Source organism: Nelumbo nucifera, chromosome 5, assembly GCF_055504915.1.
Source record: "Nelumbo nucifera cultivar China Antique chromosome 5, China Antique-T2T, whole genome shotgun sequence".
NCBI lineage: Eukaryota > Viridiplantae > Streptophyta > Magnoliopsida > Proteales > Nelumbonaceae > Nelumbo > Nelumbo nucifera.
This window is the reverse complement of record NC_142653.1, coordinates 14769459-14913098: the sequence shown is the minus strand read 5'-3', so window position 1 is coordinate 14913098 and position 143640 is coordinate 14769459. Positions and strand designations below refer to the sequence as shown.

The following is a 143640-nucleotide window of genomic DNA, read 5'->3' as shown; positions in this document are numbered from 1 at the left end:
TGTTTGTGCTTTATGAGAGGAACTGTAGCTTGCAATTCGATCCGGTTGACAATCAGTCTAGCGTGAAGAATTCTTTCCCCAGTTCTGTTATTCCACATTTCATTCAGGGAGTAAAAGGCGTATCTGTACTATATGCTTGTCACTGTTATCAGTTTGCTGATTCTATAACCCAATTCATCGTTTTGCTTCATGTCGCAAACTTACAATTATTTTCAGATCTCAGGAGAACTGGAGAAGTACAGTATGGACCAACTCTCAATCAACTTTAAATATGCACCCAAAAAAGAAAAATGTCATCTTCTCAAATATAATTCCATTGCAGGACAAAATGCAACTTCAATCTTAAAATCAGCATCATCTAAGCCTTATCCCAAACTACATAGGGTCGGCTACATAAATTCTGTTTCACCATTCCCTTTGGGTTAGTGTTTTTTCTCTGGGCCGGTTAGAGTTCATCATCCTTTGATGTACATTATAAATAAATTAGTTTTTTAGTTTTTAGATGACGATCTCTTTGTATAGATTTTTTTTTTTTTGAGAGAGAGAGATTACGTTTCTATGACCCCCTCTCATGTTTTCTTTCATGATTTATTAATAAAATTTACGGAGAAGTACGGACAGGCCCAATGCAGATTTCTGATTTCCAGTGCAGAGCTATAAACATTCAAAATAGTAACAACCCACAATCTATACACCAATGCCCGCCGTGAATTGGCATCAATTCCACACATTCTATGCACCAATGTCTGCCCGTAAATTGGCATCAATTCCGAACTGGCACCTATCCCAACAATACTCTGTGCCTGTAAATTCTGGTCCTGTGCTGAACCATCTTTCTCCCTAAAATTTAACAGTGGTCGAGTTTGGAAAAGAAGGTATTGTACTGCAGTTTTATAGTTAATTGTCCGAGAATGAAATTAGCTAGCTAGGCCTGAAAAGTTGGCATACACCATACTTATTAGCGAGAAATTGTAGTACAGAGAGAAGTCATATTCAGGACTTCAGGTTACTTATCTCTTGCAACTTATTATCCTATTGATTCCACCAATCAACATCATTCGAATTGATTTGTTGTATTGATGCCAACTAGTTTATGATGAAACATAATTCGGACATAGTGGAGTGAGGAATCGCTAAGGAACCAATAGCATTAAGATCTCGAAAACGATATCTTCTAAGGTTTTACAGGTGTTACAGACCCACTAAAAACTCCTTTGGTCAAGTAAGGGATTACTTATTATATTAAACATGCTCTGGTGGGTAGTCTATTCGTTTAATGCCACGATGATGGAGTAGCCTTTGTCAGCCTGATCCGTTTTATTTTCATGGTGCCTTTAATCTATTTGATGCATTTCATCATCTACCTTGGCATCAATCTAGAAAAAAAAAAAAATTTGGCTGATTCCAACCTTGAAAATGGGCGCTAATGGATTCGGTGGCCTTATCAGATTGGGCAATTAATGTGTATAGGCATTTTCCAATACCAAACCAAGACAACATCGGTCAACTTGAACCCAGAAATTTCATGCCTTGGCTGAATTGAACCCCTGGAAAACCGATTGATCAGCTACGGTTGGTTTGGGAGGAAACCGTCCATGAGCCAAAAATTCAACATCATCCGTACTCTGTAGACTGTGGAGAATCTAAAAAGCCTGCTCCGGGGATAAAAGCATGGATGAGAAAGGGACCCTGTTGCCCGATTAATCACTTTGTAAAGATGCTTATCTAAAATTCTCCACATTCAAATATAAAAATTATTCTATGACCCTATCACTGTCCAGGAGCACAATCAAAACGAACCCTCCCAAGGCTTGAAGAGACCTCGTCGCTTACGGCAACGCCTGTATCAATCTGTATGATCCCACGTTGAGTTTAGGGGTATCAATGGACCGGTTTTGGGTTGGACACCGTTTGAATGGAAAGTGATATTGACGGAATGAACAGTCCTAAAAATGATATGAATACGGACCAGTCCGAATATGAATCGTCCATTCATAAAATGGACCTAAAGTGGACAACGCCATAGTTCGAATGTTCCGTTCAATCGTTCATTTTCGTTTCAACTTTGGACTTGAGTTCTTGTAACCTTCTTTCGTTCTTCTTCTTCCTATATAAATCTTTTGAGAAACTGCGAAGTAAATTATAAAAACACACACACACACAAAGAACCATAAATAAGTGAAGTAGTCGCAGGTTTGAATTGAGAGTACTTACTACATAAAATTATGTGCTCAGCAAAATTTTAAAAAAGAAAACAACAGCTGGATGAAATGGGTTGGCTTTCGACCGGGTTGATCTGAAATTGTAAATAAAGGCTCAGTAGATTACAAAGATGGCTTTCGACCATCTTTGTAGGATTGTAATTTAATATCTGGCTTGAGGTTCAAAATGTTCAAATTAATATATGGCATATATCAATCCATAAAGATGGAACATTGTAAGACATGTAGATCTTCCTTAACCAATATCTCTATATACCCAACCGGATAAGCAGATGCAGATATGATATGAAATTTGATCTGTTGAGCTTTTGATGAACTGGGGGAGGAGCTGTACCTGTTTGTTTGAAAATGGGCACCCTCCTAATTAAGACTTGATTAATACTTAAAAATACTGAAGTGTACGTGTATGATGTATCCTGAAACAACTCTGTACTGTAGGCTGTAGCGGTGCGTCCTGTGTAATAAACACTGAAACAGAGTGGGTCCAAAACTGAAAACAACCCCGGCCCCATGTAATATTGTATGTTCAATATAATGTAGAAGTCATCCTGTAAACCAACTCCATGGCAAACCCACATGAGGAGCAGAATGATTTGTGGAATGCCACTACAAAGAATGTGTAGATTTTCTTGTTCCTGATCCAAACTCAATTCTTCCGTTGCCTTCCTATTCTTCTCTTCACCATTCGTTCGATGAGCCACTTCCACATTCCACGGCTTTAATATTATATCACTCACGGACTGCTCAACGTGGATTAAATTCTTGTTTCCATTAATAAACAAATTGAACATATCTTCCTCCAATGACCAATCAACTCCACTTTCCCTATAATTATTTGCTATGTTTATAAGTCAGATTAGTTTCGCAATAATGATAGAGGACCGTATGAGATAAGGTGATGGTGCAGCCCATGCCACCAATGGGGTCAGACAAACACTGCATGCAGCACTTAATCCCCAGATTAGGGCATTGGGTCCAGTTTCAGCCACAGCATGCACAGGTTATGGGTTGGTCGCTACTTGCTAGGGTTGTGGAAGCAGCTGGTCGGTGCAAGAAGACACAACCACTGAATGTGAAGCATGCATGCACCAACCCTGTACAGCTACCTCCCCCTCCCTATAAACCACAAGTTCTAAATATACATATTTATAATCCTGCTTTCACACCCCACGTCGTTGTATTAGACAGGGGTGTCAATTGGACTGGATTTGGTCCAATCCGATTCAGTCCAATGTGAATTCATTATAAATGGACCAGGTCTAGTCCAACCCAATGAATGTTGTGGATCAATTTAGATTGATCCAATTCAATATCTGGACCGTCCATTCTGTTCAAATTCATTTTGATTTAGATTGGTTTCAACCCAAATTTAGTCTTTTGACACAAATGTTCTTATATATCTTATATCCATGGGCCAGATATTGGGTTCATTCAACCCAATCTAATATAAATTTGTTATGGATGGACTTGGTCCAATCTAATCTAATAAATATTTTGGACTAGATTGATCTAATTCAATACATCTTCTTGGTCCCTCCAATCCATCCAAATCGATTTTTGAATTGGACAGGGTCTAATCCAAAACCGATCCATTGACACCCTTAGTCGTATACATGGAGTATGGACGTTGGAGATGATCCTGGGGCTATATGTACGTGGGCGTGGTACAGAGTGGAGATAGCTATTACTTTAGAGAGAGTTAGAGGTCTAGCTCCAACGTGATGGCTAAGGCCGTGGCTAAGAAGTTCTCCACGTAGAATAATTGATTGAAACTTTCAACGATTGGAAAAGATCCATGCCGATCCATTTTGAAAGTCGCCGATGAGTAGTCAATGTTAAGAAATTGTTTTAAGGGAAACTGATGATGAAATTTCTCCATTAAAATTTTAAAATAAAAGATGAGAATACAAGACGACACGACAGACGGGGAGAATAGAGATGGACAACACACGCAGCAGGACGAAAGAAGTTGGTGACCAACTCCATTTGTAAAGGTGAGACCATTTGATACTATATATCTTCTTGGCTAAAGCCTAAGGTTGAGCTCAATCCCAAGTCCCTACACCCTACCCATCGAATGTCTTCAAACCTCAACGGAACAACCAACCTTTTTTTATCTTATTTTAAACAATAGAGATATGTTTTTAATTGCACGTTGATTTGGCAATGGTCCAATAGGGTTGGCCGTGTCTGTGAGGTTCACCCGGATTGAAAGCCTTCCAAAGTTCAGTCTACATCGCACTATGGATCCGGAAGTCCTGGTAGGCCCAAGTCTGGAATGGGATTGGGCCTTCTTTTCTTCCCCAGTCCCACCACCATTAATTACCATTCTTGAAGGGGAGGTTTGGAAGCCAACGTTGAATTGAAAATAAAAATATGTCTTAGCTGCATATATTAATATAGGGGTGTCGATGGACTGGTTTTGGGTTGGACTCCATCTAAATCAAAACCCATTTGGATGGATTGGATGGACCAATAAGACATATTGAATTTGGATAAACTGGACGGACCAATATGACATATTGGATTGGACCTGGTCCGTCCATAATGAATTTATATTGGATTGAGCTAATATCTGGTCCACTGATAGAAGGTTAGAACATAGGTGTCAATGGACCAAGTTTGAGTTGAAACCAATCTAAATTAACAGGAATTTGAACAGATTGAACAGTCTCTGAACTGATCCAAAATATTCATTGGGCTGAATTGGACCATGTCCATTTGTAATGGACTCACATTGGACTGGACCGGATTGGACCAAATCCAATCCAATTGAGACCCCTATATTAATATATAGTGTCATCTTTCATCATCTTGAGTGGAATCATGAGCAGAATGCTTACAGAAAAGACATAGTAAAATAGAATGATCACCCATTTCTTCTTATGACTAGCCATCTCCTTTGCCGAAATACAATCCGTAGATAAACAAAAATTAAAATTTCATATGGTTTCAAGCTTGCTAACTTAATTTGGGGTATTGTACAATGTAAATTGTTTTTCTTGTCTCTTGTTACCAATTTCAAAAACAAATTAAAACCATCTTATTAAAATCGGATTGTTTCTTAAAACAAAAACACACACAAATACATGTTCTTAGTTGTGTGTGGTAAAGATTAATTGAGAGCTTGGGATCAGAAGAAACTCGTTGAAAATGGTCAAGATAGATAACACCAAAGGAGGAAGGCTACACTCCTCCACGGAAAATATGGCATTTTGGAATTCATAAACAATAAGGCATTGAAAAGAACATTTGATCACTGATAACCAAAGATAATGACTTGCTGTAGTGTATTCACGAACCTGGTGCTTGGGAATCTGGTAGTGGTGAAAGAGGCATGTATATATAGAGGCTTGTCATACCGTATCAACAATCCCATCCCACTATCAGAATTTCCTAATTATAACAACCACCAATATGTCATGACTCATGAATCATGAGGGAAAAGGACAATTCAATGCCTTAATTAAGACTATATATATATATATATGTATGTATGTATCCTTGGTCTATAAATCGATCATATGTTTTTACTCTGATCGTTTAATAAAATCATCTAAAAAGAAAGACCCAATAATTGTTCTCACACATTCCTCTCACCACCATTTCTCTACTAATGTCTAATGGCATAAATTTCAGACTCCAAAACCCTTTCCATGTATCCGGAATAGGCACTTTTTTGGGATGCATGTTTAGTATTGAAAACTTGTAAATCTTAACCGCTAATAACCCTACTTGATTATTTGTTGTTGTTAAACGGTCTGACTGTTCGGATTGAATGATTGGCCCATTCTGATAAAAAATAAAAATAAAAATAAAAAATAAAATCAATTAAATGACCGATTCTCGGTTTTTCCAGTCCAACCATCCGGTCCAATCCGATTTTGAAAACCATGGTATGGTGTTCGGCTTATGGTCATGGGTACGTTTTGGCTGGTCAGTTCCTAGAAAGTGGACCCATTTATTTGTGAATTAATACTACACATGTTAGTTTTAACTTACGAAAACCTCATGAATCATGATGAGTGTATTACTACACAAATTTGTTTCGTACGTGTTCCTGAAATAGAAATTCAACAAGGTATTTTCGAAAATGATTCCTTCAACTTTACTAAACGATATAGTTGAAATTGATTGTGCATGAATACCCATGCACCAAAAATATTTAGATTCCAGTTGATGAATTAATGGGTTTGAGCTGGAAATATTAAATGATAAAAGTGGAAAGAAAGTTTAACAAAGAAACGGGGGAGATCATGTTTAATCGATCTCAACAAAAAGTTTTTTAGTTGACAAAACTAATAACCATATATAGGGTTCAAAAAAAGGTGATGTTTCCTAGGTCCCCATAACCACAAATAGAGTCTCGTAAACGCAAAAAAAAAAAAAAAATGGGTGGTTTTTTTGTGTCAAAACTATTAGAAAACAAAAACTAACTACATTTGGCCATTGCACATTTAATTAGGATCAGGAAGGTTGCCCCACAAATGACATAGTTAGTTTTGTTTTATCAGTAAAATTGAATGTATAAGCTATGATGAGAGGGGATTACCTTACTACGCTTTGAACCTGCAGAATGCAGACACCCTCGACACCCTCCGTGTTATGCACATTTCTGTTGGAGACACGTTAAATATTTTTCGATGCTTGTTGGTGGACTTGGTATGTATTTGATTTAGTATTTTACTTTTTTTTTCATTGAATGTTTGTATTTTACTTATTTGTAAAACTGAAAAAAGTAATAATTACAATTGTTTATGATAATTAAGTGCAATTAGACACTATATCAGCATAACAGTGAAAAAATATCTAACTGTTTGAAGAATCTTTAAAAAATAACCTCCTTAAACGATATGTACAGAAACAGAAGTTATCTTTTGCTATTCTTGATGATGTATACGAAAGAACATGAGAGGAAAACTGTTGAAGTGGTGCCTATGTGACAGCCTTTATTGAATAAACACCCACGGTTCCAAACACCTTGTTAATCGAACCACCATGGCCAATCAGAGTGCTGATTGCAAATTGTTAGTGTCTCTTCCATCGCTTCTCCAACTTTTCAGTGTCTCATGTTTCAACAGTGGCAAATGGTGTTGCACATAAAATTGCAAAGCATGCTGCCTCTTGTAAAGATGGTTTATTTTGTTTTTTAACGCCAAGGCAAAGAAATAGTTCAATTACAAATTAGAATACAGCATGACTTCAAGAAAGGGAGGCACGCGCGACCATGTTGCAGGCATGACCATGGGATAAAGAAAGAGCTTGACGAGCAATAGCGTGGATAGCGTCAGGGAAGAATAAAGTTATTATATGGTCTATCTGCCCAAAATTTCTGATTGACAGGATTGTAAAAGAAAAAAATTGGAGAAGTAATGAATGATTTGTCCGTTCATGTTTTCTAAAATAGCAACCACACGCGCTCCCCAAAAGATAAAAAGGGAACTCTCTTCATGTGATACACTTTACATTTAGTATTAAAGTTTAGGGAAAATTCTCGATTTGCACCCTGTACTTCAGGTGATAATTTAGTACCCAAACTTTTAAAGCATGATAATCCAGTACCTGCTATTAAGTAGTTGTTAATCAGTTGTTAAGTGACATTTGAAAAAAAGACACAAATGCCCTTCGAGTGTCATCTAATTTTCTTTAACAACCATCCAAACATTAATAAAAAAATTAATAGTCTCAAATCCTATTCAAGAAAGTTGGGGTCACTAGAATGCCCACTCAAACGTGACTACAACTTTCTTGAAAGGAAAAGGCAAAGATTTGGGACTGCTATTTTTTTGTCAACATTTAGATGGTTGATAAAGAAAATTATATGACACTCGAAGGGCATTTTTGTCTTTTTCAAATGTCACTTGGCAACTGATTAGGTACTAATCGGGGATTTTCCCTAAAGTTTATTCAGTTAACTATCCTCTCTTGTTCAAGAAACCACTAACATAACCTTACATCTCCATTAAAGTTTTCTCAATTGTGTTGTGATGCTTCCTATTTGAAGTACTTGAACAAAACATAATAAAAAACAAATAGAGCATTGGAAAAGTCTAGTATAGGCAATGTGGATTGGTTACAATGAACAATTATAAAAATGCGTCGTAGAGTTTTTGGAGTTAGGATTCATGTGTGAGTAGTATATGGAAAGTCCCACATTGGAAAGGAACAAAAAGTGCAGGGGACTTGTATACAAGAGTGGCCCATAACCCAATAGTTTAGGCTTTTGGGTTGTAAGTGATGTTTGTCCCTTGTGCGTAAGCCTTACACAAGCATGTTGACTCCCATGGCTTTGTGGGCTCCCCAAGGTCAATTAATTGACAAGAGAAATTGGTCTCCCTTGATGATTCTACACATGGGAATGTGCTCCCATAGTTGGGAACATATGGTTGTTTGCAAAGGGCTCTTTATTGGTGCATGTCAAACTTAGCAATATGATAACATATTCCATTCAAGGGGGAGTAACGGGGTTTTAATGTAGAAGAGATTCACATGTGAGGGGAAGATTGTTGGGATTCGCATGTGAATATGTACAAACTAAAGATAGCCCTGGCCTTAACCCAATAACTTAGGCTTTTAGGTTCTAAATGTGTATACCAATGTTTTAAAAACTAACCCAGAACTGTTCTGGCCACTGGTTTCTGAATTGACGGTTTAATCATTCGATTCGAATAGACAGTCCATTTTGACAAAAAAAATTAAAAATTAATTAAACTAAAAAATGGTCAAAACTGTTGAACGGGTCGACAAGTTGTTGACCAATTCAACAGTTTTTGGACAAGGACTGAGTTTGGGGTAAAACGGAACTAGTTGCCTAGATGGTTTCAAGGTTGAATGGTTTGACCGTCCGGGTCAATGATGGTTCAAAACACTATTGTATACATTTATGTATTAAGTTACTACTCAACTTTAGGAGTCGGCTTCGAGGGCGACTCAACCTCCTTAGAGAAGAAGAAGAAGGTAAGGGATTAACGGGAGAAAATTCTCATACTGCATTTCATTTCTCAACTAATACTTATAGGCTTAACATGTGAAGCCATGTGCAGTTAGTTATTCTCAAGCCCAATGTGACCTTCTCAGATAGACATACCGGATGGTAGGTTTATCTAGTGAGGTTGAGTGAGGTAGTGTGGTCCCCGGGGTGTGTCCAGGTTTGTTTGGGTTCTTGTTTGGAGTACACCCAATGGGTGGAGTAGGTTGGGTTCTATCAATTCCCCCTCCCTTGGAAGCCACCTTGTCCTTAAGGTTGATGTGGGGGTACGAGTAGGATTCCCAAGTTGAGCCTTCCTTTGGTAAGTTAATCCATTCCACCAAAACTTCTTGAACTTTTTTCTATCCCTACTTTACCCATTGCTAATATAGGATCCTGGCGGGCTGAGTAATAAGTTCTCCATCCTCTACAAAGTCAAATAAAGTGGGACCCAATGCTAGTTTGAGGACCCACATACTTCTTCATTAACGAGACATGAAACACTGGGTGAAATCGGGAAGATGTTGGTAGTTCCAATTTGTATGTAACTGCCCCAACTCTAGCAATGATATGAAATGGCCCGAAGAAGCAGGAAGTCAATTTCTATCATTCTCTCATTGCTAATGTCGTTTGTCTATAGGGTTGCAATTTCAAATACACCATGTCTCTCACCTGAAATTCCACTTGCCTATAATGTTTATCATAGAAGTGTTTCGTCTGATGTTTCCACTTGAGTAGGTGAGCCTTTAGAGATCTCAAGACTTTATCTCTTTCAGTGAGCTGTGTATCAACTTCATCCACAGTAGTTTATCCCTTTTCATATGGCAGGACTAATGGAGGGTTCCTCCCATATAAGACCTTGAAGGAAGTGGTGTCAATGGAGCTGTGAAATGTAGTATTATACCAAATTTCTACCCATGGAAGCCACCTTGGCCATTGTCGAGGTTTTTCACTGGTGAAACACCTGAGGTAAGTCTCTAGACATCTATTGACCACCTCAGATTTCCCATCTGACTAAGGATGATAGCTAATGGTGTAATGCAAGGTTGTGCCTTGCAACTTGAAGAACTCCTCTCAAAATATGCTCATGAAGGTTGGATCCCTATCTGTAATGATGATCTGAGGTGTGACATAGAGTTTGGGTACCTCATTGGTGAAGGCCCGGGCTGCTATAGATGCAGTGTAGAGGTATGATAAAGCCACAAAGTGGGCATACTTCAACAATTTGTCAACTACAACAACAATAACAGACTTTTTGGTAAATGTTGGTAACCTAATAATAAGGTCCATGGTGATTTCATCAAATACCTGTTTTGGTATAGGAATAGGTTGAAGCAGCTCAGCCGGTGCTTGAGTATCATATTTATGTTGCTGGCAAGTGGGGCAAGCTCTAACATAGTCTGTAATTTTTGGTTTGAGGCCAAGGAAATGAAAATGAGTAGTTAACTACTTGTAAGTTCTAAGTATAATTGAGTGTCCTCCTGTAGTTGATTCATGAAAAAGTTGAATAAGGGTCGTTTGATGCACTGAGTTTGGGGCTATGGCTAGCTGTCCCTTGTAATATAAGTCAAAGCCTTGTAGTTTGTACCTAGGTACTAAAGAAGGGTCCTGCTATAATTGTGCTTTGATCTGGGCTAAAGTGGGGTTTGCTCGGGCCTCTTCCTTAAGTTGCTTAACTAAGGGGAAGGTGGGCCGGGAAGCCTGTAGTGTCTTCAATTCGTGGGTGCGAGAAAAGGCATCTGCAACTAAATTTGAGGAACCCAGTTTGTACTATATTTTGTAATTGAAACCTAATAGCTTATAGACCCAATTCTGTTGTGTTAAATCCAACACCTGTTGGTCTAACAAATGTTTCAGGCTTCTTTGTTCTATTCTAATAATAAATTACTGACCCAACAAATAAAGTCTCCACCTGTGGGCTACCATGACAAGTGCCATAAGTTCCTTCTCATAAACTGCCATTGACTAAGCTAAAGGGGACAAGTGCTTGTTGAAGTAAGCTAGGGATGCCCCCATTGCATCAAGACTACTCCCAACCCCACTCTAGATGCATCACATTCAATTTCAAAGGGGAGAGTAAAGTCTTGCAGCGCAAGTGTTGAAGGTGAAGTGATAGCCTTCTTAAGGTTCTCAAAGGCCTTTTGAACTTTTTCTATCCAAATAAACCCATCTTTTTTGAGTAGTTGGGTTAGTAGACCAGCTAGGGAACCATACCCCTTAATAAACCTTTTGTAGTAGCCTATGAGACCCAAAAACCCTCTCAACCCCTTTATTGTATGTGGTGGGTCTGGGCTAAAGATATCATGCAACTAATTTTGTCAAAGTCAGCAATCACCTTCCCTACGGGCCCTACCTTCACAATGTGGCCCAAGTAGTGGACCTGATATTGGCCGAAGACACACTTGTTGGGCTTACAAATTTCCCAATTAAGGTGATCCTTAAGTGTTCTAGATGAGTGGCCCAATCAGCATTGTAAACGAATATGTCATCAAAGAAAACCAGTATAAATCATTTCAGAAAAAGCCTGAAAATGTCATTCATCAGGGATTGGAATATTAACGGCACATTAAAGAGGCTAAAAGGCATTACCAAGAACTCGTAATGGCCATCATGTGTTTTGAAGACCATCTTGTGAACATCATCGGGATGCACTCGGATTTGGTGATAACCCGAGCATAAATCTAGTTTAGAAAACACTATTGCATCCCTCAACTCATTTAAAAGTCCATCTATAATAGGAATAGGAAACCGGTCCATAATAGTTATTTGGTTGAGGGCCCAATATTAATACAAAACCGCCAATTTCCATCATTCTTCTTGACTAGTAGGGTTGGTGATGAATATGGTCTGGTGCTAGGCTGAATTAGTTTGTGTCTCAGACAATCTTCTCTAGTTCAGTCTTCTGAAAATGGGGATACCAGTAGAGCCTCACATTAGTTGGTGGGGCATCGGGCTATACAGGAATGCGGTGGTCTTTGGCCCAAAATTGGGGAAGCCCCTTGGGTTGCTCAAACACATCCTGAAACTACCACAATAGTTGGTATAATTCTAGTTTTTGGGTTAAGTCGGACACCGACATAATTGGGTCTATCATGATGAGACCTAGTTGTATAAGGATTGGTTGTTGAGCCCATTGGCAGTATTTCAGGTCGAAGTCTTAGGTCCTTGTCAGCACCACCCCTAGCTTAATTCCTTGGAACATATGTTCCACTCCATTCAACTAGAACTCCATGGCGACATTGCTCTAGTCACGCACCACATGACCCAATTATCGCAACCGTTGCACCCCAAGACTATGTCTACCCCACTGAACTCCAGGGTGTATAAATTATCTACCACCCATTTACCTTGTATCTTCAACTTCACCCCCTTACATAGGCCATCACAAGGCAACTTGTGGCCATTAGCCACCTAGATTGAGAACTATTTTGTGGAGTGCACCACCGGACACATTTGTTTTGCCAGTCCAATGTTAATAAAGTTTAAGGTGCTTCCACTATCAAGCAGTATAATAATAGCCCAACCCATCAAGAACCCTTCTACCTTCATGGTCTGGGTTGAATTTCGGCCCATAAAAGCCTGATCTGGGGTCTCTGGCCCAGTAGGGCTCAACTCATTAAGTTCAAGGGACATACCTTCTTCCACGTGATTCATCTCTCCCAAGGGTGGGGGGGGGTCATCTATTTGTAGGAAGTAGACTTGTCAGATCTTATAATGGTGACCAGGTGCGAACTTCTCCTCGCAATTGTAGCACAATCCCTTCTCACGTCGGGCTTGCATCTCGGCCCAAATTAATCGTTTGAAGGACATGCTACTTGGGCCCACTAGCCCACTATTCTTCACCACTAGAGCTTCTACCTAAACCAGTAGGGTTTTTAAGAGAGGGCCAAGACTGCAATTCACCCTCTTAAGTCGGTCGAGCTTCTCTTCTTGAATACGAACGAGGGTAGCTGCTATAGACAACGTCGAGGGTCACCAAGCTCTAAGCCTCTAGACGAATGTCTTCCCAAAGGCCTCCCACAAAGCTTCCAATCAAGTCCTTCTTAGTCTAATCGGTGATGCGGGTTAACAATTTCTCGAACTCCACCAAGTATTCCTAAACGGTGGTGGTCTACTTCAACTTGGATAGAGCTTCATCAAAATCAACATAGGTCGATGGTCCAAACCTCACACATAACTCTTTTTTAAAGGTAGACCTGGTATTGTGGGGATGGAAATTGTTGTACCACCGTAACCATGATATAACCTCACCTTCTAGGTAGATAGAGGCGATGGTGACCCTCTAGTACGTTGGTGTCTCATGGAACTCAAAATACCTTTCAGCCCTGAAGATCCAAGCCACCAAATCCTCTTCGGAAAAAGTTGGGAAGTGTAATCGCATAGCTCTCTCTCCAAGCACCCCCCACTCCAGTGACTACTGTTGCCACTAGACTCTTTGCCTTCTAGTTCTTTTCCCCCATCAGTGCCTACCTTGTCATGCTAAGACATTATCACTGACAAAGCTTCCTTGATGTTTCTCAGGTCTCCTTCGAACTTGTGTAAGATAACCTTAATCAGGTCTACTCTCTCTTCCATCGAGACCGATCTGGTGTTGGGCATGGACCGACACTCTGATACCAATTGTTAAGTTATTGCTCAACTTTAGGAATCGGCTTTGAGGGCGACTCAACCTCCTTAGAGAAGAAGGTAAGGCATTAATGGGAGAAATTTCTCATACTGCATTTCATTTCTCAACTGATACTTATAGGCTTAACATGTGAAGCCATGTGCAGTTAGTTATTCTCAAGCCTAACGTAGCCTTCTCAGATAGGCATACCGGATTGTAGGTTTAATTGGTGAGGTCAAGTAGGGTAGTGTGATCCCTGGGGTGTGTCCAAGTTTGTTTGGGTTCTGGCTTGGAGTACACTCAATGGGTGGAGTAGATTGGGTTCTACCAATACAAGTCCCTTAGTTTTGGTAACTTTCTTCAATGTGCAACACTAGGAAGCTCATGCATAATAACAGGAATGGAAATGGATTTGCCAAGACTATCTACTCTACTATCATGATTAACTTTGATGCATATGTTCAAAATGGGGTGGTACATTGAGATATAAATGGGAGATATATGGATTGTAAGGTTCAATGCATCTAAATGCTTTATTGAACAAGAGTATATACTAGACCTAGAAATTGGATTGGGAGGGTCGGGTTCAGCTGTTCAGGTTGATTCAGGTTGGGTTGAGTTTGGAGTTGGATCGAGAAATGTTAGAGCCTAACCATAAATGTTTATCTATAAAAAAAAAACCATAAATGTTTGGGTTAGGGTTGTACAAGTCAATTCACATCAACCATAAAAATAATTGGAATTTCAAAAAATATAGGAAAAAATACATAAAAATGCCAAAATTAAAGGAACTAACCTTAGAACCTAAATATAAAATAAAAAACTTGAAAATTTAAAAATAAAAGAGTAAACAATAAAGAGTAAAGATTAAATAGTAAAAACTTTTGATAATACCTCAATAGTCCCAATTAGACCTAACAATTATGTTAGCTACACTTCAAAAAATGGGTCAATGGGTTGACCTATGATCCAACCCGACCCAACCCATTTTTTCCTATTAACAAGATATGAGATCTTAATCCTTTTTTTTCTTCAAGTTGGGTCGGGTCAAGTTCACAAGTTGGATAAACTTTTTGCTAGGTCTAGTGTAGACTTACTGACTTCATGCGCAACACTATTATGTCTATTGAACAAATGGAGTGCAATATTTGCCTGTTGAAAAAAAAGAGCAAAAAAATTGCAATTAGGGTTATCAATGGTTTGGGTCTGACCTGATGGACCCAATGAGACCGAACTGATGTAACGGTTATGGTTCTAGAATTTAGACCGATGGGTCAGTTCCAACTCTTGTTTTTTGTCCCAATAATTATCGAGTAGGGACTGGTTCTACCTTGTCCTGAACTAACTCAGACCCAAACCATTGACGACCATTGACAAGCCATTAATTTCCCAATGGATTGGTTCAGGACCAATTCTATCCTGTCCTGACCTGTTGATAGTCCTAATTACGGTATCTACTATTACGTTGAAATATAATAGCGTACAAATCACTTATGGATTTGGAAGATTAATGGGTTAAGGTCCAAATAATTTAGGGCTAGCAACCTTAAGGTGACTGAATCCATAGCATCAAGAAAGGCATTAATTATTTACCAAAAAAAAAAAAAAGAAAGGCAATAATTCTTACAAGAGCTAGCAACCTTAAACTGCATTCTCTGTCTGTTAAGGAATGTTCTACATGAGAGAGTTGTTACAATAAGAAAACCCTGAACAATGGATTATAAGCTGCTTAAGAGATGAGACAACAATTTCAAGATTTGCATGTCGCTATAGTTGGGGAATATCTAATAACTTTAACAAGCTCAATTACAAAATTCTTATTGTAACATGAAACCTGGGATGTATTTACATTCACATGAAAGCAGTAACCATTCAATAAATGACTGAAGATAAAAATCATGATTTTTTAAAGCGAACTGGTTAGGGGTCCAGTTATCGGTTTGAACGGTTTGATTGTTCAATTTGAATGATCGGCCCATTCTGATAAAAAAATTAAAAAATGGTCAAAACCGTTTGAACGATTAATCAGCCGGTTTAATGGTTTGTTGACCAAAATCAACGATTTTGAAGAAAAAAACGGTTCTGGGGGAAAATGGACCGGTTCTCGATTTTTCCGGTCCGATTTTGAAAACCATGATAAAAACAATTGGAATAATCTGATCCTTGGATTCCCAAACCCGCATTGCATTTTTCAAAACCCATCTCATTGCTTCCTACATTCAAACTTCTATCTTCATTCTTTTTTTTTCAATAGTTGTACAACAGATGGTGGGAGGCCTATACTATACCTTGATTAGGACCAAATCTACAAGGAGAGTTGAATCAAATTAGAATGGATGAAACGAGTCATTTTCCTAGTTAAACTTGTCTAAGTAAGAGTGCTACTCCAAACAATTAGAAACCTATGTTTTTATCTTATTTTCCATAATAATATTGTTGTTTATTATCGCTGATAAAAAACGAGAAAAGCTCAACAAGAAGGAAAACGATTTTACAATTCCATTTCTGGATAGTAACAAGTCAAGATTCTCATAAGGGTACATTCATGAGTACTTGGACCCCTGAAAAAAAAAAAAAGAAAAAAAAACAGTGCTCATCCTCTCAATTGATGATGGATGGGCAACAAAACAACCTTAAATTTGAACTTTAATAAAAAGAAAATGACCATTGAGTACGAGCAGTAGTTCAATAGTGGTTTGAGAACGTTGGGGAAAGGGTTTTGTTGTGCCGGTCTCTGGTTGGGTATAAAACCTAGATGAGATATTCAAAGGAGGTGTAGCCTTGGGTTTGGGGTCAGTCGGGGGTCAAAATAATTAATTTTTGTGTTTTAGCGCCCACTTCAATTGAGTGAACCGCCGTTAGGTGTCAAATTCTGTTAGTTTGGGCTTCATGACGTTTTAACACGGGATTGGGAGGTTTAGGATGCGATGTAGAAGTGTAAACAGTGTTCGAAAATCCAATTTTGAATTCAAGATTCAACATAATTGAATTGATCTCAGATATCCATCCTATTTATACTAAATACTTAATTAGATTTGAATCTGAATATTCGATGAATATCCAAATTCGATTGATTATTTAATTCTTATATGTAATATATAAAATATTTAAATGTTTCATATAATTTATATAATAATTAAATTATATACATACTTTATATAAATAAAATATTTATTTTATATATTAGTTATCTAAAACAATTAATTAATCGAATTTGAGTCGAATCAAATCAAATATTCAGATATTTAATCGAATTTGAATTCGAATATTAATTTTCAATATCCATTGGATATCAAATCGAATTCGGATGTCGGATTTTCTAATCGGATTCTAATTTGAATATTGCTTGGTTCAATTTGAATTTGATCTATTTACACCCCTAGGAGGAGGCTGATTGGCCATAAGTAGGGTTGGCAACAAGTCGAGCTTTTCATGAGCTGCTCGAGCTTGGCTCGTGAAAAGCTCAGTTCGGCTTGGCTCGGTTTCAACCGAGCTCGAGTTCGAGCTTGAGCCCAATTCATTGGCTCGATTATTAAACGAGTCGAGCTTGGCTCGATTATTAATATATATATATATATATATATAATAAAAATATTATAATTATTAATTATTGTAATTCTTAATTTTTTAAATATTAAATAAAAAATATTTTTATATATAACTTTTTATTTTTATAAAATATTTTTTCTCAAAATCGAGCTCGAGCTTATGAATTTTTTACTCAAGGCGAGCTTGAGCTCAAGGTTCTGGCTCGAGCTATTCGGCTCGGCTCGACTCAAATCCACCCTATCCATAAGATAATAAACTATGTTTGTTTTGATAGAAAATAAGAAAGTTGTTGATTATAGTTGAGGGTCTAGGGAATGGGTTGAAAAGAGTATTTATTATTTTTCATATTGCATGCTACCTCATGGCCAAACCTATTCACGGGCTGGGCTTCGGGCCCAATTTTACACTATCTCAGGCTCGAGCTTCGAGTCAAGTCGATTAGAATTTTGACAAAAGCCAAACTCGAGCTCAACCCATGATCAGGTCTACTCATGACAACAATTTTATAACCAAACACTCCAATATTAATCATTGTTGCCCAAAATGAACAAAAATTAAAAAATTAAACCTAGAGCAACAAACCAAAATATAGCGTGACAGAATTCATATTCAAATTCAACCCCATTACATCTTTTTTTTTTGGCAATGTGCAATAACCATCCTCCAAACCCTAAAACCCCCAAGACATGTGAAGGTGGGATTTGCTGTTTCAAGAGTCCGATAACAATTGACCCGACCCGTTGACAACCATGAAATTTTTTTGGTAGAATCTTAGCCGTTTATATTTTTTGGTAGAATCTTAGCCGCATATTTCAGGTACACATACTTCATCGGCCGAGTAATACGCTCGGTTTTATTTGGCCACCAAAGATTTATTAACCTAGACCAGCTAGTTAAATTGGCGAATCCTACTATGAACGGCTATGATTTACGAAAGTGTACGCAACGTACAGAACATGCGTCTTGACGTTTTACAGGAAAACGGCAAGATCCCAAATGACGATATAAAACGATTGGAGAGTCGCTTAGAAAAACCCTAGCTCGTTACGGGAACCCTAAGCAGGTGCATTTCCCTCGATTTTCTCCGCCTCGTCTGCTCGTCCCGGCGGCAGCGGCACTAGATCAAAGATGAAGGTTCGTTCTGAAAAGCCCAATCTATGATAGGAATGTTGAAAGTATTCTCTCTTTCAATCCCTATTTCTCTGTTATCGTTCTTACCATATTCTCGTTTTCTTCGCAGTTCAACATCGCAAATCCTACTACAGGATGCCAGAAGAAGCTTGAAATCGACGATGACCAGAAACTGTAAGTGTTATATTCGTCCATCTATATGATAAATCTTTTTCTGTTTTAAATCAATAATCGAGTGTATCTCTAAATCGTCTTTGGTAAGGATTTACTTGGTAGAGTCAGACAAGTGGATTTATTCGATATCATACCATCTAATGTGGGTTTTGATATGTTAATAACGAACAATTTAAAAATTCCATTATAATAAGTACGAAGCTATGCAGTTTTCAAGTATGGTTCCTAGAGATGCTTCAAGTTTGTGGGGTTAACTAGCGAGTAAAATCTTTCTCTCCTAAACACTAACGGAAACGCTCCGGATGGATTAAGCTTTGCTTGAAATTGAGGACTTTTAGTGGTGACAACCAGAAGCGTGATTTGTCTTTTTGGTGGGAAATTATGCTCTATCTTTTAAAATTTGAATGGAATGGATCTTGGACAAGTCGGTGTGCTCTGCTCTAGAATAGAAGAAAGCCCTTGATTCGGTTGCATTGCGGGTGGTAAATCTGATGAGTTGAACAAGTTTTGGGCCGCTTATTTTCGTCTATTTGGGACTATACCTTGGGCAATGTTTGTTTTGATGCAAAATAAGAGAAACCAGAAAGTTGGTGAAACTTCTTTACAAATTTTGTGATATCTCTTAAGAACTTTCTCTCAAGTTTCGTCTTTTCTCTTATTTTCTTTCAAAACAAATCACAACCTGAGGGTTGCTATTTCTTGATCTCTGTCTTTGGGTCCGTTGAAGTGGTATCGGTAGATAGCAACAATCGTTATTTTACTCACCCTTTCAGTTTATATCATAAATTCCCAAAAAATGTCAATGATAGCTATGGAATCCTGAGGTACCCTTTTGCTCCATTATACTCCACTTAGAGCTACATCAATGATCCAATATAAAGCAGTAGAAGAGAATGCACAAAAAAAGAAGTAAAAGAAAAAGGAAAAATGAAAAAAAAAGAAAATTGGATTGTACTCTTTTTATTGATGTTATTTTCTATACTTGATAATAATGGTATTAACCATGTCCATACACTTGGGCAGTGTTTGGAACCAATGCCATTTCCTCATGTGTGTTTTTTTGAGAAAATGATCCTGCATTGGCAAGCAGTTTTTGGCCCCTTCACTTTTCAGTAAGGTACTTACCTGTGAAAGTGTTTCCCCTGAAACATTTATCTTGGTAAGTGCATCTACCCATGCTCTTTTATTTTCCAGGTAAAAATAAGACAATGACCATTTTAGCCATAAAAATTTAATTATCAAAATGTGCATTTTTGTCCCATCTAAGTGTTGACAACTTTCCCCTAGATGGGAAAATTAATTTACCCACCTACCCAGGAAAATAAACTTTTCTTGATCCCCACATAAATCTGAAAAAAAGAATATAGGTTTTCTTGGTTGACCAACTTTCCCCCTCTAAAAATCCCAAAAACTAATGCCCCGATGTTTTTCCCTTTTTTCTGTTTGGGACCATTGCTGTTGCTTCCACATAGGCTTTTTTCATTGCCACGTCAGCATACTTTTGCTGGCAACTGAAAAATTACAAAACACCAAAAAATGGTAATTTCTTTCTATTTCCAAGGTGTGTTCTGAAAAACATTTTTCAAAAAAAAAGGTCAAACATCAGCTGTGGTCTATTGGGGAGGATGAGGATGGTGTACACTGTGATTACACGCTCTGAAATAATGAACTATTTTCTTTCAAAAAGACATCAGGTGTGGTCTAAAAAATGGATTTCCAAGATCAGGCATGGTCTATTGGGGAAGATGGTATACAATGTAATCACTCTCTGAAGTAATGAACTATTTTCTTTCAAAAAAAAATCAGGCATGGCTCCGTTTTTCAAGAAAACTGTATCGGTTCCAAACACGAACTTAATCTCCCTAGAGATATTTGATATAAGATCTCATTTTATTATTACTTGAGTTCATTTAGCTTTGGTTATTGTTTAATCAAAACGTTATATTGATCACTAGTGGTTGCTTAAGTCAAGTTATCAACCATCTTTGGGTGCCGAGCTGCAACTGCCATCCCTTTTTGGATTCCGGCCATTCTTATTTTGTTTTTGCTTGTTTTGATTATTCTTCAGCTTATTTCATAAATATAAAAATAATGCTCTTAATCGCTACTTTTCAGGTTTGTTGTCCAATGTTATTTTATATTTGTTCTTCTGCCTTGCATTGATTTTGTTTTCAAGATCAAGATATCATTTTTCTTACATTCTTATCATTAAATGATCATACAGCCGAGCATTTTTTGACAAGAGGATCTCACAGGAGGTTAGTGGAGATGCTCTTGGTGAGGTACGTTTTCTCGTCTCCCAACTTCTAATGCTTCTCGTTAATAAGGATCCTCTTAGTTAAGTTATTTTGCTATATTTTATAGGAATTTAAGGGTTACGTTTTCAAAATTATGGGAGGCTGCGACAAGCAAGGATTCCCCATGAAACAGGGAGTGCTAACCCCTGGTCGTGTTCGTCTCTTGCTACACAGAGGTTGGTGGAAGGAAACCTATTCGTTTAGTGTTTAGTCGATCCTCACGGTTCCACTTGTATTCTAGCAGACTGCTATGGATTGTTGATATTCTCATCACCTTTTGTTTTGTTAGGCACACCTTGCTTCCGTGGATATGGCAGACGCAATGGAGAGCGGCGGAGGAAGTCTGTCCGTGGATGCATTGTCAGCCCAGACCTCTCAGTTCTGAACTTGGTTATTGTGAAGAAGGGTGAGAATGACCTTCCAGGATTGACTGATACTGAGAAACCAAGAATGAGGGGTCCAAAGAGGGCATCAAAGATCCGGAAACTCTTCAATCTCTCTAAACAAGATGATGTTCGGAAGTATGTCAACACATACCGCCGAACCTTCACCACTAAATCTGGTAGGTTTTTATTCTCATAGTGGGATATCAGAAAGAAGCCAACCAATCTAGTATTAACAGATGCTAGTTTCTTCTGGGGGTTGTGCCAAGATCCAGTATTAAACTATTGACTAAATTTGGTGGCATTTGTGTGGCTGACAGGGAAAAAGTGCAGTAAAGCTCCCAAGATACAGAGGCTGGTGACACCATTGACTCTGCAAAGGAAGAGGGCTAGGATTGCCGATAAGAAGAGGAGAATTGCTAAAGCCAAATCGGAGGCAGCCGAGTATCAGAAGCTTCTTGCCGGCAGGTTGAAGGAGCAACGGGAACGCCGAAGTGAGAGCTTAGCAAAGAAGAGATCAAGGCTCTCTGTTGCCTCTAAGCCATCTGTTGCAGCTTAGATCGGTGCTTTAGTGAATATATAGGAGTTATTGGCTAGAGAAATCTTGATTTCTCTTGTCCATTGTGATTTTGTCTGGTGCTGGTGCTTTTAGGTGTTTTGGTATTGTTTGATGTTCAAGTAACTGAGACTATTACTTTTGTCGGAAACGTAATTTCTTGGTTGGTTTATAAATTTAGAACATTGCTAATCGAATTATGTTCAGAACAAAAGTGCTGTTATTTTCTGAAATTGTCTTAAATATTCAAACTTAATTATAAAATACCTGCTCTTTCTAGTTTCTATATGCGATCTGACCCGGATCCAATAGAAAATGGAGGCCAGTCTAATTCATTCTAACGCAAGTGGATGGTGTTAGAGTCCATCCAAACCGAACTTATTGAAATAACAGGAATCACCGTAAATAATAAATTTTTAGAGGAATGTAAAACTTACATGAGAATATCAGATATTTGCGATTAAATATTAAAATTGTAGAAAAAAACAAGAATTGTAAAAGAACTTATAAATTACATGAAAATGAACTAAAGTGGAAGAAAAAAATAAATTTCTTCAACTATTACATGCAAAGTAATTGATTGCTTGGCATTCCATTTTTTTGGTATTAAACCGAAAAAAACTTCATCTACAAACATGTGGATCTAGGAGGCTTTTTAAGTTTTGTTTTGAGAATCATAATTGAGAAGCTTTGTTCTTTTTTCTTCCATTAATCCACCAGCAAAACATTTTTGTAAGCAGCTTCCCATGAGGACTCTCTTATAATCCAACTTCAGACATTTACAAGAGCCAATAGTCCATTAGGTTTTATGTGGGGAATAAGAAGTTTAGACAAATTTAATAGTTAACATATAAAATTAGGACAGACATTTACAAAAACCAATAGTCCATTAGGTTTTATGTGGGGAATAAGAAGTGTAGACAAATTTAATAGTTAACATATAAAATTAGGACACAAATTGAATTTGGGCTCTGATCCAACAGCAGACAAATATACTGTTGTTACTTTCTCATTTGAGCACAAGTACTTCACAATTACCTTTGAGATAAAATGAACTAAAGCCAATAGATATGGGAAGTAAAACTGACTTGTATAGTTGTATGTTCTTTATTATTTCTTGAGAATGCTCAATTTGCAAAACCAACCTGCTTAGCCATGCAAAAGGGTTAAAAATGAACACAACAACCAACTTTTCAGCATTCTTTCACTTCAGTAAATCTAGAATCCACGAGCAGAAATTGAAATCACGCAAAAGAATTATATCCTTCTGAGAATTCCTTATGATGGATTTGAGTTCAAGGTTCTAAATATTGATACAGGCCGATATGCCAGTACTCCGGTAAGACGTATTGGCCTGTATTGGTGTTTTTTTTGTGTTTTATTTATTTTTTTCAAAACCAATTCAAAGGGGTCGATTTAAGTCCTGACTACCCTCTGAATCATGGCCTTACCTGATACGGGAAGGCTTCAATATGATACATATTAGCCGATATATAACAATATTTTGAACCTTGTTTGATTTTATCATCAAATGAATGCAATTACCAATTTTGTATCAGATAAGTTGATTTTATGACAATATTTTCTAACTAGTTGCATTAGATCCAACTAGTCAGAAAGATAAAAGCTAAAAGCTAATTTACTTGACAGGATGATATGGTAGTAACTCCTAGCCTTCTTCCAACAAAATACACTCCAAATACCCCGCCAACATCATCCCACAGCACATCTCATGCATGATAGGTCCCACTTTTATGGTGAGCCCCATTTTCATAGTGAGATGTGTGATCTTAGATGAAAATAGTAGGATGTTAGAACGTGTTTTTGTTGGCAGGAGATCCCAACTGTCTTCGTGTCCGGGTTGTATGTTCACAAATCTCTACCCACATTTACCCGTTTTTAATTGCAACTATACATCACCATCTTGTATTGTGAAATGCAAGGTTGTAGTGTACTGTGGGTACGGCGTTTATAGAGAAAGTGAGCAAGAAATCTGGATTAACTTAATTGCATCGTCCTGTTTGACACTGGTAGCAACAAACCAAATTTGCTCCATCAGTATGTTGACTAATGCAGCGACCAAATTTGTTATTCTACTTGATGCAACAGTTTACTAAGTGCATGTGCCAGTCTGTTACTGGTATATTAAGCATGTTGAATTTGTTTAATCATTCATGGCAGACCTGAATCCATTCAAACTTTTAAGCGTTAAGGTGTATTGCCTTTAAGAATGCTTCAAGCATTTTTTTTTTTTTTTTTTAAATTTGGAAATCACATAGTATACTGTTACGAACTAGTCTTTTATTTATTTATTTAATGGTATTATGTCTAGTAATTCAAACTCGGTCTTGGCCAAACGATTTAGTGGGTTTTATTGGGTTAACCATTCCAACCTATCACTAGGGCTTAACTGTTTCTTCATGATATCCTGGGACTATTAGTTCTAGTTTGCAACGCCAAAATTCATTACTTGATAATGCTTTCTCCTATTTTCTAATTGCCTGCAGTTATATAGTTTATGGATTGATTTATTGAACTACGGTTCTGGTGTTTTAACTTTTGACTAGTATTCCAGTTTCTTTGAGTTCCTAAAGATGATCCCTTGTAAGGGAAGGTTCCGTTAATGTTATTTATCTCTATCTAGACTTGTTGATAACCTTCTTTAAGTTGGTACAAAAATCACCAAAGCTTTTGTTTCTTAACTCAATTTTTTTAGTTAAGATGCTTTCCTATCCCACCAGAAGTGAGGACTAAATTTTCTGCCCCAGAACTGGCTTTAACGTCGTGCTGTTAGATCTGAACTGGGCTCGGGTTTGGCTTTTGTCAAAATTTTAATGGGCGCAATCCGAAACCTGAACCTGAGATAGTGTAAAGTTGGGCCCGACGCCCGGCCTATTAACAGATCTATCTATCGTCTCCATCAACCTCGCTTTCAAGACTCACACATGAGAGGCAGGTTTAACGTGTAAAGCTGATGTGGAAGGCTGTTCCCACGGCTTCCGTCAGGGGAGAGAAATTTGGCTCCTATTTTCACGGTGGATTTAAAGCCACCTCATCTAGCATTTAAAACTTATGACAAAAACAAGAGGTATGGATTCATCATCCACCCTTAAAAGTGATTGCACCTACATTTTGAAACGACAGTTTTTCCCATCACGGATACCAGATTTCTTCCTCGCAGATCGCTCCTTACCAACCTCACAGATGTTGCAGTCATACATGGGAAAATCACCTGTACTTGCATTTCATCTTTCATGGGGAATTGTTCTCTTGTAATGTTCTATGAGATTGGTGTGAAGAGCAAATTCGGGGAAACCCCTGCAAAAACACTCTACACATATTCTGCAAATAATATACGCATTCAGCCCCACATCAGGAATATCTTCAATATATAGAAGATGTTCCTAATGTGTGGTTGAATGCCGTATGTGAAGAGTTTTTGCTTACAGGCGATTTGGGCTCTATATTTTAATATCACAATGGCGATGGAATCTCCTACAAGCAAAAGCTCTCTGCAGAATCTGAATAAATATATATATATATATATATGAAAAATATTTGTAATGTACAATTGAATACTGTATACATTGAACTTTTACATGCACCAGATTCAAGATCATCACAGAGTTTTTTACTTACAGGAGATCCCAAGTGTTTTTGTTATCTCCCGGATTTTCCTGGTAACCTAAGGTTCAAACTATTGCAATGCATTGAATACGTAGAATTGGATGCTAATTGGCATAAGCAGTAGTAATCAAAACATTAAAAAAAAAAGTGTGTTAAGTTATCGATGCTTTGAACCATTCCAATAGCCTCCTTCCAGGCTTCGACCATGAGCTAACCTAAGAGACAAAAAGATCGAAATGGGTATTTTACAGTAATAACCCTTCAGCAACAAAAACCTTTAATTCTGTCTCTAAAATATATATTTTGAAATTGATAGAAGTATCCTCTTTATAAAATATTAAATATAATTTTATCATTTCAATTATTTTATTTTATTTTCTGGACCCCTATTGACTTTTAATTCCTGTCTTATGGCAGAAAAAAATAATTTTGTTCCTTCAACAAGTATATATTAAAGTTTTTTTTCTTTTTTTTTAATTCATACCATATGCGAGAAGGTGCTCGACAAAGGCAATTTTTGAAACAAGTTATTGAATTGAACCCAAAACTAGAGCCTAGAGGATAACAAGTTAATAGATAAACGTAAACCTATTAACCCAAAAAGATAATATCTATGAACCATGGAATCTAAAGAAGGAATGCAAGGGATTTTACAATTAAGAAAATGGGTAATATCAAGAATATCAAAATAAACATGGCAGAAGAAATTAATGTTTTACAAAAAATGGAACAGAGCGTTGAGTGACATATTAATGGTAAAGAAGAATACAGAGAGCATTGAGTGACATGATAAGATGGTTGGTCCCCCCGAATACAGAGAGCATTCTTTTTTAGATTCCATGGTTCATAGATATTAATGCAGGGATGCAAAGGAATCAGATCGGACTCAAATCATGATGTATCCGAATTCCGACATTATTCAAATCAGATCGGGAAGTCATACTTTCGGATATGATCTGATCTAATTTGCTTTCTTTCCAAATTAATAAATTGTTAAAATAAAACATACCAATTTAAATAAAGAAAAATAAAAAATATAAATATTTTTTAAATTATTTCATCATATATATACATTTTTTAGGAATAGCAACAAGGCGGGCTGGGGATGGGACAAGGTTATTCCCATCCCCGTGGGGATTCTCATTCCCCGTGATTTTTTTTATAATGTTAATTGATGTAACCGTTTATGGTCATGTATCATTTTTTGTGATGTATAAATTTTTTGGCTAAGTACCTCGTTGTTTGACCCGGTGGTGACGTGCCTTGCTGATGAGCTACTTGGTGGCGAACTACCCGGTGGCGAGCTCCCTGGTAGAGAGCTACTTGGTGACGAACTGCCTGGTGGTGAACTGCCGGGTGGCGAGCTACCAGGTGGCGAACTGCCTAGTGGCGAACTGCATGGTGGCGAACTCCCTGGTGGCGAACTTCCTGGTGGCGAACTGCCTGGTAGTGCTACTTGGTGGCGAACTGCCTGGTGGCGAACTCCCTGGTGGCGAACTCCCTGGTGGCGAACTCCCTGGTGGCGAACTGCTTGGTGGTGAACTCCTTGGTGGCGAACAGCCTGGTGGCGAACTCCCTGGTGGGGAACTGCCTGGTGGACTCGTCACTTGACTTGCTCCTAGGCGGCCTGCAACTCAGAGGATGGTGGAGCTCCCGGGTGCAGCGCAACCTGATTACCCTCCGCGTGAGGTGATTTCCTCTCCTTTGTAGGCGACGGGAGCTGAAGGACCTGCGAGAATTGAATCAGAGAGCTTGGAGAGAAATGAGAGAGCTAGAGAGCAGGGGTTACCATCCTTTTTCCTCTCTCCTCTCCCCTTTGGGGGTGAGGTCTTTATATACCGGAATGCTCGCGGGTTTGGTGGGTGAAAAGCCTCCAAACGGTAAGACTCGTCACATCCCGTCAGAACCGGGGTACGGTGGTGAACTCCTCGAGGTCATTAGGCTGGCGCTTGTGTCAGGCGGACAGGTCGGCGCCTGGGCCAGGTTGTCAGGTCGGCGCCTGTGTCAGCCGGCAGATCGGTGTCTGGGCCAGGTTGTTAGGTCGGCGCCTGGGTCAGTCGGCGAGTCGGTGTCCGGGCCAGGTTGCCAGGTCGGCGCCTGTGTCAGTCGGCGGGTCGGTGTCTGGGCCAGGTTGTCAGGCAGGAGATCTTCCTGCGATACGCCAAACTACTCTTCTGTACCGAGCTACCCTACAAGTGGCGAGAAACCCGGGGAAGCTATGTCGAGCTGCCTGGCTCCTTGGTGGCGAGCTCGCCTCCTTGGAGAGCTGCCTAGCTCCTTGGCGAGCTCTTTGGTGAGCTACCGAGCTCCTTGGCGAGCTCCTTGGTGAGCTACCGAGCTCACGGGGTATGCCGTTAATGGTTCTCGGTGGGCGTCTTATAGGTTGCCAAGTCGGCCAGGTCGGATCATGTGCCCGGCTGATCTGGCCAAGTCGCGCGCGGACCGCGCCAGGCCGCGTGCAGGATGCGCCAGGCCAGCCAGGCCGGTGCCTGGGTGGGACACTAACTTGGTAAGTTGTTTGCCTAGTTGTCACGAGGTGCCACATGTCGCAATTTCACTGGAGGGCCAAATCTGCCCTCATCAATTGCCCCCCACTCCCGAGCTAAGAGTAACTCAGCGAAGGGAGTAGATTTCTTTTGGCCCGTAAGTCGACGAGCTAGTAAGTGCTGATCCAATTCCTTAGGCTTCGGGAGCTGCCTGTATGTGGCGAGCTGCCACTAAGGCGAGGGGGTCTCCGCCAGTTCAGTAGTGTAGCCCTTAGGCTCTAGGGCAACTTATAGTTCACTTTTGCTGATTTTGCTCTTGCTGAGGAAGCAACTCGATATTTAGCAATAGTGTGGCCCGTAGGCTTTGGGAGTGACTCATAGTCTACTCCTTTTTAGACTTTGCCTACGCCGGAGAGGCGATCGGGTCTTGAGCAATAATGTGGCTTGTAGGCTTTGGGAGTGACTCGTAGTCTACTCTTTTCTGACTTTGCCCGTGTCGGAGAGGCGACCGAGTCTTGAGCAATAATGTGGCCTGTAGGCTTTGGGAGTGACTCGTAGTCTACTCTTTTTTGACTTTGCCTGTGCCGGAGAGGTGACCGGGTCTTAAGCAGTAATGTGGCCCGTAGGCTTTGCCAGTGAGGTGTCGAGCTATGATTGTGCTGCATCAGCTTCGTAATGCCGGTCACCGCTTCTACAAGGAGCTACTAGGAGCTCGACCTTCGGGGGCAGCACTACTAACTTTAGCTTGCTAGCTCACATGGGAGCCTTTGAAGGCTCGACCGGTAAGGGCGCCTATGTAGTCTGTTGGCCGCCAACTCCCGCGGAAGCCACGAAGAGCTCATCTTTATAGGGGGACCAAGCAGAGGGGAATGATGAGGCATTATCTGAATTGAAAGTAAGGTTGGTAGAGCTACTTAGTCTGTTAGCTTCCTGCATAGTCTTTGAGTTCATAAAAAATGTAAACTATAAAGCGATAGCTTCGATTTCTAAAAAGTGAGGAGTTAGCTTCGGTAAGATGAGAACTTAGCTTTTTCTAGCGTGTTCCCACAGACGGCGCCAATTGATGCAACCGTTTCTGGTCACGTACCATTTTTTGTGATGTATAAATTTTTTGGCTAAGTACCTCGTTGTTTGACCCGGTGGTGACGTGCCTTGGTGATGAACTACTTGGTGGCGAACTGCCCGGTGGCGAGCTCCCTGGTGGAGAGCTACTTGGTGATGAACTACCTGGTGGCGAAAAGCCTGGTGGCGAGCTGCCTGGTGGCGCTCCCTGGTGGCGAATTGCCTGGTGGCGAATTGCCTGGTGGCGAATTGCCTGGTGGCAAACTGCCTGGTGGCGAACTGCCTGGTGGCGAACTCCCTGGTGGCGAACTTCCTGGTGGTGAACTGCCTGGTGTTGCTACCTGGTGGCGAACTGCTTGGTAGCCAACTGCCTGGTGGCGAACTGCCTGGTGGCGAAGTCCCTGGTGGCGAACTTCCTGGTGGTGAACTGCCTGGTGGTGCTACCTGGTGGCGAACTGCTTGGTGGCCAATTGCCTGGTGGCGAACTGCCTGGTGGCAGACTCGCTGGTGGCGAACTGCCTGGTGGCGAACTCCCTGGTGGCGAACTACCTGGTGGCGAACTCCTTGGTAGCAAACTACCTGGTGGCGAACTCCTTGGTAGCAAACTACCTGGTGGCGAACTCCCTGGTGGCGAACTGCCTGGTGGACTCATCACTTGACTTGCGCCTAGGTGGCCTTCAACTCAGAGGATGGTGGAGCTCCCTGGTGCAGCGCAACCCGATTACCCTCCGCATGAGGTGATTTCCTCTCCTTTGTAGGCGGCGGGAGCTGAAGGACCTGCGAGAACTGGATCAAAGGACCCGGGGGTATTTTCCCGGCGGGGACTCTCCGATGCCTAAGTTAGCATTCTGATTATAGAGAGCTTGGAGAGAAATGAGAGAGCTAGAGAGCAGGGGTTACCATCCTTTTTCCTCTCTCCTCTCCCCTTTGGGGGTGAGGTCTTTATATACCGGAGTCCTCGCGGGTTAGTTGGGTGAAAAGCCTCCAAACGGTAAGACTTGTCACATCCCGTCAGAACCGGGGTACGGTGGTGAACTCCTCGTGGTCGTCAGGCTGGCGCTTGTGTCAGGCGGCCAGGTCGGCGCCTGGGCCAAGTTGTCAGGTTGGCGCCTGTTTCAGTCGGCGGATCGGTGCCTGGGCCAGGTTGTCAGGTTGGCGCCTGTGTCAGTCGTTGGGTCGGTGTCCGGGCCTAGTTGCCAGGTCGGCGCCTGTGTCCGGGCCAGGTTGCCAGGTCGGCGCCTGTGTCAGTCGGCGGGTCGGTGTCTGGGCCAGGTTGTCAGGTCAACGCCTGTGTCCGGGCCAGGTTGCCGGGTCGGTGCCTGTGTCAGTCGGCGTGTCGGTGTCTGGGCCAGGTTGTCAGGCAGGAGATCTTCTTGCGATACGCCAAACTACTCTTCTGTACCGAGCTACCCTACAAGTGGCGAGAAGCCCAGGGAAGCTATGCCGAGCTGCCTGGCTCCTTGGTTGCGAGCTCCTTGGAGAGCTGCCTAGCTCCTTGGCGAGCTCTTTGGTGAGCTACCGAGGTCTTTGGCGAGCTCCTTTGTGAGCTACCGAGCTCACGGGGTATGCCGTTAATGGTTCTCGGTGGGCGTCTTATAGGTTGCCAGGTCAGATCATGTGCCCGGCTGATCTGGCCAGGTCGCGCGCAGGCTGCGCCAAGCCAGCCAGGCCGGTGCCCGGGTGGGACACAAACTTGGTAAGTTGTTTGCCTGGGTGTTTGCCTAGTTGTCACGAGGTGCCACGTTGTCACAGGGGTAGTTCTACAGTGGGAGAAACCCGTGCGGCGTCCTGGCCAAGGCAGGCCAGGACAAGCCTTTATGCGCTTAGAGGCTAGGAGTTGCCCAATGGGATGGCTCCACCAAAGTCAGTAGCACTGGATCATGACCTCAAGTCCAATGGCCAGGGCAGTCTCCTGGCTCAAACCGGTCCCTGGGAGGCGCCGCTTACGTGCTAAAGGGGGACAACCATAATGGAAGACAACCATGCGCCGAAGAGGTGACTTGGCACCGATGTGAAGGGTCTCCTGTATGCCGATGATGACAGGCACCTGTGTGCCATGATGATAGGCAACCGCTTGGCCGGAACACACCCGTGCGCTAAGGGCAACGGGATAGCTCAATCAGCTTGGGCAAGGGGCTGGCGAAGTGAAGGACATGCTTGAGCCGGGCCCGCCTGCCAAGCCTCCCTTGAGTATCGGTAGCGCAGTGCCGGTCCAACACTGTCCCCATGAGCAAGTGTGCGCCCATGAGGAACCCTGGTAGCCATGCTAGCCGTTAACTAGGGCCGCCCCGCAAGGGGATGAAGGTCTAGGAGTGCCAAGGTTAGGCACCCAAGGAGGTCGACCACCCCTCCTCAAAGAGTACGTTAAGCTTTTGGTGGTCTACCTGAAGATGACATCAGTTCTCCCAAAAATCTTACAGGCGAAAATGACGGGCATGTCCCTAACGTAAGCCTGCCAAGCATAGGCAAGGCTATGCCTGCTTTGAACCGTAACAGGCTCCCCCACTCAATCCATTGTCGTCCTCGACAATGGGTCTTCCTCGTGAATGGGCGTTTGTGTCCCGCGCCATCCACTTCCTTGCCAGTTCCAGGGCTCGTCTGGCTAGTCCGGGTCTTGCCTATATTGGTGTCCGTTTATGGGGACGCAACCATTTCACCATGTCGGCCTGCCTGGACTTCACCCCCAATGTCGAGGTTACTCAAACCGCGCAATGGCTATGCCGTTGAACTGTGAAAGAAGGGCCCTCGAAGAAATGTGTGTGGTGCTTCGCGGAGGTCCGCCCCATGTATCATCTTACCTCAAGGCTCAACCATCTTCTTGGTAGCTTTTCAGTGATGCTACCGAACACGTTGATAGGTCTACTCCTGTTGTTGGCGATGGATGCTGGGTGTACCCTTTCACCATGCTGGCCTGCGGTCTTCACCTCGCCCTGTGCGGGTTACTCAAACCTAGACATGGCTTATGCTCTCACGGCCCTCGAAACTACGCTTCACCTCGCTGGTTCGGGCTACATATTCGCTCCGAGGGGGCCCCACTGCTGCTGCCTCAAGGAGATCTGACCGCTTCAAATGCGAGTGTGGCAACTTTTACCCATGAGTTGCCGAACATGCACTCGCCTTGTGATAAGCTTCTACTGCTGCAAGTGTTCAACCTAAAAACTGAGCATGTCCACCTGAAACTTTGCCAGTGTAAGGCCGCCATGCTCCAACGGCTAGCGTAACCACATTCCTAACAAGGCCCACGCGTCTGCCCCCGCATGAGGACAACAACCAATGCATCTGCAACCGCAAGGGAAGCTGTTTTAGGGTCATTGGAATGGGAACGCGAACATTGAACGGCCTCTTGATAGGCCTAATAAACAATCTGCTCGGGCAGTGTACCCACATTCCTATCAAGGCTCACGCATCTGCCACCGCATGAGGACAACGACCATCACGTCTGCAACCGCGAGGGAAGCTGTTGTAATGTCATTGGAATGGGGACACGAACTATGAAATGGCCTCTTGCCTAGCCTGATTTGAAATCTGCTCGATCCTGGGTGGAGGTGACTAGGGACCGCACCCCACAAAATGCTGCTTGTCGAAATGACCGCTTCAACTGGCTCTGGGCTAATCTGCTGAAAACCAACTGCTGTTGCAATTAGCCAACTTGCTCTGATACCAACTGTCATGGGGGTAATCGTTGGGGCCCGTGCGGCACTCGAAATGGGCGAGTAAGCCTACAAAACAAAGCAAACACACACACAAAGGCAACAAGAAGGCACACGAATTAGCAAAAGGCTACTTGTATTGCATTAATCAGTGGTAAGCACAAGAACACAGTACAGTGTCGAGGGGATCTCGTGCTTAACCTTTACACGCTTATGAGCTCACTCGACTACCTACCTCCCCTCAAAGAGTACGTTAAGCTTTTGGGGGAGTGACAATAGGAAACATCAAAATGATGGAAAAGCATACTAAGTAATTACAATAACGCCATTGGCGGTTCCCCTTACAAAATACAAGCAAACCCAACCATGACACACATGTTGACACCATGAAGGCACGCGGTCGACACTCGGATGGCTCTCTGTAGGTGCTTGATGGCGCGACGAAGGAGTCACCTATGACATTCTCCCCCACTCAATTCGATCTACGTCCTCGGAGATCGGCTTCGGCTGGTCCCTTAGAGTTACTGTTGCGGAAGGAGGGTTCTGCTGCTCCCCGAATCGGCTGTCGTCCAAGGCCGAGGTGTATATTTTGGTGGCATGGTCAGGTTGACTCATTCTAGTGGGGTTTCCTATGGCTAAGTCCTTTCCTGGCAGCCTCAAGGTATGTTAGTGGCTGGTTCTGTTTGGCGAAGGGGTAGGTTTGGGCCAGGTAAGGATCAAAATAGTGTTTTGGATTGTTAAGGTGTGGATTCCTATGCATTTTTCCCCAAGGGTATCTCATAGGGCTACTACGGGAACTAGCCTTAGGGATGATGTGAATGTGGTCCCTAGATGGCTTGGGTGGCACTCGCTCTCCCCGGTGGTTGTAGTAGTAGATGTGGGCAAGGTTTGACACGGCCTTGGGTCTTCTTCTGTTGGGCCCACCAGTTGCAGGCACTTGTGGCTTCTGCTGTGAAGTTGACTTCTGCTGATGTGGTTGGCGTTGAAGCTGATGCTGCTGCTGGTGTTGACTTGGGCGCTGGCATTGGTGCTGGCGCTGAAAATGGAACTGTCTTGGGGGTGACTTCTTCCTAGTGACGACTTCCCAACCAGTTCCAATGTCGATGTGAGGTACTTGACAGGGGTTCTTCCTTGTTGATGCAGAGCTGTCTTCATGGTTGATAGTTTCTTGGTACAACTGCAAGGCTGAAAGCTGCTTCCCAAGTATCTGCAAGGCTGATGAGACAGGAACCATGCAAGGGGAGTGTTCATCCAGAATAAGCAAACTGTTGATGTGTGGCATAAGTGCTGCTTCCGCCTGCTTGAGGAACTCCACTCCAAGAACCACCTGAAAATCATCCAAGGGAACCACAAATAGATTGATGGGTCCTTTCCATGGTCTAAGTCGGAGTTCTACTCCACGAGCCATGCCCTCTACTGCTTTGGCCCCGAAGTTGACAGCCTTGACCCACCCAGTTTGTTTGGTGGTGGTCAAGCCGAGTCGCTTTGCCTCCACAAGCGAAATGAAGTTATGGGTGGCCCCAGTGTCCACCAAGGCTTGGGTCGGCCTCCCGCCGAGGGTGATGTCTACATAACTCAGCCCCTTGTGGGCTTTGGTGGGCCGCTTTGATGTGGCCTCTTTCTTGACCATGGCATTGATGAGTTGGAGGGCGCCTACTCTGGGCGCCGCTGTGGGTTTCTCCTCATCGCTCTCTTCACTATCGCTGAGTTTGGCGATGAGGGCAGTTATTTTCTTTCGGGTTGGACAGTCACTCGTCCAATGCTTCCCGTTGCAAAGGTAACACGGCGCAGGAGGAGGTCTCCTAGTGGATTGGTGGCCCTGGTAGCTTGGGCCTCCTTGTGGCTTCTTCCCTTGTTGGTAAGTGTAGGGCTTGTCCGCGAGCACTGGCTTCTCCTTTGTAGGGGTTGATTGTGGATCTCCCCCACTCAAACTCATGGTACCTGGGTTGGATGGTCTTTGCACATCTTCCTTAGGTGTTCTTAGATCAACAAGCTGTTCAGCTATGGCCATGGCGGTGTCGAGGTCCTCAACCCCACGTCGCTGGAGTTCGAGCTCAGCCCTTGGCCTGAGACCGTCCATAAAATTGAACAGAAGATCCTTGTCTGACATGTCAGTGATCTCCAGCGTCAAGGCCGAAAACTCCTTGACATAGTCGTGTAGTGATTCTTGATGTCTGAGATTCTTCATTCTTCGGCGTGCCAAGTACTCCACATTTTCTGGGTAGAACTTCCGCTTGATCTCACGCTTGAATCCAACCCAAGTGTTGATGGTACGGGTTCCACGTTCAATGTCTTGGCAACACCTACGCCACCATAACATTGCGATATCAATCAAATATATAGCAGCTGTACGTACCTGAGTTTGGTTGTCAATGATGCCAGTGGCAGAGAAATATTGCTCCAATTACCACAAGAAATTGTCAAGCTCCCTAGCATCGCGAGCACCCAAGTAAGGTGTTGGCTCTCGGATCTTGATGTTCATGGAAGCTAGGGTGGAGGGAGTGCTTGGTGTGTTGGCCACTGCCCTCTTTAGGAGAGTCATCTCATTTCTCATCTCATCCAATTGCGCTTGGAATCTGTCTAGCAAGCCCCGTAGGCTGCTTTGGGAAGGCCCAGCTCCCGAATTCTGTATGGTGGTGTGCATGTCTCTGAAGGCGCCATTGAAACGTCCTTCTAGTTCCACCACTGCATTCTCAACCGTCTCTAGGTTGAGGTGGAGTTCATCAACCCGATCTCGGGTTTCTTCCACTGTCACCTCGCAACGTAGGAGGCGCATGTCCACGGTAGCTAGTTGGTCGACTGATTTGTCGTGCTTGCTAGCTTTGGTTGTACGCCCCTTTGGGGCTTGTGTCTTGGTAGGTTCGTCAAGTGGAGCTTCGTCAGTGTCGTGGGCTTGAATCCGCCCATGTGGTGTGTCATTGGAAATGCCCTGATTGCTCTTCATTGGGTTGATGTAGGGACGAAGACAAGGTCCAGAGTATTTGTAGGAGCACCTGCTCTGATACCAACTGTCACGGGGGTAGTTCTACAGCGGAAGAAACCCGTGCGGCGTCCTGGCCAAGGCAGGCCTGGACAAGCCTTTATGCGCTTAGAGGCTAGGAGTTGCCCAATGGGATGGCTCCACCAAAGTCAGTAGCACTGGATCATGACCTCAAGTCCAATGGCCGGGGCACTCTCCTGGCTCAGACCGGTCCCTGGGAGGCACCGCTTACGTGCTAAAGGGGGACAACCATAATGGAAAGTGACCATGCGCCGAAGAGGTGACTTGGCACCGATGTGAAGGGTCTCCTGTATGCCGATGATGATAGGCAACCGCTTGGCCGGAACACACCCGTGCGCTAAGGGCAACCGGATAGCTCAATTAGCTTGGGCAAGGGGCTGGCGAAGTGAAGGACATGCTTGAGCCAGGCCCGCATGCCAAGCCTCCCTTGAGTATCGGTAGCGCAGTGCCAGTCCAACACTGTCCCCATGAGCAAGTGTGCGCCCATGAGGAACCCTGGTAGCCATGCTAGCCATTAACCAGGGCCGCCCCGCAAGGGGATGAAGGTCTAGGAGTGCCAAGGTTAGGCACCCAAGGAGGTCGACCACCCCTCCTCAAAGAGTACGTTAAGCTTTTGGTGGTCTGCCTGAAGATGACATCAGTTCTCCAAAAAATCTTACAGGCGAAAATGACAAGCATGTCCCTAACGTAAGCCTGCCAAGCGTAGGCAAGGCTAAGCCTGCTTTGAACCGTAACAACGTGTCACAATTTCACTGGAGGGCCAAATCTATCCTCATCATTAATCATTTTATTTTATTTAAAAAATAAAAACAAAATAATTAAAATTTACAATCTTATTAAAAAATATTCACATATTCAACATATTTTTAAAAATATCAATATATAGTAGATGTATGTGTACATATATACATATATAACGTATGCATACATACATATATTAGTGGAGATCCCGTGGGGTGAAGAATGCTCTCCCCGTCCCCGCTAATAGGGATGAAATTTCCCCATCTTCATCCCCACGAGGGGAAAATCATCCCCATCCCTGCCCCATTCGGAGTGGATCCCCATGGATATCTAAGAAATGAGAAAAATTGTCATCCCTACATGTTTTTATAAAAAAATAAAAGTAAATTTCAAAGACCCCCTGTACTTTATTTTGCAACAAAGACCCCTTATACCATAACCATGAGACAAAGACCCCCCCTTCATTAGCCTTCGTCCAAAAAGGCCGTTACAATATATTTTAGTCCCCATATTACCCTTCTAAAATCTATTCGGGGAAAAAACTATGTTCATCTTCCCCGACCTCAGATACCCGACGGCGGTAATCCCCTCTGCCTCAATTCTTTCACATTTCTCTCTCTCTCTCCCTCTCTCCCTCTCCCCCGATTTCTCTTCTTCCCCTTCCCCTTCCTCTGTTTTCCGTTCCTCTCGGCGATAGAGCCCTACACACTGCGGAAGAAGGGTTCTAAGGCCCAGGACGTAGAAGGCGCGATCAAGCACGCCAACGCCGCCAAGGAGGTCATCTGATCGGTTCCTCGCTGCTTACAACGTCCATCTGGCTGCTACACAGAAGAGGACAAGGAAAGACGACATGGATTGGTACGCGCTTCTCAACATCCCCCGATGCTACATTCGCATCTGCTTCGGTGGGTTGTTGCCGAACCCAACCATGTATGATCTCCCTAATGGGTTTTTCCCAAGCAAATAATCCATCTGCAATTAATTTCCAGAAGAAGAATTCAGTTAATCTGATCCGGGTTGGGCATGTTAGCGCGTGAGACTTCGAGAGAGGAGAGACCAAAGAGAGATTAACCTCATTACCTGTTTCCTGGTGAACGTCATGAGATCTTTACAGTCAAACTCTTTGCTCCCGCATGCCACCTTTTAGCAAGAACATCGCTGTAGACACTAAACAAGAAAGCAGTGCCTGTAACATATTGCGTGTGGGCTCCATCTCTGAAATGAATCAACCCACCTGAAAATTCAAATGCACTAGTATTAGCTGCTGCTTCAAGTGGATTAATTACGGTGGTGTGTGTTGATTAAGATACTCTGGGTAGCAAGGGACAAACCTGGAGTGAAGTAGACCTGCTTATAGGGGCTCTCAGGAAGCACAGAACATACAAAGCTGTCGGCCTGCTTCTTGAAGTTCTCTAGACTTTTCTCCCCTCCAAAATACAACTGCTGAGCTTTGAGATCCCACCTGAATTCAGCAACTTGCACTGATGGTTTCCTCTTGAATGTATTCTAAAAACACTGGCTTCATGGTAGCCATGTATAACCATGAAGCTGCCCACAGCAGCTCATCCTGCATTTTAACCCAATTATGTTGATGTTGAAAGAAAGACACACAGAAACAGACACCGAGAGATAAAGGGAGAGATTACATTTAGCCAGAATAAGAGCAATAGAATGGGCACTCTCCATCAAAGGTTCCTTTATGTGCTTTTGAAAACAGAAAGAGATGCACATCAATGACCAACAAGATAAAGAATAAAACAAGTCCAATTAATAAATTAAGTGGTTATTAAACCATATAAATTAAAAGAAACAACATCCCCCCATGATGAAATGTAGTTCTTGGATTACCACTTTTGCCTTGTTGAGGAATTTACGAGAATACGAACGATCTGTTTTCCTGAAAACAATGGATGAAGCAGCCAATGCTGCAGCTGTCTCAGCTGCAATTTCTGTACCAGGGGTGTTGCTGTCGATCTTTAGAAGTATTCTCGGGGAATCCATGTTTTCCGGTCGCACCCAACACCGGTGATCTTTAACTGGGTCTCCCACTTTTTCACCAAGAGCCAAAACGTTCCAATTCATCATAAATCTAATCGATCTGTTCCCCAGTGGATGGCGTCTTTTACATTGTGCAATTCCCCAGCTGCTTGTAATTCTGCACGATAAAAGATGGCACCCCAGGCTAGCGTTGTAATGGTGAAAGCCATGCGGAGACCATACTTGACATTGTCTCCTGCATCATAACAATCCCCAACAAGATCCACCTGAAAGCAAACAGAGAATCTGAATTCAGAAATTCCTTGAAATATCTGATTAATTACTTTTCTTTTGGGTGACTGAATGTCAGAGAGAGAGAGAGAACTGCATCAGCAAGTTTTCCATCTTCAAGCCCAGAGTCTCCTCTCCAACGAAGCCTACAATTTGAAGGGAACTTTCCTGACCTTTGAGCCTCGAACGCTGCACACGAGTTGTGGCGGTTATGGCTGAGAGGAACGGAAAAGAGAGGAAAGCGGGAAGAAGAAAGGGGAGGAGAGAAAGGGAAAGGGGAAGAAGAGAAATCGGGGGAGAGAAAGAAATGTGAAGGAATTTGAGGTAGAAGGGATTAGCCGCTGCTGTTCGTGTATCGCGAGGTTGGGGAAGATGAACAGTGTTTTTTCTTCCAATTGTCCTTGTTAGAAGGGTAGTATGAGGAATAAAAAATATTGTAATGGCTTTTTTTGGATGGAAGGCTAACGGAAGAGGGTTTTTGTCTCACGGTCATAATATAGGGGAGGTCTTTGTCGCAAAACAAAGTACAGGGGAGTCTTTGTCACAAATCCCATAGTGCAGGGGTCTTTGTAATTTACCCAAAATAATAATATAACAAATTTATAAAAATACAATATAAATAATATATTTATAAATAAATAAATAATATATATATCTATATTATTTATAACATATATCGGATCAGATAGGAGTGATCTGAATCCGATCCAATTTTTTATCATATTCTATTATCCAAAGAATCAAACAGGGGTGATCCAAATTCAACAAAATAAGATCAGATCATGATCCAATCCATCAACACCCCTATCCCATGTCATTATCTCATTGCAAAAGATATTTCTTCCAAAACATGGTTTCACATTATCCAAAAAAAATGAAAGTAAAACCATTTCATTTTAAACAGTTCAACCAAACAGAATGCAAGTCTCCATTACAAAACATACGTAGTGTTAACGTGACAGCATTTCGTTTTTTTTTTTCTTTTTTATAAATAACAGTGGTACCAAACACTAAGTTAGAATTCAAATTTGGAAGCAGAGGTAGAAAATAAGTTATTAATGCAGAAAGTTACCCCTTCTCTCATTATTGGTTCATAGGCATAATTCTTCACCAAAAGAAAGTATTAATCACATAATAAATTAACACTCAAGATTACCCTATAGGCCTCTAATTTATTATTTTCTTATAAAAGGAAATGAACAGATCGTGTAGTTCAATATTATAGTGGTAAAGTTGCTTCGAAATTCCTTAATTGTACCTGGAAGAGCTCTCTAAAAGCAGCATGTGGTCTTTTATTGCAACCTCCAATCAAAACAGACACTGATTTTTCAACCCTTAAGCTCAGTTTGGAAGAAGTATAAATACAAATATTTAGAATGTAAAACCTTATATTTTGTATTATCTTGTCTGTATTTGTATTGTATATTTATATTTGCACTTTTTCCAAACTGATCATCCAATAACAGATTTTACACCTGCTGCAATAGCATCACCATGCAAATTCATATAGCCTTCCTATTTATGGGTAAATTACAAAGACCCCCTTGTACTATGGGGTATGTGAAAAAGACCCCCCTATACTTTATTTTGCAAGAAAGACTTCCCTGTATTATGACAGTGAGACAAAGACTCCCTTCTATTAGCTTTCGGTTGAAATTCGTCCTTGTAATATTTTGTAATCCCCATACTACCTTGTAACAAGGACAATTGGAAGAAAAATATTGTTCATCTTCCCCAACTTCACGATACACACGAACAGCAATGATACCTCAGATTCCTTCACATTTCTCTCTCCCCCAATTTCTCTTCTTCCCCTTTCCCTTTCTCCTCTTTCATTAACACCCAGACTGCTTTAAACAACAGCAGCCCAATTCCAGGACCGTGAGCAAGAAGGTGATTCTCCTGCAACTGAAATTGAGGTAGTGATCTGCTGTCACCAACCATTTCTCAGCAGCAAAGTCGACGCCTGGGGCTAGAGGGCCAATTCCAGGACCGTGATCTGCTGTCACCATCCTGGAACCTAGAAGGCCACCCAAGATGGACAAGGCTGCTATATTGACTGATGCTGTTCGAATGGTTATTCAGTTGCGAAGTAAAGCCCAGAAGCTGAAGGAATCAAATGAGAGCTTACTGGAGAAGATCAAAGAGCTGAAGGTAAGCCTGGGGTTCAATTTGCTATTTCAATACCTCTTGTCATTACATTATGTGTTTTGTTTAGCACCCCATACTTTCCAAATTTGCAATTTGGCTATGGGCTCCTATTGGCTCCTGAACCTTATTTGGTTTGGTGAATTTAAATTTGCTGATATTTCAATATACTGGGTGACATTATACTGCATCTTTGTTTTTTGTTACACATTGTTGCTTTTTAATTTGGTAGGCTGAGAAGAATGAACTTCGTGACGAGAAACAGAGGCTGAAGACAGAAAGAGAAGCTGGAACAGCAAGTCAAAACTCTGAGTGCTCCACCAAGCTTCCTACCCAGGGGTTGCAATGTGGCAATTCATGCCACCCGCTGCAGTTGATACCTCACAAGATCATGTTCTCCGGCCCCCGGTTGCTTAAGATCTGTCTGCTTTCAATTTCCTGGAGAAATGTTCGATTATTCTTCTGTCTTTATTCCCACTACGCCAGTTTTGGTTAGATCTTGGAAGTCTGAATGACGTAGATTAGGAGGGTGATTACACACTGGAATTAATTTGTGAACTTCCATTTTATCGTTGCTTCATAATTGTAAAATTTCAATAATCAAATCTGGTAATTTATTTGAATTTCGGTCACATTTTAGTCCTCGTGTATTTTTTGTTAAACGTCTAATGTTAATCCTAGTCATTTCGTATAGCCTGTGAATGTGCAGAACCCGCGGAAGGAGCAACTTCAGTTGTGGTATGCATAAGAAATAGAAGAAATAAGAAGATATAAGAATAACTAAGATCTAGGGTACTAGGTAGAGAACTTCATCTCCTTAGTCCTTACTCCTTTGGTACAGCTAAAGGAGATAGTGATAAAGCGTCGCAGCTTGAAGAATTTAGCTCTGAAGGGAAAATGAAATTGTGGAGAACTTAGATTTGGTGGTCGTCGTCGTGGACTGCAACGTTTTTGATCGCTGCAAATCCATACATCCCCACTGCTATTTCCTCATTACCTCAGACCCAGGCGTCAACTTTGCTGCTGAGAAACAGTTGGTGACAGCAGATCACTACCTCAACTTCAGCCGTAGGAGAATCGCCTTCTTGCTCACGGTCCTGGAATTGGGCTGCTGTTATTGAAAGTAGAGAAAGGGGAAGGGGAAGAAGAGAAATCAGGAGAGAAAAGAGAGAGAAAAATGTAAAGGAATCTGAGGTACTACCGCTGTTCGTGTATCACGAGGTTGGGGAAGATGAACAGTGTTTTTCTCCTAATTATCTTTATTACAAGGGTAGTATAATAATTAAAAAATATTGTAACAGCAGATTTCAACAAAAAACTAACAGAAAAGGGTCTTTGTCACAGACCCCATAGTACAGGGGGGTCTTTATAATTTACCTTTATTTTAAATACAAAGTCACAAAGCACTCTGTTTTTGCTTTTGAAATTCATATCTGATGGGCAAACTCATTGAAAAAGCAGACAGTCATGGGGTGTATTTTATTGGACAGCCTTAGTTTTAATCCCTCGAGGAACATTTCATCAAAACGTTATTACGATGGCATCCTCCTATTAATGCTTCATCTGGGCTACCCTTAGCTACAATTAAAAGGCATTGCTATCCTTGATTTTTTTTTTGGGTGAATAACTGATAATATTTCATTAAAAATACAGAGAAAACAACAAGAAGGACAGGCACATACACATACAGGCTCCACTGTTAACAGAAACAAGAAAGGTAAAAGGAAAAAAACAGAAAAACACAAGCACACCATACTAACAAGTCCGATTACAAAAAGCCAGTCTATATTTACTACATTAGAGAGACAAAAAGGACTTGCAGAGCTGGATTTAAAAAGACCCCTGAATAGCCACATTTGGCCGCCACATGAGCTGTTTGATTTGCTTTCCTCGGAGAGAACTGAATCTTGTAATTCCTTCTAGATATGACTTTTTGGACATCCTTGCAACAAAAGATGGTATCTGGATCTTCATAACCTTCTGTAGCATTGATCATTTTAACGAGATAATCACAATCTGATTCAAAACAGAGGTCTGAAAGATTCATCCTATCTGCAAAAAGGATTGCTTCTAGAAGGGCTTGAGCTTCCGCTTTGAGAGGCGATGAAGCCTTAATTGGTCCAAAACCTGCACCCCAGCAGCAACTCTGATAGTCTCTAATTATGAAGCCAAAGGAAGCTTGGAGTTGCCTCCAAAAAACCACCATCAACATTGATTTTCATAAGCCCTTGACTTGGTGGTAACCAAAAAGAGTTCTTCTTGATCTGTCTAGTCTTGGAAGTGCCTTCTACTCTCTGCTGCCAGAAATGATATCTCTCCACTATTGACCTACAAATGAAGGAGATAACTACAAGAGGATTTCAATTTTCATTTTCAAAGTAATATGTATTCCTATCTTTCCAAATTCCCCATAACACTAAAGCAATTTCTGCTAATTTGTCCTGACGGGTCTTTCCTAGCTGGAGGAATATATTTATTAACCAATCTTTGAAAACTGAAAAATTTTGGCCATAGTTTGGATTGATGCCACAGCCCAAGCCCAACCAAATGCATCTTGGCTTATCACACAAGAGCAGAGCATATAGAATTGACTCAGTCTTTTCCACATCTTTCACAAGTACTAGAGTTTTTTAATCCTCTTTTAGCAACATTTTCTTTGACTGCTAGTCCATTGACATAGCATCTCCAAAGGAAATGTTTGATTTTTGGTTCAATTGAGAGACCCCAAACAAGTTTCCAAAATTTTTTTATTTTGTATTGATTCTTCATTATTTTCTAGATTTTCTTCTTGTATTTGTTTCGCAAGGAAGTAAGCAGACCTAACTGAGAATTTTCCATTCTTACTTCCTAGCCAAATTAATTTATCATCCCATGGGTTTGAAGGAATCTCCATTTCTATGATTTTTTGGGCAAATGCAGGGGAAATACAGGAATTTATCATTTCAATGTTCCAGCTTCTATTATCTTGATTAATTAAATCTTCGAAGTTTCTCACTATTTTTTTTTGCATTAGCCCCATTAATTTGAAACCATTTATGTTTGGAATCCATGGATCATCCCAAATTTTAATATTGGTGCCACTACCCACTTTCCAACAGATACTCTTTTCCAAAATTTTCCTTCCTTCCAAAATGCTCCTCCACCCCCATGAAGCCTGGCTTCTAAGCTTTGCATGGGCAAAAAGGTGCTCAGGATAATATTTTGCTTTTAGAACTCTTGCCCATAAGCTTGTGGTATCAGAACAAAGCCTCCATGCTAGTTTGGCAAGCATAGCAATGTTAAAAGCACTAGGATCTCTGAAACCTAACCCCCCATTTGATTTGTTTTTACAGATTTGATTCCAGTTTACCCATCTTATTTTTCTCCTATCTTCTTTATCTCCCCACTAGAAGGATTTTTGGCTTTTTGTTAAAGAGCTACAAATGCTCTTAGAGAGTAGGAAGCAAGACACGTAGTAGGTTGGGATTGCAGTCAAGACTGATTTTACAAGGACTTCTTTTCCTGCTTGAGATAGCAGAGATCCCCCCCAACCTTTGACTTTATTTGAGACCCTCTCAACAAGATATTCAAAAATCTGATTCTTTTTCCTACTATCAAGAGGATGAGATCCCAAATAGATAGATGGTTTGTCCACTTTTTTAAATTTTAGCACATTTGAAACCATCTTTTTCAATTTGGGGTGCGTGTTATTGCTATAGAAAACTTCAAATTTTTGGTAATTCACCCGTTGCCCAAAGGCTCTCTCAAAGAGGGGGATGGCTTCCAATAGAGTACTAGCCTCCTTAAAATTTGCTTTTGATGCCAGAGAATTCTTTTTGGGTCACGTTTTGTTTAATAATGGATGAGAAGACTTCTGAGCACAAGAGAAAGAGGTAAGGGGACAGAAGACCCCCCTGTTTTAAGCCCCTTTGAGGGCAAATTTTCTTTGAAGGGGAGCCATTTACTAAGACCTGGTAAGTAACTATGGAAACACAACTCATGATCCAAGGAATGAACTTATCCCCAAAGCCCATTTTCTCCATGGTTTGTTTCAGGAATTCCCATTCCACTCTGTCATAAGCTTTGCTCATGTCCAGTTTAATTGCCATGAAGCTAGTTTTTCCTTTTGTATGAGTCATGTAATGCATTACTTCATGAGCAATTAAAATGTTGTCAGAAATGGCTCCCTCAAGGATGAAGACACTTTGGTTTTCTAAGATAATATTCTTCAGAATTGGTTTCATCCTATTTACTAAAATTTTTGCAATTATCTTGTAAACAGTATTGCAAAGACTAATTTTAGCAGAGATAGCAGAGATCCCCCCCAACCTTTGACTTTATTTGAGACCCTCTCAACAAGATATTCAAAAATCTGATTCTTTTTCCTACTATCAAGAGGATGAGATCCCAAATAGATAGATGGTTTGTCCACTTTTTTAAATTTTAGCACATTTGAAACCATCTTTTTCAATTTGGGGTGCGTGTTATTGCTATAGAAAACTTCAAATTTTTGGTAATTCACCCGTTGCCCAGAGGCTCTCTCAAAGAGGGGGATGGCTTCCAATAGAGTACTAGCCTCCTTAAAATTTGCTTTTGATGCCAGAGAATTCTTTTTGGGTCACGTTTTGTTTAATAATGGATGAGAAGACTTCTGAGCACAAGAGAAAGAGGTAAGGGGATAGAAGACCCCCCTGTTTTAAGCCCCTTTGAGGGCAAATTTTCTTTGAAGGGGAGCCATTTACTAAGACCTGGTAAGTAACTATGGAAACACAACTCATGATCCAAGGAATGAACTTATCCCCAAAGCCCATTTTCTCCATGGTTTGTTTCAGGAATTCCCATTCCACTCTGTCATAAGCTTTGCTCATGTCCAGTTTAATTGCCATGAAGCTAGTTTTTCCTTTTGTATGAGTCATGTAATGCATTACTTCATGAGCAATTAAAATGTTGTCAGAAATGGCTCCCTCAAGGATGAAGACACTTTGGTTTTCTAAGATAATATTCTTCAGAATTGGTTTCATCCTATTTACTAAAATTTTTGCAATTATCTTGTAAACAGTATTGCAAAGACTAATTGGCCTGAATAATTGTCAAAAAAAAAAAAGACTAATTGGCCTGAATTGGGATGCATTTTCTGGATTTTTTATTTTAGGGATTAGAGCTATAAAGGTTGAGTTGAGGCTTCTACTCATCTCACCTATGCTAAAGAACCTTCTAACATCCCTTACCACATCCTCCTTCACTAACTCCCAAAAATATTAGAAAAAGAAGTTTGAGAATCCATCTGGCCCCGAAGCTTTCCTGGGGGCCATTTGGAACAAGGATTCTTTAATCTCTTCTTCTGATACCTCCTTTTCAAGGCTTTCATTGGTTTCTTCATTTATTACTGGTTGGATTCCTTGCATGGCTATTCCAATTTTTATGGGACAAGAGGATGTATAAATTTGTTGGAAATTATTTTCCATGATTTTTTTTTATATTTTCTTGTCCCTCAATCCACTCTCCAATTTCATTTTTTAGCTTTAAAATCCTATTTTTTGCTCTTCTTCTGATTGTTTGGTTATGGAAAAACCTTGTATTCCTATCACCAAAGTTAATCCAATTTACCCTAACTTTCTGAGCCCACATGATTTCTTCCCTTCTTATCCATTCATCTAAATTCTTTTCAATTTGATTGATCTTTTCTTGGTCATAATTTGACCCTTTCATTTCTCTCTCCATAGTAAGCTCTCCTCTGAGGCTTTCAAGCCACCATTGAACCTTCCCAAATTCTTTTTTGTTCCAATTCCTTAGAATCCTACTTAAATCTCAACATTTTTTTTGAACAATGAACTCAGTTTGGTTGCTTTGCTTTTCAGTCCAAGCTTCCTTAATAACCTTTGCACAGTTTGAATGAGTAAGCCACATTTCTTCAAACCTGAATGGCTTCCTGATTTTGAAAGATATTGGGTTGGTGTCTAGGCATATTTGGAAGGTGATCAGAACCATGGTTTGTAAGGACAATAACTTTTGCATCAGGGAAATTTTCTTTTCACTCTAAGTTACATAGTCCCCTGTCTAATTTTTCTTTTATATTTGCTTCCTTGTCCCTTTTATTATTCCAAGTATATTTCGGCCCTGAACTCAGGGTTTCTTCTAAACCCTAGTCATGCATGATAACTCTGTTTCTCCTAACTTCACCAACCCTAATTGCTTTTCCCCCTACTTTATCATCCAAGTTAAATAGCATATTAAAATCACCAATACAACACCAAGACCCCCTTGTTCTATCAGCTAAGTAATTTGTTTTTTCAATGAATTGCATTCTTTTACTCCTTTCAGGCTCTCCACATATGAAGGTACAGTTCCACTCTTTATTATTGCTTTCTTCAGTTATTTTGGTGTGAATTAGGTTTTTATCTGCTGGTAAGACTTGGATATTTAGACTTTCATCCTAGAATAGAGCTAGATTTCCTGCTAAGCCCCTGGCATCAACACCCCAACAGTTCTAATTCTTGCAGCATTTAAACAGATTCTTACAATCTAGTAGACTGCATTTAGTTTCACAAAGGAAGATAATTTGAGCTTTATTCTTTCTCTAGGCCTCTTTTGCTGATCGAACTGTCAAAGGGGAACCCACTCCCTGGTACTTCCAGCAGAGGAATTTCGTTTTCACAGAGGAAGTTGTTCTGGGTCAACTCCCGCAAGCCCAAACAATTTCACATTTTTTAAGCAGTTAAAACCTAAGATTTTTTTGAAAATTTTTGGTGTTCTTTTCTCTTATTTTTGATTTTACATTTTCTTTCCAATGATGGGAAAATTTTTTTATCCCTAGCTCCATTAATTTTATTTCTCCTATTCTCAGATTTATTGTTTCTGCCATTTTTCTTCTTGTTTTGACTTTGTAAAAAGTTCTTTAAATTTATTCTCCACAGATTACTTTTTCTTTCTAATCCTTTTCTTCTTATGCTCATCTTATTACTGCATCTTCTTTTCAAAAGTTGTTCTCCTATTTCTTTTCTTTCTGTGCTCATCTTATAACTGTTTTCTCTTTTTGAGATATGTTCATCTTTTTTTTTTCCTTTTTTCTTCTGTTTACATTTTTTCCTTCCATTTTCTTTCTTTCGTTTGAAACATACATATGGTTTTGGTTAGGAGAGATCTTTGTTGTACCAAAAAGTGAATTTGAAATTTTCAACATATCTACTGACTGATCATCATAGTAAGAGAAATGTAGCACATTATCTTTTTCCTGGGTTCGACATACCTGTTCACAGTTCGCCGTCCAGATCTAGTTTGTAGTCATTGGTGTTTGCTGGTCAATATCCCTCTTGAACTAGCTGAGGATCTCCCCTTCTATGCCTTCCAGCCCATGTTCTTTGTCCTCTTGATCTTTCTTTCTGCGCTTTGCTCCTTCTTCTTCTTTTTCTTCCATATTCGGCGGTCTGCTCCTCTTTTCTCTACTGGTTTTGCGAACAGATGAGGTGCTAGGGCATTTTCCCCCTTTTTTGATGCGGGTTTAGATCCGGTTTAGTCGGGTCAACCTGCTTGCCCATACCCATCTCGTCCTCCCTTATTTCTTATTATGTTTCTGTTGTCTGCTCCTCCTGAAACTGTATCTCCAGCCTCATACGAAACCTCTGGTTTCCCTTTTGTTAATTCTCCAAAATAGGAAAACTGCTTTTCTTTCTTCTCTACGCCACCATCCTCCTCCCTATCCATATCAGGTAAGACGTGTAAGGTTAGACACATCTTTCCTTTTCTGTTGATTTCAGGACTCAGCTCCATCTTGTTTCTTGCAAAGTATCCTGGAAGGGAAAAACTTCCTCGGCTGGGATTGAGGTTTCTTCTACTCCACGCCTCATCACCTCTACTCGAGCTTCCTCTCCGGAAAAAGGTTGCCGGTGACAGAATGACGTTGAGATTCCAGCGAACTCCTTCCATGATTGCCTTCCCATCTTTGCCAAGATCTTTAGAAAACAGTCTTCTTCTAACTAGAGTTCTGGTGCTTGTTTGAATTTCTGTTCCATCTTCCTTTGCTTCACCGGTTTCAGTTCTAGCTTCGCCCTCAGCTACCAATCTGGTTTAAGGAGTCTCATTTCTTGGCTTCATCAAGGTTACTTCTCTTTTTTGTGCTTCTTCGTACTGAATCTGAGTCTCTGTTTTCTTCTCCCTTTGATCTTTCCTCTTTTTTTCAAGATTTAAGAAACGGTGATCTTCTTGCCCAACTCTAGCTCTCAACCATGGACCATAGCCAGTCAACACTTTAGACGCATCCAAACTTTGTTCATCCAACTTTAAAATTAACATTTCTATTGATTTGGTATTATCCAAATCCTCAAAGCACCCTCTTTCCATATCTCCAAGCCTTTCACATTTGTAGCAGAAGATTGGTAGATTCTCATATTGGAAAGGAAACCATTTCTCCTTTCCATCTTCTAGAGTTCTTTAGCACCCAAATTAATGGTTTCCTGATATCAACCCTCACTCTAACCCTCAACCCCATGTTCCACTCTTCTTTCTTTTTCTTCCTTCTGTCTTCTTCAGGCCTTGTTTCCAGCACTTCCCATGCTTCCTGCGCCAATAAAGTTCCAGTTTCTTTAGTTCTATACCCTATGGGGATGTCTAGTATTCTTACCCACAGATTGATAGTGTTCAACTGCACTTAAGATGGTAATATATCATCTGGGTATTCTTTCAAAATAAGAGAATATTATTTCACCATCCATAGCTCATCCCTCAACACTTGTTTCCCGTCATTTTCTCTGGTAAAGAAAATCCATAGCAAATTCTCACTTGCTCTTTCAAAAAATATCTCTCCCTTAACCCCCACCACATATTCTTGATTTCCTCTATAACGCCTGAAACGTTTAATAGTTTATGTGAGAGCTCCTTTGCTCTTCTCTGGGTTCTTGATCAGTCCATACTTAACCTCCATTTCTGTCTCCTCCCACGCAGATTCGTCACAGAAAGTAAAAAACAAACACAAAAAACAGTTCCAGAGGATCTCGATCACTTGCTCACTTCCTCTCAAGTCGTCTTACAAATTAATGGGGGCATAAACCACTCCAATTGAATTGCCACGTGGATGTGACGTAAGCAACACTTGGCCGAGCTATTCAGAATGGGTAACATGGAGGACAGTATGGCACATGACCAATCACCGTGGATCCGAGGATGACTATGGTGAACGCCACGGAGGAAGAACACGTGGCAAAATGCTGACCCAGTCCAACCTCCTTCCTGCAATAAGTATGAAACCAACTCCCGGAATCTCAAGACACCACGTGTCCCACAAAGTGAAGTGTATAACTCCCTCGCAGGTATTTTAATAAGGACATGCCAATCTCATTCTCGATTGACTATTTGACTTGAGCGTCGAAATCGGAATGCTCCTCTTCCTTTCCCTTCCTGTTAATCCACCTCAACTCGAACATCATCACAAATATATATCCCCATCCACCAACCATTCAATCGTTTTGAAGATGTCATTTTGACGATGAGAACCTACAGTATCGCGATATCGTAATCAAGAAGATTTGACGGAGAAAATTGATTGATAAACACTTGAATAAAGTATAAGCAACAGAAAAAACCAATTCGTAACCCATTATTTACTCATTGTCTGCCCTTTTTAGTGTTTTTTACCACGCCAAATTCCTTCGATTTCTTTAATAATATTTAGGCAATAGCTTACAAAAACAATACATTTCCGTCCTTAATTTACTGACTTTGGGTATACGCAATCTCCTTTAATAACTTACTTTCCCATTCCTCCCACCTCCTATCTCGATCAAGAGTCACTTAAGCAAGGCATGAAGAGGCGGGCTGTTGACCTTCCGGCAGTTCTTCCGGACCTCCCCCGGTCGGCCCGACTGTAGGTCACCCATCTTTATCATCCCCTCCACGAAGGCCGCGAAGAACACCTCTTGGTCCCGGCTAAAATGTTGGACATATTCTCGAGTTCGAGCATCCAACGAGAAAAGTGTCTGATCGGAATTTAGAAAGCCTCTCAAGGAGACTAAATCCTTGAAGTACTGGTTATCAAATACGTAGGGAGTTGCGTCAAGGTCTCCTGTCACGTTGCCGTCTCCCCCCAGTGGACAGAGCCGGTCCAGCTTCTCTCTGTATTCAGGGTCCATGGCCGGGTCAGGCCTGCCCGTTCCCGACTGGTTGTACAGGCGAAACACGATAGAGAAGCATCGTCCGTTGCCGATGGAGTGAGACCCCGACAGGGCTACCAGGTCCTGTACAGAGAGATTAAACTGGCTGAACAGATCGATGAGGTAACTAGCGTTTGATCTCGGGCTCGGCATGATCCTGTTAGCGTCTTCCTGGCTGGCCGTTAGGCTATCTAGTCTTCCCAGCTTGACTTCCCAATTGGGTCCTCCACTCTGCAACACCAAAATAAAAAATCCCGGCTCGGCTCGTAAAGAAATTACAAAAAGGAAAGTAAAACCTAAAACAATCAGTACTAGAATATTGAGTTCTTGCAGCTGGTAACTGAAATAATTCGAGTTAATTATGGGTGTGTTACTGTTACCAATACAACGGCATCTCTTGCAGCCATGATTATGATATCTGCGCAAGAAACGACGCCCGGACAGGCCTGCTCTAAGGCTGCCTTGGCCCCATCGATGACTTCGTAGGATCTCAGCGAGTTTATATTAGAAAGAGAGAGTTTCTCGCCAAGCATATCGGGTGTGTCATCCAGTAAGAGAGACGCATCGCAGCCCTGAATTTGAGTGGTTGTAGATTAGTGAAAATGAAAAAAGGAAGAAGAAAAGGCAGTTGACTTCTAATAATATAGCGAGAGCCGTGAGAGATACATTAACAAAGCAGTCATGGAACTGCAAGCGCATGACCGAGGCAGCATTTCTGATTTCTCTCTTCATGGTTTTCGCCATTACATCCCTTACTATCGATTCGGCTGCCGGGCACGTCTCAGCGTAAAAACCAGGCCTCAATTGGGTGGCTGCTGCTGCAGCAGCAGTGATGGCGGTCTTTTGGAAGAGGAGGAAGAAGGAGATGTGAAGGAGTGAGATGAAAAACGCAGACATCATCTCGATCTCGTAGCTAGTCGTGGTTGAGTTGGGGGTACTGTTCTGTTCTGCTCTGGTTGGCGTTTGTGGATAATAGGCTTATTTGTATTTATGATGAAGAATTGGATGGATGGGCTCATGGGCATAGGCATGATAACACCGCATTAGATTAGATTTTGATGAGATTCTTAAATGCGCCGGTTTCGTCGTGTCAGCCATGAACCAAATTTGTTATCTCGCTTGGGGAATGGGGGCAAGAATGAGAGACCCATCCAATCAAAGTGCAAGCTAAAGTGAAGAAAAAGCATTCTAGAGTCTAGACACTGTGGTGTGGACGAATGACGATCCCTTGAGACTTGAGGAGACTTGAGAGTTATTACTAGTATTATATTTATATCCTCCCTTGAAGTTGAGACACCCACTAAAGTGAAATTGTCTCCCTAAATAGATATTGGCTATGGCTAGGCTGGTGCGGGTAGTTAGGTCCATTCATCCCTTGGCTCTTTGTGGGCCCGTATTGGATATAGTTGTATGTAGTCGGACGGCTCTCCAAGCATCCCATATGTCCCATTATTCGGTGCATGTGGGTCCTGTGGACCATCAATACAGCAAACGACGTAGGAGACAAAATGTAATGCTAGCCTTGAAGTCGAGAGGTGCTGATGAATGTATATGGAAAGGACTGAGTAAGGACTCTGCATCCTTTCCATCTTGTTCGTTGTCTTAAAATAGCTCTAGTGGATCAGTTGGTGGGGGCCTTTCTGCGACCCAAGATAAAACTGAATTTTGGGCGGGTGGTCTTCATCCCTTTTATTGTCCCAATTCCGTAATTCCGTAAGCTTGTGTTTGGTTTTAAGGAAAAAGTAAAAAAATCATACAAGATTTCCCCTGCCTTTCCCTTCCTTTTTCTTTCAAATTAAACATAGCCTAAGAATTTCAAAATCCTTGGCTTGGAAGCGCAATACCAATGTGTCTCATATATAATGTTCCGAATGCCTTGTATATCACGGATTTGGAAGATTTCCATACAAGAAAAATGAAAATCTGTTGCCATATTTTCACATCACATCAATTTCTGACGATGGTCTTAATCATATTTGACCTTGGAGGCACTAAAATAAATAAGTCCAATATAGCACAAACCCACAATAGAAAGATGTGTGAGCAAGCCCATAAACCTGAATTAATTAATCAAACACCCACAATGTTCCGAGATTTGTCTCATTCTTTTAAAGGAAATTAACCTCCCAACCGGAACCACCTATATTGTCTATTTATATGTAGTGGGCCGATATCCGATATGGAGAAATTATTTCGGTCCAAAAGTGGGGTGGTGGTCCAGCTGGCATCATCTTGGTCACTTCAATTTCTCCGTCAGTTGGGTTGGGCTATCTTGATGACGGGGACCAACTAGGTGAAGTAAACCCAGACATTTAATGCAGGTTTTAGACGTAAGCCAGGACTCCTGAGGAATCGCAGTCGATCCTCATAATCACCAAATACAGTGTATATTTTGCTCTAATAGACGGATTGTGATGAGCTGGATCCCGGATAGCGATTTCATTTATAGAGTGTGAGTCTATGATAGAAGCAGAGCGAGGCTGAAACTGAATGAATACTTGAAGAGCGACTAGCATCTCTGCTAGGAAACTCTGAAGTGATGTGATATGGGTAGACGATAGTCGGTTAAGAAGATGGTAAATCCAGGCCCGGCCCTAAATTTTGGGCTTAAGGCCCGAGCCTGAGATTAAGCCCGATTTTTTCAGTCCAAGTCCAGTCCGTTATGTAAATTAATGCATTCGAGTTAGGCTCGGGCCTGGGTCAGTCTCTGGTTGGTTAATGAACCCACTATATATATATATATATATATATATATATATATATATATATATATATATATATTTATGTATGTATATAAATATGTATACAAAATATCTATATAAATATATATGTAAATATGTATGCAACATTTATATATATACACATATATATGTATAAATGTATATAATTGGGCCGGGCTCAGACCGGGTTCGAGCTATCTGAGGGTTAGGCCTAAGTCCAACCTGAAAAATAAAAAAGCCCGACTTCTTAGGCCTGAGTCCAGCCTGTGTAAAATTTCAAGTTGGATTGGTTCATTCTCAGGGTTAACTTTGGCTGTTGAGATAATTTTTGGGCTGGGCATGTTCTGGACAGTTCACCTATTTACGCCCATACTTTGGTTTTTAATAAAAATAAATTAATATATAATTACTAATTTACCCATTCTCATGATAATGTGGCATTCCCATAAATTCTTTCAACAGCATAGACTATTGGCCCCCAACAGTCCAAGTTTTTTCTCATTCTCAGGCTGGGCCCGCCCAAGTTGCACCCTAGGTGGGCCATCTATGTGACTCAGTGTCATGCTCACCTATTCACTACTAAATTGCCATTCAATTCAGATTCAGGGAACGAAGAGCCTCTTCCTTTTTGAAATTTCTATATCAAGATCCCTACTAAGAGGTTACATTATGTCTTGTCTTTGGAATAGGCCCCATTCAAGCTCTGAATGAACTCATTCAAAATATTAACTGGATCTTCTCTGTACACAAGGTTAAAGCATGTTTATATTCTTATGAAACCCAGTTTTTTTGGTATTATTCATTGTTGACATCTTTATAGGAATCGTTACTCTTTTAAGTGAATAGTATTTAACATCACAACTACAGCTCTTTCTTTACAAAGATGATAATAGAAGGATTCAAAATTATACCACCCCTGGAACAATTTATTCAATACACCAACAGTTGGTTTTTGAAACCGAGTCGAGTAAAAAGGATGTGGCTTCAATGACACTCTTGACTTCTCGGGCACCTTTTTCCATTAAAGATAAGATCGAAGCAGCAAGTGTCTGTAGACCAGTGCACCTGCCTTGGTTTTGCTACCAGATATTTTTTATTGGGTTTGCAGCTGATGAACTAAGTCCTACATTATGACTGCTGATTATTTTAATTTTTTGAACTATAGAACCTAGTTGTTTGTTTGGACAGGTTTGCTGAACTTACAATAATATGAATTGTTGATTCGCCATCAGATAGTAAAACGATTATATTTTTCGGTTGATTTTAAATTTATATTTATTTTTTAAGATTTTTGCAAAAATATTAACGAAGTATATCAAATTGGAAAATTCAATCACGTTAACAAAATAATGTCCAAATAAGTGAATGGAAAACAAAATAAGTCTTGTTGGACATGATTACCCCTTATTAAAAGAGAACATACAAGGCATTCATTCCTTCAACCCTTAACCTCAGTCCTTCCTTTGCCATACAACTCAGTAAGAAAAAATATATATACAAAACAAAGAGAACCCTCAACCCTTCTTCCACACAATACATTAAGAACATAGAGAAAACTTTGAGAATTTATCCTACCACACCGTGTGATTGGCATTTTGGGAGAGATGAGTTTTCAGCCTTGAGAGATTAAACGGAGGTTTGGTTTCAAGTTGTTCAGAGTTACTATATTGTTTTTGACCCATTTTGTCCAAAAGAAATTGGTTTCTTCCCCAATCGCTGATTTGGCTATTACTTCATAAATATCATCGATTTTGTCATTTTAACAAATTTTGTTATTTTTTCTGCAAAAGTCCTTATTTTTATCATTAATAAAAGTAATTATTTTTTGTCACATTTATTTTTCATTAATATTAATTGTTAATTGATATATGATTCAATAAAATAATGAGAGTTAATACCTAACGCTGCGTTTGAAAACAAAAAAAAAAACAAAACAAAACCGAACGACTCTTCCTGAGCTATAGTAACAGCCTGAGTCATAATAAGAAAACTCAGTGGTTGTAAACCCAAACTGTTCAATTTCAATTTGAGATGAACAGGAAACCCCAAAAAAATAACAATCATCAATCTGAGATGAACAAGAAACCCCAAAAAATGATGATCTAAGATTTGATGTACATTGGCTAGAAAAATACACATAGAAAAAAAAAGTCAAAAAACATTGAAACGATTAACAAAGTTGAATAAGTGGGTTGACTCTAGCATTTCTGTAGCCCCAGCCAACCAGTCTCTATCACCTATTTTGATCTAATCCTAGAGGTCTAAATCGGGTCATGCTGGGATACTTCGGGGGATCGGCTTAGCACAGTCCACAGCCCAAGCCCACATGGGCCCATGTCATGCTGTAGGCCAGGCTAGTCAGCGGGTTGAGCCTTGGACCAAGTTGGGCTACAGACAAGACCAAGCTGAGCTGCATACAAGGCCAAGCCATGAGATGTATACTTTTTTAAAAAATAAAAATTTAAAGTAAATTAACAAATTAGACTAAAAATTAAAAAAAGCCTTAAAATTTAATTTTATATAAATTTTGATGTATACAATTGTTTATATATACAATAATAAAATTAAAAATAAAGTTATATATATATATATATTAATATGTTATATATTTTATATTATTATATATGTGTGTGTGTGTGTGTTGTGCCGGCATGCGGGCCACAGGTGGCACGACAACACAATCATGTTGTGCCATGCCAACCCATGGACCTGAAACCCCAAACTCGGCATGACCCGGTTTACACCTCTATCTAATCCCCTCTTCTTTATTGTTCTGCTTCCTTGAAAAGAGAGGATTCATTGTTGGATTGCTTACATTCTAGAGTTTACATGTCTACTTTTGTTTAATCCAATACATAGCTGGATTCTTTATTTGAAAACTAATGATCAAATAAAGACAATTTAGTCCCTTAAGAGTCTTATGGGTTGGAGTTGATGTTTGAAAGGTCAATACGATATGTATAAGTTGTTTTTGAAAGCTTAGGGTATATGTAAGTAGACGTTCCAACTTTTGTAGCGCAGAGAAGAATAAAAAGATAGAGAGGAAGAAGGAAAGGAAGAAAAATTAGAAGAAAAAGAGAGGAGAGAATGGCATGCTTTGAAATTTTAATAAACAGTTAAGGACAATTTAGTCCCTAAGTCTTATCAGTTGGAGTTTATGTTTGAAAGGTCAATATGATATGTATAAGTTGTTTTCGAAAGCTTAGGATATATATAAATAGTTTCTCAAATGTACAAAGTATATATAAGTAAATAACCCATAATTGTGTTCCTAATTCAACTACCGTGCATTCACTAATATTGTTAGCACGCTAACTCTAGATCACAATTAATAACGTTTCTTTTGTTCACATTTCACAAAATGTATTTTTAAATTTAACAATCATCTTTTACTGCATGGTGCAGCAAACGCAACATAGACTTTGCCTTTTATTCTCTCCAAAGTGAGATCTTAGGTAATCTGGAGATTCTTAGACTTGTGTTGTCCAATCTATATCATCATCAAGCCTTATCTCAACTATAAGGGGTGGGAAGTCGGCTACGTGAATCCTGTTTTACCATTCCATTTTGCTTAAAGCCGTATCCATGTAATGTTGTGATCTTCAGCCATTCCAAAGTAGCCATTAAGCATACAGGCCTAGTGTAATGTTTTATCTCATAGTGGATTTTTTTCAAAAATTAAAAAACCATTACCCAATTAGTCCCAGCTATTTGAAGTTTTTGGAGGGATAGAAGGGACACAGCCCTAACCTTTGGCATATTTTTGCATAAAGTGGCTGCTCTCAAATTTGAACCCATGTGTCACACCTATCAACCAATTTCTCAAAATATAAAAATCGTTGCTGGTCTGCTCTCACACCACATCTTAGCGAAAGGGGCGCCCTCCCCTTTCGCTAAATGGAATCTTACTATTCAACACTGTAGTTGAACAGCTCTCCCTGTCTCTCACAAATGTATGTCTCATTCTTCTCACCATTTTTCCCTTTTGTCTCAAGCAGTTTGTACATATACCCATTGCATGACAGACACGTATCAAGATTTTTCTTTCTTTCCATCCCCTCTTTAGATTAGTCTCATTCTTCTCACCAGTTTTATTTTTTGTCTCAAGCAGTTCATACGTATACCCATTGCATGACAAACACGTATCGAGATTTTTCTTTCTTTCCATCCCTTAATCCCCCTACTTTTCTCTCTCCCTCCGTATCGTCACCGCCCCTCAGAGCGGTAGATAAGACCATCCCCTCTTCCCCATGTTTTTCCAAAGACTGTGGGTCTGTTCGTTTCCTCTTAACTCTTGTCTCTTAAGAGGAATCTTTTAACTTTAAGAGAAAAAGGGTTGTTCATTTCCTCTTATCTCTTATCTCTTAAAGTGCAATCATACAAATTTTTATTTTCCAATGATATCCCCAAAAAGACAAACAAAAACTCTAATATATAGGGTCAAAATAGATATTTGATCATTTTCAGAATTCGGAATTCAGAGTTCAGAACAACATTATCTACATTCAAGTTTAGAAGAAAGAAAAATTCACCAATACCAATATACCTTTTAATGTAATTATTGCATTTTTAGATGTCAGACTTCAGAGCAAACGAATAGGCCCTGAGATTGAGATGGGACGTAGAATGACCGACAATATGCGTTATAAGTTGTCTCTCTCATGAAGATGTATCGACAATGGCATCGCCTCTCCATAGGTGTAGAATGTCGTCGACATGGTGAAGGCGAAGAATCCCAGTTGCTCTTGGATGCCGAGAGTTGTCTACATGCCAGAATGTGGTAGCCAAGATGATACCAGTTACCAAAACTGTTCCTAAACGGACCCCAACCATTTGGACCTGAGCTCCTGCAGCAATATGGAATTGATCTTCTTCTTGTTCTGATACAGGTTAGTTGCTCCAAGGGTTTTATTTTGTGCTAAGAGGCTTTAATTGGTCCCTTCAATTAAATAGATAATAGAGTTCATACTTTTTATTATTTTACTCCTCTTTTGTCGAGCAGATCTATGGATCTAGTATGAATGGTCTAGTTCGCCACAAATGTTTCTCGGTTATTGGAAAATTGATGTATTTTAGCACAGCTAGCAGATATGATTCAGTCTTTACTAAATGTAACAAACATATCAAGGTACTTGCATTATTTTACTCTTTCTTGCATTGATTTATGCTTTATGCAAATATTATTCAATTTATTTTTTTTTGTCATGCATATTTAAGAAGTTTATTTTTTAATTGGTTATCTATTGTTTGATCTCCCAGTTTCTTAGCTAGTGTTTTAGCATGGAAAGATCCACAAGTATTGATATTCCTGCCCTTCAGATAGCAGAGATTCTTATGGAAAAGCTTCCTGAAACATTTTCCAAGATGTTTGTGAGTAGATACACTTATATCAACTGATTCTTTAAAATACAGCTATTGTCCAATCATCTTCTGTTGAAAAAGATAATGATTATGTACCAGGAACATCATCACGTTCCAGGTGCTATCAGCAACGCAGTGGTTGTTCAAATGCAGATGTAAATCCCTTGGAAGAATAAAAAAGTGTTACACCTGGCAGTGTTGGTTCACCGCCAGCATCAGTAGAAATCCCAACCGTTAATTCTAGTCTTCGCACAACCGTAAGTGCTTGTGCAAAAGCTTTTGAAGATAAAATATTTTTCGGCAAATAGCAAGGCAGCTGAAGTCGATGTAACTAATGACCTTCTATGCTTGAAAAACCTATGTTCGAAGTTGAATGCTTGTGTTGATTAAATGTCATAATGTACATCATTCTGATTGGAGCTAAGGGCATACACTATCTAACAGAGGGATGAGAGATCCATCATATGGATGGCCGAACCCTACAAGTAGGTTGGGCAAAATTTCAAAAATCTCTCTCTCTCTCCCATGTGGGAATCACATTCCCTATTTTAGAAAACTGCATTTTCAATGATCAATCTTGAACCCTAAACCAGACTAGATCTGAAACCAAAAAAGTAGGAGAGGGATATACCTAATTCATAGTTGTAGTAACTCCCAATGAAGGTGTTCACGCCCAAGGAGATCTCCAAAGACTGCTCCCACTGAAGATGACACAGTGTAGGGTGGAGCAGAATCAGCAGGGTGGTCCTTCAGCAAGAACCAGATTCTTCACCAAGAATCTGATGGAGGGCGAGTGAGCACGACTTCAGATAAGTTTTTCTCCAAAAGCTTATATCAAGAACCTTTCTTGATCGCTCCTACAGGTGAAGATCGAACTGGCTATGGCGGAAACAGTAGGAGAAGGCAAGAGCAGAAGATGGCGTCAGTCCAGCTGGAGCTGTCTTCTCTCTTGAATCAGTAATCTGATTGAGTGAATTGGGGTTCGCCCTCCTCCTCTATTTATAGCCTTAAAGAGAGGTTCTCCTAATCCCATTAGGAGTTTCCTAATCCAAATCTTGTATTTGGATCTGGACTCTCTTTAAGAGATAAGGATAATCCGTTATCTTATCTACAGATAAATATCAACCATCTTAATCTAATTAGGAGTTTCCTAATCCAAATCTTTATTTGGATCTGAACTCTCTGAGTGGATAGGGATAATCCCTTATCCTATCTGCTGATCTAAATCCCAGAACCACCCTTCTTTAATTAATCATATTAAACCAGTTCGAATTGGGCTTTAGGCCCATTAAGTCCATGTGCTCACTTATCCTCCAAATTACTGCCCAGTTGGGTATCCTTGTATGGCGTGGAACCCAAACATTGATCTACACATCAACCACATGGGTTCAGCCCAGCCTCTGTTACAAGGCCTGGCCGAATTCACTGTAGGAGACAGTGAACCCCTGAGTCCATCACCATGGACTCTAAATGGGCCCAACATTTACACTAAATGGTCCCTGGGTCAAGCCACCTTATAAAAACCCAAGGACTGTGGGCAGATGCAAGATTAGCCCATCAGGCATTACCCTCAATGGTCTTACACTTAACCTCTCAGTCCATAATGAACAAACACTTCCCGACAAGAGAGGACCTCTCCCTCGGCTACAAGGAACAATGTTGCACTCTTTACTCACATGGATCCTGGGAATTAAAACCTTTTGCAAATATTTTGAAACCATTATATACATATATATTTTGCAAAAACAAATTTCAACGGTTGAAATCGGCTACTGGCAGCTTTGGTTTCCATCAAAGAGAGTGCACCCCCGATCATTCACTTTGTCCGACAAAGGGGTTGATCCTGTCACTATGATCACCCACTCAGATGAATTCTCGGACTGTCCCAACATACCTAGGTTTTGACCCCCTCTAAGGATCTCATTGATTGGTATATCAAAGACAACCAAATTCGACACCTAGTGCAGTATCATAATCGAATCTAGGGGTGTAACATTCCAGTTTTGCCCATCTATCTCCAAGGTTCAGGGCAATACTGGAATTCTAGTCTGGTTCAGGGTTTCAAGAAAACCCACACTGCATGTACCTCATGTCTCACCCTGAAAGCTGAGACAAGCTACCCCAACCAACTTGGCGGCACATCAGTTTCAGCCTTTGTAGGATAAATCTCCCAAGATCTATTCAACGGTTGTGAAGATTCTAAACTAACACAAGTCTCATATATGTCCAGTTTAAGGGTATTACATAGAAACACACTATAATAACATGAATCAAATATGTACTTTATTCATTAACATTAAATGTCATAATGTACATCATTCTGATTGGAGCTAAGGGCATACACTATCTAACAGAATGCTTGTGTTGATGATCAAAAGACTAAATCAAAGGGTAAATTAAAGGCTTCTGGCTTCGCCTAGCTGACCTTTCAGCTAATACAGAGGAGCACTTGATTGGAGTGATATATGAGATGCTAGCAGAACTGAGTAAAGGAGATGTTGTTTCCACATTTGAGTTCATTGGTAACGGAGTTGTTGCAGCTTTGCTGAACTACTTTTCTTGTGGAACCTTTTCCAAGGAGAGAATATCAGAAGCTAATTTGCCTAGGTTTCGACAACAAGCACTTAAAAGATTCAAGTCTTTTATTTTTGTTGCTCTTCTTGCTGGTGTTAATGAAGGGAATGAAACTCCTATGACTGTCTTGGTTCAGAATCTTCAAAATTCTCTGTCGTCTTTGAAGCGTTTTCCAGTTGTACCGAGCCATTCCTCTAGGTCGTCTAGTGGAAGTGCACGTCTCTCATCCGGGCTGAGTGCATTGGCTCAGCCATTCAAACTACGTCTTTGTAGAGCTCAAGGACACAAAAACTCTTCGTGATTATTCGTCAAACATTGTGTTGATTGATCCCCTTGCAAGTTTAGTTGCTGTAGAAGAATTTCTTTGGCCAAGAGTTCAGCGAGGTGATGAACCTGCATAGAAACCCTTGGCATCTTCAGGAAATTATGAGCCTGGTACAACACTTGCAGGAGCTGGTGCTTCATCACCATCACCATCTACACCTTCTTCCACTCGTTGCCATTCCACCAGATCCAGATCATTGGTGACTATTGGAGGTGCATCTAGGAAGGACCAGGCTCAAGATAGTAATACATCTGCTATCTGAGACACAAGTGAAGTTATAGAACAACCTCTTAGATGCTGATCAAGTAGGGAGCTTAATGGAGATCCTTCTTGTACTGTCAACAACATTGTATTCATTAATGGATGGAATTTCACAGCATGGACGAGACATTGCAGATCTATGGATTCTAAAACACTTTTTCAAAGCTAATTGAATCATTTCCCTTCATCTTATGTACCCATGAAATTGGCTCCTTCAGTAATTGTAAATTTAAGATACATACCTCCAACATTGAGAGATTGTAGGGTTAACTCCCTTGTGAAACGAAGAAAGATGGCTTGACCACTTAATTAAATGGAATTGGAAGAGGAAGATTTAGCACTATGTTAAATGTTGAGCTTATTTATGGATTTTTTTTGTCCTATCCAGACAAATGGATAAACTCAATTATGATTAGCTATTTCATAAAATTGAGGGTTTGATATGTTTTATGAATCTCCAGTTGTTTGCTTCTTGCTCTCAAGTTGGTATAAATATTGAAGTGCAATTACAGTGAACATCTAAATGTGGAATGACTAAGGTGTGTAAGTTGTGTCAAGTATTAATTAAACCACCATGGTTTCTACACTTCTGATGTACATTGGTTTACTTATTTGGATTCAAGAAATCTATGAATTACTTGGCCACCACCTATTTCCACTTTCAATGGTATTAAAATGGTTGCCCAACCACATTTCCCTAAGTTAACTAAGAAAGTTTACCACTTTACTCTTGACTATCTGCCACATGAATATGCTAGAAATGTTAGACAGTGTATGCCCTTAGCTCCAATAAGATTGATGTACATTATAACATTTATTGTAAATGAATAAAGTACATATTTGATTCATGTTATAGTGGTGTGTTTTTGTGTAATACCCTTAAACTAGACACTTATGAGACTCGTGTTAGTTTAGAATGTTCACAGCCGTTGGATAAGTTTGGGGAGATTTATTCTGTTAAGGCTGACACTGATGTGCCGCCAAGTGTTGGGGTGGCCTGTCTCAGCTGCCAGGGTGAGACCCGAGGTACATGCAATGTAGGTTTACTTGAAACCCTGAACCAGACCAGATTTCCAGTATTGCCCTGGACCTTGGTGATTAGTGGGCAAAACTGGAAAGTTACACCTGACCCTAGACTCGATTATGATACTGCACTAGGTGTCGAATTGGGTTGTCTTTGATATGCCAATCAGTGATATCCTTAGCGGGGGTCAAAACCTGAGTATGTTGGAACAGTCCGAGAATTCATCTGAGTGGGTGATCATAGTGACAGGATCAGCCCCTTTGTCGGACAAAGGTAATGATCGGGGATGCACTCTCTCTGATGGAAACCAAGACTGTTGACAGCCGATTTCAATCGCTGAAATTTGTTTTGCAAAATATATTTATATACGGATACACACACACACACACACACACACACACACACACACACACACATATATATATATATATATATATATATATATATATATATATTATGGTTTCAAAATGTTTGCAAAAGGTTTTAATTCTCGGGATCCATGTGAGTAGAGAGTGCAGCACTGTTCCTTGTAGCCGAGGGAGAGGTCCTCTCTTGTCGGGCTGTGTATGATCATTATGGACTAAGAGGTTAAGTGTAAGACCATTGAGGGTAATGCCTGATGGGCTAATCTTGCATCTGCCCACAATCCCTGGGCTTTATAAGGTGGCTTGGCCCAATGACCACTTAATGTAAGTGTTGGGCCCATTAGGAGTCCATGTGATGGGCTTCAAGGGGTTCACTGTCTTTTCAGTGAATTCGGCCAAGCCTTGTAATAGAGGTTGGGCTGAATCCATGTGGCTGATGTGTAGATCAATGTTTGGGTCCCACGCAATACAAAGAAGCCCAATTGGGCAGCAGTTTGGAAGCAGTTTGAGCACTTGGACTTATTGGGCCTAAAGCCCATTTCGAACTGGCCTAATTTGATTAGTTGAATAAGGGGGCGGATTTGGGATTAAATCAGCAAATAGGATAGGGTTTTACCTTATCCACTCAGAGAGTCCAGATCTAAATTCAGATCTGGAAACCTCCTAATGAGATTAAAGAGAGAGCTGATCTAATCTGCAGATAAGATAAGGGCTTATCCTTATCTTTTGAAGAGAACTCCTTATCCAAATACAGATTTGGATTAGGAAACTCCTAATGAGATTAGGAGCTATCTTTAAGCGTATAAAAGGAGGAAGGGGGCGAACCATTCAGTTCATCCCACCATCCCAGAAATCTCAGAGATCAGATCTCAGAGCACCCAGAGAGAAGACATCAACAGTGTGACTGTGCCATCTTCTCCCTGCGATTTCCTCCAGTTGCTGCCACAGCCAGTTCGATCTCGATCGTAAGAGCGGTCAAGAAGAGTCTTGATATCAGTTTTTGGAGAAAGTCTGATCAGAAGTCGTGCTTACTGCCTCCATTGAATTCTTGTTGAAAAATTCAGTTCGTTGGATGGACCTTGCTGATTCTACTCCACCATTCACTGTGTCATCTTTAGTGGGAGCAGTCTTTGGAGTTTTTCTTTGGGCGTGAACACCTTCATTGGGAGATACTGCATCTCCGTATCAAGTATATCCCTCTCCTGCTATTTTGGTTCAGATTTGGTTCGGTTCTTGGTTCAAGATTGGTCATTGAAAAATGCAGTTTTTCTAAAACAGGAAATGCGATTCCCACATGGGAGAGAGAGAAATTTTTTAAATTTCGCCCTACCTTCTTGCAGGCTTCGGCTATCCATATGATGGATCTCTCACCCCTTCAAGAAAAGTAATAAAGGATGAATATATAATACATCTTTTTTATGCTTATTTTTTTCTAGTTTATAATGGTGAAGCATCTACTTTTTCAGTGAACTACAATCATGTTATATCATCTATGGTTTATTCAATGTCGTTGTGGATCTTGTTTCCTCGTCTAAAATCCTCGTCCAAATAAATTATCATCTTAATTCTGTTAGAGAAGAAGCTGGAATTGGTAAGCCACTCACAGTGCTATTGTAACGTTCGTTCTTCCTCTTTTTGTTTAAAGGTTTGGCCTGCTTCTCAGTTTGTAATTCTGGGTTACGTTGGAATTGTTGTTTCAACTTGTATTCATTTAAATTTGTAAGTTTTTGCATGCGAACCCTGTTGAATTATCAGTTTCTATGCAACACCCTTCGTTTCATTTCTCTTGTTTCCTATAATAAAAGGGAGTGGAACTATTCGCCTCTCTCTCTCCCTCTCTCTCGCTCGCTCATCTTCGTTATCCTTGGGGCCTACTGGAACTTCTCTGACTGAAGCGTTGAACTTTAGTCTCATAAGTGCAATTTCATTTGCATTGGTGCAAAAACAAAGTTAACTTAAACCTCAAGCAAATTAGAATTTGCACTCCTATGCATTGATGCCAGTGCTATTTGCGCTGAAAACAAAAAGACCCATAGTCCTGTAGTGATGAAGCTCATCATTTTTTTTCTCATAAAGCCCGCGTGAATTTATCTTCTAACTTGGATTTATTTGAGTGACTATTACCATTTTAAAGATCTGACTGAGCTTCAGTGGTGAAGCTGATCGTTTTTTATTTTTTTCATACAAGTCCTACATGTGTTCTGCCTTGCATTGATCTGAGTGAAAAGTGAAGTGCCCAAATTGATTGACTTGTTGGTTATTGCTTCTTCTTTGAATAAGTTATTGAGGAGGTTCTAAGTTCTTCAATGGCTGAAGTTGAAGTGAGGTTGGTTATTGAGGTTCAGTATAAATTCATTTACACTAGCATAAATGTATAGGAGTGCAAATTGCACTTTAAACAAACCAAATCTAAAGACAAGCAATAAAACAGTTCAGCCGCTTCATTATCAAATGGCCCCCAAGGCAATTACGTTACCTATCTCTTGGCCTGTCTGGCAGCTAATCAGTCTGTGATTTGTGAGGTTCTATGCCCCTTTGTTATCCTCGGCACAGCTAGTCAATTTGAAATGTGACCAAGAGTTGTATGAATTTTGTTACGATCCATTTGTCTCATGTTGGTAGTATGAGATGTTAATGTGAGGTATCCCATATGTGTTTGGATTCCCTCCCTCTAACAGTTAGCTTTTAGGGATGAGTTCTCCCAAGGCACATAACAAACTTCTATTGTTATGACATTTCACTATTGTTCTGTGCCCCTTGTTTCTCTGATCTAACAGTTAACTAAATCGTATAAAGTTGTTGGTTGGGAATTGAAATGACATTTCACTTGGACGGCAGATGTATTTGTAAAGTGTAATTAGTGTATCGCCAATTTGTCATCTGCAACCTGTTGTTCTCTTGAAGTTTTGAATCATTGGGGCACGAAACTCTTTATACCAGGTGAACCATGAATTCATTAACTGCATACTTTAAATAGTTTTGCCCCCTTTAAGGATATATTCCAATCAACTAGGGGTGATGATTGGCGATTTATAAACCAATCAAAAGGGTTTTGTCTAGGGGTCAAGTATTTGTCCAATGTGATTCGTCAAGTTGGTTTACAAATCGCTACTTGACATCTTAACCTATTGTGGCTACTGTTGTTCCCACCACACTTGGCCAAATCACATTGCAGTAATATGTAAACCAACTTTGAACTCAAAATTGAAATCGAGCCTCATAGGCTTTTGATGAGCGATGCCTTCTTATATTCTATTGGAAAATGATAAAAAAGGCATAATGGAACTTATCGGTAATTCCTTTCTAAACTGAGAATTTGTAAAACTGTAATATTGCAAAATTATGAATTTGAGAAATTGTAGAGAGGAGGGATGAGTCGTGCCACTTGATCACTTTCTTTAAAACCGCATTGGCCCATACGGTGCAACTGAATGATTGCAAATCGGTTACTAAGATAAAACAACCCATAGGCCATTGGTAGGCATGCACTCGCTTACTAGATCTCTGCAAACCACAAAGAATGATGCTCAGAGAAAAATACTGTGTTGAGTGCATTGGTATGTGTTTCTGAGTCGACCAATACTCCTTTTATAGTGTTCTCAGTCACCCAAATGGACATAAAAATGTCATTTCAGAGAGATGTCTTTTTAGAACAGTGCACCTTTTCGAAGAGACACAAAGAAGAAGAGACACGAAAAGGAAGAAGAAACGTTTTAAAAAATAAATTTTGAAATTCAAAAGTCAAGACTGTGTTGAATGCACTGGTGTGTATTTCTGGGTTGATCAATACTCCTTTTATAGAGTATTCTCAGTCATCCGAATGGACACAAAAGTGTCCTTTTAGATGTCTCTTCAGAAGTCAAACTATTTAAACCAATCAAAACTAAAACGATTCGGTGGAGCGTTCATATACATGTACACATACACAATACCCGCACCCACATCCCGTCTTGTCCTGACCTAGCCCGGCTCAGCATGCACATGTGAAAAGAACCCCCAACCCCTTCTCACATGCATGTAAACATCTATAGTGCTTTCCTCCTATGAGTTCCTACCCATAAAAAGAGCAAGTCTATAGATATAATCAAACTCAACTCATTTTCCAAACAATGTGGGGCAAGGAGTCTTCTCAAGCATTCAAAGGAGGTAAGAGGAAAAGACAAAACCCAAAGAACACAAGGGAGGGAGGAGAGATTCTTGAAAATTTCAATCTCCCTCCAACATATTCTAATGGTTTGCATGTGGTAGAACTGTTATAATATACAAATACAATTGAACAACAAGAAAAATTACATTTAATGCAGGTGCTCACTCATTGTTTTTCTATCAAAAAGCAATTCCTTTATCATAAACAGGGGCAGCCACGGTGTCTCTTTTCTACTTCCCTTTTGGTTGTTAAACTGAAATACTTCACAACAATGACTTGCATATCTCAGGTCTAGATCTACTCCTAGCTCTTGGATGCAGGAACATATCAAGAGAAAAATGGCTTTGGAACATATGCTTTTGCCACAGTTCTAGTGGCCACAAGCCCAGCTGCCAATGCAGCTCCAAATAAGGCATGTAAACGCACACAATAATATTTAGCCATGAAGATCTTGTTACTGTCCTGTAAAAGTTAAAATCTCATAACAGTAAGTGAACAGATTTGAAAAAATCACAAGGACAAGGAAAGCTCTGTGTGTTTGTTACCCACAGTGTGATTCTCTTCAACATAGCTGACTACCAGCTTTCCAATTGGCAAAGTCAGTGCACAAAGAAGCTGGAAAATAGGTCATGATTTAGTTAACATTAAACAAGTGCAAAATTTGATAGTTGAATCAAGGAGATGGGAAGAGAAACCTGAACTAGATAATTTCATCTGTCCAGAGTTAGCAGTAACTTACAATGCATGTTAGAGGAAGAGCTTTGCTTAGACCAAGAGTAAACAAAAGGAGGTACAATGTCACAATTGCAACTTTCACCACGAGTGAGCCTTTTTTTGTGCCAATCCTGACCTGACAATGTTAACAACTTAAAAGTCAATTAACTTTTTCTTTTTAGATAAGAGTGTAATTGTATTAAAAGAGTGAGAGCTTCTCTCAAAACAGAAAATCTTTACAATCCTTACAATTAACTTATATTTTTAACATAATATTTTCCATAGTAAGCTTATTTACCAGAGGAGATATCTTTCCAACAGATCGATCACCATCCACCTAAGGTGCACCCAATCTATATAAGCCAATTTTATAAGAACAAGTAGATAAATGGACAGAGTTCAAGTCAAAGGTACCTGGTGAAAATGACTACAGAAAAGAATTAAGGATGTTGTGAAGCCAACAAGAAGTGATGCGGATAAAATTGTGCCAGTTAGGGGAAGATGATACAAATTACTGCATAATGGATCCAAAACCTTTATGTGTCAGGAGGTAGGCATATAGAAATCCAAAAGAACGGCAGGAATAGTTAATTTCTTGACAACCTTCTGCTGCTCTGCAATAAGTAGAAAGCAGTGGTAGCAAATGGACCAAATGCTGCAAAGCACAAGGGCTCTCCTAATCCTTGATAACTCAAGCGAAAGGGTGGGCACTGCAATGGATAAATATCAAATAGACCATATAAGAATCATACCCTGTCAATAAGCAGATTGAACTTGTATAAGCTAGGTCCTGGCAATTCCAGGATAACTAAAATGTTGTCAGTCATTTTGTATCCTCTGGATGCAATGCTTGAGAAGGCAAACAATATGGAGGTTCATATTATTGCTAACTAAAATACAATTGGGCAGCCAGAACTGAGTTCTTTTCCTAGCAAGGAAGGTGTGGTCAAACTCATAACACCTCACAACTTTTATTTGTCAAGACCTTAGATGATTACTGCATCATCATGGAGCTTTATTTTTGACTTTCAAAATTTATTTGAATTACTCAAGAGAAACAGACTAGCACGTTCATACCTGATAAATATAACCACAAGTAATGGCACAAATCAACAATAGTATGGAGCGTATATTTCCTGCTTCAACAGATGCCCAGGTAAGCCCCATAAAGCCAATAACAAGTAACATATAGGCAGAAACAAGGGTCCCTGTACGACTTCCCAAATCCATAATACAGGCAGAGTTGGTGATTTGACTCATGTACAAAACCAGCCAAACATGCATTTATAAAACCATGAGGATGAAAATGTACCTGTCAACCATATTCACTACAGATTCTTTCTTGTTCTTATCTGCCCCTGTATCAAAATCATAAACGTCGTTGCTGCATAAATTGTAAATGTCCATTAGGAACTTGATAAATTTCCATGAGTTACATCAACCACATATGCCACATATCCATGGGGTCCCTCAACAATCACAGCCCTGAGATGTTACCAGGGCTGAGTTGAAATTCTCCACATTGCCTGTGACCTTTAGTTGGACAGTCCAAAAATCAGAATAATCATCCAAAACCTCTACAAACCAGAAAATAGGAGTATGATCCAATGTTCAACATTTCAAGATTGAATTCTCATCCCCACCCCCTTCTATGTAGTTTGCATATGGGTATCATTTCATATTTGGTAGACCATTTCGTTCTCTTATCAATATAGAGATGTAACTTGGGTTACATTGGGTTGAGCATTTGTTAAAATTTGAATGGACCCGACACCTATGTAGGTGAAATTCTGCAAGTTGGGCAACCCAAGTTGTACCCCCAGTAAGGTACTTCTAGAGTTCTCACCAAACACACTACGGAGAAAAGGTGTATGTGAACCCATATAAAAGGACATCCATTGCTCTGGACACCAAAAAGGGAAAGGATAACAATCAATGCCTATATAAAAGTGAAAATATTAGACCAATTTTGAGGACCATCACCTGGGTGTAGTTGGAAGTTTTTAAGCTATGAAAATATGCATTTTATGAGTTACAATTAATTGGCATGTGTTCCCATGTTCCTCTGTACGTCTACTTATGGAACAAATTTCAACCAAACAGACATTGCCACATGTTGAATATAAATCCCCCTTTCTAGGAATATTTTTAAATCATAAATTAGAAAATTGGCTTATTACTAATTAGCAGAAATCTTATATGATATGGAATATAGGGTTCATATGGACAAGAAGAGTGAAGAGTGAGCACATTGTCAATACAGAGGGTCTTCTATCTGATGGATGGTCTAGATCAGCCACTTGATTCTTCCAATTGGAAGAAATAAGCAGGATAGTCAACAATACATGTCTTTGTATGTGCACATGTGTGTTCACACTTAAGCTATATATGGCAACATAGTCATGATTACGAGATATCTGTTTGCCATATTAATTCATAAATCCAAAACAAAGTAGTGCGTCTAACCTCAAATTGAGCCAAGTGATGATAAAAACAGAAGAAAACAAGAGCATAAGATAACGCCTGGCAAAGAAAAGACCCGTCTGCAAATAAGCAACTGCACTACCCACCTGTCAATATTAGATGAGGCAACAAGGTGAAGTCATTAGAATCTACCAGTGAAAGAGAAGCTAGCTATCACAAAACAAGAGAAGTATAGAACAACCAAATCCAGAATACTAAAAGTATGAGTTTCATCTAAAAACCAAACAATTCAACAGATAACCATTTCAGCATCTATATGTATGTTATGTGTATGTATACAAATATGCATATGCATATATATATGCACACAGACGTGTGTATTAACTAAAGAATTCAGGAAGTGATAAAGTTTTGTTTCTGGTAAGCAAAAAAAGAACTGTTAAATAACATGGCAACCTACTCACTTTGACATTCCTAAGAATCATTAAGAAACATCCAATAAAAACAGAAGCATTAAGAAAATAGTAACCATCAGCTCCCAGGAACACAATCAAAATCTATTACCATGTAATACCAGTTAGTCTGATAATACCATCTCCTGCACCATGCAATTTGCAATTTCCACAAAAATACTCTTTAAGATTTCCATATCTTCAATACTCTCTTCAATTCATCAATGTTTATTCTGGTTTCCATACACAACACAACACACACAGGTTAAAACTTACAAGAGTAGTATGTCTGCTCAAAAATAGGATCTTCCAAAGGTTGTTCTCCTGTTGTTGCCATATTCTAGCAAATGCTCAACCCAATGCTCCTCTCTCTAATATAGCAAGATAGTCACTCTTCTTTCTTTATTCTCTCTATCATTTACTCAAACTTTCTTCAATCCTTCATGTTGTTGAAATCTGATTTAGCAGGACTGTTATAAAAGGGGTGTACCCATTTTCTTATAGAAGGGGCATACCTAATTAGTCAAAAAGTACATGATCTAAAAGACAAGTGTGCACCTGTATATTAGGTCTTAAAACAATAGTATTTTTTTTGCCATTTCACTGGGGATGTGCCCATGTGGGATTCTTCATTGACAGTAAACACAACAAAATTTGAAATGTATATGACTTGCAACAGAACCTCCTCCAGTTCAAAATGATATGGACAAACCTCAATGGGCAAAATATTGATCTCACAATTCTATAGCCAAGAAGAATGCGGTTAAGGACTAACTTTGATTGCTATTCAGGTTAATTTCCTAATGTTAATAACTAACCTAAATGTAGATATAGCTTCCAATGTTAAAATTATCGTATCAGGTTCTCATTGGACAAAAATCCATAATAGTCTGTTGCTATCGTTCAAACTGTAGACTTCATTATATTAAATCGGCTTTATCTTTCAATTGTAAAGTATCAAGAAACGCTGCATTTACTGTGAGCGAAAAAAAAAAAAAAGAAACACCGCATTTACTCCATGATTTATTTAAGCTGTTTGAACTCAAAAACTTCAAAAAGCATTTAAAGAGGTTACCACTAGAGTCTGTAAGTAAAACTTACAGTGAGAGGAACAATAGCCACAGAGTAGATAGGCAACTTGATTGCTCTCCATATCAATGTGGCCCGAGAAATCTCGTCCTCCTTCGGTACTGCTTCTTCATTCTGGGTAGTGAAGGAACGCCCTTCTTCGCTCTCATAAGCTTCCCGGCGCCAGTGACAAAATTTGTCCTTCGACCATATTCCACTTTTTCTCTTAAAAGGCGGCTGAGTGCAGTAACAAAATTGTGATGACGTTTTCACGGCGTTGGGAATAAACAATGCTTCTGCACGAAGCATGAGAAATTTCAGATTTACGGCGAAAGAGGATACGGAAGGAAGGCTGAGAGCAGAAACAGAGGCCATGTTATTTACATTCTAGACTAGAATCTTCTCTCTCTCTCTCCCCTCCTGTATTCGTAGAATTGAAGAACCAGTATTATCGCGGTGATATAGCAGAACGCTATCCTGTCTGGATTCCATCTACCGCTAATATCCAACAATTGATTGACACGGTAGATAGGACTGTGAACGGGGCCCATACCAGTCCGTTTGTCTACGTCAAAACTCGAAAGTGGTCCACTGGTGAGCTGCTGAAGGAGGGAGACTAGGAGATCCATTATTTTGCACTTGTTCTAGTTCCAGAAGGGATGTCCGATGTTTCGCTCTGTGGGAATGGGCCGAATGGCAAAGGACCTCTGTGAGAGCTCAATGTCAATGAGGTACATTGTTTGGAGAGTTGGAGTGAATCACTACTCACTAGGCTGTCGAAAGTGAATCGTAGGATAAAGGGTCGCGTTCCGGGCTGTAGCCCTTATCATAGGTGCTAACTGCTAAGCCAGTAAGCCCGGCCCGGCCTTTTTTTCCTTTTTTTTTTGCAAAAGACTCAAAACCATAACGTAGCGCCCGCCCGCCCGCCCATAGAGGAAGACCAATCACGATGAGGAAGAGCAGCGAAACCCAGTAGACGTGCATAGAGCCATAAACCCCCATTACGGGCTCACGAATAAAAGTGGGAACGCATCCCGCCTCCCAATTCCATCTCCTCTCTCTCTCTCTCTCTCTCTACATTTCGCGCTCCATCTCTCAGTCAGTGGCAGTGTGGCGCCGTAAGCACTGATCGGTGGCAGCAGCAAGTATGGGCGGGGGAAGAGGTGGGAACAAGCGAGGTAGGACCCAGAGAAGGCATTTCAAGCAGCACAGAGAGAATGTTTGGAAGCGGAGCAAATCAGATAATCCTCCCTCCGATAACTCTACTTGGGAGCCCTTTGCTACTGAAAACATCGCCTTCAATGAATACTACAAAGTATTTCTCTCTTTTCTTCTCCCTTTCGATCTCTGATTTGTTTCACTTTTATTTTTATTTTTGACCCATGCATGATGCAACTAGTGAAAAAGAAACATAGGAAGAAAATGCTTTCTTTCTTACTAGACTTTTGACTGTATGTTTTTGAGATGTTTTTCTTTTCTTCTTGTTTGAAACGTTGACGAATTACTTTGGATTGTAGGAGCAAGAGATAGTTCCTGAGGAAGAATGGGATATTTTTATGAAGGTGCTTCGAAAGCCATTGCCGGCTGCCTTCAGAATAAATTCAAGGTAAAATAAAAAAAAAGAGATTCGAACAATTGTTAAAATACAATTTCTTCAAGTACTATGACCTGGAATCCTTCAAGTACTTGCTTCATTTTTATTAAACATTTTTTCTTTCATGTCTGAGCATATCATGTTTACAAAGTGACTAGTTTCTTAGAGAGGGATAATGAGTTTCAACCCTTTGATGGTTCCTTTTTATTCTTAGAAGGTCGGGAGTGGGTCTAGCATAAGGTTTTTGGAGGAGGATTGGTCGGGAGTTGGGAAGTTCTGTGAGATATGCCCAAGAATATACAATTTTTGTAAGAAGGGAGTGCCTATTTCTGATTGTTATGAAATAATTAATGTTTCTGTGGTTTGGACTCCAAATTTTAGAAGGCCTCTATTCCATTGGGAGATGGAGGAGTGCTTGGAAGTTGGAATTTCTGACAAAACTTCAGTCAATGAAGATTAATCCCTCATCTGCAGTCATCAGGTGGTGGAAAGAATGCAAGGATGGGAAGTTTACAGTCAAGTCGATGTATTCTATATTGATTACAAATCAGGTGGAGGCTGATTAAATTTGGGGTGTGTGGGGGAAACCAGTGCCCCGTGGAAGCCTTTTCCTGGCTGATAGCCAAAAGGCTGTATCTTAACACAGGACATTTTGAAAAACAGAGGATTTCAGTTTCCAAGTAGATGTCTGCTGTGTCTGGCCAGAGAGGAAAATATTATCCATCTGTTGTTTCAATGCAGTTTTATAAACCCATTTTGGTCCTATTTCTTCAAGATGTTTAAGGTGGACATGTGGTCAATATCAGATTCAGCCGAAATTTTTGGTTGTTGGCCAAGAATTCAGGGTGGTCGTAAGGTCAAAATTCTATGTAGCTGTATCCCCTTTGTTGTGTGTTGGGAGGTATGGAGGGAGAGAAATAGAAAGATTTTTGAGAATAAAAAGAAAAGGATGGAAGAGATTGTGGCGATGATTAGTTCTTCAGTTATTGGATGGGTGCTGCTGCTTCCAGAATTTCAAGGACTAAAGAAAGAAGACTTTGGTGCTGATTTTTTATGTACTCTGAATTCTTAAATGGAGTTTTGGTGTCTTTGCTTTTGTTCTTTGAAGCTTGATGTTTGTTTTTCCTTGTATTGTTGCAGTTTTTATTGGTAGGGGTGACCCCTTGTCACCTGGTTAAGTTGTATTTGCCTTTTATATTTAGCAATGAAGTCTTTTTTTTTTTTCTTTATTTGTCTTCAAAAAAATAATCTTTGAGGTACAGGGACTGCCAAATTTTAGGTTATTTTTCTTTTCATGTGAAGTTAAATGATGACAAAGAATGACAAGGTGACTTATCATATGGAAAACTCCTCTATTTCCTTGAACGAATTTTCTGGTTTGAGATAGAAGGTAGTTTATTGGAGTTTTTAATGTAAGATTTGTTAGCATCATATGTTACATGAACAAATGCATTACTCCCATAGTTTCATTATGAGAACCTAATATGCCTCTTCGTCATGGCTTTACACAACCGATTTCATCCATTATGGACAATTCATTTGTTGTGTTACCTATTTGATGGAGACAACACCACTGTATCAGAGAATATGCAATGCGTAATTTGTTCTAGTCTCACTTAGAGAGGAGAAAGAAGACCGTTACCATGATCAGTGATTTATTTTATGAATTCCATTTTACTTGCCAAGTAGTCTAGTTCCCTTGCTCAAGCTTAAGAGTTTTTATTTAAATTAGTTTACTGAATCTCCTCATATTACTATTTTTATATATCTTTAATTAAAAATTTCAGTAGTTTGTTTTCTGGATTTGCAGTACCCAGTTTTTTGAGGACATCAGGTCTCAGTTAGAGAATGACTTTATGAAATCTCTTGCTTCTGAGGTTGGTTAATCCCAAACATTTATTCCCATAGTTGTAATTTGATGGCTCACCATATTGCTGCAATGCTTCCATTGGATGCTTTTTTCTCTTTACATTCACATTTCACTCCCATACATTATTCATAGGTGACTGATGAAGGAGAAGTGGAGGCAATTAGACCATTGCCTTGGTATCCCGAGAACCTTGCTTGGCATTTAAATTTTTCCCGTATGCAGCTAAGGAAAAACCAGACCCTTGAGAGGTAACTGCTACCTTATATGATAATTTACTTGTCCATTTGGATTTGCACTATAAACAGAACATAAATAGACAGCTAAAATTTGATTAGTTTACTGTCAGAGAGTTGGACTGTTATCAACCAATCCATTTTTCCTCCACTCATTTCATTTTTACTTTGTGATTGTCATGCTCCAGTTGTTAGGGAGAGTACTTTCCAGTATGGTTATAGAAGTATATATTATGGAGGTGTATTATCATCTTTATTTGCTTATATAATATCTCCTGGATCTTAGCTTTCCTAAATATGAATCTTGTTCATCATTCACGTAGCTTTTGATGTACAATGATGGTGTGGGTCCCCAAGCCCATGTACAGGTTCTGTCTGCATACTCAAAGATGTATGTACACTTAAAAATTTACATATTGAGAGTACTTTCTTTACAGTTCCAACTATCCTTCACTTTGATGTAGAGCTGTTACTATTATTTAGTAATCCTTCATATTTTCATATAGAAAAACAACTCTTTTGAGTTGCTCAATAGCTGGCCAGGTGTTTGTCTTGTTTCAGTATTTCTGATGCAGTGAATTTCAGGTTCCATGAATTCTTAAAGCAAGAAAATGAAATTGGAAACATTACACGACAAGAGGCCGTTAGCATGGTGGGAAAATTCAATTTATTATTCTTGTTCTGCCTTTTTAATTATTCTATCTCTTTGAAGTCTATGATCCAGGGGTTCAATTTATGTTCTATTGCCTTGTGAATAAAATATTCATTTATTTTCTTTTGTTTCTGGTGATGCAGGTACCTCCGTTGTTCTTAGATGCGCATCCAGATCATTTCGTTCTTGATAGTAAGTTTCGATTGCTGATTCAACCAACTTATTTTATTAGAGTTTCTCTTTATGAAGTTCAAAAGCAGATATTGATGATTAAGGAACGAAGATGATTTTCCTGTACACCATTAGCTGTACATTTCAGAAAATCTTTGATACCAAAGGAGGCTTTGAATTATTAGCAAAGTTTTAGTTCATATGTGGTTTCAAAATACTCTTCTAACTGGTAGTGAAAGCCTTGCTGTGGTAAATAACAGTGACAAAGGAACAGCTGTATTTTGCATTACATGGAGGCCTTTATTGGCCCCACTAAGATGCAAATTCTTCAGAAGGGGAGGTGATGACCCTGCTTATGGGTGCTGGCATTTGTAAGAATGCCCAGGTTTCTTCCTTTTCCATTGAAGGGGATTCAGTTAATGTGGTTAGATGGTGCTGGTCTGTATGATGTGGTCCTTGGAAAGGCCTTTCTCCCCTGATTAAGTAAGTTGACAACCACTCTAGGTCTGATAGCATGTTGTATTGGCAGAGCTGTTTGTTCATAGCTTTTGTGCATGAACAAACATGATGATGATCATCATCTAGGCCTTATCCCTTCCGTATGGGGTGGTTAGCTATGTTAATCCTGTTTTTCCATTCCATTCTGTTTAGTGCCATTTCCATTGTTAAATTATGAGCTCTCAAATTATTACTTCAACCCATGTCCTTTTAGGTCTGCCTCTAGCCCTCCGAGCCCCTTCAGCTTGCAATAGATTGTTTCTTTTTACAGGTGCTGTAGATGGTCTTCTATGCATGTGACCGAATCATCTTAGTCTACTTTCTCTCATTTTATCACCTATTGGAGCTACTCCTAGATTCTTTTAAATGACTTCCTTTTTGACCCAATCCTTTCTAGTTTTTCGACTCATCCATCTCTGCATATGCATTTCTGCCACACTCAATCTCTGGACTTGTTTCTTGACTGCTGAATACTCTTTTCCATATAAGATTGTTGGTCTTACAACTGTTTTGTAGAATTTTCGTTTTAACCCAAGTAATATTTTCCTATCACATGACTCTAGATGCACCCTTCACTTTGCCCCATCCTACTCTATGGGCAACATTCTCTTCAATCTTTCCCTTGTTATGAACTATTGAATCGAGGTAATGGAAATCACATTGAGTTATCTCTTGGTCTCCAATCCTAAGTATTCCCTGATTTGGACTCCTATAATTGCTCTAATCTGTTTGTCAATAAACTTAATTTTGCATTTAATCCTTCGTTAGTTTCATTGATTTAAACAATGTCATCAGCAAGCAACAATCACCATGGAACCTCCTTCTGAATATGTTTGGTCAATTCATCTATGATTAGTGCAAATAAATAAGAGCTAAATGTTGAACCTTGGTGAAGATCCGTTATAACAGTAAAATCTGATGTATCTCCCATAGGTTTTCCCACATTGGTTGTTTCACCCTCATATATATTCTTAAATAGGTCTACATATCTATTTGGAACCCCTCTCTTTTCCAAGACATATTATCCTTTATCCTCTAGGGGCTCCTATGATATGCTTTTTCTAGATCAACGAACACTATATAAAGCCAAATAGGTTTCCTAATATACTTTTTTCATGTTGTAACCTTTGCTCAATTATTCTCTCGAAGTTTCATAATGTGGCTTATGAGTCTAACCCTACGATAGTTATTACAACTTCAAGGCTGCCCTCTGTTCATAAATATAGGCACCATTCTGCTCTTTCTCTATTGATCAGGCATCTTCTTTTCTTTCATTATCTTATTAAATAGTTTAGTTAGCCATGATAAGCCTACCTCTTCCATGCCTTTCCTATTGGAATACCATCAGGTCCTAATGACTTTCCCTTATTCATCTTATTTAGCACCTCCTTCACTTCAATAATGGAAAGTTGAGAAATTATCCTCCTGTTAATGTTTAATTGAGTACTGATCTTTATGATGGTATATCTTTGTGGTTTGTTGCTGTGCTGACTGATTAATTACTTGAAACATTGATTTTACTTGTTTGACTGTTTCCTTTGCTTATGCAGTGTGTGCAGCTCCTGGTTCAAAAACATTCCAATTACTTGAGATGATACACCAATCAACAAAACCTGGATCACTTCCTGATGGAATGGTTTTATTTCTTTCTTCTATTATTTTTTTTTAATTATGTCTAATCCAATTGGTTTTTCTATGTTTGAAATTTAGACGAGTACCAACCTTTTTTTATTTACTACAAGATTTTTTTCTTTGTTTACATTGTTATAAATACTTTTTTTCATCCTGATAATTACTATTGTTTTGGATATGTAATCATGATTGCCTTCTTTGTTTTCCTTGGTCCAGGTTATAGCAAATGATGTGGATGTCCAAAGATGTAATCTTCTCATCCACCAGACAAAAAGAATGTGTAGTGCCAACTTGATAGTTACAAATCATGAAGCCCAACACTTTCCTGGCTGTCATCTAGACAAAAATTGCATAGATGCATCTGATTTGGGAAACAATAAGGATCCAAAGATTAATAAACTCCTATTTGATCGTGTTTTATGTGATGTTCCATGTAGTGGAGATGGCACTCTTCGCAAAGCCCCTGATATTTGGAGGAAATGGTAGTTATGTTTTCATCTTGTACTTCATTAGTTGCTTGTCCTGTCTAACTGAATCATTCTAATTCTTGTATTCAGGAATGCAGGAATGGGTAATGGGCTCCATCGCCTCCAAGTGCTGATAGCCATGCGTGGTACAGTTCATGGAGAACTTTGAGTGCTAGAAGTTCCTTATTTTTTGTTGTTCTTTTCTGGACTTGTGTTGTTTAAATGCTCTGTGCTTTCTTGTCTGCAATGTGTCCAGGGCTGGGAGGAATCTCTCTCTCTCTCTCTCTCTCCCACCACACCCCTCACATAACACTCTTTTCAAGGTTATTGAAGTTGGTATGTGATATGTGATAGGAACCGCTGTTTGTTACACCAATGTGGGAAATAAAGCTAAGTAGGCAGCTAAGATGTAGTTATGAAGTCATCCCTCCTTGACAATGGTTGCATTAATAGAATCCAAATGATAAGTAGGCATTTGAGGCACAGGTGTCTGAAGTTTTAGAGAAGGCTGTTGAGTTCCATATGGGATTGGAGGAAGAAGATAAGGAAGGAGCATGCATTGTGGAACAGAGTGATGTTGAATTTCCTATAGGTGGTAAGGGGGAGGGAGGAAAAGTGGATTTTGTGAATTTGGCTGATAGGAATGTTAGGGTTGGCAAGAGCCTAGGTCTGTTCCTCTGGGGTGGAAAGGTGTTCGCAGGGAATGCGTTTGAAGTGTTTGAGAAGAACAACAAAGAAGAAAGGATGAAGAAGTGTTATGTAGGGGAAGGAGGAGAGGCATGGAACGAGGAAGGAGACAGGTGGGATGAAGCATTTGAAGGGGGAGACTGATGTGTTTTTGAGTTAGGGAGGATTTTGTGCTTTTGCTTTGTCTATCTGAGTGTTTGTTGCTTAGTTATTTTCCCGGTTGAGTGTAAGTTGGTTGTTGTTGGTCTGTTGCTTTCTTCTCTCGGGTGATTTCCAATCACCTTCCTATTATACTCTTTTTTTTTTGTTTCTATTGAATTTATTTTTATCTTCAAAAAAAGTAGGCATTTGGATAGGCCAAATTCATTTTGCATTCAGAGTGAACATCTGCTTGAGATATGCATCAAGAATCAGCTATCTCTCTCGCTCATGCTTTGGCTAGGGCTGAATGGATATGAGGGAGATTTACTGCTGAGGCAGAGTGTCCTTTGGGAGTAGGGGTTTCTGTATTGTACTGGGTTTCTGTTCTTACTATTGCTGTGCCTAGGTGGTGGTTGTTGAGATCCCCTACCAGGAGCTCCTTTTTACTTGTTTCGTCTGATTATTTGTGTTTTTTGGACCTGAAAATTTCTTTATACCTCTTTTTATTATTTATGAGTAGACTTTTATGTTATTCATAAAAAGGAAATTTTCATATATTAAATGCTGTTTGTGAAGACACTTCCCTCAGTCTTCCATATTAATGCATTAAATTTGCATGAAATTGGTAGTTCTCTTGATGCATCTCTGATTGAAATAAGCTGTTTTTACATTTTCCTTTTGATGCATCTCTATTAATGGAAAAAGATGTAAATCCATGCCCACCATAGATTTGGCTCTTAATCTCTCTTTAGTGGTGTTGGAACATGACTCTAGAATTGACATCAGCTGAATGAATAATTTGAAGGATGGCCCTTGGAGATTCAACTGCCTATTCAATTAGATCAAGGAAATTACTTCACATGTGGATTGTCATTCTAGGTGGATTCCTAGAGTGTTTAATAGTGTGGCAGATGCTCTAGCAAAATCTAGGATGGGCAGAGATTCCTTGTATAGTGGTTCATCTTTGTCTATGTAAATGATTGGGGGGTCATTTTGGTTTTGAGGAGTGTTAACTTTTCCTCAAAAAAAAAAACCACACTCAAAAAGATTCAACTTAAGGAGACAAGTACGAACAATATGGCTGACACACCATGATTAAAGAAATGGTGAAGAGATCTTAGTTATGCATCCTGGGGCTTGGGGCCTCCTAATCTAAGACACACTTCCCTACACCCTCTATTGCAAGCGTTTCAGATGCTATAACATTTTTTAATATTATATTTTTTTATACACTCAAGGAGGTATGTCCATCAGCTGCTAGCTGCATGCTACGTTACCTGGATACAGCAAGGACATGGCATTGGATACAGAATTTACACTAAAAATTGAACCATAAGGAATGGTATGTCACTAATCATCTTGAATAAAATTTACTTTACCTTTTTTTTTTCAAAAAAAAACCTCTTGAATCCTTCCTAGGATTTAGGTATCTGTATCATATTGGGTTATGCTTTACTAGTGTAATTTGGTTTTTCAGACTCTTAAGTTACCCTCTCTTTCATCTATTGGTTTTTGTCAGTGTATTTAAAAAATTTAAAATGCAAAGCCATGGCATTGACCAGGTGACTGACTAGGAATTTTGGATTCTTACTGGCTTGCTGCTTACATGACCAAATAGGTTGGTGTATGGATATAAACACTTTACTTGGAAGTTGGGGCAGATAAGTAGTGATCAATGTTTTGGAAGACACATGTGGTGAGCTGCCAGGACCTTTAGAGGCATGTAGCGTAAGCCTGAAGTGGTGAGGCTTAAGCTCATCTTATTGATTTTTTAAGAAACAATTAGACTAAAAATGAGAAGTATAAAAAAATGCATAGTAGGAGCATATTTTTTTTATGTACAAAGGAACAAATGATCACATAACCAAATGAGTTCAGTATGCTAGGAATTTTAGTAACTATTAAGAGGTTCTAAATATTAGATATTTCCTTAAAATAGCTTTAAATATGCTATATACAAGCATGCATACAAATGCATATAATTATATAGACACAAAAGGCATCTCGTGGTCTGAGGAATGTGCATTGTACTTTCAGGCATCTAGATTATGTGTAAACTGTAATTGCATAATACTCGTGTTTAATTATGTATTACAAGATATATAATTTGCCTAGAAATCTACTCGCCGTGCCATTCCAGTATGTCCTGGCTGCCTTAACTACATTGGTTTTTCCATCCTTTTGGTGTGCACTTTAATGCTTTCTGCCTTACTGGTTTAAAAGCAGCTTTGTTTCCCATCTCTTTACAAGTCATGTTATTCATAAAAGGGAAAACCTAATTTATAGTCAGACTCTAACTAATTCTCCCCTGGATGATCTAACTCTGAATATTTAAGGGTTATCTATATTGCAGGTTTAGCATTGCTTAAAGTTGGTGGTAGAATGGTTTACTCAACCTGCTCGATGAATCCAGTCGAGAATGAGGCTGTGGTTGCTGAGGTATGTTAGAGATGTAAGAATGGAATTTTTCAGCCGCTAGAAACTAGCATCAAACCTTTTTCTTGGACATTTGGTGATCCACTTCCAGTCATATTTCTACCTCTATGATACACATTTTTATTGTTGACAGCTACTGGAGTTTCTTTTTACTCACTTAAATGCTATTTCCAACATTCATTTGACATTTTTCTCATTTATCCAGGTTTTGCGGAGGTGTGGGGGATCTGTTGAACTTCTTGATGTCTCTTCTGAGCTCCCTCAATTGGTTCACAGGCCAGGTCTTAAGAAATGGAAGGTCAATTAATAATATCCCTACCATTGGGTATATGTTTTTCAATTTTCACCATTTGTTTGTTGGAGTTGCTAAAACCTTGTATACAAATATAGTCATCCAAAGTGAGAACTAGAACTGTAACTAGATTTTGGCATAGAAAAATAAATTATTTCATGGAAAGACTATGATGCACAATAAACTTAGATCTGGTACATAGTTTCATTCAATGTGATTCCTGAGGAGGAGGGTCCGGGGAGAGAGATAGAGGGAGAGAGAAAAATGCAATATATCCTTGAGCATCTTCTAGAATAATCCTTTTGTTGGCATCTTCTAATTTCGACTTGCAGCATTAACTCTGGGCTAAGTGAGAAGTCCATTCGCCTTAAGTGATGGGAGTGGCCCTGAATAGAAGAGCTAGGCCCCAGGAGAAGGTAAGGTTGCCCAGTTGAACTGGGCTTGGGGTTCTGGGCTGGATCTGCATCACAATGTTTAACTTTGATAGATGTTCTATTAGGGAATCCAGAATTCCGGATCATGGTTGAAGATTCAAATCTTATAACATGGATATTGATGGTCTACTTTGGCTCCATAGCCCTGGGTTATGGGGAATCCAGAGCAAAAATTTTGTCCTTGATTCAGGTCAGAATGTGATGCCATTTAGCCCTCCTGGGATAATAATTTATGGGTCTTGTTTTTTTTTTTCCCTTTTTCGTTACAGTATTATGGTTGACTACTTGGATCTCATGGTCATGTCCACTTATTCTTCTGCTTTCTTTTTTGATATTTCAATGTAGTTTTCTAATACCAACATAATAAATAGGATCTCAGCTTAGGCTCAATGATTAGATTCTCTATTTCTTTTGGCACTGTTAGATTCACCATTATGAACATAGAATATTCAATTGATGTGTTTCTTTTATTAACAATAAATTTGAAAACTAATAAAATAATGATAGTTTGGCAAACCATATTTATTTATTTTTTGAAACTGTAAGGTAAAGTATTTCATTAAAAACAAAATGACAAAATACAATGAGGGACTGAACAGAGGATATATAATTCCAGAACAAAACTAACTAGGGCTGTTCACGGGTCGGGTTGGGTCGGTTTACTGAGATTTTTCCAACCGACCCGACCTGGTCGGGTTACCTGAAATTGAAACCGAAACCGACCCTGTGTTAATCAAAACCGACCTGGTTGGTTTGAGTCGGGTTGGGTCAGTTTGGGTCGGTTTCGGCTCTAAGTTCAACCATGGTAATAAATTGGTAGATTGGGCGTCAAAGAAGTAGCAAGCAACATCATCCAGCAAGGAAAGCACATAAATTAAGAGAAAACAGGCCAATAACTTTGTGAAGCAGGAGCACCCCCCATATGCCTGTGTGGTGCAAGTTTGGGTTGCAACTAGGAACTAACTACTAAGTCGGTTCGGTTCGGGTCGGTTTATGATTTTTTACAACTCGAAACCGACCGGTGCTGAAGAAAACCCGGCCGACTCGGGTTGGGTTGATCCAGGTTGGTCGGTTTGGTCGGTTTGGTCAGGTTGGGTCTTCTTATGAACAGCCCTAAAACTAACCATTCCTTACAAAAAGGAAATCAAAATAAAAAAAAAGAACTAGAATGTCTATTTCTAAATAAAGGGTGAACTGCCGACCATGAATGAGCCATCTCCAGTATTTTACTTAAGATTACTTCCTTTGAGGTCTGATTCCTTTCAAATGTTCTCCTGTTTCTTTCACACCACACAGCCCAGAAAACTGCTAAGGGGAGTATGCTCCATGCTACCTTTCCGGCCCTACTTAATCCTTCTAGACACTATGCCTCTATGAATTCCTTCACATCAGCTGGGAAATACAGCTTGACACCAAACAGACCTAACAGTCTTAACCAAATCCAGTTTGTAAACTCACAGTGAATAAGCAAATGGCTAGATGACTCCACATTTCCATTGCATAAAGGACAAGCCAAATCTGCCACCTCTAAGCCTCTTCTGACTAGATTCTCTTTGGTTAGGATCTTGTCCAGCACTGCTCACCATACAAAGAAGGCCAGTTTAGATGGTACAACTTTGATCCATATATCACTTGGAAAAGAAGTGGTATCCTCCATTGATGCTTGTCGGGTGGAGCATCTTCCTGTGAAATACTTGGGGTTGCCCTTGAGAGCAAAATGTTCTTCTTCAGCTATATGGGATCCAGTAATTGAAAGATTGGAGAAAAAGCTTTCCTCTTGGAAGGCAAAATATCTGCCTTTTGGAGGAAGAGAACCCTTTTAAAAAGTACCCTTTCAAATCTTCCTACTTATTTCCTTTCTCTTTTCCCTGTCCCAGCAAAAGTGGCAAAGAGATTGGAGACTCTTCAAAGGAATTTCTTGTGGAGGGGTTGGGAGGAAGAAAAGAAGATCCATCTTGTCAACTGGGAGCAAATCTGTCTTCCCATGGAAGAAGGGGGACTGGGTTTAAGGAAAATTAAGGTGACTAATTTGGCTCTTCTTAGTAAATGGATATGGAGATATGCCACAGAAAGGGGAGCTTGGTGGAGAAACCTGATAGCCGCCAAGTTTGGGGTAGAGTGGGGAAACTGGAGATCTAGAGATCCACTTCCTAATTGGGGCCGTTCTTTATGGAAATGCATAATGAAATGCTTTCCCATGTTTAGAGAGGGTTTAAGCTTCAAAGTAGGCAGAGGAGACAGAATCAGATTCTGGAAGGATTCTTGGTGCTTGGATTACCCTTTGGCTGAAGGTTTTCCTCTTCTTTATCAATGTGCCATCAATCAGAATGCTTCGATTGCTGGCTCTTACACCTTCTCGGGAAATGAGGTGACCTGGGCTCCACAGTTCAGAAGAAGTCTTTTTGATTGGGAATTGGAAGAAGTTATGAGATTGTTGGAAACTTTACAAGCTCAGAGTATTGACTGCAATCAGGATCAGTGGACATGGAATTGGTCTAAACAGGGTAGCTTCTCAGTAAAATCAATGACCAGTAAACTCAGTAGCAGAGCTGCATTGGGGGCTTTTCCATCTAAGCAGATTTGGAACTCAATCTGTCCCTCAAAAGCGAACTTCCTTGTCTGGATTATGGCTTTAAATAAATGCCTGTCGGCCCTGACCAGAACCAACCTAGAAAGAAGAGGCTTGCAGATTTCTGATGACTCTTGTGCTCTTTGTGAATCACACTCAGAAACTACTGATCACCTTTGCATTCACTGTCCTATTGCTGCCCAGGTGTGGGACCTTTTCTTACAGGCTGTGGGGATTTGTTGGGTCATGCCAAAATCTATAAAGGATTTGCTCTGCAGCTGAAAGATCAGCAATCTGAAGAAAAAGGGGAGGCTAATCTGGAGTACTATCCCTGCTGCAGTTCTCTCGGCCATTTGGTCTGAGAGAAACAACAGAATCTTCAATCAAAAAGTGAAAAGTCCAGAGGAGATAGGGCAGGCGGTAGTCAGCAAATTGATGTCCTGGATTTCTGTCACTTCAGAATTCAAACATTTAAATGTTTTTCAATTGTTGAGTTCTCAGTCGACTTGGTGCTTGTAATGGGGGGTGACCCCAGTCCTGCCCTGTCCTTGGCAGGTTTCCGTTTGTATCTTTAAGATTTCTAATAAAATAACCTCACCTTTTCCAAAAAATAATTACAGAAAAACAACCCGATTTCTCAAATATCCAATTTATTTTATCTTCCCCTACACCAGTCGTCTCTGAGTCGTATAAAATCTGGAGCAAGCTGATTAGAGAAGTCACCTCCCAATCGTTTAAGTACCTCCTGAATTGGGGGTTCCACAAGCAATATCCTCTCTGTCTTTCCAAATATTCAGCTATAGTTGCAATCTTATTTGTAGCTATCTCAAACAGATAAGGAAATATGGACATCAAAAGACCTTCACACCAGTGATCCTTCCAAAAGAGAAACCCTCCGGAGTCTGACCATTTCTCACTTTATATTTTATGCCCTTCAAAACTGAGGTTGTATTTTCTGAATTGCCTATCAATTTGAGCATCCATAGGATGATCTAACCTCTTCTGTTTCCCACACCCTGCTACTAGACCCATACTTGGCTACAATTCACAGGCTATCTAACTGCTCATTAAATCTCAACCATTTTCCAAGCAATGCAGTGTTTACATCTTTCACTGATCTGATTCCTAGACCCCCATTAGCTTTAGAGCAGCACATTTTCTTTCAGTTTACCAAGTGACATTTTGATTCCTCCTTCCGTCCCCTCCACAAAAAGTCCCTTATCTTTTTTTTTTCCAACCCTGCAGACCACTTAGCTGGGATTGGGAATAGAGATAGGTGGAACACAGGGAGGGAGTACAGCACACTTTTAATTAAAGTGACTTTGCCCCCTTTGGACAAGTATTTGGTCTTCCACGATGCTAATTTTCTGTTCACCTTCTCCAAGAAAGGCTCCCAAATGGATTTGGATTTACAGTTTCCTCCAAAGGCATGCCCAAATATTTTAGATGGGAGTTTACCAACTTTACATCCCCAATCTTCTGCCCAGTCTTCCAAATTTGTCACCTCCCCAACAGCCATTATTTTCACTCTTCAGGATGTTAATATGCAAACCTGTTACCACCTTGAACCATCTTAAGACTGCCTTCACATTCCAAATTTGTTCCCAGGATGCATCACAGAAGAAAAGGGTGTCATCTGCAACTAGCAGTAGTGTTATCTTCTCCACTACCTACATCAAATCCTCCTAAAAGTCCTCCCATCCGTGCTCTCTCTACCATCCTATATAGGACTTCAGTCACGCAAATAAACAAGAGGAGAGAAAGTGGATCCCCTTGTCCTAAGCCCCTAGTTCTTCTAAACATCCCACATGAACTCCCATTCACAAGAACTGAGAAAGAAGAAGAAGAAGATAAACACACTTTTATCCAAGAAATTCCAATTTATGTGATCATAAGCCTTCTCCATATCCACCTTACACAACAATCCCACAAGCCCACTTCTCGAATCTATCACTTCGTTAGCTATGAGAACCCCATCTACTAACAGCCTTCCCCCATGAATGCACCTTGAGATTCAGAAATCAGTTTTGAGATCACTTTAGCCACTGTTAGCCAAGAGTTCGGCTAATATCTTATATAAGCTGCTGACAAGGCTAATAGGTTTGAAATCAGACAGCTTTAATGCCCCTTTCTTTGGGATTAGAGTGATGAGCGTGTGGTTTAAGCTTCTTTTTAGAACATCTTGCTTCACAATTTCCCAACATTTCTTGTAAAAAAGCAGAGTAAATCATCAGGTCCCGGTGCCTTATCTCCCTTACATCCCTTTATCACTTCCACACTTCTTCCTCTGTCAATGGCTTCTCCAACTCTCTGGATTGCTCTGCTGAGAGGGATTCTAATTGAAACCCTTCTAACATGGGCCTGAATCTCCATTCTTCCTTGTACAAATTTTTATAGTACTTCACTATACGTATTTTAATTTGTCTTTCCTCCTTTCCACCCCCTGACTTTCCAATTTTTTTAATGTATTTTATCTCCTTCTTGCACTAGCCATTTTATGGAATAATTTCGTTTTGTTATCTCCACCTCGCAACCACAAACACCTGACAATGTTGGCTTCTTAGAGGATGATAGTGATATCTTAACAAGGTCTGGCAATTATTGAAAATTGTAAGAAACCTCAAGTCAGGCTTGAATGTACTGAATAAACAGCCTTGAATGTACTTCATTTTGATCTCAAAGTGGAGAAATTGAACATGTATCTAATAATATGGTGGCAAATATAAAGGCTTCCAAAACTTAATACAAACATCTGCAGGTGATGAAGCAACACCCAAAAAACACTATCCAAACACAACACAATTGGATCAAACTAAAGGGAAAAAAAACACTCTCCATAACTCTTCCTGAAATAAAATCTTCTTCTTGAAACTCTAGGTCCACAGCTTCACAAAACCCTCTGCTAGCTCGCCCATACCTTAATCTTCTCCTTCAAACACTTCTTCCTGCCCATCTCCTTCCTTGTTCCATTCCTCTGCTCCTTCCCCTACTAACCCTTCTTTAAACTCCCCTCCCTCTTGCTCCTTTCAAACGCTTCAAAAGTCCGTCTAGCAAATTCTTCTTTGCCCCAAAAGAATTGACCAAAACTCTTGCCACTTCTTACATCTCTTGCAGCTAATTCCTCAACCTCCACCAATCCTCCCTTTTCTTCCTTGCTATTTAAAATGGATTCATTGGAATTCTTCTCCTCCACTCCCTGCTCCTTTTTGTGAATCTCCAGCTCTCCAACTATCTTAGCCTTTCTCTCATGCAAATAACATGTGGGTCATTGCACCATCCAACACTTGGGTCTTGGGATCTTTTTTCTCGTATATCTCCTTCATTGGACCTCTGGACTTTGTTCCTTTTCTCTTCTAAACCTTCTTCAATTTGTTTGCTGGACAAGCCCCTACTAGGGTCTCTTTCAATCCAAAGAAAACTTTAGTAACATGCACTCCATTAAGTCAAACTCTTTGATCCATTAGCTTTTGTGTTGCCCAACAAAAGAGGAAGAATTATGTAGTGTATTAGAGCTGCGGCAATCTGGACAATTTTGGAAGAAAGGAATGCAAGGATTTTCCAAGAAAAGGAACCACATCTTTTATTCATCAAGGGGTGTATTAAACTCTAGATTCTTTCCAATTGTTCACTTTTGATGACCTTTGGAGGAACTGGTTAACAGTGGCAAACAACTCCTCCAGGAAGGAAAAGGTCATTGTTTCCTAGACCCCACCACTTGACGGTTGGGTAAAGTTGAATTTTGATGGAAGCAGTCAACATCTTAGCCTTATACTCTGGTCCAATGGGAGTGGGAGACTCGGTCAGGGTTGAATTATCGACGGCTTTATAGGGTATTCAGATAGCAAACGAATTAGGAGTTACACATCCTCTCATTGAAGGAGATTCTAGTGATTTAAAAGGCGCGCCTAGGTGCACAAGCGAGGTGCATTTTAGGGTAGGCGCCTTGCCCAGGTCCTAGGTACAGCCCTTCCAAAAGGCACACACTTGGTGCACCTAGGCGTGCGCCTTTTGAAAGTTTGATGCTTTTTTGCCTTTTTTGAACCTAGTGGCTAGGTTAGGGGCTCCGCCCCTAGACCCCATGCCATGCCCCTCGAGGCAAGCCCAAACAAGTCCATGTTAGGGTCCTAAAGCTCCGAGAACACCCTATTTGGTAATGTTGTTCATTCATTCATCCTACTAAAATATCTTCTTAAAAAGCAATTAAAATTATAAAATCATTATTTTTTGTGTGAGAACTAAGAATTTAGGACCCTATCAGGAATGTAATATGTTTTACATCATATTAACTACTTTAAGTAATGCAATTGAGGAAAAAAAAAGAGATTGTGGGTTTTACATGCTTGAAAATGTTTTATATGTTTGATTTTATTTTTAAATTCACATTTGAATATGCTTTACATGTTATGTTTATGTATTTTAATACTAGATAATAGGTTTTTTAAAACATTTATTTTAAAATTTAAAGTATTTTTTATTAATATTATGTTTAATATTTTTTTTTATTTTCTTTTGCATTTTTATTTTTCTGACATTTATTTTTTATTTTTTAGCATTTTTTATTTTTGCGCCTTGCTTCAAAAAGGCACGTGCCTCGCCTAGTGCCTTGGGCGCAAATTGACCCCTGCACCTTGCGCTTTTAAAACACTGGGAGATTCTAAGATTGTTGTGGGCTGGTTAGTAGAGCCGGGATCAGTCATTTAGTGCTATAATGACTTCCTAAAAAAGGCAAGCTGGTTAACAATTAACATGTGGTGGATGCATTCGTGGGAAGAATTACCGCCGCCGGCAGCAGCAGTGAGGGGGAGCCCACACAGCAGCTTATCTTGCCACGTCAGCTCTTCTTGCCAGCTCGCCAATAGTTTACTTATTCCAGTTCTGTTCTTACTTATCTATTAGAGATAGGAACTGAGTTCTGTTAGAAGTCTGTTAGAAGTAGGAGTTCTGTTCTTACTTATCTAGTTCTGTTCTTACTTATCTCTTAGAGATAGGAACTGAGTTCTGTTAGAAGTCTGTTAGAAGTAGGAGTTTGATTTAAAGTTGGGATTGTCCTAGCTTAGTCGAATGGAGTAAGGAGTCTCCTCTTGTAATCTCCTATTTAAGGAGCTGTGATTTTTTTTTTTTTTTGATCAATAACACTTTCATTAATTCATCAGTAGAAAATTTACAAGTGGAAGACAAACACACTTATCTTCCAAGAGTCACAAAGAACTTCAAGAAAGGAAAGAAGAAAATACAAAGATATAAGGACACTAACATTACAACTTAGCCCAAAACAAGGAATCCCTTTCTGCCCCTTGTTTTGCTAAATCGTCAGCTAGGGAATTAGCTGATCTCTTAATCCAACATGTCTTAACTTCCATCTCCCGCACCAGCCATTTGAATTTCCTCTTCTCATTGTTATACTTCCAAAGATCATTTTGTTCTTTGGTCAGCCACCCTATCACCACCTCTGAATCCCCTTCAATTATAAGTTTCTTGATGTTCAATTCCTTAGCTTTCCGGGCTCCTTCCATAACTGCACATATCTCAGCTCTAAGGGAGTCACCCACTCCAATTGGGCCTGAGAACAAAGCAGAGATGACCCCATTTTCATCTCTAAAAACACCCCCGATCCCTGATTGTCCCGGGTTTCCCCTACTGCATCCATCAAAGTTTAATTTCAAGAATCCACTAGGTGGGGGGGTCCAAGCCACACTCATTATTGACTTGATTTGCGTGCAACTTGCAATTTCACCCCACTTCCTCAACATGTCATCCACAGTGTAATCTGTGATTATTTCCAGAGATTTCAGCCACTGTACCGCCCTAAACTGTATGATAGTCCTCAAATCTGCTGTCCCTCTCTGAGTTTCTGAGAATATCTTGGAGTTCCTTTCTTCCCACAGTGTCCAACATACTGCAGCCCTTAGTCCTCTCCACATTGTCCTTCCCCTTTTTAACCGCCACCTGAAGGAGGGGGCAAAAAGGCCCTGCATGTCTGATGGGGGATTCCAGCTGCATCCAAACAAGGAGAAAGCCCAAACCCACAACGACCTCGCGAAGTGGCACGACACCATTAGGTGAAAACCGGTCTCCCCGTCTGCTTTGCATAGAACACACCACTGAGGTAACAAGCAAGTATTGGGTCTCTTCTTTTGGAGTAGATCACCAGTGTTGATTCTTTCCAGATAGGCTTCCCAACAAAAACTACCAACCCTAGGAGGTATAGCTCTGCACCAAACCTCACCAACAGGAAAAGGGGACAGGGTAGGACTGGTGGACTGACTTAAGACTTTGAAGAAAGAAGCACAAGAGAAAATGCCATTGGGGTTAGGTGTCCAAATTCTAGAATCCGCCCTAGTGGGGTCTAAGACAACGTTATCAAGAATTGCAAGAAGGCTCGAAATACAGTCGAAGTCTGAATCCCTCAAATCCCTTCTTGGAACCCAAGTTCCACCCAATCCCAGAAGTGGAAGAGGACGGGGTGGTGAAAGACGAGATCGGCTCATTTTTCAAATCAGAAAGAGCGTACAAAGACGGAAACTGATCCTTTAGAGGGGCGCTCCCCACCCAGGTTTGTTCCCAAAATTTTATGGAATTACCGGAATTCAAGTCATACCTGATATTAGGAATGAAAAAAGGTAGCAGGTCATGAATGGCTTTCCAAGGAGAATTGCTTGTGATCCTAGCTCTGATTCCAGCGTCCCATCCATTGTGCTCCAGCCCATGAATACTTGCCACATATTCTAGCCCATAGCTTCTCCTTTTCCAAAGGAAACCTCCACAACCACTTCCCCAGCAGAGTCATATTCCTTCTCTTAATACTCCCAAGCCCCAAACCACCACACGACTTACTCCTGCACACTATTTCCCAGCTAACTCTATGATATCTCTTCTCTTCTCCTGGCTCCCACAGGAAATCTCTCATTAACTTCTCTAATCTGTTAGCAATCTTCACTGGGATTTTAAACACCGACATGAAGAAAATGGGTAAGTTAGCAAGCGTGGCCTTAATTAATGTAATTCTCCCGCCAAGAGAGAGGTAATTCTTTTTCCAAGATACCAATCTTTTTTCAAACCTTTCCATCACCGGGTTCCAGAAGTTCTCTCTCTTGGGATTATCACCTAATGGTAATCCTAAATAGTTCAGAGGCCACCCCGTGACTTCACACCCCAGCACTTCAGCACTCTCCTTGATCTCTCCCTCCTCCAAATTCACCCCCACTACATAGCTTTTCCCAAGGTTAACCTTCAAGTTGGATAGTTGCTCAAACAGTTGTATCACCGACTTTAAATTCCTGATAAACCTCACATTACCACCTTCACAAAACAGAATCGTGTCATTAGCAAATTGTAAATGTGTGAGGGGGTTTTCCATCCTCCCAACCCTCCAGCCTCTAATGAGCCCCCTAGAATCTGCTCTGTGAATCAATTTCCCCAAAACCTCCGTAATTAAAATGAACAAGAAAGGAGAAAGGGGGTCTCCTTGTCTTATACCCCTACTGGCTAGAAAGAAATCTACCACTGTCCCATTCACTAGCACTGAATAATGACAATTCCGGACATAGCCCATGATCCACTTACACCATCTAGCCCTGATGTAACCGTTTCTGGTCACGTACCATTTTTTGTGATGTATAAATTTTTTGGCTAAGTACCTCGTTGTTTGACCCGGTGGTGACGTACCTTGGTGTTGAGCTACTTGGTGGCGAGCTACATGGTGGCGAGCTCCCTGGTGGAGAGCTACTTGGTGACGAACTGCCTGGTGGCGAACTGCCTGGTGGCGAGTTGCCTGGTGGCGAACTGCCTGGTGGTGCTCCCTGGTGGAGAACTGCCTGGTGGTGCTCCCTGGTGGCGAACTGCCTGGTGGTGAACTCCCTGGTGGCGAACTGCCTGGTGGCAAACTCCCTGGTGGCGAACTGCCTGGTGGACTCGTCACTTGACTTGCTCCTAGGCGGCCTGCAACTCAGAGGATGGTGGAGCTCCCTGGTGCAGCGCAACCCGACTACCCCCCGCGTGAGGTGATTTCCTCTCCTTTGTAGGCGGCGGGAGCTGAGGGACCTGCGAGAACTGAATCAGAGGACTCGGGGGTATTTTCCCTGTGGGGACTCTCCGATGCCTAAGTTAGCATTCTGATTACAGAGAGCTTGGAGAGAAATGAGAGAGCTAGAGAGCAGGGGTTACCATCCTTTTTCCTCTCCCTTGGCTTTGGGGGTCGGAGTCCTTATATAGTGGTGTCCTCGCGGGTTAGGTGGGTGAAAAGCCTTCAAACGGTAAGACTCGTCATATCCCGTCAGAACCGGGGTACGGTGATGAACTCCTCGAGGTTGTCAGGCTGGCGCTTGTGTCAGGCGGCCAGGTCGGCGCCTGGGCCAGTTTGTTAGGTTGGCGCCTGTGTCAGTCGGCGGATCGGTGTCTGGGCCAGGTTGTCAGGTCGGTGCCTGTGTCAATCGGCGGGTCGGTGTCCGAGCCAGGTTGCCAGGTCGGCGCCTATGTCAGTTGGTGGGTCGGTGTCTGGGCCAGGTTGTCAGGCAGGAGATCTTCCTGCGATATGCCAAACTACTCTTCTGTACCGAGCTACCCTACAAGTGGCGAGAAGCCCGGGTGAGCTATGCCGAGCTGCCTGGCTCCTTGGTGGCAAACTCCTTGGAGAGCCGCCTAGCTCCTTGGCGAGCTCTTTGGTGAGCTATCGAGCTCCTTGGCAAGCTCCTTGGTGAGCTACCGAGCTCACGGGGTATGCCGTTAATGGTTCTCGGTGGGCGTCTTATAGGTTGCCAGGTCGGCCAGGTAGGATCATGTGCCAGGCTGATCCGGCCAGGTCGCGCGGCCGCGTCAGGTCGCGCGCAGGCTGTGCGGGCCGCGCCAGGCCGCGTGTAGGTCCCGCCAGGCCAGCCAGACCAGTGCCCGGGTGGGACACCAACTTGGTAAGTTGTTTGCCTGGGTGTTTGTCTAGTTGTCACGAGGTGCCATGTGTCACAATTTCACTGGAGGGCCAAATCTGCCCTCATCAATTGCCCCCCACTCCCGAGCTGAGAGTAACTCAGCGAAGGGAGTAGATTTCTTTTGGACCGTAAGTCGACGAGCTAGTAGGTGCTGATCCAATTCCTTAGGCTTCGGGAGCTGCCTGTATGTGGCGAGCTACCACTAAGGCGAGGGGGTCTCCGCCAGTTCAGTAGTGTAGCCCTTAGGCTCTAGGGCAACTTATAGTTCACTTTTCCTGATTTTGCTCCTACTAAGGAAGCGACTGGATATTTAGCAATAGTGTGGCCCGTAGGCTTTGGGAGTGACCGGGTCTTAAGCAGTAATGTGGCCCGTAGGCTTTGCCTGTGAGGTGTCGAGCTATGATTGTGCTGCATCAGCTTCGTAATGCCGGTCACCCACTCCTACAAGAAGCTACTAGGAGCTCGACCTTCGGGGGCAGCACTACTAACTTTAGGTCGCCAGCTCACACGGGAGCCTTGGAAGGCTCGACCGGTAAGGGCGCCTATGTAGTCTGTTGGCCGTCAACTCCCGCAGAAGCCACGAAGAGCTCATCTTTGTAGGGGGGACCTTGCGGAGAGGACTGATGGGGCATTATCTGAATTGAAAGTAAGGTTGGTAGAGCTACTTAGTCTGTTAGCTCCCTGCATAGTCTTTGAGTTCATAAAAAATGTAAACTATAAAGCGATAGCTTCAATTTCTAAAAAGTGAGGACTTAACTTTGGTAAGATGAGAACTTAGCTTTTGTAGGATGAGAACTTAGCTTTTTGTAGCGTGTTCCCACAGACGGTGCCAATTGATGTAACCGTTTCTGGTCACGTACCATTTTTTGTGATGTATAAATTTTTTGGCTAAGTACCTCGTTGTTTGACCCGGTGGTGACGTGCCTTGGTGATGAGCTACTTGGTGGCGAACTGCCCGGTGACGAGCTCCCTGGTGGAGAGATACTTGGTGACGAACTGCCTAGTGGTGCTCCCTGGTGGCGAACTGCTTGGTGGTGAACTCCCTAGTGGCGAATTGCCTGGTGGCGAACTCCCTGGTGGCGAACTGCCTGGTGCACTCGTCACTTGACTTTCTCCTAGGCGGCTTGCAACTCAGAGGATGGTGGAGCTCCCTGGTGCAGCGCAACCCGACTACACCGCGTGAGGTGATTTCCTTTCCTTTGTAAGCGGCGGGAGCTGAGGGACCTGCGAGAACTGAATCAGAGGACCCGGGAGTATTTTCCCGGCAGGGACTCTCCGATGCCTAAGTTAGCATTCTGGTTATAGAGAGCTTGGAGAGAAATGAGAGAGCTAGAGAGCAGGGGTTACCATCCTTTTTCCTCTCCCTTGGCTTTGGGGGTCGGAGTCCTTATATAGTAGTGTCCTCGCGGGTTAGGTGGGTGAAAAGCCTTCAAACGGTAAGACTCATCATATCCCATCAGAACCGGGGTACGGTGATGAACTCCTCGAGGTTGTCAGGCTGGCGCTTGTGTCAGGCGGCTAGGTCGGCGCCTGGGCCAGTTTGTCAGGTTGGCGCCTGTGTCAGTCGGCGGATCGGTGTCTGGGCCAGGTTGTCAGGTCGGCGCCTGTGTCAGTTGGCGGGTCGGTGTCCGGGCCAGGTTGCCAGGTCGGCGCCTGTGTCAGTTGGCGGGTCGGTGTCTGGGCCAAGTTGTCAAGCAGGAGATCTTCCTGCGATACGCCAAACTACTCTTCTGTACCGAGCTACCCTACAAGTGGCGAGAAGCCCGGGGGAGCTATGCTGAGCTACTTGGCTCCTTGGTGGCGAGCCCTTTGGTGAGCTACCGAGCTCCTTGGCGAGCTCCTTGGTGAGCTACCGAGCTCACGGGGTATGCCGTTAATGGTTCTCGGTGGGCGTCTTATAGGTTGCCAGGTCGGCCAGGTCGGATCATGTGCCAGGCTGATCCGGCCAGATCGCGAAGGCCGCTTGCAGGCCGCGTGCAGGTCGCGTCAGTTCAGCCAGACCGGTGCCCGGGTGGGACACCAACTTGGTAAGTTTTTTGCCTGGGTGTTTGCCTAGTTGTCACGAGGTGCCACGTGTCGCAATTTCACTGGAGGGCCAAATCTGCCCTCATCAATCAAACCCGAATTTGGTTAAAACTTTCCTCAAGAACTCCCAGTCCACCAAGTCATAAGCCTTTTCCAAGTCCAGCTTACAGACCACTCCCTTCTTCTTATCCCTCTTAAAGTTCTCCATACTCTCATTAGCAGTTAAAATCTGGTCTGTAATTTGTCTTCCATTCACAAAAGCTCCTTGATAGTGTTCAATGATATCCGGAATTACCTTCTTCAGCCTCAAAGACAACACTTTTGCAATGATCTTGTACAAGCTATTCGCCAAACTTATTGGCCTAAAATCCTTCGGGTGGGATGCATCTTTCTTTTTGGGAATTAAGGCTATAAATGTAGAGTTCACACCCTGATTGACAATTCCTCTCCTGAAAAACTCCTCAAACACCCGCAAGAGATCATCTTTCAAAATATCCCAACAATCCTGATAAAAAGCCATTGTAAACCCATCCGGCCCTGGAGCTTTTGTTCTATCCATAGAAAACACAGCCTCCTTGATCTCTTCTATATTAAAGCTTCTTTCCATCCTTCTCCTGTTCTCCACCCCTACATCTGGCCAATCCAAACCTTCTACCCACACCCTTCTACTCACAGGCCTTCTTAGAATAGATTTGAAATGCTCCACACAAGCCCTGGCAATCTCCTCTTGCTGTACTAACTCAACTCCATCTACTACCAGTTTGGAGATAAAGTTCTTCCTTCTCCTGCCATCTGCTAGAGAGTGGAAATACCTAGTGTTTCTATCTCCCTCTTGCAACCATTTACACCGAGATTTTTGCCTCCAGCTAATTTCCTCCTTGTGCAGGCAATCCTCTAACTGTCTTCTCAATTCTCTCCTGAGGTCATTGTCTTCCTCTCCAAATTCTCCCCTTTCCTCTTTAAAGTCAAGGCTTTCAATCTTCTTCATCAAGTCTCCCTTTCTTTCTTCTATCCTCCCGAACTCCATCAAGTTCCACTCCTTAATTCTTGCTTTCAAGAATTGTAGTTTCTTATGGAATTTTATCCCCTCTCACTCCACCGACGGGTTACACTCATGCCACCACTCCCTCACTTTGTTAGTAAACCCTGGATGCAGTAACCACATATTTTCAAATCTAAAGGGGGTAGGACCTCCACACCTTCTTTCCTCCTTGCATAACACTATGGGCCAGTGATCCGAGGTCACCCTTGGGAGAGCTCTAGCATCCAAGGTTCCCCAATGTTCTTCCCAATCCAAAGAGAACAGGAATCTATCCAGCTTAGAGCAAATGGGTCTAGATTGGAGATTTGACCATGTAAATGCCTTATGCACTAGGGGAATCTCTTTAAGCTCAAAGGCATCCACAAGACTATTAAACTTCCTCATGCTTTTTGTCACCCTCTGGTTAATCTTATTTGACTCTTCCGAGAACCTTATCACATTGAAGTCCCCACCCATGCACCAAGGCCCATCCCACAACCCTCTAACATCAGCCAGTTCCTCCCACAGCTCCTTTCTCTCTCTGTAATCATTCGGTTCGTAAACATTTGTTAGCACCCACATATAATCATCCTCTTGCTGCTTAAACTTCATGGAAACCGAGTACTTTCCGATCAACTCCTCCATCCCTTCAACCACATCCCTCTTCCACATTGTTACAATCCCCCCAGAAGCACCCCACGATGGAGCCGCCACCCAGCTAATCCCCCTAGCTTTCCATACACTCCTTGCCCATTTGTCACTAAACTCCATTCTCTTAGACTCTTGCAACAGCACAATGTCTGGGTCATACCGTCTTATTACCTCTTTTATTGTTGCTCTCTTCTTCGCACTCCCAATTCCCCTCACATTCCAACTAAGAATCTTCATTCCGCTTCTTTTACAAACCCTTGCCACCTACCCGCTACTTTCCCCCTTTCCTTCTATCTCCTTTTACCTCGAGCTTCTTGTCTCCTTCTACATCTCTCTTTAGTCTCTCTACTTCACTCAACCTCCTCTTCTTTGTTATGATCTGCATCTTCCTCTTCTGTAAACTTTCTTTCAACTCGTTCAAATCCTCCAGCCTACAGCCCAACTTCCCTACAAATTCTGCTATCGTGTCTTCTCTCACCGATTCCGCCACCCCTACCCTTCCTACAGAATCCCCGTCATCTCTGTCCACCTGCCTTTCCTTCCTCTCCTCTATTCCCACCTCAATTCTTTCCTCTCCAACCTTCCTCCCCTTACTGTTACCTCCCTCCTTGCTTTTTCCCCGTAAACCTCTCCATCTCTACCCTCATTCCTATCCCTCCTCTCTTCCTTCCTCCCCTTCCCTCCTCCAAATCAGCTGCCCTTCCACATCCTTAAACACTCTTTCAATGATTTCCCACACTTGTCCACTTCTATACCTTTCTTCCCGCACCTTCCCACAATCCTTCCTTCCCCTCTCCCCCTCCTCAGAGAGCCCGCCTACTAGCTCGGCTGCATATTCATGGGCTACAGGACATGGTACAGGAACGGAATCTAGAACCAAAGACACAGGAGACACATTAGTAGCACAAACCGAAATCACATGGTTACCTGGGATTGAAGGACAAGCTAGAATAGGACTGTTCCCAGCCTCCTTCTCTTGTTCCGAAGTTTGGTAAATAATTATCTTCCTGAGTTGGTTGGGAAGTACTTCTGTCCTTTGGTCAATCTGGTGATCTTTCCACTCTACCCCTGGGTCACCCCTAGAAAGCATATTCTTACTCTGCTTCCGTTTTCCCCTTCTGATAAACCTTGCACACTCTGTGGTCTTGGGAATGAGATAATCCGATTGCAGTCTTCACCCTGGAATAATCTTGCAATATTCCACCCTTCCATATCACCTCCAGCACAGCTGCCTTCATCATTTACACTGCCCACGCTAGAGCCATCGACAGAAAGGTCCTCCGGTTCACCATCGTCTTCACTACACTGCACCCACCCTTCAAACTTCTCTTTCTTCTCTTCAGTTCTTCCCCTAGTGAAACTTAGCTCCGGCCTCTCTGAGAAGCCTCGCACGGGGCTAAGCTCCTTCAAACTGCGTCGGGAGACCCACTGTAACGCCCTCTTCTTTCCTGGTTTCCGACGCTGCGCGTATTCCCCCTTTTGGCTTGCAGTTGGGGACGATGATAGACCGAAACCGAAGTCTATCTTAGTCGAAACCCCAGTCACGTGTTTCTTTAGTGGCTCACGCGCCTTATAAACAATCTGGGTCGGGCCCGCTGGCCTGTTTGGGCCTTTAAGAATACCCTTTGCAGCCCACATGGGCTTTTGCTTTGGCCCATTTGTAAGCACCCGCGAGCTCACGTGACTTTTAAGAAGGTCACGCACGTCCAGCCCCGACCCCGGTTTGGTTCTAACAGGTTTAAGTTCAAATCTTCCTTGGCCCAGCCCCTTTTCCCTGTTCAGAACAGTCTTGGCGCCAGTTACAACCTGTGCAAAGGACCTGCCACCCTCCAGACTGCTCGCTTCTTCCACACGCGAAAATCCCACCCCCTGCCTACTACCCTTTTGTTTCTCCAGCAAATGTTTTTCCATTTTAGTGAAAGTGCTTTTCTTGTTTGAATCCTCCAACCCTTTCTTGCCACGCAGCTCTTCTTCTTCAACCTTCTCATCTCCCTCCATACGAGCCTCTTTCCAGAGCATCGATTCAGTGGATGAAACCAGCCACACTGAGTAGCACTGCCTCTCGACTAGCACCTCTATCTTCCGAGGTATCTCCTCAGGTTTTACTCCATTCAATAAAATGGAAGCTGAACGAAGGTCTCCCCAAAAGGCCCCTCCTAGTGATCCTCCACACATCAAAGCAATGGCTTCAGCAGTTTCTTGCTTCCACAAATGAAAGGGAAGACCTAGCAGACGCACCACCACTCCATCTTCAACAAAGAAATCTTTGGAGTTTGAACCCGGACACCATCTTGATACTGTGAAATTTCCAAGCTTAGCTTGGATGTTTAAAGCCTCAACTTCTACTCTGTTCTCAAGCAAATCCAGCAAAGCCTTGTTCTTCTCAAAGGATGTTAAAATAAATGTGCTCTTCAACTTTAACCTTGCTGTTAACAGATCTGCAACTTTCCTCCAGTCAAGAATGGGAGCTGAAGCTTCAACTATCAATTTACTTTCCCAATCCCCTCTCTGTATGTTTACTCCCATTCTGTAATTACCTGCCCCAGCTAACACTAAAGGAGTCTCTTGCTTAGTCTTGTTCACCATACTACTAGACCTGCTTATCTTCCTTTTTACTAATGCTTCTCTTTTTACACTCGTACGTTTCAGCAGTTCACATAAGGCATCAAGAACTGCCTTCCGTCAAGAACTGCTTATCTTCCTTTTTAAGGAGCTGTGATTTGGGAATAAAGTCTTCAGTTTCCAGTTAAGAGAAGAGTGAGGAGAGTTCGGGTGGTCTCTTGAACAAATCACCCATTCGGTTTTCCACAATAGGGTCTGCACGCAAGGGAAGGCGCAAGGGGAAACAAGAGGTTCTCCCCGTGGACCGACCCGTGACGAGATCCTATGCCCGGGCCCATAACATAACATGTCTGTTAGCTCACATTGGGTGAGCAGGTTAGCAAATGCTTTGGCTGATCATCTTGCTAAACAATGGGTTTTGAGGGAACATCTGTACTGGACAACATTGTAATGTTTTTGGTGTAGCTTTTACACTTTAATCTCAAGGGAGGTTGCACCTCGTGCCTCTCCTTGGGGTGCTTGTAAGTTGTAACATTTCTGATATATCGTTAATAAATCTCTTTTCAATTATCAAAAAAGTCAAACTCTGAGGGGCATTCATTGGGTAATCTGGGACCATCTAATATTTGGTGGAGTCATCAGGGAGGGTAATGGCTCTATCATCCTTTCCTTTCCCTCACTTGTATAAGATATGAGGGGCTGAGCTGTTGTTTCCATGTTCAAGCCAGGGATCCAGCTATATGTTTCTATGAGCTTTAGAATCTTAGATTGTTATAGATTGGATGAGAAATACCTCCATGGGCCCCTGGAGGCTACTATCTAACTACAAGTTTGTTCCCTGGTTGCCAGGTTGAACATGAACCCCTGTCAGATGGGTCCTACATCCTCCAATATAATATGGTTGTTTACTACCCTGCTAAAGGGGAAAGTGATGAAGAGTGGGAGAACCTTTTTGTGGGAATAGATGTGCTTGTATGTTTGTGTATAGGGGAGCCAATTTAAATGATCTACAGTTGTCCATGGCGTCTTACTGATATTTTTTTTATCAGTAAATATGTGTTTTATTAAAATTCAGATTCAGATTGTAAACATTTTATACAATTTGATGATGGGACTGTTGATCCCTTTTCCTCACTCTACAGTTGTCCATGGTTAGACTCACATCCTTCATTAAAACTACATTTACTTGTTACTCATAAGAAAATAGTTACACAATGGTTAGACCAAACACCAAAGTTCTTCCTATAACCAATCAACTGGTATTCATCAAAATTCGGGGAGGGGGGTCTGATTGACCAAAGTTCTTCTAATATCATGCCTTTTTGGCATCATAGAAATTGCCTATGTAGAATGATGCTATTTGAATGGGTTGCCATGATAGGAAAAGTTAATGGACAAGGATGAGGAAAAGAAAATACATGTTAACAACAATATAATCATATACAGGTAAAATTAAAATGATACTTAAACTCAATTTTTTTGATTGATTATGCAATCCTGCTAATTATCAGGGGAAAATTCAGTAGTTGAATGGGAAGATGCCTTTGGTTGGTTGGAGCCATTCGCAAGCATGATATGTGCATGCCATATATATATATATGCAGATAAACCATCTTGGTTCCTATCCTTCTAGAATACCAACTATTTAGAATGTGTTTGGTGTTGATGTGTTCCTTGTTGATTTCATTTAAACAAACATGCCACTCCAGCATTTAGAACAAATAGGCAAGAATTTTGTAGGGGTGGATTCGAGCCAAGCCAAGCTGAGCTGAATATCTGGCTTTTCGAGCTTGGCTCACCCAAAAACTACAAGGCTCGAGGTTCGAGCTAAAGACTTGAGCTTGAAGCTCGATTTGTGTCCACCCCTAGATGTACATGGGGACTGATCTACAAACTGTCCTGGCAGCACTATCCCCCCACACCCCCAATCCTGCTTTACAAAAAGGGAACTGAAATTTGTATTTTTAATGCACAAATGGCCTACAAGCCAGGAATGCAATTTTCCCAAAATTTTCTGAAAAACAGAATCTGAAGAGCTACTCTTATTTTTGAGGATTCTTGCATTTCTTTCTTGCCATAAGCACCAAAACACCACTGCTGGTACTATGTTCCAGATCAGTTTTCCTCTTTTTCTTAGACCTTCCACCCTCCAACCTTTTAAGAACTCCGCTACTGATCCTGGACCGTAGCTTTGCACCTGAAAAAGTTGAGCTACTCTGGACCATACCTCAGAAGAATAATGGCAATGCAACAACAGATGGTCCACAGATTCTGAGTGATCTTCACAGAGAACACAATCTGTCGAGTCCAAAGGCATGCCCTGCAGGAGATTATCTCTGGTTACAATTTTGTTTAAATAAGCAGTCCAGACCAAGAAAGCAATTTTTGAGGGAACTATCTTGCACCAAATGATGTTGGCAAGAACTAACTGCTCTTCTCTGTTGGTTAAACATTGTGAAAGATCTGACTGTGAACTTTCCTGCCTTATCCCATTTCCAAACTCTATAGTTGGCCCTCCCAATTTCTACTTGTGTGTTATTAAGAAAATGCATCATTTCCATCATTACATCCACCTCCCAGTCATTTAGATTTCTTCTACAATGAGGAAGCCACACCATATTTCCATCTTGCAGCTGCATACAGTCAGCTACTTTGGATTCCTTGTCCACTGCCACTTCAAAGAGGCCATGAAAAGCTTCTGCCAGTGGCCTGTACCGCACCATACATCCTTCCAAAACATCACCCCTTTTGCAAAAGCACCATAAGCCTTTTCAATTCCTTTCCAGACTGTGAGGGCCTGTTCGTTTGCGTTGAAGTCCGACATCTGAAAGTGCAATAATTACATTAAGAGGTATATTGGTATTGGTGAACTTTTCTTTCCTCTGAACTCTGAATGCAGAGAATGTTGTTCTGAACTCTGAATTCTGAAAATTATCAAATATCTATTTTGACCCCATATATTAGAGTTTTTGTTTGTCTTTTTGGGGGTATCATTGGAAAACAAAAAGTTGTATGATTGCACTTTAAGAGATGAGAGATAAGAGGAAACGAACAACCATTTTTCTCTTAAAGTTAAAAGATTCCTCTTAAGAGTTAAAAGTTAAGAGGAAACGAACAGGCCCTTAGCATCCATAGGGCTGGCTAGCAGTTCCCATGTCCCACCCTAGATTTCTGTCGCCATACTTGGCAAGGATGATTCTCCTCCACAAGCCTCCTTGATTTTCGTCAAAACACCAAAACCAATTTCCCATAAGGGCAGTATTAAATCCTTTACTCATCTCGCCCCTAAATAGGAAAGAATCATGTTCATCGATGTCCATTTATACAAAGATTCCAACCCAATATATTATCTATATTTCTGTGCAGGGTTATGATTATAGAAGACAATCTTGATGTTTCTATAATCAGGGGAAATTGAAGCACTACCCCTCTGATTTCACACATTGAAAAGTGAATAACTAGCAGCGAATTTCTTTTAATAAATAGTAGGTAACTCTAAGCTTCACACTGGTGTGTTGTGTCTAGCAAACACATTTGTGGCAGAAACATTGTGTAATCAGGGTACTGTTGCATCAAGGATTATGGTGGAATGAAATGATTAAAAAAGCACATCAATGTGAAACACCTACTTAGTGAATATACAAGAAGTTTACGTATATAAGAAACACACTATGTGGCCCTATAACAACTTTACATGTCTCATTGGTCGTTGTGTTTACATGGCAGGTCCGAGATAAGGGCATTTGGTTAGCTTCTTACAAAGATGTACCTAAGTACAGAAGAGATGGCATTATGTCAAGCATGTTTCCTTCAGGTAGAAGCTTCAAGGAGGAAAAGACAGTTTCTGATGGTCCACATGAAGGAATAGCTCCATCTGACAATACTCATGAAACCGGAAATCCAAATAGCTCAGCAAATGGACATCAGACTGATAACAACATAGAATCCAAACAAGAGATTGGGCAGTTGGAGAGTTTTCTGAATCAGAGTGATGTTTCAGATGAAGAAATGTCAAGTTTTCCTCTAGAACGTTGCATGAGAATAGTGCCTCATGATCAGAATACAGGAGCCTTTTTTATTGCTGTTCTTCGCAAGCTTTCATCTTTGCCTGGTAACGACTTTTTTCTGGTTGCTTGTGATGAAATCTATTGTGACCGTTGGTTAGGATTTAACAGATCAAGGCATGGTATTCTGGCTGCATGGAAGTTTTGTCCTACATACATCTTCCTCATACCATAATCATCAGAGAATTGGTAGTCGGTCCATACATTATTTTCATCAGTCAGACAGGGAATGCTTGGTCCTAGAAGGATGGGCCTTGACCAGACAATTGGTAGAATGATAACATGTTTAGGCAATCTAAATGCTTACTGGAAAAAAAAATAATAATAATAATAACAATACAACCTAAATGCTCCCCCACTCACCCAACAAACAAAATAAAGGAAAAGGGAAAAAAAGGTTTGGAGGAGGGGGAAGGTAGGGTAAATGTAACCAAAAGAAAAAAATATATATTAAGGCTACTAGGTAAGTTGCCATTAAAGGTGTGAAAACAGTCAGTTATACATTCCAACTAAAATGTCAGCTAGACAGCTAGGTAATTATAAAATCTTGGCTAGACAGTTAGATTATCATTATTAACCAATATCATTATTTTCTCAAAGTTCTATAATTTTCCCTTTCTAGGTGTTTATTATCTACTACACTGCAATTGAGAATTCTACTCAAAAACAGCCCTTCTGTAGGAGATTGTTATGCTAACCACTACTGGTAGTTTTTTTTTTTTTTTCTTTTTGAAAAGAGGTAAGGTAAAATTTATTTATGAAGAAAAGATATCATACAAGAATGGGGGAAACTACACACCAGTTCACCCCCAAAGGATATGATCATAACTCTTGCAAACTAACTGAGCTAAGCATCACAAACAAGTTCTGATTACAAAACTCAGGGATGATAGGAAGCCAAGAGGCAAGTCTGGCCACAATACACTGGATTAATACCTCAGGTTCTTTCTTCTCTTTTCTGAAAACTCTGTCATTCCTCTCAGACCATATAGTGCTGATTACTGCTGCTGGTATGGCTCTCCAAATGTATTTGCCTTTTTTTGAGAGGCCCAGAAGGTGCCAGCTATGAAACATATCCTTCACTGTACCTGACATTACCCAACAAACACCTACAGCCTCTAAGAAGTGAGACCAGATAGTCCAGGCAAGCTTGCAATGATACAGAGATGTTCAATGAATTCCTCTTCAAGACCACAGATCCCACAGCTAAGGTCATCTAGGCTAAAACCTCTTCTTGCCAGGTTGCTTCTTGTTAGGCATTTCCCTAGTGCTGAGGTCCACATCAAGAAGTTGATTTTGGGGGGAAAATGAGGGCTCCAGATCTGTTTACAGGGGAAATCAGTTGCCCTTCTAATAGTCAGACCATCAGCAAAAGATCTAACTGAGAACTTTCCATCAGCAGTCCAATTCCAGATCCATTGGTCTTCTGAATGGGGCTGAAAAGAAAATGTATTTAAATTACTTAGAAAGTAATTTAAATACATTTTCGGAAACCTCTTCGGAATTTAGGCTTCCACACCACTTTACCTCGGACTAACTCAAAAGAGTCAGCAACCATTGCCTCTTTATCCTCAGCCACTGAGAAGAGCATAAGAAATTTCTCTTCCAGAGGTACATCATCAAGCCATTTGTCCCTCCAGAAGCGGATTCTTCCCCTATCTCCTAACTTGAAACTCACCCCTTTTAGGACACTAGGAAGAGTTTTCAAAATAGCTTTCTATATCGAGCATCCATATGAAGGCAAGTTGATAGCAGTTGTCCATCCTCCTGGTTGAAGACCATATTTGGATTCATTGAGATTCCCCCACCAGCTGTTTTCTTCCACTCCAAATCTCCTGATCCACTTACCCAGTAAGGCTGTATTGAAAGTTTTGATTCTTCTCAGTCCCAAACCACCTGAATTCCATGGAGTACAGATCTGATCCAATGCAATCATGTGGATCTTTTTTTCATCTTCCCACCCCTTCCATAAAAAGTCTCTTTGTAATTTTTCAATTCTCTTTTCTATTGTGCTAGGGATGGGGAAGAGAGAGAAAATAAGCTGGCAGGTTTGCAAGAGTGCTTTTAATCAGGGTAACTCTTCCCCCTTTTGAAAGGTATTTTTCCCTCTAGGAAGTGAGTTTCCTCTCAAGTCTTTCCAACACCGGCTCCCATATTGCTGTAGAAGAACACTTTGCACCCAACGGAAGGCCAAGATAGGTAGTTGGGAGCTTGTTTACTTTACAACCCAGAGCATCTGCCCACTGGAATCAAAGAAGATTTTCCCAAGAAAAAATTCCCACTAGTGTTTCTAATTGAGCAAAAGAAGCATCAATGAAACACAGTGTCATCAGCAAAGTGGAGCACATTGTCCCTTCCACCCCCTGGCTTAATTTCAAATTCCCCCCAAAGACCAGCCTGTCCTGCCCAATTGATGAATTGGGTCAGGACTTCCATCACACAAAGGAAATGAAGAGGTGACAAGGGGTCTCCTTGGTGAATGCCTCTTGAACTTTTGAAGAAACTAGATGAATTTTCATTAATTATAACAGAAAATTTTGGTGAAGAAAAACATACCTCCATCAAGTTTCTCCATTTCTGACTGAAGTTCATTTTCTCAAGAATGAAGTTTAGGCATCTCCAATTAACATGATCATAGGCTTTTTCAAGATCCACTTTACATAGAATTCTTGGTTTTCCTGCCCTCATTCTTGAATCAATCACTTCATTAGCAATTAGAGCACTGTCCAAGATTTGTCTTCCCCCAATAAAAGCACACTGGTTTTCGGAAATTACACTTCCTAGATTCTTTAATCTTTCAGCCAGCACTTTCACAAGAAGCTTGTAGAAACTATTCAGCAGGCTTATCGGTCTGGAATCTATATACTGGTAGTTCTCTTGGTTGTGCACCAATATTGTGCTCTAGCTCCTGTTTTAAAGTGTGTTTGAACTGTTGCTTTAATCTTTGACTTCCATCAGAAAACACATTTCTTGTAATGTACTTCAATGTACCTTTTTTTTTTCTTTTTATGATGTCCAAAAAATTAACCTTATTCATCATTTTGCAGCCACTTTAGGCAATCATACTTATCAGCATGGACAGCTTACCTCTGAGAACCTTGACTTACCCAAGCAGTTACCTGATGAGATCATTAAAGATACAAATGGGTTGGCAATTAATCCATCAGAAGATGGTGCAGATAACCAATATTCTGAGACAACTTCAGATGTTGATTTACGGGATAAACCAGAAGGTGATTCAGGACCTGATTCTCTTGGGATTTGTGAAGAAGGCAATGAACCAGAAGAAACTCAAAAGGATGGGAGTGGGGAGACTGATCATGTAAGAGAAAAACAAGGCAAGGGAAGATTACAGATTCAAGGCAAGTGGAGAGGAGTGGATCCTGTTGTCTTTTTCAAGGATGAAGCTACCATCAGTAGCATAAAGGAATTCTATGGTATTCGAGAATCCTTTCCTCTCAATGGCCATCTTGTCACAAGAAACAGTGATACACATCATGTTAAGCGAATTTATTATGTCTCAGAGTCAGTTCATGATGTTCTCAAACTGAATTTCCATGTTGGACAGCAACTTAAAATAACCTCCGTAGGCCTCAAGACATTTGTAAGTGTCTCCTATATTTAAGATTTGTCTTACTGATTCTTGTGCCTCCCATACATATAGGTCTGGAAAATATCATGGGTATAACAATGACTATTTGTATTAGTAGCAACATACTTAGTTTCGTATCCTGTTCTATCATAGCATAGTGCCACTTAACTGTTCCTATTTAATTTTTATGTTCTTTATAGTGGTTATTGTTTCTGTAGATTTGTCATATTTTAATAATACTTAATGTCCAATTCAATATATGAATGGCTGCTATTATCAATTCTGCCCTTTTGGTGATAATCCTTAAAAAGTTGTTGGTACTTTTCTTGGATAAATTGTTTTTTATTGTGTGCGAGACTTATTCAGGGATCCTCATTTACATTCCCACACATTTGGAATTGTACCGTCTGTTAAAACAGCCTCATATTTTCATGCTTAAAGGTGATAATGCAACTCAACTGGTTTTGTAAATAAAGACAGGAAATAGAAGGAAAAGTTCTCTACTTTAGTCTCTCCATTCGAAGAGCCATTCAGCATGATGTTTAAGGAGATGATCTTTCTTTTATTAATTTCCTTCCATTATTGATCATTTTTTCAGGAGCGCCAAACTTCAAAGGAAGGTACCTCCTCAGCATGTGCTTTTCGGATATCATCTGAGGGATTACCATTACTTCTTCCATATATCACCAAACAGATCCTATGTGCTTCCCTAGTTGACTTCAAGCACCTCTTGCAGTACAGATCAATCAAATTTGCAGATTTTGTTGATGCAGAGTTTGGCAAGAAGGCATCAAATCTGATGTTGGGTTGTTGCGTAATAGTGCTGAATAAAGGTGTTTATAGCATCCAAAAGTATTCAATCAGGAATGTTGATATATGCGCTTTGTGCTGTATTCCTTCATATTCTTACAATATTGTCAATCAACTGCAGGAGATCAAATAAGTTCAGATCCCATTCAAGTGGATGCATCAACATTAGCTATTGGATGCTGGAAGGGCAGGACAAGCGTAAGTGTTATGGTGTCAGCAATAGATTGCCAAGAGCTACTCCAAAGGCTTTCTGTACATTTTGGAGGCAAAGAGGATTCTTTAATGCAAGAAATTAAGCCCTCAATCGTGCAGGAAAAGGCAGGACAGACCATGAATTCCGCCGAAGTAGACCGAGAGTCTGAAACAGTTGCACAAGCAATTGTTGGTTGAACTAGTATATCATTCTTCTAGTGCACTTTTCCTTGTATAACACATCCAAATTTCTCTTTCTATTATTTTTTGCTAGTAGGTATGGTATGGTTAATATGCCTAGAAGGTTGAGTTATTTATTCCAGCACTGCTACAAGGAAGCCAACTGTTGTGCTGACAAATTTGCTAACGTGGCAGAAGACCAACAGATTAGGCTTAGAATGTTTTGAGAAGATCCCAAGCGAATTTAATCAATTTATCTCATGTATGGTCACGGACATTATAGGATGTCATCTTCTCATTAGTGCTTGGTTTATTTTGTAACTTAAAGGAGCCATTGATTGTTGTAATGGTAAAACCTCTAGCAGAGAGCGTAAGAGTGCATGTTGAGAGAGAAGAGGTCTGCTGATATTATATTTATATATTATAATATGTAGATACATATCAAAATCCATTGATAAATTGAACTTTTTTGACTTCGACAAACAAGCACCAAGAAGAGAAAATGTCTAAATGTTAAAATTATTTCTTATAATGTAATTATGCCAACTAGGTGAGGCACGATGAAATGGATTCGTTGCCTTTTTGACCTAGAAACCTAGGTTTAAATCTTGTAATTTTTGTACCATAAAAATTGTGGAGTTCATAGTTAAGTAGGGGATTCTAACCAAGGTTAAAAATATTGATACCCCCGATATGCTGGCAGTGGCGTATTGGGCAGTATCGATAGTTTTTTTTTTTTTTAATCTGGTTCAAACAAGGTTCAAAATATCGATGCGCTGGTTTTATTTTTCTTTTAGTTTTTTTTTTTTTTTTTTGAATTTGGTTTAGAGGGACAGATTTAAGGTCTGTCCACCCTCTGAACCGGTTGAGACCCCAAAACACCCCCTATTGGGGTGTATCGGGAAGCCCTGTCAACCTTCTTAATCGGTTGAGACTCTGAAACACTCCTATAGGGGTATATCGGGAAGTCCCCTATATGATACGTATTGATACTTTGAACCTTGGGTTCAGAGGGGTCAGTTTAAAGTCCGTTCACCCTTTGAACTGGTCGAGACCCTGAAACACCCTTGTAGGGGAGTATCGGGAAGCCCCCGATATGATATGTATAGGCTGATAGGGCTGAATACGTATCAATACTTTGATTTATGACAAATCAAAGTTAATCTTGAACAATTAATGAAGTCTGATAGAAGTTTGACTTGACCCCCTTGTGGACACTTTGATTTATGACATATATACCTTCATGTTAACATAGTGGTGATCATAAGGCAAATCAATGTGTGCCATTATTATTTTTAATGACAAACTTAATCTTGAACAATTAATCTAATGGCATATTAACAAATTTTTATATGATAAAAATGCCCCTGATTTATTTCTTCCCCCTATTTCATATTTGCTTATCTCGCAAGTCAAAGTATGGATAAATATAGTACTATATCTCCTCAAAAATAAATAAATAAATAAATATAGTACTATGTCTTATGATATGTATTGGTTTTTATCGTCACCAAAATTCCAAATAATAGAGTGAAATTTTTATTTGACTAAAATACCCCGATTTTTAATTTGGTTCCTCTTTAGTTGTAAGTACAAAAATGTAATTTAAACAATCACTTCTCTCCTCATTCAATTCCCTCTCATTAGGTCTTATATTTAAGGAATTAACTCATTATCATTCATTGAATCATATTTTTTACTAGAATACCCATATTTTTTTAATTAATTATGAGAGCACAAAATGTAACTTAAACTACTACATTTCTTCTCATTTAATTCCCTCTCATTAAACCTTATATTTAGGGCATTAGCTCGCATTCTCTCAATAATCCTATACTTGAGCTACTTTTTCACCAATAATTTTATCAATTAGATCTATATCCAACACTTTCAATGATATAAAATATATTTTTTAAATTGACCCAAAAAATAGAACTGTTCTTTCATCATGGTGGTGAGTAATCAATTTAACCATCCGAGTTAATGGGCCAATCCATTATGTCATAATTAAATAAAAACTTTTAAGATAGAAAAATAAAAAATTGAAAATAGAAACAAATTGGGTAAATCTCTAATGTTTTAAATTAAATATAGCATAAATAATAATTATATTTATTGATGTTGGAATGATATATAAATTGAAAATCAATCTAAAAATAAAAGTTATTTTCATGGTGGACGGTCAACAATTCAACATTTTTGGTCAAATGTGTCAACCTTTGATATCATAATTAAATAAAAATTACACAAAACATTTTGAAACAAAACAGAAATTTTGTAAAAAGAAAACATTTAGGCACTTTATCTAATATTTCATATTAATAATATTAAAAAAAATAAGTATGATAAATAATAGTTTTATTAATCTTGGAAATAAAGTTTAAAACAGACCAAAAAATGAAATTGTTTTCCTAGTGGCGGGTCAAAAAATTAACCTTTTCTAATCATATGTTAATCCTTGATCTCATAATTAAATAATAAAAATTAAAAAATATATAACAAAAAATGTAAAAAATATAGAAACTCTATAGAGAACATTTGGGTGCATCTCCAATAGTTTATATTAATCATATTAAAAATTAAACATGATAACAAGAATTTGTTTTAACTTTTTATTGGTGATGGAAATAGAATACAAAATTTAAAACTAACTTGAAAGTGAAATTGTTTTCTTGTTTGTTAGTAGATCAACAATTCAACCTTTTAGGTCAAATGTGTCAACCCTTAAAGTCATTAAATAATAAAAGTTAAAAAAGATAAAAACATAAAAAATATAAAAATTATGTTGAAAACATTTGGGCATATCTTTAATATCTTATGTTAAGTAATCATATTGAAAAAAGAAACAAGCGTGACAAAGAATAAATGTTTTTATTAATGAGGGAAATAAAATACAAACAAAATCAATCAAAAAATGGAGTTGTTTTCTTGTTTGGTGGAGAGTCAACAATTCAACCTTTCAGGTCAAATGTGTCAACCCTTGATGTCATAATTAAATGATAATAGAAATTAAAAAAATGAAAAAACACAACAGTATAAAAATACAAAAAAAAAAATTGTAAAAGATATTTGGACACATTTCTAATATCATATATTCATTATATTAAACAAAAATAAGTGTAACAAATAAAAATAATTTTTATAGATTTAGAAATATAAAAAATTTAAAAACACATTATTTACTATCATCATCCTTACTATATATATATATATATAGTTATAGACAACAATGAAGATGATTATTATAATGACAATAATAACTCTACACGTGAAAATTTGGCTCAAAGGATAGAGGTCAAATGGGGGGTATTATTGTATTCTTGCAATCGTTGTTTGTTTTCTGATATTAAATGCCTAAAGAGCCTTTAACGGGCATCCAGATCCAGAACAACTACCCACACTTATCCACGTAACACTACGACCACACATCCGGAACATCTCCTTATGAATTATGTAATATATGAACAGGAGTGCGCTCCACTTTCACATTCTTTGAGCGTGTCAAAATGCGCTCAAGCCGTTGTGTTAGTGTGTTGTATGTGGCTGTAGGTAGTAGCAGGTCCGTATGTAATAGGCACATTAGGTAAGCACAATGAGTGAGCACATAATAACTGTGTGACATATGTTCTAGTTAATGTGTCTTTTATCCAAATGTTTTAGTTCCGTTAGACAAAAATTATCCATTATTTTATTATCTTTGTCAAAATAATTAAAAATAAAAACAATGAAAAAAGAAAACCTAAACGTGTTGGGAGTTCAAACTCATTTACGTTTTTTTTTTTCATTGTTTTTATTTTTAATTATTTTGACAAAGATAATAAAATAATAGATAATTTCCGTCTGAAGCAAAAACGTTTGAATGAAAAACACATTAACTGGGACATGTGTTACATAGTTATTATATGCTCATTCATTATGCTTACCTAACATGCCTACTACATCCAAACCCATAATGTACCTTTCATCCAAACGTTTTTGCTCATTCATTATTTTATTATCTTTATCAAAATAATTAAAAATAAAAATAATAAAAAAAGAAAACATAAATGAATCTGAAATCCCAACATGTTTAGATTTTCCCTTTTTATTATTTTGACAAAGATAATAAAATAATGAATAATTTCTATCTCACAGAATAAAAACGATTGGATAAAAACGATTGGATAAAAGACACGGGAACAAATGTCACTCAGCTATTAAGTGCTCACTACACTCATTGTACTTACCTAACGTGCGTTCTTTTGGGTATCGGATCCAAGTGCCTTTCAAAGGAATTGAAAAGTTTGACAGTCAGGAGGGTAACTTATCTAGCATGTGTCAGAAACGCTTAATCTATCACTGTCCTTCCAGCGATAACGCCCTAACATTTTAGGTCGTTTAATTAGGCTACTCCAAATGGCTCGACCAGACGACCAGTGCAGTATATGCTCATGCCCCTGGTAAGTGCAACACAAATCCGTACATGGATGAATACTATCAAAATCCAATTCCAGGTCTGGAATCTGGATCAGTAAAAGCAATCTCGATAATTCCCACCTTATAGAATGTAATCAACCGGTTCCTCCAAAAGGAAACTACAACAATCAAAATTTACAAGGAGAAAACAAAAAGATAACCTACAGATGATAATAAAAATGTAGAACAAAATATTGAATAAGCCAAAATGTTGGAACGATCAAGATGATTTACAGCACATCTTGCTCTTGGTTGGGATTTCTTGTGCAGGACCAGGAATGATGATCTTCTTCCCGGCAAGGGAGCCGAGGTTTCCGTTGCTTTGATCCTCACCTGCAACCAGATTCTTCTTATTCACGATATTGAATATCTCTGTCAAAACAGTCAAGAAGGCAGTCTCGACGTTTGTTGCTTCCAACGCGGATGTCTCTAAGAAGAATAAACCTTCTTTCTCAGCAAACTCTTTAGCATCCTCTGTGGGAACAGCCCGCTGGCTTTCAAGATCACATTTATTTCCAATCAGTATGATCACAATATTCTTGTCAGCATGACTACGTAGCTCTTCCAGCCAGCGGGGTATGTGATCAAATGTTTGACGTTTAGTTATGTCATAAACTAACATTGCCCCAACTGCCCCTCTATAATATGCACTTGTTACAGCTCTGTATCTGCCCATTAAAAGATGCCACCAACAAGTGAATAATCAGAGGCTTGGCCACCTTAAAGTTGATAATCAATGTAGAAATAAGATTTTGAGTTGCCGGTCCACGCTTCTTATTTGAGATCAAGGGAGCAACAAAAAAGTGTTTCTTTTCTGATAAGATAAAATATGTATAGATAGTATACAAAAGAAAATATATCACGGCAGCATAAAATGCCCATGCATATAGCAACCAGAGCAAAACGAAGAAAGAAGAGATTATAGATTATCTACTGTTATTGGCACCTCAATGTCAATTGATAATTTGATATTGAGTAAAAGTGCCTCAAATGACTCAAAAATCAAGGGGAAGAAAAGAGATTATAGATTTATAGTAAAAAATGGATATCACACAAAATAAAAGCCAACCCACATCCACATGAGCTTTCGACAACAACGAAAAGTTAAACAATACTACGATTAAGGAAAGAATCTGTGGATTTGATATATGCATGGAATTGGCATCATTGGAATAGATAAATCTGTGCCAACTGAGAGACATGCATGAATGAATGAATGCATGTGTATGTATGTATATATGTATGCACATGAATGGCGAAAGGACATGTAATGTCTGATATACAATTAGTTATTTTATATAAGCTTAAAATAGGTGTCCATTTTAGAAGTAGATAAAGATAGACATACCCGTAAGTGTCTAACCTTGTTTTCCAAAGATTTCAATACATGTCAGGTAAAGAACTGCTGAATGGACAAGAGATTTATGGGGAAGTCACCCCTACATCACAGCTTAGCAGCCAACCTAAGCTGAAACCTAGAAAGGAAATGGTGAACCTTTGACCTAGCTTAACCTAAGGGTCATGAGGTCTTCAACCTTGAAACCAAGTCCAATTCACTTAGAATTAACCCAGATGAGGCCGGTTGACTAAGATTGGTTCAAATTGGGCTTAGTCTACAATATTACGTAACCTAAAAATATTGAAGAAGTAAAGAAATTGTATAGACCTGGATGTGTCATCATTGGCTACAAAGTTTCTTATTATTGTGCAAAAAAAAAAAAACAAATAACAACAAAAGAAATTCAAATCAGTATACACTTGGAGTAATAATTAAGTCCATATGCCATATGTGTAAAGACATGTTATATATAGGCACATATCACTTTGAGCTTGCATTGCTCAAGGCCCCAATCCAAGTACAACTCTACCTTTGCTTTAGCCCAATCCTAACCCATGTTATAGGTCAAGTTAGGCTAATTTGTTTAGGGTTGAGCTGGAACCAAGTTTGCAAACCTAGTCCTATCTTATTGCCTGACAATCCAAGAAATATCCCATTCTTAGAACTTCATGTGAACCGAATCTGTATTTTCATTTGATTCATTAGCATTATATAGAAATGTTTTTTTTTGGTAGTTCTTGGTAAAACTTTATCAGTAACCCGATTATTCTTGACTTCAAAATTCTAACTCTGACACCTATATAGCTACCCCATACTAGCTTTAGATGTCCCCCTTATACAAACCTCAAAACTGCATGGTCACTATTTTCATCATAACTCTAATCAACTAGTAAATAAAACACTTAAAGACCATTATTTTTCCTTACCAATCAAAATTTCCAACCCCTCAACCTTGCTTTTCTACATCACAGCTTCAGAAACTTCTCAAAAAGTGTTTATGATTCTCAGTATCAATGGCATGCTATTCTGATTTTATCAGTATGATAACAATCAAACCTATTAAATCGTTTCGAATTTTTTTGCCAATTCATGTATTGTATTTCTAAATTTGCACGACAATCAAAGCATTGCACCAATCCTTTCAACTGTGGGACAATGATGCATTACGGAGGAAAGAGGAACAGAGTAACTACAAAAGGTAAAAGCCAAAGGAATTCAACCTACATCAAACTGCATTTTGGCAACTCTAATAACACTCTTATCGGTCTGTGTATTGCCAATTACAACCACTACATTAAATCCAGTTGAGTGATCTTACACAAATGACTTAGTCTGCGCAAGAGCTGCTTGAGTAATTGCTTAATCTTTGAAACCTAGGATTGAGGTTCATCCTCCACATGTACAAGATACAGAATAATTACAACCTTTTTTGATAAATCAGAATAATTACAACCTTTGCAAATAAGAGATCCATAATTGGACATTCAGTAATAATATTTTTAGATTTCAAAATTTTCTAATGAACCATTGGATCGCAAAGCGCGGGAAGGAACGATCTTCAGATCAAATGATATAAATTTAAGACATCTCAGATCTTCCTTCAAAGAAAGGTCTTTCCTAACTACTGAGTTGATGTACGCGAAGAAATACAATGTATCTTGCGGCGAAGTAAACTTCACCAGATCTTGGAGTCAAGAAGCCCAAAAACACTACCAGGCATTGCAAAAATAGTAACTTCACCAAATGCTACAGATTCAGTAAGTAGAAAGAATACTATCGCGAACCACAAGATAAAACAATGCAAAGTTCGAAGAGATATTTTTAATAAATAAAACAAAAAAAAAAGTGATTTGAAACATCAGAACAGAAGAGGGTATTAATTAAAGAGAAAATGAATAAATGAAAAATGAGATCTTTGCAGGAATTATACCTTTCTTGTCCAGCTGTATCCCAAATCTGAGCTTTGACACTCTTGTGCTGGATTACTAGGGTTCGAGTCTGAAACTCAACACCAATGGTAGCCTTTGAATCTAAGCTGAACTCATTCCTAGCAAAGCGGGAAAGAATCTGAGATTTCCCGACAGCAGAGTCGCCGATGAGGACGACCTTGAATACGTAATCGATCTTCTGATTCGCATCTCCGTAGCCACCGCTCGCCATTGCAGAGCCCCCTCTCTCTTGCTCTCCTGCTGATTTCGATGAGAGGTAGTAATGAGGAAGGAAATCAGAGAAGAGAGAAGGAAATCGGAGAGATCTGCGGGTGGAAGTGAGAAAAGGCTCAGGCTAAATTATATTAATTAAAAAAAAAAACAGGTACGAACTGCTCCTCTGTCCGCTCTAGTCAGTCAGTCCTCTGTGTGCTGTTGTTTCGGACGCTTGTCTATCTTCTGATTCGAGTCTCCCGTGAGTAAGTGCACTGTACAGTGTACACGAACGTGAAGTGTAGCAATAGCAATGTAAGTAATTAATAACCAGGTGTAGTGGATCCCACGTACAATGTGCTAGATTCATGGCATACGGAGCAATCAACAAACTGGAAAAGAAATACCGGCGCGTGCTTAGCATTTTTCACAGATACCCAAAAAAAAAAGCAAAGGTAAAAAAACAAAACAGGCACTTTCTGGACCGGTGGTTTTTCATTTTTTTGGACCAAAATTTGGTCAAAAAAGAATCGAATATTATATATAGGAAAATTGTCTAAAATTCATCATGAATTTTTAATCTTTTTATTAAGTTCACCACAACTTTTTAAAAATGTCTAAAACTCATCATGTATGTTACTAAGTTTTTATTTTCCAAAACTTACCTTCTATTAGTGAACCATTAATGCTTCTTAACAAAGGTGTTCATGTCAGCATAAATAATAATTTTTATGATTAAATTACCCTTTTATGGCAAGTTAGAGGAAAAATGGTCTTTTTCAGTTTTTAATTTTATTTTATTTTTTTTGCATTTTTAGTATTTTGTTATAATTTCTAATGTTTTTTATAATTTTTGTTTTTTTTTACATTTTCTATTTTCTACAATCTATAAATTTTCCTGTATTTTTTGTTATTTATTTAAAATTTCTGTGCTTTTCTATAATTCTTGGTGTTTTTCTACAATTTTTATTTTTTGATTTTGTTTTTCAATTTCTATAGTTTCTATAATTTGAAAATAATTTTTTATTTTGTTTACAATTTTTATTATTTTTGCAATTTCTATGTTTTTATGTATTTTATATTTGAAAAAGATTTTTTGAACTTTTTTCCTTTTTTCATGTCTAAATATTAAAATGATAATATATTAACACCCGTTAATTTATTTTGCATATATTTTATATTTTTCTATGAAGGTTAAAATGGTAATATATTAACACTCGTTAGTGAGTTTTAGACATTTTGAAAAGTTGTGGTTAGTTTAATAGAAATGCTGAAACTCATGGTGAGTTTTAGACAATTTCCCTTATATATATAACAAAATTGGATGGTCAATGTCATCATGTCTTTCTTTGGAGAGAAGTTATTTATTTATTTTTCTCAATTTTTTGCATTTTTGTTTTAAAAATATAAAAAATAATCATTCTCTATCTTAATTAGATTAATAAAATTGCACAGTATTAGAGGGACCTTTGGGTTTTTCAATACATCTTATTTTAATGAATGTTATTATTACATTTAAAAAAGACATTTAAGAGAGAGAGAGAGAGAGAGAGGGAGGGAGTAGTAGTAATAATAATTAATGTATTTTAAAATTTATAGTATTAATAATAATTATAATATTTTTAATAATTAACAGTATTTTTATTAATTAATAGTATTAATCTTATTTATAAAAAATAATGTATTAATTAATTAATTAATACAATGTAAGTTATAGTTTATTAAAAAACAGTATTTATTAATTGTAGTACTATTAATTATAGTATTTATTAATTAACAATTTCTATTAAAATAATATATATATATTAAAAAATATTAATATATTTATTAATTCATTAATTAACAATTTTTAAATTGTTAATTAATGTAAGTTATAATTTAAATTGTGTTTTAAATATTATTTAAATTATATTTGAAATTGTAAGTAATATAATTAAATTTTAAACTATAATTAAAAGTATACATTTAAATATAATTTAAACTATAAATAGAAGAAAATTACATTTAATGAACAGAAATTAGCCAAGAAAATAACCAAAACCAAAGTACCAATAATTTTGTCATAATTACCAAAAATGGATTAATATAATTTCCAATAAATATGATAAATTAATAAAAATAAAAAATATAACCATTAAAATTACTTTTGAAAATATGTACTAATTATCAATAATTTTCAAGAAATAAATATAATTAATTTATAATGTATTTAAAATACATTTATTTTTCATATAAATTATAAATTATATAATTAAAACATTATAATCTTTGCTTATGATGGTATTAGTTCATAGTGCTACAAATCTTACACGCACAATCCAACGTAGCCCGTGTGTCGCACGGATCCATATAATGTGCATGACCTCACAGAAATATCCACGTGGCTCAATCGTAGAGAGTGGAAAATAGGGTCCACCCCATCATATCTATATTCTGTGCCCTACACGGTGTAGGGAAATGATGAACTGGTGCCGGCAAGGTGGGTGACAATGTGACATAACTGCAGGTCAATATCACGCCCGAATCACAACATCAGATTCAGATCGGATCACTAATTTTTGGACAGTTTAATTATGCCAAGGTTCAGGGCTGCAAAAGCGGTCTGGGCATGGGCAAACCGGCAAACTATGGCCCGCCTAACCAATCTTTAGCCTGGCCTGCTCTGAAATCTGAAATTCTTGATCAATTTCGAATTTTACACCTGGGCGGTTGAACCTAGGCATTTCTAAATCCCACGAATCATGATGGGATTTGGGAGGTGGTGAGTGGTGAAACTGTTTAATTTATTCCATGCGGATTAAATTAAATATTCGTTGTTGGGCATTTGGGTATTTTGAAGATCTGAAGATATGGAGTTATTGGGAAACATAGATACGTCCTGATGCTTATATGTGATCAGTGTTTTCACCTGTTGTTGATTGAATTGGTTGAATCTTTTGAACTGTTATTTGGTCTTAATTTTAATAAAATTTAGAAATTGATAAAAAGCCGTTGATCAGGTGAAAAGCTGTTTTATTTGGACAGTTGAACCATTGATCCGTTTGATCTAATTACTGGGTCACTCCCTCTGCTACTTCCCTGGAGTCAGTGTGTCACACTCAATATTCTTCACTGATTCGCCTCTTCAAATAAATTCATGGATCAAGGCAAATTGCTCGACCATCTCAGGATTTTAACAGGATCGTCAAGCTACCATTACCTCTCCTTCTCAAGAATGACGGTCCCTTCCCCGGCAGGAATTACCATTTTATTTTATTTTTTAACTTTCAATTCAATTTTGTTAATGAAATACCTTTTAATCGTGATTTTACCAACATCCTAAATCTTAATGGTGTAAAATAATTGTCCTAATTTTATGTGGTGTTAGATGGGCAGACATAAGTTGGATGACATGGGGTTAACCGTGCATCATACATACACATATTTATATTGAAAAAACCCGTGGGCTGCGAACTATAAAAACGGGGTAAAAAAGTGAATACCAAATAGAATAGTTGGAAGGAAATGCTTCCTTTAATGCCAATGTAGCATTAGCGCTACTAAACAGAAAACTATCAAAAAAAAAAACTGTCAAAGTCCATGCGCATGACAAATTGACAGTTGCTTTAAAAATCTTGTTTCAGTTAGGGCTGATAAGTTGGATTAGAGATTCAATTTGAATTTGAATTTAATTTAATAAGAACAAGGTTCAAAGTATTGATAGGTATTGAGAATTTTCTGATACGCCCTTATAGAGGGTGTATTGGGGTTTTGACCAATTCAGGGCGTGGAAGGACCTTAAACGCTTTCCTCTGAACCGGATTTAAACAAAAAAAAAAAAAAACTATCAATACAGCATTATACGCCTCTACTAGCATATCAAAGGTATTGATATTTTGAACCTTGAGTAAGAGCCAGATTTAAATATCCTGATAATTCGGATCAAATCAAATACCCAATAAAATATTTTAATTTAAATTTAAATTATAATCTTGAAAATCCGATCGGGTCCATTTGCAGCCCGGTCCAGCTAAACAAAAATCAATGGTTGTTTCAACTTTCAAGGACAACAATTTCAAATTCATGACTTAAGAATTGTGAGTTGTGCGTTGTATAACTCTCTCCCATTTAGTAAGTCATTGACTCGGACTTCGCGTGTTCACACACATGAGAAAACTATATTAGCATCCAAGGGCTCAGATCTTGCTAGCATACGGACTTATACACGGCCTCTCTGTGTAATAAGTTATTCTGTAAGAACTTGGAATTAGGATTAGCATCCTGCTATGTCTTTGACTTGTTGGAACTTGGAAGAGGAAGGGGGTAGAGTTCACATCTGCGCCACACAGAACATCCTCACCTTGTATTGGGAACATCTACCAATAACAAGTATGAGAGATGATGAGACATCATCGGGAGATGTTCTCAATACAAGGTGGGAATGTGAGTCCAAGTCTGTTCCTCGCAGCCTGGCGCCTCAAAATATCCTCACAAAATGTGAGGACACCATGTGTCCCCAAGCCCATGCGAATTCTATACACCAGTAGAGGAGCCTAACATTCGTTAGGCCTCCATTTCCGTTAGCCCCCTCCCCCCCACCCCAAGCCTTATTCGGCACTTCCTAATTTTCTATTATATTCCCGCTCAAAGCCCCTACTTCTCCTCTTTTCTTTCTGGCAATAAAAGAATGAAACCCTAGCACCCTCCACCAGTCGCAGTGCTCTCCTTGGCAGCCAACGATCTCACTGGCTAGAATAGATTCCAATGACAGTACCAGGGCTTCCTCCATTGGATTTTTTTTATTTTTCCACATGCAAGCTACGACACCGATGACCATTCCTTCCTCCACTCCTAATCTTTCCAAGCTTATGGTAGAGATTCCCATTAATCTTTAAGAATAAGTCAAGATCATAAATTCTTTTTACGAGTGCTAGATGTCCCCTTACCACTTACAGCCTTCTATGGTTTTTTAATTTAGAGGACTCTTATTTCATATTTGAAGATGAATTTTTGGTTGATGGATCATGTGATTGTATATCAAAAACCTGATCTGAAAACTTTACTTTAGCTATTTTGTCATCCATATGGGATTGTAAATCCTCAACTACAACATGGTCAACATCCCAAATGCAGAGGCAGTCACTTCGATTGAAACAACTATCTGGTCTGCTAACATATTACTGCTGTGCTTAAGCATAGAAGATGGTGACTACATGGAATCTCCTCGAGTAACAAGTTGAGGATTTACATTTAATTCTTCTAGATGTTCTATTTCCATATGAAAACTACTCTCTCGACAAGAACAAAAAGTTGTAGTTTGTTGAATTCAGCATAGGCGCAAATGCTGAATGGACTAATGTTGTAGTTGCACAGGGATGAGAGTTTGGGCAAGAAAAGAGAAATAAGCAGAATTGCTGGAATCTCGTTTCATCGCCGTAGGGTATTCTCACCGATGAGATCGCCAGCCGCTGGAGAAAACACTACAATCGGTTGAGAGCATTAGGGTTTCATTCTTTTGTTGCTGGAGAAAAAAGAGGAGAGGCAAGGGTTAGAATTGAACAAAAAACTAGAAAGTGCCGAATAAGACTTGGGTAGGGGGGAGGAGGACTAATGGAAGGGAGGCCTAAATTGTTAGGTTCCTCCACTCGTGTATAGAATTCACATGTGTTTGAGGATGCATGGCCTTCTCACGTTTTATAAAAACGTTTTAAGGCACCAAGTTGTCAGAAACAGATCCAGACTCTGAATATATGCTGTGGGGCGCAGATGTGAACTCAAAAGGGTATGCATGTCATTAGTTGCTACACACAGTACCGCACGAATACAGGCTTCGGGTTCAAGAAATGGGACTCTCCTCTCCGGTCTCCCATCCAGTTTGCCATTAGTTTCATTGAAAACTCATGATGCATGCCTAGATTGGCTACAGACGGGATGGGCTTGAGAGTGGAGACAAAATCATAAACATCGGGCTAGGCAACCAATGACGAGTGAAGACATCAGTTTTCCGTTCACAATATCCAACCGTGATGGGTTGCCAAACCTGATCTTCATGATTTCGTCTCCAGCTAACAATCTAGAAAGTTAATAGTTAAACTGCTCCAGCCCAAACACTTTACTTGGGCTTAGGGCTTTGTCTTTGACAATCTAGTGATCTACAACACAGGCATAGCGCGGCTTGTTGACTATTGACATCCTATGGATCAATATGGGATACACAGGGGAGGTTGGATTAGCTGAACGTCATGGCTGTTCAGCGGGCTGTAGAACCAATCATAATATTCCATACTATTAATAAAATACATGGGACATCAAATTCTCATAATGGGGCCTATAAATTATTACTAAAATGGAATATTATTATTGATTTCATAGCCAGCCAGCTGACATTACATTCAGCAATCCTGATTATAAACTGGGACAGGCTATGTTCTTAGAATATATATTCCACATTTTATTTTTATTTTTATGAACATTTTCTTGTGAGCTAGAAATTTATGAACTTGATTTGGGCCTGGGTCGATTCAGTAGGGGTAAGCATGAGTTGGTTTATTACAGTTTTATGGCAGAACTTGGAACCTATCTTATAGGGGTTTGTTTCATGTTTTTGGAATCGAAACCTATCCTGTAAATGTCGGTTTCAAATTCGGGTTTGGCCTTAGTGGTTATAGGGTTGGTTTCAATGTCTATTCATGGAACCTGTTCTTTCTTTACTCCTCCCTTCATAAAAAGGAAGCATGTTTTTTAAAAACTTGATTTTTAATAAATATAACATATAGTTTAACACTTTTATTATTTTTATTGATTAAATTAAGTTAATATGTAGATTATCATTATATGGTTCAAAACTGATGAGGGGTAATTTGGTCCCACAAATCAAATCACGAGACGTGGACTTTAAGTGACACCACAACACTAACTAGACAAACTAGCTCGACAAGTTACTCTCAAGCACCTCATACAGGCCGACCTTCACCTCGACTAGACCGAGCTGGTAGGTTTCCTAACTCACAACGACCCGCCTTAGAGACCGATCGAGCTGTAGGAATCTATGGCGATCTACGAGCGAGCGAGCTAACTTGTTTTGAAGAAACGTTACCGGCCCAAGATCTCCAGAGCATTAATGCCACGACCGTTAGGCCGACCTACTGCACCGCATGCCCTGGAGTTACTCGGACAAATCGTAACCCCCCACGCAGAACATGTAACCGATGCAATAACTCACCAAATCAAAAGGAAATGGCTCCGCAAGAAGAGGAGACCCATTGCAAGGGGATTCAGACCACTGACTCCTATATAAGGCACTCATCTCTACCTATAAAGGTACATGCGATTATTAACTCTCAAGCTCTCTCATTCTCTCAAAGACTCTCAGAAAATTCTCTAACTTAAGCATTTGAGTGCCCTCCTCGGGTAAAGACAACCTGAGCACTCTAACCCTTCTTCTTGCAGAACACATCAGCTCGGCTACCTCCAGCTCGGCCCTGATAAGGAACCATCCAAATCGGCGTCCGAGTCATTTGACATGAGGGAACAGCCAAATAGCGTTACATCAAAAACTTATAATTTAAATTTAAATTTTGTAAATATTAATTTTTACATTACTTATTATACAAATTCAAATATTAAAATAAAAACAAATGATCAAATAATTTAAGTAACTCAATGGTCAAGTGAGACCGTGGCCTTTGTAATCATGAGTGTTTGGGTTCAAATCTTCACATCCCTAAATGTATTTTGAGGTTTATTTTAAGGAAAGTTCAGTTCTAAGATAAGTTCCACCAAGGCCAATCAAAGCAAGTTCATTGGGTCGATTTGGGTAGAATAAACCCCGAACCAGCTCGAGTGAGGGTCAGTTCCAAGAATTTAGAACCAGAACCCTATCCTATAATAAATTGGATAGGATCAATTTAAGGCTGGCTCAAGGTAGATTCCAGATAGAACCTACCCATTTACTCACCCCTACGGTTCAGTACCCTTCTCTTTTTTTCACCAGTACTAGCTACTACACTAGTGAATTTGAAATTAACTTGTCATCATAGAAATTAAGTTGTGCGTAGAGGTGGTCCAGGTGGATAGGCATATGAAAGACCTTTTTATAAGCCTCGCATTCTATCCTTGCAAGTTGCAGCTAATGCTCTGGTTTTAGATCTTGCAAACGTCTCCACAAGCCCTACCTCTAAGATGCCAAGTGAATCCTTATCGAGAAATGGGAATTAGGAGATTTATAGAAGATTTAGATGGCAGAAATTAACCATGATCATCTGGCACTCTAAAAGATCAACGTTGACGCTGCTGTATATCCATGAAGGAAATTTTGCATGTGAAACAGGTATATTCCTCTTCCCAGTTGAGCTATGGAGGCTAAAGCAGCTTATGCAAGTTTTGAATCTTCTGATGATGGCCACTGAACTGGGTTTATTCAAAAGGTGAAGACGATGTAAAATAATCCATCATTGGTGTCTTCTTCCGAGACTGAGATATACCTTGGCTAATCAAAATATACCATTGCCGATTGCACAAGTATTCTTCAGGCATGGTTTTATTTCTTGGACAATTTCACTCGTCGTGTCAATAATGGAGCTGTGTTATCTACTCCTTTGATACACATTTCTTGAAGCATGGAAGTAGCTAGCTAGTATTTCAGGGGAGAATAATTTCTCTATTTATTTGATGAATGGAATTGACCGTCTTTTAACAAAATGGTTAGAGAAAAACGCGTCCCATAGGCTAAGCGGTTGCACTCGTGGACTACTTGGAATTTTCAGAAGTCGTGAGACTTTCCACCAGGAAAACGACACACTCCAGACCTCGAATAATAATTTAAGAGAATTTTTTAAACTACCTTTTATGATTTAGTTAATTGATTAAGTGTATTCAAAATTAACTAATACTTCTGTTCTATTAATAGAAAGACGAAAAATGACTAACCTTTTATTCTTCTTTATATTTTCAAAATAAAAACTTCTAACCTACTCATGGTTTACAAGGTCAACTCAAATTTTACAACAGTATCCGAAAAATCAAAGACAGTCTTTCAGAGAGCTCTCTCTCTCTCTGCATTGGAGAATTCAGTCCCCATGGCCGCCGACCTCAATTGAATGGCTGAGGCTCATCGATCAGGTGGCGAGCGGAGGGATAGAATGGAAAGACGTTGTCTGTTATCTACAAATTGCAGCTCGGTCCCCGTCGTGGACTGGTCGGAGCTGAAGTCGAGCAGAAAGTTTTAAGCTTTCCTACCCTTATCCACCTTTACAGAAAATTGCAGGAGGTGTTTGCTGATTTCGCCGTGGCACCCGCTCCTTAGCCGATAGCTGCTTCGTCGCCTGGACAGAGATGGAGCAACGGAACCATATGGTTAAAAGGGTCCAAAGAGCTCAAAAAAACCTTGCGACTGCTGGTTTCGGTAGTGGCGCTCGCTCCTTAGTGGATAGCTGCTTCGTTGCCTAGAGCTGCTAAAGAGTTGATGAAGAGAAATCAGACGCATTTCACAAGCGTACGGTGGATGCAGTTCCAGCTAAGAAGGCATCGAAAATAGAAGACATTATGGCCAGAAAATAGTGAACAGGGTTTGAGACATTGCTGTTGCCGGAGATTTGCTATAATTGTGGAGGCCATATTACGAAAAAAGCTACTGGGTTCAAAGCTAGGAACTTGGCAATAGTGTTAAGTGGCACGAGTTTGTAATTAAATTGTTGAATTGGGTTTGAAAATCAAAACCAAGGATGGTTTCTTTCTTTCATCAGAATTTAGAAGTGGTGGCGGCCGGTGAGATTTGGTATAGTTTTGCCACTAAATCATTGTACACATCGTTCTACACATCCCGGCATTTCTTCACAAGCATTGTTAAGAAGAAGAGAAACTCAATTAACAAAACATCAACCCACGAGCTATCAAGTAAGAAATGATTGAAAGAAACTGCATAAACACTTACTGTTGCACGACAATGAACGACCTTCACTTTGTCAAGCTCTGCGTTCTCAGGGTGACGCCACAGCATTGCCAAGACCAGGTTGTAGATCAGAGGAATGGGCTAATATATATCCCTGAAGAACATATTCCAGAATTTTAACTCTGCAGACAGAGTTGGAGTGACTTTCAGGGTTTTCAGGAGATCGTCGCAGCTAGTTGGAGCCTTGGAGGAGTGACTTAGCTGATAGCTGCTTTGTCGCCTGGGCTCGGTTTGAGAAAATGAACAGGCAGTGGGTTTTGCTGGGACTGAGCGGTGGGTTTTGAGAACTCGTGGTACACGGAATACATCCAAGAAAATGGTGAGAAATCACCGATGACGAGGGGAAGGAGAGGAAGAAGAAGAACAGAGAAATAGAAGAAAGAAGAAGAGGGTTCGGAGTCTTAGTTTTTCTACGAAGAAAGAGGGCTCTGAATTCTTTTCAAACCCAAACGGTGCTGGTGTCCGAGACGCTGTTCCGAACCAGCGAACCAGCCGTTATGTGATGCTCGTTTCAAACCTCTGGAGACGTTGGTCGTCCATTTCCAACCGCGAGTAATAGATGCTGGTGCGGAGATGCCAGTGCCGGTGTCAGAGGGACAATGAGATATTCTGTCGGAGCTGGTGCAAGTGCTGGTGCCAGCGTCGGAAGTTATAATAAAGGTAAGTGGGGTATTTTTGAGAATTATAACAATCACCTGATAGACATTGATACACATTCGAATGGTTTTTGAGGAACATTAATAATAAGGAAAGTATTATTCAATTGTCAGAAATAGTAAGAAATAGTAAGGGTAGCGTTAGTGAATTTTCAAATAGTAAGGATACGTTTAGTCAATTAATTAACCATTAGAGTAGTTTAACAAATTTATCCTAAAATTAATAAAGGTCATTTATTAAAATACCCTTTATAGTTTCATGAATTTAATAAGACCTACCTTATAGTTTATATTTTTATTAAAGCATTCCTTATAGTTTGCAACCAATTTACTTAATCGACCTGCCATTAGATAAAAGTGGAAAATTACAGTTTTAACCCTAGCATCCATTCAAATAAATTTAATAGAAAGAAATTTAAAAATAAAAATATCATTTTTGCCCCTAGTAAGACATGGACAACCACTCTATTTTACTCTATTTAGTCAAAATTTGTTTTTTGTACAAAAAAAAAATGTTAGGGAGACTACTGGAATAAACAACCATGAGTACATGCCCTTAAACATTTTCCACTTAGTTTAGGTGATCATATTACCATTTTCAGATGGCAAAATAAATAGTTTTTAATGAAAAGTTGATTAATTAAGTAAATAGGTTGCAAATTATGAGGGGTGTTTAGTAAAATACAAATTATAGGGTAGGTTTAAGTAAACTCATGGAACTAAAAGGGGTATTCTAATAAATGACCAATTAATAAAAATAAGGGTAAATTACAAAGACCCCTATACCATGGGATCTGTGACAAAGACCCCCCTTCTACTATGACTGTGAGACAAAGACCCCCTTTTATTAGCTTTCTGTTAAAATTCACTGTTGAAATATTTTTTAATCCCTATACTACCCTTCTAATAACTATTTGGACAATCGGGAGAAAAGTACTGTTCATTTTCCCTAACCTCACAATACACCAACAATAGCGAATAATTCCTTCTACCTCAGATTCCTTCACATTTCTCTCTCTCTCTCTCTCCCCTTCCCTTTCTTCTTCCCGCTTTCCTCTGTTCTGTCGGTAACCTGAATAGAGGATTGTAATTAGCTTATCAATAATCTCTTCATCACTGAGTTTGTATCTCGAGTCTTCTCCTCTCAATAGCCACCAAGCATGTCATGGTGGATAGATGAAGAGGCTCGTCTTCTCTCTATGATTGTTTTCAAGATGCTAATGATATTATAACGTGCTTGTGGAACTACAGTAAGTGAAAATGTTCAAAAAAAATACATCAAGAATCATGTTTTCAATAACATACCTGGAATCCACGTTTGTAATTTGTCCCTGGTAGATTGATTGGCAGTGAAAGGGTCCCTAGAACCAGTTTATAAAACTCTGGCTTGAAGGCTTCAACTATCAAACTGGATTCGGTGCCAGCAATCTGGTTGAGTAATGACAACAGAGCCATCTGCACAAGAGAACAGAATACTGTAAATTAAAACTGGAAATGATCAACAAATGGGATTTTCCCCTTTTTAGCTGTTCTTTCTATTTTTCTTGGAAATATACAAGTTTTTATTCTACTCGGTGACTCGGTGAATGATCTATTGATTCTGCGAAGCTTAAAAAGTAAATTTATATTAACAAATTTCTCTCTTTTTGCTTCTCTTCTCCTGCTACTTAACCACAAGGCCTTTACGGTTGTTTGCTGGATCTTACAATTTATTTAATTGAAGTGCAGCCAGAAACAACAAAGAAATTTAGCTACGGTTAGTTGATAATGTGGTTCCTGATGGTGCGCAATCCGGTAGCTTTTCCTGGTGAGTCCTCAGCCCTCTTAGTTTCGATGTCTAGCTCGGGTAGTTTAGGTAGTCTCCTGGGGGGGTCTGATGCTGGTTCTACGAACCGAGCTGCTGCCCCCGACAGCCTCACTGAGTTCGAGGCGGGGCCCGAGGTAGAGCTCGAATTCGAGCTCGTAGGCCGAGTCACCTCGGGTAGTTTGACATCCACCCCCCGCCGAGGTCGGGTGCCAGATAAGTTCGGACCCTCTACTATGACGTCCGAAGGTCTTTGGTCCCTTATTGTCCAGTACAACCTGCCAGGGGAGTATACTTACTTTTTACCCTCAGGCAACTTTCCTTGGGAGCACGGTCCGGATGAGATCGTGATATTCCGAGAGCAGCTTGTTGTCGGGCTGTGCCTTCCCTTCCATCCCCTAATCGTCGAGGTTATGAACCACTTCGGCGTCACTGCCTTCCTTTGTTGCGAGCACTGCCTTCCTTTGGACTTGGAAGTTTTTTCCGCTATTCTCATAATTAAGAAACAAGCGGGTCCCCTGCCCGAGCGTAGGAGGGCGTACTACTTGTCACCTCGTCGAGCTTCAAGCTCTTACACGATCTCCCAAACAAGGTCCCAGCGTGGAAGCGGAACTACTTCGTGGTTCAAAGTGCAACGGGGTGGCCGTTTCCTACTGAGTGGGGTTTGGCCGCTCCTGACCCCGGTGTTGTTTTAGATGAAGATACAGTGAAGGGCCTCCGGGACTGGGCCTGGCTTGTGCTAAAATGCGAAGCCTATCTGACGGAGGATAAACTCATTCAGGCCGGTCTTAGTTCGGGTAGGTTTCTTGCTCAGATAAAGGTACTTTTGTTTCTGCTTTTATTCCCGTCTTCTGACACCGAGCTCCTTTTTGCAGGTGTTATGGAGGCAGACAAGACTCGAGGTGCGAACTTGTTTGCTGGCATGAAACGGAGGAAGCGAGCTGCTAAGCGAGTTCGTGCCGATCCTTCCCAGGTGGCGGAGCCCGAGGCACCGAGGATGGAGCCTACTGGGGAGCCCGAGGTGCCCCGTTCATTTCAGGAAGTGGCAAGGGCTCCCTATGCTGACACTGCCTATACTCGGGCTGCGCCTTTGGGCTTGGGGAGCCACGGTGAGATTGGGAGCGTGCTGATGCCGGGCTACACTCTCCGAAAAAGCAAGGCCACCACTTGTCCTGAGGAGGTCGCGCAGTGGGCCAATCTCCCTACCAATCTCATAGGTGCTCGAGCTGCAACTCACGCGATGGTGGAAAGTCAGAGTGGGTTTTTTTTTTTACCGAACTGACTTATCCTCGTTCTGGCAGGTGAACTCCTCTATCCATGCCTTGGCAATTCAGGCAGAGAGGGACTTGAAGCGAGAAGCTACCGAAGCGGCTTCCCGTGCTGTGCGGGTCGAGCTATCGAGGTCTCGGAGGGACAAAGAGGCCCTAGGGATGGTGGTGAGACATATGGCCGAGATGAAGCTGGACCTGGAGCATCAGGTCGAGTATCTTCAAGAAGATATTAGGGAGAAGACTCTGATCTTTTCTCAGGCCATCGAGGAGGCAAAGGTGAAAGCCGTCGAGGATTACATTGCTTCGCCGCACTTTGACGATATGATGGTGGGCTCATACAGACGGGGTTTCAAGTTGAGCCGATGGATGATAAGAAACACGTACCCCGACATTAGTGCCATAACCACCTCGCGCATCACTCGGGAGATGGCTGCCGCAGCTAATGACGATGCGGATTCCGAAAACGAAGCGGGTCCTTTGGGTGTTGTCGAAGTCCCTTCTGACGGCGAGGAAGATTGACCTCTGGGCTTGTGAGCTCGTTTGTGTTTTTTGTTTGTTTTTGCTTCTCTTTTTTCTTTAAATACTGTAAAGCAGACATTTAGCAATGAAGTATTTTTTTCTGTTCAAAAAGCAGTGTGCAAATATTCTCCTCTTGCCGAAGTGACTATATACCCGAGCTGCTAGACATGCCTCGAGGCAAGTTAATATAGTAAGGCTATGTGCCCAAACTGTTCCCCGCCTCGGGACCCATACTTGTGCAGATTGCTTTTGTTGATGAGGTGTCGAGGTCATCTTTAGCTCGGTATTCTGCCCCTTTTGGTGCCGAGGTCTTTGCTAGCTCGGTAGTGGCTCATGGCCTGCTTAGTTTGATAACTTACAAGTAAAATCGTCTTAAGTTGACGATGTTCCATGCTCGGGGTACCTGCTTACCTTCCAGGGCCTCGAGCTCGTATGCTCCCCCGAGTACTCTGTTCACTCGGTAGGTTCCTTCCCAATTCGGCCCGAGTTTGCAAACGTCGGGCTCAAGTACCATGATTTTGTAGAGGACCAGGTCGCCGACGCGAAAGTTTCGTTTCTTAACTCTGGTGTTGTAGTACCGAGCTACCCTTTGCTGGTATGTTGTGGTTTTGATGTATGCGAGGTCCCTCACCTCGTTAAGCAGGTCGAGGTTGATACGTAGCTCGCCGCTATTAGAATTGTCGTTGTATGCTTCCAAACAAAGTGAGGGGATTTTGATTTCGGCTGGGATGACTGCCTTCGTGCCGTAAGTGAAGTTGAAGGGAGTTTCTCCAGTGGCGGTCTTCTCTATAATTCAGAATGCCCAAAGGACGCTGGGCAGCTCGTCTGCCCATAACCCTTTAGCTTGGTCTAGCCTGGCTTTTAGTCCGCGGAGGATAGCTTTGTTCGTGACTTCTGCCTGGCCGTTTGCTTGTGGGTGCGCAACCGACGTGAAATTTTGCCGGATCCCCATGTCTTGGCACCACTCTTGGAATTTGATGTCTTCGAACTGCTTGCCGTTATCGGAGATCAGCACCCGAGGCAGCCCGAAGGGGCACACTATGTTCTTCCAGAAAAAGTTCTGAACGTTTCAAGCTGTGATGGTTACGAGAGTTTCAGCTTCAACCCACTTGGTGAAGTAGTCTACTGCCACTACTAGGAACTTCCTCCTGTTGCTGGCATCAATGGCCCGAGTAGGTCAATACCCCATTGTGTGAAGGGCCATTGGCTGGTGAGGTACTTGAGGTCAACGGCGGGCTGATGGTGAATATTGGCGTGCTTTTGGCACTTCTCGCACTTCCTGATTATCCCGACAGCGTCTGCTTTCATTATTGGCCAATAGTAACCCTGTCGTAGTGCCTTCTGAGCGATGGCCCTGCCCCCCAAGTGTCTGCCACATAGGCCTTCATGAATGTCGCGGAGTACGAACTCAGCTTCGAGAGGTCGCAAGCAGCGCAGGTAGGATCTTCGGTACAACCGTCCGTCTATCATGACGTATTTGGCTGCCTGACGCTCTACCCTCCTGGCGGTGTTGCGTTCTGCGGGGAGAGTTCCATGTAGCAGGAAGCTCGCGAGTGGATCAATCCAGCTCGGTTCTGCTTGGGCAACAGGAGCGACTTCCTCTGCCCCCTGGAGAATGCTGGGCCGAGGTAACTCCTCTATGTACACAGTTCTCATGGTGTTGTCACTGGTGCTGGCTAGCCGAGACAGGGCATCGGCCTCAATGTTCTCTGACCTCGGGATTTTCTTGATGAAGTGTGACTGGAAGCTAAGCAGTGCCTCTTTTACCTTTGCCAAGTAGGCGATCATAACTGGCTCGCGGGCTTCATATTCCCCTGTAACTTGGTTGACCACGAGCTGTGAATCGCTGCAGATAACTATGTGTTTTGCCTTTACCTCTTGCGCCAAGGCTAGCCCGGCTATCAACGCCTCTTATTCTGCCTCATTGTTGGATGCCGCGAACTCAAAGCGCAGTGCATACTCCAGTTTCGTGCCACTCAGACCACGGAGAACTACACCGGCTCCGCTGCCTTGCTGGTTTGAGGAGCCATCTACGTGAAGGATCCAGGGCTCTTCATCCCAGTTCGCGCTTGGCCTAACCAAGAGAGAAAACGAATTGGGAGCGACCTCACGAGGCTCGGACTCGGCCAGCCTAGGAGCATCGAGCTCACCCGAACTGGGAGTCCCGTGCTCAACCGGGCTAAGGTCCTCGAAGCTGAACGTGCATTCCGCAACAAAATCTGCCAAGGCTTGAGCTTTGATAGCAGTTCGTGGCTTGTACTGGAGGTCATAACTCAGAGAGTTCAATGGCCCACTTCGTCAATCGACTAGAGACCTCGGGCCTAAGTAATAATTGCTTCAACGGCTTGTCGGTGAGGACGATGATGGTATGAGCTTGGAAATACAGGCGGAGTTTGCGGGCCGCAATGACCAACGCATAGGCTAGCTTTTCTATCTTTGGATATCTTGTTTCTGCTCCCTGCAATATTTTACTAACATAGTAGATGGGTCGTTGAACCCGATCTGCTTCCTTTATCAGTACCAAACTGACCACTTCGTCACTTAACGAAAGGTACAACTCTAAAACATCGCCCTTTTCGGGCCGAGTCAACACTGAGATACTGGCAAGGTATTTCTTCAGCTCGTCAAATGCGAGCTGGCAGTTTGGATTCCACTCGAACCCTTTGCCTTTTATTGCCTTGAAGAATGGCAGGCAACGGTCCGCTGACTTAGACATAAAACGACTCAGAGCGGCTATTTTGCCATTTAACCTCTGGATCTCTTTTACCTTTCGAGGTGATCTCATATCTAGGATGACCTTTATTTTGTCCGGGTTGGCCTCAATACCCGCCGGTTGACGATGTACCCTACGAACTTACCCGAGGTGACACCGAAGACACACTTGTTCGGATTTAGTTTCAATAAATTGACGCAGAATTTGGAAGACAGAATGCAAGTCTTGTATTAATTCATGCAAAAATTGTGTCTTGACGACCATGTCGTCTACATAACATTCTATCTTCGTGCCAATTAAGGGCTGAAACAGCTTATTCACGAGCCTTTGGAAGGTCGCCCCAGCATTTTTCAATCCGAAGGGCATAACCTTGTGGCAGTACAGGCCAAACTCGGTTATGAAGGTGGTTTTTTCATCGTCGGACGGGTCCATCCTGATTTGGTTGTAGCCCGAGTAGGCGTCCAAGAAGCTTAGCAACTCGTGTCTCGAGGTCGCGTCCACTAGACGGTCGATCCTGGGGAGGGGGAAGCAATCTTTTGGGCAAGCTCGGTTCAGGTCGATGTAGTCGACGCACATGCGCCACTTGCTGTTTGCCTTATGAAGTCTGCTGCGAGGAGCTTCTCTTATGATGTAGTCGCCAACTCGGGTAATGAGCTTCCCTTATGAAGTCTGCTGCGATGTAGTCGCCAGCTCGGGTAATGAGCTTCCCTTATGAAGTCTGCTGCGAGGAGCTTCTCGACCTCCTCATCGACCGCCCTCCAGCGTTCTGGGGCAAAGTTGCGTTTCTTCTGTCTAAAGGGTCTGACTACAGGGTCAGTATTGAGCTTGTGAGTTATAAGCATAGGGTCTATGCCGGGCATTTCTGCCGCAGACCAAGCGAAAACATCTAAGTTACTGAGTAATAAGCGTACCAGTTCGGATCGCAGGGGTTCTTCAAGGGATGCTCCGACCTGAAGTAATCTGGCAGGGTCCTCTGCTGAGACAGAGATGGGAACAGTTTCCTCTGTTGGTGCAGCTCGCTCCTCGTTCTGTTCCGTAGGTCGCTCCAGTTCAAGGTCGTTGGTTACCTTGGCCTTTCCCTTGAGGGCGGCAACATAGCACTTGCGGGACTCGAGATGGTCGCCCCACACAACCCCGATGTCGAAGTCCGTTGGGAACTTCATGGCCAAATAGTAAGTGGACACCACAGCTTTTAAAGCGTGGGTGATCGGCCGACTTACTATGGCATTATAGGGGGAGGGGGTCGCGACCACCAAGAAATCGTGACTAAGTCTTACCGTGCTAGGCCACGTGTCGACTTCCACTGGTACTGTAACTTTTCTCACAAGTCTGACCTCTTCTCCGTTGAAGCCGACCATCGAGGTGTTCGCGGGCTTCAAGTCACTCTCTCGGAACTAGAGCTTGTCGAAGGCCGCTTTAAAGAGGATGTCTGCCGAACTGCCGGAGTCAATGAGTACCCGTCGGCCTCCCGGGTTGACGCGCGAAGAATATGGAGTACCCGTCGGCCTCCTCGATGAAGAATATGGAGTCTTCCGTCCTAGGTCGCTTTGGGGGATTTTGTTCTTCTCTGTCGGCCTCCCGGGTTGACGCGCGAGCTGCTGCCGAGGTGCACTTTGCCACGATTGATCCTCCAACGATCATGTGGATTGTTCCCCGAACTGGTCTTTCATCCGGGGGCTGCTTTTGTGGTTTTGTTGGCCGGCTGCTGGACTCGGGAGCGTCTTAGTTGTGCTCTCCGTGCCGACCTAACTTATTACTGTTATTATTATTATTGTGCTGTACAAAATTTCGCAGATATCCGCGACGGATAAGTTCCTTTATCTCGTCGCGGAGGTTATGACAATGTTCAGTGCTATGACCGTGATCCCTATGGAAACTGCAGTATAAGTTTTTATTCCTCTCGTTCGGGTTTCCCTTCAGACGAGGTGGCCACTTCACATACCGTCTTTGATCGTCATTAAGATCTCAGCCCGCTTCATGTTTAAGGGTGTGTAGTCCGTCCGAGCTGCTAAGGGAGCTCGGAACGGCTGGCTTCGCTTCGTCTCTCGAGCTAGGTCTTTCCTTCTTCGGTCATCTGGGTTGGAGGGCTCGCCTTCCCTCTTTCTTTTCTCGATCCCGCTTTCAATCCTCTAGTTAATCTCCTCCTCTGTTCTCATGAATTTGTCTGCGAGCTTGAGGAATTCAGGCACGGTCGCGGGCTGGTTAACTACCATGTGCCACTTGAACTCCTTGTGTGTCACTCCTCTCTTGGCTGCTGCGAGCTGCACCGCGAGGTCTAGGCGCGGTATCTGCAAGCATGCATCATTGAACCGCTTGATGTAGCCCCGGATGGACTCTCCTTCTCTCTGGACTACTCCGAAGATGCTCTCCTTGGTTCGAGGGCACCATTTGCTGGTAACAAAGTGCGCGGTGAAGACCTGCACGAACTGGGTCCAGCTTCTTATTGACCCGGGGGCCAAGTTCCTGTACCAGGTGCGGGCCACCCCCTGAAGATGGTAGTGAAGGCCACACACATGTAGGACTCGCTAGCCTTTGCCAGGTGCATTTGGGACTGGAAGGCATCGACGTGGTCGTTGGGGTCAAAGGACCCATCATACTTGTCTAGAGAGGGGAGTTTGAAATCTCTAGGCATGGGGACTGCAAAGAGCTCTGATGAGAGGGGGGAAAGGACTGAGAGAATAGGGGAAGCTTTTACCTCGTCCGAGTTTGTCTCTTCTTTACCTCGGAGCTCGGGCAAGATAAGGGTGGAAGTTCGGCGACTTCGTTGCTGCTTAGAGGGCCTGGTATTGGCGCTGCTGGCTTCGGTAGTGCCAAGCACGATGAGCCCGGACTGTTGGTAGTCCGCTGACTTGAGCGGAAGCTCAAATTTGGAGTGCCAAGGTGCTGACTTGGCTGGCGAGGTTCTCGATCCGCCGACGAGCTGCGAGGCGAGGGTGACTAGTCTTTCCCACCTGCCCGGGGATGAGGACTGGCTCTTGGAGGGGTTCTGAAGTTGGGAGGCTTCTCCTTGGTGAAGGCGCCCGCCCTAAGGGGAGGGCTTGACTGGCCTCGGAGCGGGGTGCCGGGGTGGAAGCTGTGGTTGGTTCAGAGGCAGTTGGGGGAACTGTTGTTGATAGTTATACTGAGAGATGTGGTGCAGTACTTGATGCTGATGGAGCTGAGGTTGCTGGAACTGCTGCATTTGGGCTTACATTGCCCACATGCACTGCATCAAGTCATCAAATTGGTTTTGGCTAGTCGCCAGGGGGACAACAGTTGGTTCGGCAAAGGTTGTCTCGACAGGGAGAGGGAGGGGAACATTCATGGGTGCCACCATGTTTGGTGCGTTGAGGCTAGGGATTTCATCCGTCGATAGGGGGACGGTGAACTGTCCTATGCACACAATAGCGGGCTGGGGGTGTTCCCCTACAATGTTTAAGTCGGCGTTGTGCCTGCTTCTGTTGGGAGAAGCCATGGAAGCTAAGGTTTTTTTTTTTTTTGAGAGAGAGAGAGAGAGTTAAAGGTTAGGGAAGGCTTTTTGAAACTTTCCCACAAACAGCGCCAAATGATGGTGCGCAATCCGGGGAGGAATCTCGTTTCTGACGAGATCGGGAGTGCCTGAAATAAGGAAAAAAATGGAGACTTCCGGGGAGGAACCCTGTTGGAACACTCCAAAGCTCAAATTAGTGTTCTTCAGCAGGCAAGGGAAATGAGGAATTCCAAGACCAAAAAACACAAGAATCACATACCCTCTTCCTTGTGAGATGGGGGCCTTTTATAATCACCCTGTCCGCTCACTTCCATGCCTCTGCCAGATCGGGTCACTTCCCTCTGCCAATTGCTAGTTTGGGTGTCATAACCTCTGCCAGATCGGGTCACTTCTTTCTGCCAACTGCCAGTTCGGGTGTCATAACCTCCACTGCCAGTTGCCAGGGCCGCCTCTATCCTTCTGGGATGGCGGTGGCAGGTGGCCGTTGGATGGTGGCTGTCATGTGTCAATCCTCTAATCAGTCAGGTGCGCCGCCTCCGTGTACGGTCTCCTAGGCGTCAGGTACGGTTGTTCAGTCAGGCGATTTGGAGCCGAAGTGGTGTGCGAGGTGAAGTCTTGAGTTTGGATAGGAGTATGACCCGAACTGCCCCCAGGTGGGTAGTTCGGGTTTTCTGCCTTTTGCGCTCCTTGTAAGGCTCAGGACCTCGAAGGGAGAGCTCGGGACTCTTTAGCTCGAAGCTCAGGTTGTAGGTTCCTCGAGGGGGCTAGGGGTCGGGTCAAATCTTCCTCCATCAGTTCCTTTCTGGGTCAGAGTTGTTTTGGGTTCTGAAGATTCAACTAACCTCTTTCGTTTTCTCTTGGATATAGATACTTTTTCCATCCCAGTTACCGAGGTGGGATCTCATAAACTTATCAATCTTTGGAAGAAGCTGCTCTTTGATCATGACAGGGCTTATGAGGCTAGGCAGGGCTCTTCTCATAGTGGACCATGAACAGCAGCAATGTTGCATTTCCCCAGAATATCCAACATGGACCGGGGGTAACCGGGAATAAGACCTTTTCCTTCGTTCAACAGTATATACCTGTTGAGCTCTGGATCCCTGGAAACTATCCTAGGGCAGCCCAATATGTGTGATTTAAATAAGCTTCCATACCTGTTTTGTGGATAATGGGAAGGAAAACTTTCACATATTGATGAAGACGTAGAATTACAGAGGGAAGTTGTAAGAATGATAAGTGACTTACAATGGTAATTCAAATCTAAATCAGCAAGAAGACCGAAGATTAAAACTGTTTCATAGAAAGAAAACCCAAGACATAAAAGCTTTTTCATGCTTAAAATCTTCACAGCCTTTTTTTTAATCAAGAAATAAACCACCTTCTTGGAAGAACCAAGAGCTATATATCATTAACGGTATTCTATTCGTGGGAAGTTTGCTAGACTAGAAAGCAGGAAGACCAACTTATATCAGTAAAAAGGAGGTTCCCTTTTTGCATGTAAACTAACTTGGAAAGAGAGCTAAAAATAGCTTAAACAGGATATACGTTTTTGTAATGGTAAGCACCAATGCATCTAAACCAATATGGCCAGAAATGAGAAAAAGAAGAAACCATCCCTTAAACAGGGAAAAACTGGTGATCTTAACCATCAAAACAAGCCAGATAAGGAGAAAGAACAAAAAAGAGCAGGAAAGACATGGTCGTCAATGAGTCAATATTTCATAAATGCATTAAAATGGGTAATTAGCACCGAGAGAAGAAGAAAAGAAGAAACACCAGCCATAACAAAAACCAGGGAAAACAGACCTTGCTCTCTGGTTTCTCATGAAGCTTGGCCCTTGCTTCAAAAACTCTGTAGTCTCTCCAACCACAGGCCACCCCATTGTCCCCAGAGGCAGCCCCTTCTTCCTGTATCTCACCTCATTCCATCTCAATAGAGCAGTGCAAATACAGAGCCCCAAAACCACCACCAAAACCGCCATTGGTGCTCCCAAGAAGCTCAAAACACTCACTACAGAGTTCAGAGAGCCGTAAATGAAATGGGTATTTTCTGATGCTCAGTTGCTCACGTTCAAGTCAGTCAATGGTAATATATAGGCCTCTGGACTGCTTTCCAAGGAGAGAGACCACAGCCCACATATGCCAAAGGCCGTGCACGACCACCCAGGATCCTATAACCACTCTGGTAAAAACCCAATTAAGTAAAGCACGAGAAAGAGGGAAGAAGAAAAGGAAACACAGTAAAGGGGGGTTACTGGTTAGTGGCGAGTGACCATTCTTTTCCTTTAATCTTTGTCTTATCACTACCTTGGTTGTCGTGAAGTTACAGACAGAACAGAGGAAAGCGGAAAGAAGAGGGGAGAGAAAGGGGAAGGGGAAGAAGAGCGATCCGGGGAGAGAGAGAAAGAAATGAAAAGAAATCTGAAGTAGAAGGAATTATTATCTGACGCTCATAGTACGGGGGTCTTTGTCGCAAAACAAAGTACTCTGGAGGATCCGGTTTTTATAATTAACCCTAAAAATAAAGATTGTGCCTGAATAACTCCCTTGTGAACCACACGGGGACTACTTATTCTAATACGGTGGACTGGCCGGAGGTATGAAATCCGAATTCCATGCATTCCCTTCGCCCTATATTTGCTTTTGCTTTTGACCTCTCTCTGTTGTTGCAGATGGTAGATACTAAATAGAGAGAAGACCAGACTGTCTTATGACAACTTGAATTGTGAAGTCAAAACCCTTTATAATTTAATTTGAATATCAATCTCATTTCATCATGCCTGATGTCACCCAAGTTTAAATTTACAATTTGACAATCACATAAATAATATAGGACAATAAAAACGGCCGGTCAAATGACACCACCATAGTATATATTATTTATTTGCTTCTCACTTCCGGTATGATCCCACAGCTTTCGTGTTTTTGCCACAAATTTGCTTTGACTGGCGGGGGAGAGGTTCACACCTTCAAAGATGCGTGTGAAAGGGGGGAGTTGATTGATTCGTTTATACTAAATTACCATTTAAAAAAAAAACTCAGAACAAGGGGCATCATATGATGATTGGTTCCTATGAAAATGAATACTTTTATTATATCAAGAGCTGTGGATTGGGCTGTATCCTCCAATCAAATCCCGACAGCTGTTTATTCACTCATCCTGTGATGTGAGCTGTATATGCAAGTATCTATGTATGGTAGGATTGCTCCAAAGTCCAAACCTCGTCCAGGTCTGAATTGCACTCATGGTTTTTAAAAATGACCTAACCGATCATGGGTCTGATTACTGGGTTAAATGGATTGGCCGTTTGAAATGATAAAAAAAAATAAAAAATGGTTAAACCGATCAAACGGTTAACTGCCTTAATCAACGATTTATTGATCAAAATCAATAGTTTCGAACAAATTTTTAATTTTGGGAAAAATCGAAACTAATTACTTGACCGATTCCTAGTTTTTTTAGTCCGACTGTCCGGTCCAGTCTGATTTTGAAAACCATACCCACCCTGTCCAAACATGGGGCAGGTTGATCATTTACTGAACTAGTATTTCCTATTTCTTAACTGGCACATGAGTGAGAGTCCAACCATGATGGGATTACTGCTTCCAAAAACAGTTCTAACATATAAAGTTAAATTTCACGAAATTCCTATTGTATTTAAATAAAATGAACTTTTGGATATAATAATAAAATAATTCGTAGTACAAAATAAATATTCATATATATAGTAAAATGTTTATAATTCAGGAAAAAAAAGTGTATCCAACCTTCCAAAATTTCAAAAAGATATTTCATTATGGATCAAGGGCCCGAAACGATCGAAACTAAGAATCCTTGAGTTGGACCGGACCAAAACAGGACAGGGGACATTGGTTCTCTTCAGGCCCAGCCGCACCAAGCCACCAAGGCAACTTTCAAATTTAAAAGGCAACGCGTGCACCGAGTGGCACGTGCCTATCACTAGTTACTGATTTGATAGTTGATACTGCGAATCTGCGAGGAATTGAAGGCCGCGTTGGCGACGTGGAGTCGTGGACTTTGATCAAGCTTCATACCCTATTATAAATAACCATGGACTATTGCAGGCAATTCCATCAAATCAAGGCAGTATAACGCATGCAAAAGGCATAAGCTTAGCTTCATCTATCTCTCTCTCTCTGTTCATCTGTCTGTCAGCCTTGTTTCAGAGCAAGCAGGTTTTGAGCTAGCTAAAGCTAAAGCTGAACCTGAAAGGATGTCTTCTCCAATTAACGTCCCTAGGTGGACTCCAAATGCAAGCCCAACAAGGGTACCTCTACCTCACCACCAGCCCGTTCCACAGGTAAGAGATGACGAGACGGAGACGGGAAGCATTCTCTCCTCGGAAGAAGATTCTATGTCCCACCATGGCATGGAAAGGACTTTCCCTTTCAGCGTTTACTCTTCTCCTCCTCCTTCCTCCTCATTTCCCAACCCAATGGAGGACCCTCATCCTAAAGCCTTGACAACTGACACTGAAATTGCGCGACATAATTCCGACGTGAGGGAGGTTCAGTTGTTGACCAACCATGGACTACATGCGGGTATATATGGTGCTCGCCACCCAGTAACTTCTGAGTACCGAGCGGACGGCATCTACTTGACATGGAAAGATCTATACGTGACGGTTTCCAATGGAAAAAGCGGAACGCGAGCCATCCTGCAGGATCTCACCGGTTACGCCCAGCCCGGCGAGGTCTTGGCCATCATGGGTCCTTCCGGTTGCGGCAAGTCAACCTTACTTGATACTCTGGCCGGTAATAATTAATGCACATTCCAATTAATAGCCCAACCTGTTCTTTCCTCTGCTATAATTCTTTCGAGTTTGGATTTGAAACGAACTTTCACTTTTTTAAATATACTAGCCAAGTAATCACGTATCTAGAATCTAGATGATGATAATTAAAATAATAATATATTCAATTTTTTCATTAATTTTATGTATTGTTTATTTTTTGTTTTCTATTATTAATTAGATGCAAATTGTAAAATCTAATTTTTTTTTTAGTATATAAAGCAAGATGAGTATTATATTAGAGAAAAAAACAAAAGTAACAAACCAGACATTAAGGTCTAATTAAGTCTTGATTGGCCATATTTTGGATTCATCATGGACAAACAAACCAGACTCTTTTAAACTTATTTTTGTCGATATATTATAGACAAACAATCCAAATCTGACTACATAAACACATCATCTAAATATGT

General features: G+C 40.7%; 7 protein-coding genes, 1 long non-coding RNA gene and 1 pseudogene across 19 annotated transcripts in view; 4 read left to right on the top strand and 5 right to left on the bottom strand.

Moving 5' to 3' along the window:
* Positions 1-190, top strand: part of LOC104604477 (serine/threonine-protein kinase SAPK2-like) — a 2767-nt gene extending 2577 nt beyond the window's left edge. For both annotated transcript variants that reach the window (XM_010268827.3, XM_088888985.1), the window contains exon 9: positions 1-190. This exon is cut by the window's left edge. In XM_010268827.3, the coding sequence (XP_010267129.1) occupies positions 1-16 (16 nt within the window). In that variant the 3' untranslated portion in view covers positions 17-190.
* Positions 191-18338: 18148 nt separating this feature from the next.
* LOC104604484 (small ribosomal subunit protein eS6-like) lies at positions 18339-22099 on the top strand. Its single transcript, XM_010268840.3, has 6 exons — positions 18339-18478; positions 18585-18649; positions 20874-20931; positions 21014-21122; positions 21236-21508; positions 21650-22099. Exons 1-6 carry the CDS (start codon positions 18473-18475, stop codon positions 21886-21888), a joined length of 750 nt encoding a protein of 249 aa, XP_010267142.1. The 5' UTR covers positions 18339-18472; the 3' UTR covers positions 21889-22099.
* A 14466-nt stretch (positions 22100-36565) lies between these two features.
* On the bottom strand, positions 36566-38453 carry LOC104609363 (endoglucanase 16-like; annotated as a pseudogene). Its single transcript, XR_016076202.1, has 4 exons — positions 38301-38453; positions 37784-38019; positions 37533-37686; positions 36566-37424 (listed from the first exon to the last, which is right to left on the bottom strand). The product of XR_016076202.1 is annotated as an endoglucanase 16-like (transcript).
* A 3994-nt stretch (positions 38454-42447) lies between these two features.
* Positions 42448-52608, bottom strand: LOC104604497 (peroxidase 17-like). Of its 2 annotated transcripts, none has more exons than XM_010268860.3 (4): positions 51656-52608; positions 51370-51561; positions 48094-51220; positions 42448-43215 (listed from the first exon to the last, which is right to left on the bottom strand). In XM_010268860.3, the coding sequence occupies exons 1-3, from the start codon at positions 51887-51889 to the stop codon at positions 50627-50629; spliced, it is 1020 nt and encodes a 339-aa protein (XP_010267162.1). In that variant the 5' UTR covers positions 51890-52608; the 3' UTR covers positions 42448-43215; positions 48094-50626. The 2 variants fall into 2 exon arrangements, with proteins under 2 accessions (XP_010267162.1, XP_088745034.1); XM_088888908.1 differs by having other exon boundaries at positions 42448-43196.
* A 15180-nt stretch (positions 52609-67788) lies between these two features.
* Positions 67789-72931, bottom strand: ABC4 (UbiA prenyltransferase family protein). 2 transcript variants are annotated; one of them, XM_010268884.3, is made up of 10 exons: positions 72458-72929; positions 70947-71050; positions 69793-69864; positions 69558-69696; positions 69084-69190; positions 68895-68994; positions 68779-68817; positions 68506-68616; positions 68316-68381; positions 67789-68228 (listed from the first exon to the last, which is right to left on the bottom strand). In XM_010268884.3, exons 1-10 carry the CDS (start codon positions 72797-72799, stop codon positions 68094-68096), a joined length of 1215 nt encoding a protein of 404 aa, XP_010267186.1. In that variant the 5' UTR covers positions 72800-72929; the 3' UTR covers positions 67789-68093. The 2 variants fall into 2 exon arrangements, with proteins under 2 accessions (XP_010267186.1, XP_010267194.1); XM_010268892.3 differs by lacking the exon at positions 68779-68817 and having other exon boundaries at positions 72458-72931.
* A 128-nt stretch (positions 72932-73059) lies between these two features.
* Positions 73060-110604, top strand: LOC104604502 (uncharacterized). Its single transcript, XM_010268871.3, has 15 exons — positions 73060-73739; positions 73942-74030; positions 75829-75895; positions 76021-76136; positions 76707-76773; positions 76917-76965; positions 78993-79078; positions 79291-79556; positions 79632-79687; positions 82723-82808; positions 83011-83103; positions 105007-105391; positions 108392-108948; positions 109535-109769; positions 109868-110604. The coding sequence occupies exons 1-15, from the start codon at positions 73572-73574 to the stop codon at positions 110134-110136; spliced, it is 2589 nt and encodes an 862-aa protein (XP_010267173.1). The 5' UTR covers positions 73060-73571; the 3' UTR covers positions 110137-110604.
* Positions 110605-114621: 4017 nt separating this feature from the next.
* Positions 114622-118349, bottom strand: LOC104604522 (ras-related protein Rab11A). The gene is made up of 3 exons (XM_088886939.1): positions 118234-118349; positions 117843-118166; positions 114622-115241 (listed from the first exon to the last, which is right to left on the bottom strand). The coding sequence occupies exons 2-3, from the start codon at positions 118070-118072 to the stop codon at positions 114794-114796; spliced, it is 678 nt and encodes a 225-aa protein (XP_088743065.1). The 5' UTR covers positions 118073-118166; positions 118234-118349; the 3' UTR covers positions 114622-114793.
* An 8603-nt stretch (positions 118350-126952) lies between these two features.
* On the bottom strand, positions 126953-141111 carry LOC104604531 (uncharacterized). 7 transcript variants are annotated; one of them, XR_016076798.1, is made up of 3 exons: positions 140220-141111; positions 127964-130092; positions 126953-127861 (listed from the first exon to the last, which is right to left on the bottom strand). It is a non-coding gene; the product is annotated as an uncharacterized LOC104604531 (long non-coding RNA). The 7 variants fall into 7 exon arrangements; XR_016076800.1 differs by having other exon boundaries at positions 126953-127484; XR_016076803.1 differs by having other exon boundaries at positions 126953-128676; positions 129592-130092.
* A 1402-nt stretch (positions 141112-142513) lies between these two features.
* The window catches only part of LOC104604542 (ABC transporter G family member 1-like), a 7236-nt gene continuing 6109 nt past the window's right edge, over positions 142514-143640 (top strand). Inside the window, exon 1 of one of the 2 annotated variants that reach the window (XM_088887223.1) lies at positions 142514-143640. This exon is cut by the window's right edge and continues 2299 nt beyond it. Coding sequence is in view for 1 of the 2 variants with exons in the window: in XM_010268924.3 (XP_010267226.1) it covers positions 142649-143189 (541 nt within the window). In the remaining variant the exon portion in view is untranslated. The other variant, XM_010268924.3, reaches the window with a different exon arrangement.

Coding starts and splice junctions, on each gene's coding strand:
- LOC104604484 (XM_010268840.3), top strand. Junction 20,932..21,013: donor GTGGAGATGCTCTTGGTGAG/GTACGTTTTCTC, acceptor TATATTTTATAG/GAATTTAAGGGTTACGTTTT. Junction 21,509..21,649: donor AACCTTCACCACTAAATCTG/GTAGGTTTTTAT, acceptor TGTGGCTGACAG/GGAAAAAGTGCAGTAAAGCT.
- LOC104604497 (XM_010268860.3), bottom strand. CDS start 51,889: ATGATGTCTGCGTTTTTCATCTCACTCCTTCACATCTCCTTCTTCCTC. Junction 51,562..51,655: donor TCCATGACTGCTTTGTTAAT/GTATCTCTCACG, acceptor ACTCAAATTCAG/GGCTGCGATGCGTCTCTCTT. Junction 51,221..51,369: donor CAAGAGATGCCGTTGTATTG/GTAACAGTAACA, acceptor TTGGTGTTGCAG/AGTGGAGGACCCAATTGGGA.
- ABC4 (XM_010268884.3), bottom strand. CDS start 72,799: ATGGCCTCTGTTTCTGCTCTCAGCCTTCCTTCCGTATCCTCTTTCGCC. Junction 71,051..72,457: donor TGGCTATTGTTCCTCTCACT/GTAAGTTTTACT, acceptor TAATATTGACAG/GTGGGTAGTGCAGTTGCTTA. Junction 69,697..69,792: donor GTAGTGAATATGGTTGACAG/GTACATTTTCAT, acceptor GGATTTGGGAAG/TCGTACAGGGACCCTTGTTT.
- LOC104604502 (XM_010268871.3), top strand. CDS start 73,572: ATGGGCGGGGGAAGAGGTGGGAACAAGCGAGGTAGGACCCAGAGAAGG. Junction 76,774..76,916: donor GACAAGAGGCCGTTAGCATG/GTGGGAAAATTC, acceptor CTGGTGATGCAG/GTACCTCCGTTGTTCTTAGA. Junction 83,104..105,006: donor CAGGTCTTAAGAAATGGAAG/GTCAATTAATAA, acceptor TTTACATGGCAG/GTCCGAGATAAGGGCATTTG.
- LOC104604522 (XM_088886939.1), bottom strand. CDS start 118,072: ATGGCGAGCGGTGGCTACGGAGATGCGAATCAGAAGATCGATTACGTA. Junction 115,242..117,842: donor GATACAGCTGGACAAGAAAG/GTATAATTCCTG, acceptor TTTAATGGGCAG/ATACAGAGCTGTAACAAGTG.